We start from the raw sequence: 131,231 nt of genomic DNA on the forward strand, positions 1-131,231 counted from the left end.
GCATCACTAGCATGTATGGAAATGCATCGTAACAAAAAGTAATTAAAGTTCAATACAATGTTTTTTTTAAGGAAACCACTAAAATGTTTCGTTTCAATCGTTCTTAAAGTAAATATAACTTTAAAAGGTTTTGAAATTCATTCAAAACAACTAGAATATGATTCATAAGTCTATAAAATCATTACAACAGAAGATTTCATAAAACACTATTTTCTTAAATACGAGATAGTTTTGCCGGTAATAAAATCGATAATTGATTTACAAAGTAAATATTAATTCTCCAACAAGGCCCAAATTAATAAAGTCATTATAATACCTTATTTAAAATGAATTTAAGGTTGTCCCATCAGATTATAATTGGTTATGCGAATTTATAACAATCTTACAATTACTTTCGACAATTTGGGTATTTACCGTTATTTAAATGATGTCTTAAATCCGTAAAATTTATAAACCATCTAATTTAAACTTAATTTATACTATGAGGCAGTAGGTTATTAATATAATTATAAATTTTTTTATATAGGTCTATTTTTACCCAAATTTAATTAACAATATTACACTGTTTAATAAATAAACATTGTCTATTATTTTGATAAATTAGTAAATAATTAATAATTTGTTATATAAAATTATACCAAAGTTCTAGAAGTCATATAATATGTTTATTAGGCTATTTGAACTTATAAAACTCATGTATGATGTTTTATTATTTTGTATAGACATTTTATCGATAAATAGGATAAAATATGTTTAAAATTATTTGAGTCCAAATAAAATATTATAAAAAAAATTATATGATATTCCAGAAGCTATTTTAAGGGGTATAAAATTTTAAATAACCATTAAAAATCATGTGGGGTATTTTTAATAATTAATATCGTTATTTTACCGATAAACCGAATAAAATTTATTTAAGTCCATATATGGTCACGAAAATCCATATAAATTTTTGAGCATGTATCTACTGTTTATATAAGTGTCTCATAAAATTTTCATGTCCAAAAGACGTCATTTAGTATTTATTTTATATTTTACCGTTTTCAAACTTACCGATTATTAATAACCGAGTAAAAATTATTAAGGTCCTTAATGTCAACGAAACCTTCCCAAACTTTTACCAATTTTACCTACTTTCCATATGCGTATGTGATAAAAATTTCAAGTCCATATGTCTTTGTTTGGTAATTATTTTATATTTTACCATTTTACAATTTACCGTTAAACTATTTAACGATTATTCAAAAATAATAAAAAAAATTCCAAACTAAATATATTCTGGCCAAATCTTGTTGGAGACATTATAATATGTTTTTATTAATTATTTTTGATGATAAAGAGTACATCTAATACCATGTTTTATAATAAGAGTATTTAACACTTTAAAATCCATTAAAATATCAATTTAACGAATAAGCTCAACAAAAAAAAGTATCCAAGAAATTTTCTTAACATATAGATACTGAAAATTTCTTTTAAAATGAATTTCAAATATTTTCAAATTCATATAATCATTTCCATCACAATAACTTTCACAAAGTAGTGTTAAACATGCCTTTAAACATACAATAATTTATAAAATCAACATGCATGATGCCCACAATAATAATACATGTAATAAATTATTTCATACTCAAATTTATCATTTTGACATCATTTTTCAAGATTTAGAAACTTCTTTTTGGGAATTTTATTTTTTTTTTTAAAAAAAAAAGTTTATACACAAACTTTCCCAACTTGTTCTTAAATCCTTTAAAAATCACCCCATGTGACATACCTCGACTCCAAGCCTATATAATTATTCCGTAAGCTCCCACGTAAGCTCCTACGCGTTCTTAGATGTGGTTCTAACTTCGGGTCCTTGCCCTTCAAGTCTCAACTCCAACTCTTCAACTAAACTTATTGCATTCATCCAAAAATCAATAATAATTTTGGATTTCTAACATGCACTTAACTTCCCTAGTTAGAGTTGTCAAACTAATACTTGTGATGATTTTAACATATTTGGAGTATGCTTATTATGTTGAGCAACATACTTAATTAAGTCCCATAATTTTACTTGAATCCTTTAAGTAACAAAATTTATATGTTTGTGGAAAAACATCTTCTTACTTTCTATTGTGGCCGATTTTTATAGATTTATAAGTGATGATTTTTCTTAGTTTAGAGATAAAATACTCATTTTATAATGATCTTAGTTTATAGAAAGATTCATGTAAAAAAAATTTTTTACATGAACAAGTTTTAACAAAACTAGTGGAATAAAGAAATGAACATAACTTACTCTATATTTGGTGGATTTCTTCAAGTTTGGTGTCTATGGAAAGCTCTTAAGATGAAGATTATTTTTATGGGAGATTTGAGTTTATAAACATAAATTTTCAGAAGTTTTAGATGGGTTTTTTGAAGAAGATTTGATGAGAAAATAAGGTGTTTTTGCTAGGAATTGTAAGATTGAACTTCAACTTTGCTTATGAATGAAATAAGAAGTAAAATGAAGAGTGAAAGAAGGTTGATGGAGCTGAAAATATGGACAGCAAATATGTATTGCTTTATTATGTTTGCATGCTTGTTATGATGGTGTTTTTGGGTAAGAACAATAGGGGCTTTGGGTAGAGAGTTTGGTGGAGTGTGCAAGTGAGTTTTGGGGCTAAAAGAGGGCTAGTATGACAGCTACGGGCTGCTGTTTTGGGGCTGGTTTGAGGTGATTTATGTTCCCAATTTGGTCTAATATGGTGTAAGAAAGGTTTATCTAAGATAGTTTAAGGTTTGGGTAAAAATTGTTGTACATGTAACAAGTTATGTAACTTGTACTTCATGTTTAAAAATCACTTGTATATGTGTGAAATATTTAATTTACTCCCATCATGGTTACATAATATGCTTGGGTAATAAATTAAATTTTTTTTTCGAACTGTTATGGGTAGTTGCTCAACTTTAAGTTTAACCTCCAAAGTTCATGTTACTTGTCACGATTCATAATCATGTTACGAATTAACAAGTTTCTAATCATCGTAGAGATTTTTCAAATTACTACCATCACTAATTAAATTATAATTAGTAACGAACAAATATATAAGAAAAATTAGGTGCTAAAAACGACTAATGAAATCTCCTAATAATACGACTGTTTCATTTGTGCTCCTTATTTTTATGCCCCGCATATATATATATATATATATATATATATATATATATATATATATATATATATATATATATATATATATATATATATATATATATATATATATTAAATTTACTAATTTTTTATTGAGACCGTCTAACCATGAGACAGTCTCATTGGGTTTGTTTAAACTCTTTAAAAAAATTGTTGCCCTATGCAATTAAAATTCATTGTTTTTTAATGTGTTTTTATTACTAGGATGCTTGTATGGACTCATCTCACGGTGAAACGATCTCATACAAAACTTACTGTATTAAATTTACCATATTTTTTTATTTTGAAAATTTTCATTAATTACTTTTACCGGCCATATTTTTAAATTGACAATGAGACAACCATCTCTCTTCTCCTCTTGCACAAGCGCATACTCCCCAACACTACTTTTTCCAATTAATCAATTGTATTTTATTTTTCTCTTCATTTGCATACAATTAAAAATTGTTAAAGTATAACTGTTTCTAATGGAAACTTTTCATATTGAAGTAGGAAGGATAGAGATGATATATCTTAAAAGGGAATAATAAATATTAGATGAGAAGATACTTTTGGGTGCAATGTCCCTTAATTCTAGGCTGTTGAGGGAGATGGTTGTCATGCAATTACAATGGAAAGCCTATGTCTCTCCAATACATACTAAAGTCAGTCCGAATATAAAAAATAATGAAATAAAGAGATTTATTTGTCAAATATAGGCGGTGAATAATTGTGTAGCCTTTTAAGGATGATAGAATGAGTAGGAGGGCAGTTATACAAACTATGGGGACGTGGAAAACGATGACTAGTCAATAGTCTGAATGAAGACCCATTAACTGTCTCTAAAAATGTTTTTATAATTTAATTGAATTGTTTAATTATATGAAAGTTATTTATCCAATAACAATAACAAAATTTAAAAACAAAAGAGTGTTTTTAATAAAGTGTTTGTATCAATTATCAAAAAGAATGGTGCGTAAATTAACTCTTGTAATATTTTTGTAATTTTTTATTTTATACAGTTGTAAAATTAAAAAAATAAATAAATAATTTAATCTAAAGTAATTACTCACATTAAGTTAAATGTAAATATTTATACTAAAATATAATAATTAAAACTTTATAGCATTTACATTAGATACTTTTTTAGACATATTATTAGAAGTATTATTATTGTTACAAGTTTACAAGTATAGTTGTAGAGGAGAGGAAGTGGACCAAATAACATTGACACACTATAATAATCTTGTACTGCTTTGCACTGATGTAGAAAGTGGTCCCTTTGCTTTAATATACTTTCTATTCCAATAAATTTGCAATATATACCTTATAAAAAATTCTCATATTTGTGATTTATATGGTGCCTTATTTGCAGGAATAAAGAAATATGTATATTAAGAGTTAAGTCTAGTAATGTTATTTTTTTTCAAAAGGAAAATTTGTTTTTATTATCAAGAGATTATTAGTAAGAAGTAATGATATATATTAACGTTTTTTAGATTATAGTTTCACCTTATTTGTTATCTGTTACAAATTTATAAAAACTTTTAGTATTTATTAGGTTCACTCAATTTGGATTATGTTCTCCTTATGGCTATTCTTTTATTGATTATAAATTGAAACTTAGAGTTCTTCATTAAGAATTCATAACAAAAAAAAAAGATATATTTACGTTTATGTGAAAACAGTTAAGGTTTCTTGTAAAATTTCAACTTGGCTAATCTCTAAACTTACCCAACAAGATAAAATAGTATAGAATTAAAAAGAATATATCTAAAAGAAAAGATCAATTTAAGATAGTATATCATCCCACAAAGATCAAAATTTTTTGATTGGGCTTAGTGTTTGAATGAGCACCCCACGTGCTCGTTGAACATTAAAGGTCGAAGCTACTAGAACACGAAACAAAGCCCAAAACCTAGGTGCTCATATGAGCGAGCACTCCTCTACTTGTTCGAGCATTGAACCTCCTTGAGTTTTCTATCTGTTTTTGTCTTGATTGATAGTTGAACATCCTACTGCTTGTTTGAGCATACAACTTCTTCAACTTCTCTTGATGACCTCAAACTTCATACACAAACTAAATCATGTAGTTATTCACCTCGATTCAAAAGACAATCACAACACAATCTTATTTTCGATTTATATTTTTCATATCCCTCTTTTAAAACTGGTCTATTACTTCATATAGTCGACTTTAGTCTTTTAAATTTAAAACTGATATTTAATCACCTCAAAATTTAACTATACTTTGATTTCCAATTTAATACCAAAAAATCAAATCACTAGCCTTTCAATTAATCTCTTTCTTTCTAAGACATCCATAGGCAAAATAATTTAGACAGTTGCCTAACTAGTAAACAAAATAGGCATTGTCTTAAATACTTCATAAGATGATCCTCTGCCTCATTTTGCGTTGTGTCTTTCATTCACCTCTTTCTTCTCTCCTCCCTCTCAAAGTCCGACTCAACAAGCCCAATTATATCTTCCCACTACCTGTCTCCCTCTTCCCCCATAACTTCATCTCTGTTCTACTTTTACCCCACACCAACTCTAACAAATCAATTCTCACTGCCACAACTCCTAATTCTGGTCTTCATTCTTTATGACACTCTTCATCAATTGATGGGTATGTTCATATTTTCCACATGAAGTAATTTTTATGAAAAAAATATTATATTTTTCATCATTTTAATTACCAATCAATAAAAACCTTTGCTTTTTCCAAACCCACCAATCACCTTACATTATTTTTCCAAGCTAAGGCATTTTACTACACAAAAGCTGCCATTTTTTGCGTACAAATACGCCGAGGGAAAGGTAGGACTAAACTAAGGGAATGGGAAAGGTTTAAATCAAAAGACCGGTACATAGGTCAATCGAGATAAAACCCAATTTTCAAAAACGAACATTTTTAGTACTGAGGGAAGGGGTGGGCTGAAAAATTAAATCCGAGTTTAAACGAAAAGACCGGTATACAGCTCAATCAAGACAAAATCCAATTCTCAAAAGCTGTCATTTCTTTATTTGATTGATAGTTTGTTGTTTGGTGAAAAGTATGCAATTATGTAATGTACCAAACTATAATCCTTAGTTCCCTACATTTGCTTTCATCTTTTACTGTTTTTGTGGTTTGGAAATGCTCTTAAAAGCTAAAAGCTAATTGAGTGAGCTTTTTTCTCATCAATTTAGGCCTTGAACTTTTCTTTTTTATGAACAAAAGCAGGTAATTATGTGATTAAGAACTTGTTTTGACTGAAATTGAAGTTGCTTAAGGAAATCAAGGTGCAAAGAAAAGTGGGTTTTTTTGTTTGTGTGAAGGAGTGGAAAAAGGAAGAAGATTAAAGGATGCCAGTTCCTCTTGCCCCATATCCTACTCCTCCAGTACCTTTCACCCCACCAGCTAATGGTATTTTTCTTTTACTTTATATAATTCTGTGAAATTTGTGTTGGGATCTCCTTAGGCATTCATCTATATAGGGGTAGTTTTAAGGGGACTCTAATTTATAAAGGGGCTCAAATTGAATTAATCTTTATTATTAAAAATTAATTTGTAAATAAGTATCTTATTGTTATATGATCTTAAATTTATATATTTATTTAACATTAATGTGATGAAAAAAAAATTATATGGTGCATAGTTAGAGAAAAAAAATGAAACTTCACCTATACAAGAGTCTCTTTTCTATTTCGTCTAGGCCAAAAATTGTCAAAAACGGCACTATATATAGGAGGGCCGCATGTACGCTACTTTATAAAAGATGTAGTTTTCGAAATACCATTGATTAAAAATTATAAAGTCCTAGCTAGAAGTGCGTATTGTGAATGCAACACATTCATTCTAGTTCAGGCACTAAATTTTTCACTTGAAATAAAATTGTGAAAAGTAAATAGATTTAAACTAATGACCTTTACTGATGTTTGATCGTCTTACCATATCAAATAACCAACTTACTAGAAATTTACAAACTATCGGAAAATATCATGAGGAACTTTATATATTTATCGCTATTGTAAGGATAAAATTATATATATTCGAATTTTTTTTTTGCACAATGACAATGGGGTAATCCCAATGTTGTTGAAGAAATTGTTTGATCTGGTATCAAAATCATGTAATTCTAATTCTTGCAGTAATTACTTAAAAGCGACAGTTAACAAAGGGTAGAAAAATATAAAGGCTTCATTGACTAATTTTATAAATTAAGGGGTCTTTATTATCTCTATTAAATAATAAATACTGTTAATTCAAAAATTAATTATGTATCTCTAAAAATAAGAAATTAATTAATATGGAGTTAATATTGAGTATTGATGCAGGAACACAGAGTCAATTAGTATGTTCAGGGTGTAGAAATCTTCTACTTTATCCAGCTGGAGCAACTTCTGTATGTTGTGCTGTATGTAATGCTGTTACTGCTGTTCCACCCCCAGGTAATTTTTATATTTTCTAAATAATACTTGGCACTAACGTTTTATTTACTTTATGCACTTATTCAATCTTTAATATCTCTAATTATGCATTATTAAAAATTATGAAAAGTTAATATGAATAATCTTTACATTGAGACGAATCAAACAAGATCCCATATAACTATGTTTTAACTTGTAGATTAATAATAAAATACAAATTAGAGTAAGAGATGAATAATATCTAAAAAGCAAATGAGACGTTAGTGCTGAATTAGAGAGAGTATATTTTTATGTTGATGACTATTATTAAACACAAACACAAAAAATAATTGTGGTGATGATTTTCAATATTAGCATATTGAAATTAAAATCAAGTAAAATATGGAGTACTCATTAGATAAAGATGCAATATGCAATACTCATGTACTAGTGTCTAGTGTATAATACATACATTGGAGTAATTTTAAACTGCTTGTATTATTTTATTATTTTATTTATTTTGTATTATTTTAAAATACATGTAAAAAATTTCATTCAAATTATGATGCATAATTAGTGGGGTCAGATGGCTATAGAAGCAAAAATATGTCATAACTCATAACATGAATACAACCATATTATAAAGTACAAACCTTTCACAGAAATGTCAAAATAAATAAATGAAAATAAATAAAGCCTAGTGCTTGTGGACCAACTGCCAAGGGTGAAGCAAAGGACCAAGTGTGACCCTTCCCTTCCAAAAACTGAACGATTCATCCAAGTATATATATTTGGCAGTTATAAGTCGGTGTCCTTCAGTTTTCTCTTAACATAAAATTGTTATTTCGATCATAACAACTTAATCATAATAACATACTTCACAAATTATATGTTTGTTACATTGAGCCCCTTCTTTTCGATAATCGAATCTTTATTCACTATATTTTTCGATTTTTTAGAAATCAAACCTATTAATCGTCAAAAGTGAAGTCGAGATTTCAAGTCTTGGGTGATTATTATATATTAATATCATTAAAATAGTTTTAGGCGATTTTATTATGTTGACAGTAAATTAATAATTATGACTCAATTATATAGTTAAAGTAATTTATAAGTCATATACTTTTTTATTGATTTTTACGGGTTATGACCAATCTTTGCCAACCAGTAATGGGATAGCTATTTGGCTCAATAAGTTACTAATCCTTGTTTGGTCTCTGTTGGAGCTGCCCATTTCTCATTGACCACTATTTAGATGTTGCAAAAAGAAGAAAAGGAATTTCAAATATTTTCAAATTCATATAATCATTTCCATCACAATAACTTTCACAAAGTAGTGTTAAACATGCCTTTAAACATACAATAATTTATAAAATCAACATGCATGATGCCCACAATAATAATACATGTAATAAATTATTTCATACTCAAATTTATCATTTTGACATCATTTTTCAAGATTTAGAAACTTCTTTTTGGGAATTTTATTTTTTTTTTTTAAAAAAAAAGTTTATACACAAACTTTCCCAACTTGTTCTTAAATCCTTTAAAAATCACCCCATGTGACATACCTCGACTCCAAGCCTATATAATTATTCCGTAAGCTCCCACGTAAGCTCCTACGCGTTCTTAGATGTGGTTCTAACTTCGGGTCCTTGCCCTTCAAGTCTCAACTCCAACTCTTCAACTAAACTTATTGCATTCATCCAAAAATCAATAATAATTTTGGATTTCTAACATGCACTTAACTTCCCTAGTTAGAGTTGTCAAACTAATACTTGTGATGATTTTAACATATTTGGAGTATGCTTATTATGTTGAGCAACATACTTAATTAAGTCCCATAATTTTACTTGAATCCTTTAAGTAACAAAATTTATATGTTTGTGGAAAAACATCTTCTTACTTTCTATTGTGGCCGATTTTTATAGATTTATAAGTGATGATTTTTCTTAGTTTAGAGATAAAATACTCATTTTATAATGATCTTAGTTTATAGAAAGATTCATGTAAAAAAAATTTTTTACATGAACAAGTTTTAACAAAACTAGTGGAATAAAGAAATGAACATAACTTACTCTATATTTGGTGGATTTCTTCAAGTTTGGTGTCTATGGAAAGCTCTTAAGATGAAGATTATTTTTATGGGAGATTTGAGTTTATAAACATAAATTTTCAGAAGTTTTAGATGGGTTTTTTGAAGAAGATTTGATGAGAAAATAAGGTGTTTTTGCTAGGAATTGTAAGATTGAACTTCAACTTTGCTTATGAATGAAATAAGAAGTAAAATGAAGAGTGAAAGAAGGTTGATGGAGCTGAAAATATGGACAGCAAATATGTATTGCTTTATTATGTTTGCATGCTTGTTATGATGGTGTTTTTGGGTAAGAACAATAGGGGCTTTGGGTAGAGAGTTTGGTGGAGTGTGCAAGTGAGTTTTGGGGCTAAAAGAGGGCTAGTATGACAGCTACGGGCTGCTGTTTTGGGGCTGGTTTGAGGTGATTTATGTTCCCAATTTGGTCTAATATGGTGTAAGAAAGGTTTATCTAAGATAGTTTAAGGTTTGGGTAAAAATTGTTGTACATGTAACAAGTTATGTAACTTGTACTTCATGTTTAAAAATCACTTGTATATGTGTGAAATATTTAATTTACTCCCATCATGGTTACATAATATGCTTGGGTAATAAATTAAATTTTTTTTTCGAACTGTTATGGGTAGTTGCTCAACTTTAAGTTTAACCTCCAAAGTTCATGTTACTTGTCACGATTCATAATCATGTTACGAATTAACAAGTTTCTAATCATCGTAGAGATTTTTCAAATTACTACCATCACTAATTAAATTATAATTAGTAACGAACAAATATATAAGAAAAATTAGGTGCTAAAAACGACTAATGAAATCTCCTAATAATACGACTGTTTCATTTGTGCTCCTTATTTTTATGCCCCGCATATATATATATATATATATATATATATATATATATATATATATATATATATATATATATATATATATATATATATTAAATTTACTAATTTTTTATTGAGACCGTCTAACCATGAGACAGTCTCATTGGGTTTGTTTAAACTCTTTAAAAAAATTGTTGCCCTATGCAATTAAAATTCATTGTTTTTTAATGTGTTTTTATTACTAGGATGCTTGTATGGACTCATCTCACGGTGAAACGATCTCATACAAAACTTACTGTATTAAATTTACCATATTTTTTTATTTTGAAAATTTTCATTAATTACTTTTACCGGCCATATTTTTAAATTGACAATGAGACAACCATCTCTCTTCTCCTCTTGCACAAGCGCATACTCCCCAACACTACTTTTTCCAATTAATCAATTGTATTTTATTTTTCTCTTCATTTGCATACAATTAAAAATTGTTAAAGTATAACTGTTTCTAATGGAAACTTTTCATATTGAAGTAGGAAGGATAGAGATGATATATCTTAAAAGGGAATAATAAATATTAGATGAGAAGATACTTTTGGGTGCAATGTCCCTTAATTCTAGGCTGTTGAGGGAGATGGTTGTCATGCAATTACAATGGAAAGCCTATGTCTCTCCAATACATACTAAAGTCAGTCCGAATATAAAAAATAATGAAATAAAGAGATTTATTTGTCAAATATAGGCGGTGAATAATTGTGTAGCCTTTTAAGGATGATAGAATGAGTAGGAGGGCAGTTATACAAACTATGGGGACGTGGAAAACGATGACTAGTCAATAGTCTGAATGAAGACCCATTAACTGTCTCTAAAAATGTTTTTATAATTTAATTGAATTGTTTAATTATATGAAAGTTATTTATCCAATAACAATAACAAAATTTAAAAACAAAAGAGTGTTTTTAATAAAGTGTTTGTATCAATTATCAAAAAGAATGGTGCGTAAATTAACTCTTGTAATATTTTTGTAATTTTTTATTTTATACAGTTGTAAAATTAAAAAAATAAATAAATAATTTAATCTAAAGTAATTACTCACATTAAGTTAAATGTAAATATTTATACTAAAATATAATAATTAAAACTTTATAGCATTTACATTAGATACTTTTTTAGACATATTATTAGAAGTATTATTATTGTTACAAGTTTACAAGTATAGTTGTAGAGGAGAGGAAGTGGACCAAATAACATTGACACACTATAATAATCTTGTACTGCTTTGCACTGATGTAGAAAGTGGTCCCTTTGCTTTAATATACTTTCTATTCCAATAAATTTGCAATATATACCTTATAAAAAATTCTCATATTTGTGATTTATATGGTGCCTTATTTGCAGGAATAAAGAAATATGTATATTAAGAGTTAAGTCTAGTAATGTTATTTTTTTTCAAAAGGAAAATTTGTTTTTATTATCAAGAGATTATTAGTAAGAAGTAATGATATATATTAACGTTTTTTAGATTATAGTTTCACCTTATTTGTTATCTGTTACAAATTTATAAAAACTTTTAGTATTTATTAGGTTCACTCAATTTGGATTATGTTCTCCTTATGGCTATTCTTTTATTGATTATAAATTGAAACTTAGAGTTCTTCATTAAGAATTCATAACAAAAAAAAAAGATATATTTACGTTTATGTGAAAACAGTTAAGGTTTCTTGTAAAATTTCAACTTGGCTAATCTCTAAACTTACCCAACAAGATAAAATAGTATAGAATTAAAAAGAATATATCTAAAAGAAAAGATCAATTTAAGATAGTATATCATCCCACAAAGATCAAAATTTTTTGATTGGGCTTAGTGTTTGAATGAGCACCCCACGTGCTCGTTGAACATTAAAGGTCGAAGCTACTAGAACACGAAACAAAGCCCAAAACCTAGGTGCTCATATGAGCGAGCACTCCTCTACTTGTTCGAGCATTGAACCTCCTTGAGTTTTCTATCTGTTTTTGTCTTGATTGATAGTTGAACATCCTACTGCTTGTTTGAGCATACAACTTCTTCAACTTCTCTTGATGACCTCAAACTTCATACACAAACTAAATCATGTAGTTATTCACCTCGATTCAAAAGACAATCACAACACAATCTTATTTTCGATTTATATTTTTCATATCCCTCTTTTAAAACTGGTCTATTACTTCATATAGTCGACTTTAGTCTTTTAAATTTAAAACTGATATTTAATCACCTCAAAATTTAACTATACTTTGATTTCCAATTTAATACCAAAAAATCAAATCACTAGCCTTTCAATTAATCTCTTTCTTTCTAAGACATCCATAGGCAAAATAATTTAGACAGTTGCCTAACTAGTAAACAAAATAGGCATTGTCTTAAATACTTCATAAGATGATCCTCTGCCTCATTTTGCGTTGTGTCTTTCATTCACCTCTTTCTTCTCTCCTCCCTCTCAAAGTCCGACTCAACAAGCCCAATTATATCTTCCCACTACCTGTCTCCCTCTTCCCCCATAACTTCATCTCTGTTCTACTTTTACCCCACACCAACTCTAACAAATCAATTCTCACTGCCACAACTCCTAATTCTGGTCTTCATTCTTTATGACACTCTTCATCAATTGATGGGTATGTTCATATTTTCCACATGAAGTAATTTTTATGAAAAAAATATTATATTTTTCATCATTTTAATTACCAATCAATAAAAACCTTTGCTTTTTCCAAACCCACCAATCACCTTACATTATTTTTCCAAGCTAAGGCATTTTACTACACAAAAGCTGCCATTTTTTGCGTACAAATACGCCGAGGGAAAGGTAGGACTAAACTAAGGGAATGGGAAAGGTTTAAATCAAAAGACCGGTACATAGGTCAATCGAGATAAAACCCAATTTTCAAAAACGAACATTTTTAGTACTGAGGGAAGGGGTGGGCTGAAAAATTAAATCCGAGTTTAAACGAAAAGACCGGTATACAGCTCAATCAAGACAAAATCCAATTCTCAAAAGCTGTCATTTCTTTATTTGATTGATAGTTTGTTGTTTGGTGAAAAGTATGCAATTATGTAATGTACCAAACTATAATCCTTAGTTCCCTACATTTGCTTTCATCTTTTACTGTTTTTGTGGTTTGGAAATGCTCTTAAAAGCTAAAAGCTAATTGAGTGAGCTTTTTTCTCATCAATTTAGGCCTTGAACTTTTCTTTTTTATGAACAAAAGCAGGTAATTATGTGATTAAGAACTTGTTTTGACTGAAATTGAAGTTGCTTAAGGAAATCAAGGTGCAAAGAAAAGTGGGTTTTTTTGTTTGTGTGAAGGAGTGGAAAAAGGAAGAAGATTAAAGGATGCCAGTTCCTCTTGCCCCATATCCTACTCCTCCAGTACCTTTCACCCCACCAGCTAATGGTATTTTTCTTTTACTTTATATAATTCTGTGAAATTTGTGTTGGGATCTCCTTAGGCATTCATCTATATAGGGGTAGTTTTAAGGGGACTCTAATTTATAAAGGGGCTCAAATTGAATTAATCTTTATTATTAAAAATTAATTTGTAAATAAGTATCTTATTGTTATATGATCTTAAATTTATATATTTATTTAACATTAATGTGATGAAAAAAAAATTATATGGTGCATAGTTAGAGAAAAAAAATGAAACTTCACCTATACAAGAGTCTCTTTTCTATTTCGTCTAGGCCAAAAATTGTCAAAAACGGCACTATATATAGGAGGGCCGCATGTACGCTACTTTATAAAAGATGTAGTTTTCGAAATACCATTGATTAAAAATTATAAAGTCCTAGCTAGAAGTGCGTATTGTGAATGCAACACATTCATTCTAGTTCAGGCACTAAATTTTTCACTTGAAATAAAATTGTGAAAAGTAAATAGATTTAAACTAATGACCTTTACTGATGTTTGATCGTCTTACCATATCAAATAACCAACTTACTAGAAATTTACAAACTATCGGAAAATATCATGAGGAACTTTATATATTTATCGCTATTGTAAGGATAAAATTATATATATTCGAATTTTTTTTTTGCACAATGACAATGGGGTAATCCCAATGTTGTTGAAGAAATTGTTTGATCTGGTATCAAAATCATGTAATTCTAATTCTTGCAGTAATTACTTAAAAGCGACAGTTAACAAAGGGTAGAAAAATATAAAGGCTTCATTGACTAATTTTATAAATTAAGGGGTCTTTATTATCTCTATTAAATAATAAATACTGTTAATTCAAAAATTAATTATGTATCTCTAAAAATAAGAAATTAATTAATATGGAGTTAATATTGAGTATTGATGCAGGAACACAGAGTCAATTAGTATGTTCAGGGTGTAGAAATCTTCTACTTTATCCAGCTGGAGCAACTTCTGTATGTTGTGCTGTATGTAATGCTGTTACTGCTGTTCCACCCCCAGGTAATTTTTATATTTTCTAAATAATACTTGGCACTAACGTTTTATTTACTTTATGCACTTATTCAATCTTTAATATCTCTAATTATGCATTATTAAAAATTATGAAAAGTTAATATGAATAATCTTTACATTGAGACGAATCAAACAAGATCCCATATAACTATGTTTTAACTTGTAGATTAATAATAAAATACAAATTAGAGTAAGAGATGAATAATATCTAAAAAGCAAATGAGACGTTAGTGCTGAATTAGAGAGAGTATATTTTTATGTTGATGACTATTATTAAACACAAACACAAAAAATAATTGTGGTGATGATTTTCAATATTAGCATATTGAAATTAAAATCAAGTAAAATATGGAGTACTCATTAGATAAAGATGCAATATGCAATACTCATGTACTAGTGTCTAGTGTATAATACATACATTGGAGTAATTTTAAACTGCTTGTATTATTTTATTATTTTATTTATTTTGTATTATTTTAAAATACATGTAAAAAATTTCATTCAAATTATGATGCATAATTAGTGGGGTCAGATGGCTATAGAAGCAAAAATATGTCATAACTCATAACATGAATACAACCATATTATAAAGTACAAACCTTTCACAGAAATGTCAAAATAAATAAATGAAAATAAATAAAGCCTAGTGCTTGTGGACCAACTGCCAAGGGTGAAGCAAAGGACCAAGTGTGACCCTTCCCTTCCAAAAACTGAACGATTCATCCAAGTATATATATTTGGCAGTTATAAGTCGGTGTCCTTCAGTTTTCTCTTAACATAAAATTGTTATTTCGATCATAACAACTTAATCATAATAACATACTTCACAAATTATATGTTTGTTACATTGAGCCCCTTCTTTTCGATAATCGAATCTTTATTCACTATATTTTTCGATTTTTTAGAAATCAAACCTATTAATCGTCAAAAGTGAAGTCGAGATTTCAAGTCTTGGGTGATTATTATATATTAATATCATTAAAATAGTTTTAGGCGATTTTATTATGTTGACAGTAAATTAATAATTATGACTCAATTATATAGTTAAAGTAATTTATAAGTCATATACTTTTTTATTGATTTTTACGGGTTATGACCAATCTTTGCCAACCAGTAATGGGATAGCTATTTGGCTCAATAAGTTACTAATCCTTGTTTGGTCTCTGTTGGAGCTGCCCATTTCTCATTGACCACTATTTAGATGTTGCAAAAAGAAGAAAAGGAAGTTTGACGTTACTATTCCATATTCCCATGTTAATCCAGCATGGCTGTCTTTTTGTATTTTATATACAATAATAATGTTATTATTATTAGAGCTAATAAAAATTAGATTTCCTATAGAATTGATGATGTGAATATATATATATATATATATATATATATATATATATATATATATATATATATATATATATATATATATAATATTAGCTATATATAAGATACATAATATTGGAGTATTAATAATAAAGGGTGAATTAAATGTTAAAATAGGGACGGAGATGGCCCAACTAGTTTGTGCAGGTTGCCACACACTCTTAATGTACATCCGAGGAGCAACTAGTGTACAATGCTCTTGTTGTCATACTATTAATCTTGCTTTAGAAGGTAAATTTTAATTCCCTATACTACTATGTTCTTTTAATTTTGCATCAAAAAATTAAAAATATTATTTAAGAAAAAACAGATATTGGTAATAATTAAAGAATTATAGAAAATGAATTTGTATGGATGAAATTAACAGAGTTAAAATGTATAGATGAGATTAAAAGAAAGTAGTGGGCCATTGTCTACAGGGTTGTTCCTGACCATAGGCAAGATTTAGGTTGCACTAAAACGGACACGGACACAACACGGGTACGGGAAAACGCCAACTTAAAAATGGCGGACACGGGGACACGAATATGGTAATATAATAAATATATCAAATTAAAGATAATTTTATAATCTTTCATTTGATATTTGTAAATAAACACTTTAAAAACATAAAACTTATATAAAATGCAAATAAGTACCAAATAAACAACATGAGTATTTAAAAATAGTCATACAAACCAAATCAAAGAAAACCAAATAAATAGGTAAATTTAAGTTTGATGATCACACATTATACATATGACATCCATCATCATCCTTCACTACTACAAAAGTAGTTTTCAACTCGGGCTCATCAAGAGAAAGATCCGCCATGCCAAGACAAATAGAATCTTCTAGATTTCCAAAGTCAAAATTCAAATTACAAACACATTAACAATTTAACATTAACAAATAACAATTAACAAATATTCAAAGAGGATATACAAAAAAATCAAGAACAACATTTCAACTTTTCAAAATTCAAATTACAAACACATTAACAATTTAACATTAACAATAACAATTAACAAATATTCAAAGAGGATATACAAAAAAAATCAAGAACAGCATTTCAACTTTTCAAAATTCAAATTACAAACACATTAACAATTTAACATTAACAAATTTTCAATCACTCAAACAACATAAACAAAAAAAAATCAAGAAACAACATTCTAACAAAATTATTACTAAAATTTCAACATTTTCAAATGTTGGTTCAAATTCGCAATAGCTTAGAAACAATTTGAATTCACAAATAGAATTTTTAAACCCAATTTCAGGTTTTTTAAACCCAATTCCAGGTTTTTTAAACCCAATTTCAACATTAACAAATTTGAATTCACTAGAAATTAAGATTAAGAATTTAAAATTAATACTAAGATTAAAGATTAGAACAAGATTAATATTAGGATTTAGGATAAAGAGTGAAAATACCTTAAATAAAATCAAAAGAGAGTGCGGCAGTGTTCGTCTGTGATGGTCTGATGGAGGACAGGAGGAGCAGCCGGTGGCGACAGTGGAGGTGGAGGAAGAGTTCTGTAGAGTTTTTAGGATTAGAGTGAAAGAGAGTTGAGAGGAGTGAGAGGAGAGCAAGAGAGGGAATTGAGAGTGAAAGGGAATTCGTGTATTAGTGAATGACTATTCTGAAATTCAATTTTTTTATTTTTATTTATTTATTTTTTTTTAAAAACGTGTCTTTGACTTTTGCCGTGTCCCTTGCCGTGTCCCTTCCGTGTCCTTGCCGTGTCCGGAAAAATATTAAAATATTGGACACTTCATTTGGCGTGTCGGACACAGATTTTCGCGTGTCCGTGTCCGACACGCGACACGCCTGTTGAGTGCCGTGTCCGTGTATACGGATGCAAACGGGGCGGGGCGGGGATTGGAATTCCCATCCCCATCCCCATCTGTTAATGCAATACCCATCCCCGTCCCCATCCCCGCGGCGGGTATAATTTTTTCCCCGTCCCCTCCCCGATGGGTTTGTACCTAAAATCATACCCGCCCCACCACCCATCTGGGTATCCATCCCCGTCTAATACTTATTTTTTCCGCCCCACCACCCGTCAAATCCCCGCTTAATACCCATATGTGCATATGTGCCACATATTTATATTCAATCATTTGGGCCTTAAAACCCATAATACATATCCAAACTCCAAAGTCTCAAACAAACACACATCTAAAGTCTCAAATACACCGGGGTTTTCCAAAATTTGAAAAAAAAAATTTTGAAAATAAATTTAGGGTTTTCTAAAATTTGTACATATCTTGAGGCGGGGCGGGGATGGAGCGGGTATCACCTAAAACCCATCCCCATCCCCATCCCCGCGGTGGGTATGAATTTTATACTCGTACCCGCCCCATGACCCATCAAACCGGGACACATCTCCGCCCCATCTGGGCGAGGATGGGGCGGGTCTCCTATTAGACCCGCCCAGCCTGCATCCCTATCCGTGTATCACAGGGCAAGATATGCATTTGCCTACGGTCCAGAGGTAGAAAGGGCCTAAAATTAAAAAATGTTAGTTAATAGAAGTATACACTTAAAAATTTGCAGTTTATGAGTAGTTTTTTATCATTTAAGAATTATATGATACGTCTACATTTCTAATGCTAATTATAATATACAGGATCCATCTTTGTTATTTTTTAAAACACCCGTTTTAAATTCAGAATCAACCCTCCATAGAGAGGGACCCACTTCTTTCAGTTTGGCTAGGGCCCATACAATCCCAGAATCGACACTGATTGTCTACAAATAGAAATGATGCAAAATAAGTGGACGGACCAAAATGACAATTGATACACAATAAGTGGAACAGAGGGAGTATTTACTACAATTAGAATTCAATTTTTAAAATAGTTAGAAAAGAATCTAGGTTTGGACCTGCCTAGGTTATTACTCAGGTCATTTAATAAAAAACACTATTATTATTAATATTAAATTGTGCAACATACATCACTGAAAAATGATAACCAAATTAAAATTGTACATGTGCAGAATGAGTATTTGGCCCACTCCATATTCGCTCTTAAGAAAAGTGTATTAAAATTATAAATATACTATAACTTCATCAAACTAAAAATTTAAACCAAAATTTCATCTATGAAATAGCTTAATTGTGTTGTTTAATTATTATACTCCATGAAATAAGGGTATAATTAAATATGATGTACGATAATTTTATGATCGAAAAATTGGACATTGGGGGGCTAGAGTTTGCTTCATGATGGAAATAAAAGTAATTGTATATTTATTTATTATATTTATTTATAGTAACTAAATGTATATACATTCTAATATTAATATAATTGCTATTTTGTACCTTTTTTTTTTTAAATTTTTTGTCATGGTTAGCAAATCAAGTGGCACATGTGAGTTGCGGGAATTGCAGAATGTTGTTGATGTACCAATATGGAGCACGATCTGTTAAATGTGCGGTCTGCAATTTTGTCACTTCAATTGGGGTAAATTTATATAACTTTCAATCATTGGATTTTAAAGGAAAAGAAATTAAAGGAAATTAATGAGGTAAAAACATTTTTTATTTTTGAAATTTAACTTATGCATCATTGTAATTTGTATATAATAAACTAAAATGTATTTAATAAATTTGGATTTTTCCTTTGGTGTATGTTAAAGGTTGTCCTAGATTAAATTTGTTTTCAAACATTTTACTTAAGAAGAATAGTAGTTTTTTAATGAAAAATTCTAAAAATTTTAAGAGACAAATTTTGTTAAAAGGATAAAGAAATATTCAAAATTAAAATTAAGATATTTTTTTAATAATTCAAAGTATTCTATATATTTATTACTCTCATGTTTCATTTTGTTGATTACATACTTACATTTGATATGTTCTAAAAAAGAAATTTAACACGATTTTTTATGGATTTATATAAGTTAAAATATATCGAACCATAAAAATATAATTTTGTTAAATTCATTTAGTGTGTATATAGAACAAAGTGACCCAAAGAGATTAATAATTAATTAATAAATACATCTATATATATATCCAACTTATTTATCAACATTTCTTATTTTGTCTTTATTGTTTTTATTTTTTTTTATTTTTTGCATTTTTAAATATTTTGGATTATTGAAGTAATTGAATTAAGGTAACACAAATACATCAAATACATTGTCATCATCTAAAGCAATAGTCAAATCAACTTTTTAGATTTATACTTAAAACATAAGACATGTGAACTCAAGTCATCAATTTGATGTTTGTTTCAATCTTATCTAAATAATATGAAAATAAAAGTGAATTTCTGTGAATTTTAGGTGAAAAAAGTGTATTTTTAATTTGTGTCAAGATTATGTCATGATGTCATCATATTATGATAAGTATTATACACTTTGTTAATTTCTTTGTTTAAATCTCAATTAGTTCAATCAACAATGTCAACATGATAAATCTATGAATTTCTCCAACTATTTGCTCTATTTGTACTTTTTCTCACCATGCTCCCCATAACGTCAAAAGCATTTTACACAAATGGTACTACACATTTACATATTTAACCCTTAAAAGTTGTTTGATTTTCTTTCATATTATTGGTATTTCTCCCGTCATTATATCCGTCATTATAACCTCTCTCTTATTATTAAAACTCATTTACTCTTTTTTATCTACGAAATATCATCTCTTATCGTTATGTTCTCCTTAATTGCTCTTGATATTCTAAATGGAAATAACATTAGAAAACGAATGGAGTATTAATAAATAATAACCATGATTTTTTCTTTAAATTCTTTTATGTAATGTCTGTAAATAAATATTTCATTTCAAATTATGGATTTCAATTATGATATCATAAATGAAGAATTTGAGAATGACAAGGTTTTGGTAGTCATTTTTAAATTCTCAACTTTTTAAAAACAATGGTGGAATTTAATTCAAATTCAAATTCAAATTTGAAAATTTTTAATTTGTCAAACAATAAATTTAAGTCAATTTCAAATTTTCAGATGAAATCATCATTTCCAAATAAAATCATTATTCCCAAATATGACATTTTATAGAATTTTGTCTACTTAGAATTGTATAATATCATTTGTATATCCCTAGAATTAATTAAGGATTTAAAAGGTGTTTAATTGGTTAGTTTGAATTTCAAAAATATTTGTAAAGGGATGATCAATACTTTTCCGCACAAATTTTACATTTTAATTCTCTTGTCAAACTCAAACGACCAAATAACAAAAAAAAAAAAGAAAATTATTTTTTGTTACAATTCTATGAATTACAACTTAGAAATTGTCGATAAGATATAGAAGTATGGATTTATTTTAAGTTTTAACAATGGCAAAAATATTTTTGCAGGCCTCAGCAAGTATGCCAGACCAGAAATTCAATAATGCTTGAAGCAATCAATGGGAAAATAAATTAAAAAAATTACTGAATTATCCGGAAAATTACAATCTTTAACCAAAGGAGATTGGCATTAAACTTTTTTCGTATATAGAGCTTTTTTTTTCATTCACTCAAGCTTTTTCCAATAAAATAAGCGATCTTCTGAAATAGGTATTGAATTCCGCCAAATGGTTATGGTGATAAATATTTTGTATAATAGCAGAGTAAAATAGGTAGAAACGTCGTAGTTTGTATGAAAAAGCTTCACTCTTGAATCTTGATGAGTTTGTTGTGTGAATTTTTTTTTTGTTGTTGATACATCTTCTCCATCAACCATCTTATAAAAACTTAACATAGTTTTTTTTCGTAATTTAAAACTTTTTTCAGATATATAAATTTTAGGAAAAATTGTCAAAATTAATTTAACCTACTGTCTTTGTCCATCTGCTGTAAAAAAATCTCCACTATTAATTATTTGTAAATAATTCAACTTTTATATATTTTTTAACCGGATACTGTAATTTAGAATTTAACCGGCTACTGAGAATAATCCAAGTTTTAAAAATTTTATCACAATTCAATTTAAAATAACACTCCAGCTTAATGAAAATAAATGTAATTAGAAAAAATGAAGTTCAAATTTGATTGAACAAAATTAAGATAAAGTGAATTCAATCGGTTCAAACAAGTTAGAAAAACAAAAAAAAATCACTTCACAGCCAAAAAAAATTAAGGAAAGATTAATATCTACTGATAGCTTTACCCTTCAACTCATATAGAGGGGCAAAAGAAAGACATTAGAGACAAAAATAATTAAGGTAAGGAGTAGATGAAAGAAACTTGTAGATTACAGCCAAGGTATGTCATTTTTACCAACAAGAACAGAGTCATCTGGGAAGAATCAGGACAAATTCTTGTAAGGTCCTTCTCTAGCCTCTAGGCTCTATCAACCTACACAAGAAAAGATAGCATAAAAAGTCCTTTCTAGATACCATCATCTCAATAAGGACAATGGTAAAAAAAATTTGTTTCATTTGACAAGAATATATTCTTCATATCTTACAGTAGATTTGAGAATAGCCTACACCTGTTGTTTGGTCAATTATCAAACAATGCTGCTTCAATAATTCAATAGGAATATGTCCATTTCAGGACAGACATTTGCACAAAAATTTACATAATCTTCTTTGAGATTGATAGATGTTACACTGGCTTTAAGTTTCAACTTTCAACTGTGAACATGTTGATTACAAAACACGCGAATACCTCATGGCTGTTCTCATGTTTGAGAAGGTATAACGGGTGTTAGAAAAAGTCCTAATGCACCAATAATTGAAGACAATGCTAGAGTATATAACATATTTTGGGGCCTCAACCATAGCTTAAACTTTTATTGAGTTGGTTCCTTGATATAGTATCAGAGTTAGTGTGATAAGAAATCACGAGTTCGAATCTCAACTATCCCTCATCTAAAATGGAATATTTAGAGCCAGGTATGAGGAAGGTATGTATTGTATCCAAACATCTAGAGTATATAACATATCCTGGGTCTCAACCATCACCTTAAACGTTTGGTTGAGTTGGTTCTTAGACAGACAAGAAAAGAACATAGGCAAGGGTTTTCTTATGATCAACTATATAAGTTGTTATTGCACAGGTAGCACGAAATGCAATTTGACGGCTACTTGGATTACATCAGGATAATCAGCGGAAAAAGAACGCCTAAATATTAATTCTCTTTCAAAAACTGCAGTTATATCTATTTGTGAGATCATTACATATTTCTACAAGTACAATGGCAATAGGCATTCATTTGAGTACGTTGAACTGCTGGGTCTGAAAGTATCACACACCTGAAAACTGGTCAGTGAGGCCGTACTTCATGGATTGTTGGCAACCAATTTTGTTCATTCGTCAGCCATGGCTAGCTCTAATGCGTAATCATCCCTTTCCTGCACATCATGAAAAGCAATATTTAGACTAACTAAAGGAGATTTAAAAATTTTCTAACCTTTTGACTACCTCTACTACTTTCTTTTAACCCCACTACACCCCAAGTTATGTTACTCGGACTCTTCATTTTGCTTCACGTACCCGTGTCCGATCCTTGATGCTCGGACATTGGTATGACACTTAGACACTTCATTTTAGGTGTAAAATTGAATATTTAGACGTATCCCACACTTGGACACGTACTAGTATCCAACATCGGTACCTGAGTCCAAGTAACATAGACTCCAAGTATATGGCAATGTGAATCATAAGAGTTTATAAGACAGCTTACAATTGGACCACGAGCGAAATATCTTCCAAACTGAAGCCAGTAAACCTGTGAGCATCAAGTGTCTTTTCGGTCAGGGAAATTATTTACCATTGTTTCAAAAGTAGATATGCAAGGGGACAGACAAGTAAAGCTAACAGTGACGTTAAGAGGGCCTTAGAAATATTTGAAGAAACGAAGTTATACAAGCTCACTAACAAGAAAAATTTAAAGCAGCATCAGTAACCTCTAAATTACAAGTGTTGTTCCACAAAGTTTTCTCGGTTATTGAAGGCTATCAACAGTTATCTTGAGAATAATTAATGGACCTTTGAGCCATTTGAGGTTTATCAGGTTTCTTGATTTCTTATAAAATTTTATCGGAGACAGGCCAGCAATTCCTTGTTTCTTCACACCAGAATACTCTATTTTTAAGAAAAGCTCCCTGTCTCCCCAACCGTGAACCTAGTCAAGTTGATCAAATCACATATTCTTGTCTTTTCTCTTTTTCATCTCATTACCAATTAAAATTATAATTATCTCGGCATCATCAAATGGATTGTACAATGAGTTTAGCCAAAGTTGAGACAAGTACACAGATAACATATACCATTAACACTTGTTATAGATAAGATTTCAAGGTAAAAAAGGCAGCGGAAATAAAGCCTTCAGGAATAAATGTTGCTTACCTCATCCTCATCCTGTGTTTCTACTTCAAGATCAGTTGATGGGAAGCCCACACAAAGAAGTGCATATCCCTGAAACAAAAGAAGGCAAAGCAACACATCATTCTGTAAGTTCAAAGACTAACACTATGTTTGGATAGGAATTTGGGAGAAAAAAGAAAAGAAAAGAAGTAAAAGGAAGAGGGGGCGGATAGTAAGAAAACTTCCCTTGTTTGTTTAATAGGGAAAAGAAGGGAGAGGGAAAGAAAAACCATTTTCCTTCCAAACTACTCCACTTTTGGTCATCAACAAAATCAAGGGAACTACTCCCTTCAAATATCTTTCTTCCAAGTCCCTTCCCTACAAATTTATTATCCAAACAAAGGAAATTGTATCCCTCCCTTTCCTTTCCTTCCAATTCCTTCAATCTAAAAAGAGTGTACAACTTATACAAGTTACAATAGGAGCACAAATATAAATTCAACGTAACTCTAAAAAAAAGGAGTTGGGATCGCACACAAGGCTGTTCTCATATTTTGATTTTTCTGAAGCAGTTCAGCAATAGGCTATTTAGCAGATTTCATAGTGCCCAAACTACACAATTTACTATATGAAGCGTTGATCCTGCTTTCTCAATGCATCAGAAAAACTGAAAGCAGTAAATATGAATATTAAAGGAGAATCTTCTCGGGAATTCATGGCTTATTATCAGTCAAAATTTTATATCTTTACATAAAGCCACACCCTGTCAAGGGTTTCTACCAAAAATATAATACCTCATTAATATAATACCTCATTTGCATGAGTTCATCAGCCACAAAACTTCCACCCATTTAGATCCCCTACCACATGTCATAACTTCAAAGATATTTGGGTTTCAAGTTTTTACTACCTTCCATAATGCTTATTGCCTATTGGAAAAAACTTCCTTCTGTAGTTTTTTAGATTTAACTGTCCAACTTGATGAAATTGTATTGGTTTACTACCAATTAATGTTTTGGGTCAACTACTTTTTATGTATCCCACTTGATTGTTTTCCTTTAACTGCAGAGTTCTTCTCTTTGATATTTCGTTGTTCTTACATATACTACTCTGTTAATTCAATAGAGCAAAGCGTGCTTTCGATCGTGATTGAGGTTCAGACACAAATTGTGCACTTCAATGAACTATCTGGTTAAAGGTGTTTGAAAGGCTGATAATAATAAATTCAATACCAAATGCCATGAATTGAGCTCAGAACTAAAGAAGATTAATCATGAAGTCTGAAAGAGAGATAAAAATGTGATGTGACTTATCATAGTCTGTTTTGGTTAGTTGTGTAATTCATCGTGATGTTTGAGAAAGAAAGAAGTAACTCATAAAGGGGTTCAACCAAGGATTTTGGGTTGAAGTGTATGGTAATTGCTAATATGGGCAAAACGGTCATCAAAGACACTAAAAGTTAATGAGACAAATACCAGTTCAATTCTTTATAAAAACAAGAGGTAGCTAAAAACCAATATTCAAAGTTCAATTTCAACATTCTAGCAGCATTAAAAGTAGAGGTGGGCATTTGGTTAATTCGCAAGCTCAAGCTGGTAGTAATTTAGTTTCAAGGCTCAGATGGGTAAAACTTCATGTCTAAGTTAGAGTTGATTCAAGTCAAAGTCCAATATTGTTACAGCATTGCAACTTGTGGTCTTTTAACAAACTTGTGAGATACATGTCAGGTTTGGTTTGATCAAAGATCATGTCAAGTAGGATTTGGCTCCATGTTTCAATTGTTGGTTAACTCGATTAAATCTCAGGCTAAAGCTAGGTTTGGTTGAGCTTAAGATCAGTTTGTAGTCGGGTTCGGCTTGTACTCGCACAAGGCCAAAAATAGGTTCGATTTAACAAAAATGGGTGTTTAGTCGTATAATCGTATTTTTTATACAAAAATATGATTCAGAACCAATTTGATTCGATTTTGCCCATACATTTACTTTCGTACTTGATTCAGCATAGTTTAAACTTTCATGTTTGAACACATCTGATCTAACTTTCAAATTGGATCACAAGCTAAAGATTGTTGTTGTCGTAGCAACTTCAATGGCACGACAACTCACAATGTTATGACTCGTTTTAAGCACATCACAACGTGAATTATTAACTTAAAAAAATGTTTTATCATAGTAATTCATGTTTTATGGAGCATATATTTAAATTGAAGTTTATAATAGAGCTTTAATTTATACATATTAGAAAGGGATTATATTGTCTAATATGTTACAATAACAGCATATGTCTTATAATGGTCATTACTCCATGATAAGGGCTTTTGCTAAACGATAAGCTCAAAATTGATTAGAAAGTCATCCTTACTAATGGCACGGTCTTATTTTTATTCCATGATCAAAAGTCATATCCAATATGGTTGCACATTATTTTGAAATAATATGTTATTAGCTTTTTTGAAGTGAAAAAAACAAATAACACACTATTTCAAAAGGATAAGTTATTTGTCTAATAACATGTTATTAAGTAAACATTTAAAAGTAGTAGTAATACACATCTTCATACATGATAACATTGATTAAAATTATATTTCGATTTAGGTCAAAACATTGGTTGATCAACACTCGACGACAGGTCTAAATATAAGTCTCAAAGTGTTCTATTAAGGTCAAATATGGGTATGTTAACACTTAGCCGGTTATTCTTAGGTCTTAAGTTCAATCATTGAATTTGCAATTGGTTTAGGTCAAATTTAAGCAAGTTAAAGAGCGGGTCGTGTTTCAATTTTCAGTTTTCCCATGACAATCTACCATCCGGTTGGTTGGAATTCAGGTCACTTATTCAATAGTTCAATCTTACTTTGGGTCGGTCAAATTCGATTATGATGATGGATTGGGTTACTATTTTGGCGTTAGTTGTCCAATAATTTGTTCCTTCAATTCGGTTACCCATCCTTTGGGCCACCATTCAGTTCGATTGAACTTCAGGTCGAGTACCTTGAATTACTTTTCGGTTAATTTGAGTTACATGTCAAAGATTTGGTCGCAGCCATTTTGCACACCTCTAGTTAAAGGTAATAGTGTCTAGCAGTTTTAAAGTAAGCATTCATGTTAAAGCTTCAAGCTATTTTTAGCATGATACATGGATTCAAATCATTGTATTCACCTGAGATTTTAATTCAGCAGATATTCCGAGCGCCTCAGGTTGACGAAGTTGTCCAGATTTGATTCGAACAGCGCAACTAGTACAACAACCTGTAACAGAATAATTTCTTATGAGTGTTCTTATCAATAGCACGGGTGATTTGCCAGGATTGCGAGCAAAGAAGAATTCTAGAAGTACATGATAGCTCCACAAGCAGCCCAAATATAGACAAGAGAAAGTAACAGTATGAAAAGTTCAGCACTTACCAGACATATATGCGCCTATCAAAAGGTTAAGCAATGTAAAATTACATTCCATGAACTGGAAATTGAATTTACCGAACAGGAAATTGAATTTACACAATAGGAACTCATAATCATGGATACTAATCACATTATCATTAATTTTAGGTTTCTTAATTGAAATAGCTAGAACATAAATTGGATGAACAGTACAAAAACATAATTATACTAAGAAAATATCACCAAATTCAGTGAGATTAAGAACAAAAGGAAAATAGAAAGATGACTACCGTGCCTGCAAGCGAAAGGAAGCTTAATGTTCTGATCCTCAGCAGAATACAATATATATTCATCCTGTCAAACAAAAATTCTCCAGTTATATAACAGAATTAAATTCGAACAAAAAAAAATCACCAAAATTCGAACAAAAAAGTTTCAACTTTCAGATGAAAATCTGATTCAGTGAACCAAGTTACCTCGGGAACGAAGAACTCGTGAGTCAACCCGCGCTGGCGGTCATGGACAATAACCTTGTGACTCGGAACTGACGCAGTGGTTGAACTGCTACCGTTAAATTGCCGCGGAGTTTGAAGCTCCGACGTCGTTTTAATCCTTCTACAACCAGAGATTTTCCGGTAGAAAAGCGGTTTCCGGTGTAGGAGGGGCCGGAAAGTGGGAAGCAGAGCTTGAACTTCCATTATTCTATCTAGAGTATAGTAGATTAGTAGAACTGTTCTTGACAAGTTTGTGTGTATTATGTGAGATAGCGCTAAGATTACAATCACACATCCTCTGTCCTACTTGGCTTTTCTTCTCCTTTACCAGTACTTATTTTATTTTTCATCCTTCGTTTTGCAAGTTTAGATATGAAATTCACGGTTGACGGTTGACAGTTGTCATTAGAAATGAGCATGGCTTTTTGACTCTCAGCGGTATGGACTCCATGTGGTTTTAATTTAAGTTTCTGAATTCATCTATTTTTAAATAGTTAGTCTCTTAAGAGATTGTCTTTTTAAGAAACGTATCTCAATTCTAATTCATTAAAAGATTAATACTTATTTAACGTATTCTTAATGTCTACTTATATTATCTTTAACTGCTTATTTGGTGTATCTTCATGCCTAATTAAATATCTTAAATGTCTACTTACATCATTCTAAATGCTTACTTATAATATTATAAAAAATATATAATGGGCCGGCCAAATTATAGATGGTCTCTCAAATAGACCGTCTCTTACAAGAATTTGTGATTTTTAAACTCTAAGAGTCAAGGTTAATACTTTTGAAACTGTGTCTATGTAGCGTTTCTATGTATAGTGAGTGAGGTTGTTTATTTAACTAAAAGGATTGTTTTGTAATTATTTATTAACTTGTTCGAACTTCAATTGTATAATTTATTGTATTTACAGTATTGACATTTTTTAGTTTTAAAGTCGATTATATAAAGTTGTTGTTAACAAGGATGTTTGTAAAATTATTTATTGATTTTTGGTTGTTTATTTGAGAAAAATATGTCAAAAAGATAATGACCAATAAGTTGACTATATATGAATTATCGAAAAGTTAACTCAAAAAAAAATTATTGGAAAGTTTTAGGTTTTTTTGCAAAATAAAATGGGTAAGCTTAGCTCAGTACAAACTTAGTCCACGCTAAAAAGTGTGAACCAATCATAATATTTTCTCATGTTAAAGACTTTTATAAGAATAGTGACAATTAGTAATTGCGACACGTTCTTAAACATCGTCAAATGACTAGAAGACAATGATCGCAGTTACATACTAGAATCAATTTCTTTTAGGGTTGTATCATGAAGGAAAACTAAGTGCCAAATCAATGGGCCGTAGTTAGTGAATGCGATACATTCATTAATTATCATCACACCTAGTATGTCATGCTTATATCGGTTATGATCAAAGTCCGAAAGAGATTAAGGAAGGTAAATTATACCCTTTATCAAAGAAGGTTGCTACTAGTGAGACCTATAACTCAGTAAAGACTTATAGATAAAAGCAAATACAAGAAACACACAATAAGATCAGGCAAGACATGCATAAAAATTTATAATAAACAAAAACAATTAAATAACAAACTTACAAACATAATCCGCACAAAACACACATGGCAAAGAAAACTACAATGGTATTGGACATGAATTCAACGTCTCCAGTAAATGCAATCCTTTGCTCATAGGCCTTAGCCAAATGAAGATTGAATGTGTTTAAAAATGGATCATAACAACATCAATTTGTTTTTTCAGGTTTTGTTCCCTTCAAATTTTACATAGTGCTAGATTTGGAAATTATATTAATCAAGCTTGTTTTTATTTAATTATTTTCAAAAAAACTTAAATTTTTTGAAAATTCACAAATAAAGTCGTTCAAATCAATTATTACCATATTTTAAAGTTAATTCTACTACTCCCTTCTATTCATCTTAAGTGTCCCGTTTACTTTTTGCACTCTATCCAATGCACTTATTTAATCTTTAATATATCGAGTTATGTACAATTAAAAATTATAAAAAGTTGATATTAATAATCTTTACATCAAAACGAATCAAATAAGATCCCACATGACTATGTTTTAACTTATAACTTAATAATAAAATGTAATTTAAGAGTGATAGATAAATAGTATCTCAAAAATAAATGAGACACCTAAGGTGAATAGGAGGGAGTAATATTTTATAGATGTCAATTGTCAAGTATAATAAAAAGCATAATAAATCAAAATGAGCAAAAAATAATCTTTATTATAGACATAGTGCGTACTACGAACACACAAGAGTGTGAGTTACCGAAGAGAAGAGCGGAAAATGTGTAAGCTATGGAAAGACGAGTGACACTGTCAAGACTAGTCAAGCCCTAATTTTAGGGTGAATTCAAATTTCCGGCTTATTTTAAGCTAAACCCGATCACTTTATAAACAAAACCATATTTTCTAGAAAACCCGTCCACATCTTTCTACCTCTCTCTGCTCCAACGAATTCAATCCAGATTTCCGCCTGACGGAAACGACAGTGGTCTATACTGTCAGCCGTATCACCGTCTTGCTTCTACTAACCGAAATATCTTTCGAACGAGTATTCTCCGGAAAGCTTCAGAAAAAGTAGGGGATGAAGATTGAAGAAGTGCAGTCCACTACTAAGAAACAACGAATTGCTACTCATACTCACATTAAAGGCCTTGGTCTTGATGTAATTATTCTCTCCTTATAATTCTATTTTCAATTTATGTTTTTTATGATTTTTTATTAGGGTTTTAAAGTTTAGGGTTTAGGGTTTTAGCTGCTTGCAAATTGTTCTTCATTTTTATTGCGTTGAATTGCATTTTTCATCATATTTTCGTACATTATATATGCGGAGATAGTATGGGACGTGTGAAGGAAACAGGGGTAAACTCTCAAGGAAATTGTGTGGGACTAACACTCATCTTGCATGTATGTTTGACTGTGTTATATGTTTCTCGATTCAATATCTATATAGTTTTTAATCAGATGACTTGGGCACGGCCTAGGGTCTTGGGTGGCCCGAGCCTAGATCCTCCTCTGCTTGGGAGTTACGCAGTTGGCTATCTGTTAGTGAAAGCCTGAAGTTTTATAATATAACTAGTACTATTATTTTACGAGCTCATATAAGTATTGCTGAGGTAAGAAGGATTGGGTTTTCTTTTCGTTGTAGTAATGAATTTTTTGTTATGATTACGTTGTTGGGAAGCTGTTGTTTTATTTCATGTTTTGGGTAATGGGATGTTAAAATTTTTGTGTAGGTAAATGGCAATGCGGTACCACTGGCTGCGGGTTTTGTGGGTCAAGCAATGGCAAGAGAAGCAGCTGGGCTTGTTGTTGATATGATACGCCAAAAGAAAATGGCTGGCAAGGCTTTGCTTCTCGCTGGACCTCCTGGTACAGGGAAGACGGCATTGGCTCTAGGTATATCACAGGAGCTCGGCAGTAAGGTATATTCAATATTGACGTTTGATGTTTCTGTGAATGTTTCAATTTGATGTTTCTGTGAATGTTTCAATTTGATTTGATTTTGAGATAACAATTCAAGGTGGCATACAATTTAATGCTGAATCGTTGCCGTGTGGTTTTGTATTGATTGTATTCCACTTGTAGGTCCCATTCTGCCCTATGGTTGGGTCAGAAGTATACTCATCAGAAGTGAAGAAAACTGAGGTTCTTATGGAAAACTTTAGGCGAGCAATTGGCTTACGTATCAAAGAAAACAAGGAGGTTTATGAAGGAGAGGCAAGTTTATTTTGCAGTCTAGTTATTCCTTATATCATGTTTGTCTTGTTACAAGATTGCTTGTGAAGTGTTACATTTGGGTTGCATGTCTTCAAACATAAACATGAAGTTGTATGAAAATTTGTGAATTTTGATTTGGCTTGACATCAGATCACTCGATTCACCTGAAACTGTTTATATGCTGTTGTGATGTTTTATCATTTTCATGAACAGTCAATTACAGATAGCTGGAAGCTCCTTTCCCATTTAATTTCATGCTTTTAGTATGTTGATCTGATGATCTTATCACAATTTTTTCTTGGTTCTGTTCATGAACTTTTATCACTAGACTTGTCTACTTTATTAATTTAACACCTATACGTTACCTACATATATTTCAGGTTACTGAGCTCTCCCCAGAAGAAACTGAGAGTGTGACTGGCGGCTATGGTAAGACCATTAGTCATGTAATCATTGGATTGAAAACTGTAAAAGGCACCAAGCAATTGAAGCTAGATCCAACCATTTATGATGCTTTGATAAAGGAGAAGGTATGTCCATTGCCTTGTTCATTATTCTTTTGGGAGTGAAATGAGTTGAGTTTTGAAAGATGTATTTCTTACATATTCTTGATGCGGTCTAATCTTAAATATAATGCTTTCTTGTCTTCACTCTTCAGTTTATATGTGCTGAGTTTTTTAAGCTGTATTTATGTACAGGTGGTTGTTGGAGATGTCATTTATATTGAAGCAAACAGTGGGGCAGTGAAGAGAGTGGGGAGAAGTGATGCCTTTGCCACAGAATTTGACCTTGAGGCAGAGGAGTATGTTCCACTTCCCAAAGGAGAAGTTCACAAAAAGAAGGAGATTGTTCAGGTTTGTGGTGTAATTGTTTGTTTGGTTCTGTTGTGTATCATAAAAATTGTGACTTGAATGACAATACAAAAATGGAGCTGTGAGTTGAACAGTGAGGGTATCACTGCATTTATAGTTTCCACTTTCCAGGTTCACAAAGTATAATGAAATTAAGCGAGTTAGGATTTGGGTAGATTATGCAGCTTTATTGCTTTAGTTAAAAATTGTTTTGTAAAAGATTCTTGAGAACTGCCTCTGGAAGAATTAGGAAGAGGGGGAGAAACATGAAGAGATGTGGTGATGAGATATGGTTATAAGCATGTTTGAGATTGGAGGTGGATAATGTAATTGGAGTCAATTGTATGGATCCTAAAGAGAATTGAAAAAATGGATGCTCATTAGTCATGAAGAGAGTCTCCGATTTCTAAATTCCAGATATGAGAACTGTGCTACCTTCATTTTCAAAATCCTGGAGAGGATTCCTTTTTCAAGATTTTACTCTTTTCACAACTTTGCAAAATTCTCATATCCAGTGGAGTTATTGTGCAAAATGTCATCCAAGTAAACAGGTGTTAAGAAAGCTACATGGAACTGCAAGGATATAGTTGTCTTACATAATAAAATAGAATATAACAAAAATTACTACTTGAACTGTTTATTGTTACTTAGACATGGCCATTTGCTATTGTTATTAGTTATCAACATGGTCTATGATGGTGCTAGCGCTGATAGAAATAGTAGTAATGATATCAATAATAGGAGCATCAACTAATTTTTGTAATATTTTTCCATCTTGTAATGACAACTCATATTAATAATATCTTTTTCGTTTTGCAATGACAACTAATTTATTACTTTGTCATTTATTAGATAAAATTCAGGAAATTTGGACTCGTTCATATTTAATTAGGTTTGCTTAAGTAGTTAAGCTTAATTAAATAAGTAATAGTAGATGGATTTAGTTTAGGCGGAGATTAAAGGGCCTTAATTCTGCAATGAGCAAGTTTCTTCTTTATGGTCTATAACCAGTGTCTAGGGAGACTTAATTTTTTACTTTGTAGAATACCTGTCAACGTAATAATTTGTTTGTTTGTGTTTTACACATCAGGATGTTACCCTACATGATCTAGATGCTGCAAATGCTAGGCCGCAAGGTGGACAAGACATCTTATCTCTAATGGGTCAAATGATGAAGCCTAGGAAAACAGAAATCACGGATAAGTTGCGACAAGAAATAAATAAGGTATGAGTTTCTAAATCCTTACATCTATTGTGGTCTTCTATACCCACAGTACAAAACAAGGCCAAGATGCAAGGGTTTTTAAATTTACCAAACTGCTATTACCCGCATCGTAAAGGTGTAAAATACTACGTTTTAAGCCGGGCTGGCAGTAAACTTCATCACTGCTACCGCATCACCGTGTCCATTATTGCAACTGTGACTGTTACCACATTTTTCACTATGTCTAAACCATATTTTTTGACATTCAACTATGCTTATTTGTTTACATTTTGTAGTCATTTGCTTTTTCAGTACTCTGAACTGTTTCTTGTACAAGCAGAGCACTGGGGCCTTTAAATGTCTTCTTGATGCTACTGCACCAACTGCTCCATATTTATCTGAGAATTTATATTTTTATATCTGCATTTGTTTGCTCGGTGTATTTTCATGATTCTTCTTGGACAGGTAGTTAATCGATATATTGATGAAGGCATTGCAGAGCTTGTTCCTGGGGTATTATTTGTTGATGAGGTGCATTTCTGCAAACCTATAGCCTATATTGTGCATGATTTAAACCGCATTGTTGATATTAAAACTTGCATTGACAGGTGCACATGCTGGATATAGAGTGCTTTTCGTATTTGAATCGTGCACTGGAAAGTTCTCTATCCCCAATAGTGATCTTTGCAACAAATAGAGGAGTATGTGATGTGAGGTATAGCTTTTATGGTTATAAATATAAATAGATGTGAATCCTTGGAAATTTTGTAGGTTTGTCCAAATTGTTGAATTAAGTTTGGTGAAACATTTGTGTCGCAGATTATTGAAGAAATATTGCTTCGTTCTTCCTGGGTGTATCTGAGTGTGTTGAAACTTACCCTAAATTGTGTTTGTAGTGACAGTCATTTTAAGTGGTTCCTTCATTCATTGTCCTCTCAACTCAAATTGCTTGTGTGTCTGATGACATAATGTGCTTTTGTGAGCAATGGAATTGGGTGATATACTTGTGCTTACATCTAAGAGGGAAAATATTGAAATTTATAATTTACTCCTGCCCTCCAATTTACCTCATTATTTATTTTTGGAATTTGACCCTACCACTCTCTTATTTTCATCCACACATTTCAACTCACTTTTAAAAATATCATTTACACAATTAAATCTTTCTTTTATTACCAAATTTCACCTTTCCTTAAAAACCACCCATTTGTAAATGATGCAAATTTGGGGGACAAAGGAGTAAATTTAAAGGGTTCAATGATGGTTACACATTGTCAATAGCATTACCCATTCCATCCCAACAAGAATAGAAAATCAAGTGATCCCTAGTAGTCTAGTATTTTGTTGAACACATAAGACTATCTCTGGCAAGTAATTTTATGGTAATAGTAATTCCAAATTCTTTGCTGCTAGCAGTTAACGCTAACAACATTGTGGACCACTCAAAGACAAGTTTTCGGAAATATTTGTTTTGTTAGATGTATGCCGTCTTGGAATGCCTAATTCTGTGTATCAGAAGAATGCAATGAAGAGAGTTGTAATGTACATTAATTAATTAGATCTTATGCTGTCTATTGCAGAGGAACAACGATGAGGAGTCCTCATGGAATACCTGTAGATCTGTTGGACCGATTATTGATTATAAGATTAGAGATTTATGGCCCTGCTGAGATGATACAGGTTTGGAACTTTGGATATCTTTCATTGGAGTTTAATGCTAGTTACAAAAATCACAAATTGTTCGTTTTTTTTATCCCATCAAATTTATCTTACAATCTGAGATTTTGTGTTCATGGTTTTCTATATTCCAGATTTTAGCAATTCGTGCTCAAGTGGAGGAATTGGTTATAGAAGAAGAAGGTCTTGCTTACTTGGGTGAGATTGGCCAGCAAGCATCTTTAAGGTGTGCCTTACTAGTAACACATTTAATCACTTTGTTAACCCCCCTGAATCTGACTCTTCTTTTTGGTTCCAGACATGCAGTTCAGCTGTTAACACCTGCGAGTGTCCTTGCCCGAATGCATGGTCGAGATAACATCTGCAAGGTATAGATTTTTTCCTAATAGCCCTGTGTTTAGGAGAAACGAGTCGAGTTTTAAGTTTTTTGTGTAGTTGCACAATTTACACTTCATTTTTGCAACTTGCAGGCGGATGTTGAGGAAGCCAATTCGTTGTATCTTGATGCCAAGTCTTCAGCTAGGCTTCTGCAGGAGCAGCAAGACAGATACATTTCATGAAGTTGGTCACAATGCATCAAAGCCAAGCTCAGCAAGTGTTTTAGTGTAGTTCTGCCTCATAGAAGCCTTAGACATTATGCTTGTCGCCTAAATGTCATATCAACGATCTCATGCAGTGGTGATTATTTACATAGCTGTGTATTCTAAGGTTTTGATCAGTTGTAAGTGAAAAATCCCAGACATTCTTCTTTGTTAGTGTTAACAGATCGATTGTTTGGCAACTTGTGAAACATGTTGCAGAAGAAGCTTTGGAGCGCCTTATTGCAACCTTTTTAGTTTTCTTTTCGGCAAAAAGACTAGTTCGCCTGTCAAGGGTGGTGGAGCTGCGGTTGATTGGTGATGATATTGGTGGATGGTTATGACAGTGGTGGTAGATTAGTTGGCTAACTACTAATTTAATATATTTTGTTTGATGATTTGGGGATGAGAATTAGGGAAATGTTTGTTCCAAGTTGAATTGGGGATATTACGTGTTTTCATCAATTGAGAGGTAAGGGTATAATTGACATTTTATAATTAATGGATGATAAATGTGTTTTGTCAAAAAATGCCTCAAAGGTTTTAACTATTAATCGGTAAACTTTCAGGTTACCATGTGAAAATATTTTGTCTTGACGTGAAAATCTAAAATTTAGGTTTATCATGTGGTATTTGCCTTATTCTTTTTTGCAACAAACATGAGTTAATGTGATTTATTTTGAAATGAAACTTGTAAATCAATCCAAAGAGCTTTTAAGATTTAATGGTTAAAATATTGACTAAAATCTTAAATTTGATGAAGAAATACTATATTTAAAATATTAAGGTAGAGCTATAAATTAAGCATACTAAGTTTCTATAAATTTTAATTAGTTTAAATTAATCAAGTTTTTGTTTGTGATCAAATCTAATGTCTAATAATTATATGCGTAGGATGATTGAGTCAAAAATCCAATTTAAATTCGAAGAAAAAAATGTGCGTTGCTCTTCAATTTCCAACTACATTTAGTTGTACTCAAATTATTTTTAGGTCCAATTAACTTTCAATCGGATTATTTTAATTTTAATTGGTTTATTCCTTACTAAATTTTTCCAAAAAAATACAAAAAACCAATTTATTTGTTTTATAAAATAGTTTTCTTATAAAAAGTGACTATTTAACAAAAAAATATATACTTAAAATATAAAAATTGATTAGAATTAGTGAATTTTGCTAGGTCGGGTTAGTATTCCAGGGAGGGATTAGAAACAAAATTATAACCCACTAGTATTCTATTGAAACTCGGTTCAATTTCAGCCTTTCAGGTTGGATAAAAAATTTGACAGCCAATCCATCACAAATTGATTAGTTGATCACTTTGAGCTCCTTAAAATGTAAACACAAACCAAAACAGAGAATCGGCACACAAGAAAACAGTCATCTAAAAGAATCCGTATCGAATAAACAATCAAATAACGAAAAGCTACAATCGACAGCCTTTCATTCAGTAAACTTAGAAAACATACAAGTCTTTTGATTTCATCGCTCATCCATGTTCAGATATCTCGGGAACCACCATGATTGGATTGCGAAAATGAAAGGCTCGGCCAGTTGATGATGTGTCTACTGCAATGAGGTACATGCCAATGCCAGATATATAAATGATACAAATACATCTTAATAGCAGGGGAAAAGCCTTCAAACTACTGTATAAGTTAATATATGAGCTCCCAGTGGCAATTTCCCTATCTGCTGTTAGGTGCTGTTTTTACTCCCGATAGGCGTTCTCAGTGACAAAGGAGAGAACGCTATCCTATTAGGATCTACACCCACTGTAATTGACCATGACATTCGACCAAATGCTGAAACTTCCCATCAGAAGTCGGTTTCTGTCTTCTTACTTTCACGTGTTTTACGTTGGACGTCACTTGGAATCTTGGCATAGGTTTTGGTTGATCTTGCTTGACATGTGACATTTCTGGAGAAACTTCATAAATGAATTCATCTGCTACATCCCCATCCTCATCTATTTTAAGACGTTCTGCGTACCACTTGAGTCCCTGTGTATGAAGATAGTTGTGCATCAGAAACTTAAACCGGCGGTGTTCTCAATTCAATTTAATACAAGGATAATTGACAACATCAAGGTACAATAAACAAAAAGAAAGTGCAAAATTCTGCTGTATAGAAGGCCACCGAGCTACCTAGTACTAACTGTAATTCACAAACAGTGATCAATTGTCCCATTTACTATGTAACTAACAGGATGTTTATTTATCACTTATCGATATAAAATGGTGTCATGGTGGTAATGTGAATGCGTAGTTATAATTTTCACAAAATGAGTTATGTCATTCTCATGGTAGTGGAGCTCTAACCCAAACATGTGCTTTTCTTCAAAATTTTTATTTACTATCTAACACCACCCTTTTTTCAAGTGGTAATCGCTCGTCCTTGTTCAGATATCTACAGTCCTTTGCTATATCGCAACCTTTACTGTGTTCTATCAGATATCTCAATTCTACTCTTGAATCAGTTGCAAAGTACTCAGGGTGTAAAGCTTGGAAAAAAATAATGACACTTGTAAACTTCGGACCAGAACAAACACAGAAGAAACTCCTTTCAGAAGGCACATCCAAGCTCCAGCATTTAATCCATGCCTCATATAGTGATTCCTATTCTTTGTTCAAGTAAGATGAATTCATTTAACCTGTACCATACGTACTTCACAAGTTCTCCTCAATCTAACACTATGCGAACCATTTGATTGTATGACATTTCCAATTCAGAAATGCTCAACTTGACATTAAAATGACATTGGATTAAGAAAACAATTGAAAATGACTACCGGCTAGAGCTCTATTTAGAAGTCCCTCTGATCCTTAATATGGATGGCCCGATATTTTATATTACGTTTTAGGAATACCTTTATAGGCACAAATCTCAATCCATGCCAATGCCATTCTCTAACTATAAGATTGCCAATTGCCCACACTTTTTTTTTCATGTACTTCAACTATTCATATACAAAGGTAAGTACATGTTTGTGCCAAATCTCAATCTCAATCATGTATATACTCGCTTTGTCGTTTATGCTAAATCCTATTGTGAAAAACTATAATTGTTACCAGTACTAAGGTATTCCTAGGGTCCTAATCACAAAAGGACGATCATTTCAAGAGTAATATGTGAAACCTTACTGACCACATCCTTCGTATTTCAAGATGACTTCAAGGAGCCCCACTTTTGTGATCAGCTACGGAGCAAGATCAAACAACAATTAATTTTATCCCTAGTAGTACTTTCAAAGAGAGGATACATTGCAGGGTTTAACAAATAATACACCATTTAAAACGTCCTAGAATCAGCCAATTATTTATAACTAGACACTAGAGAGCTCTGTCGTATAGTGGTCAAGAACTGAGGATAAGATTGTTAATTTGGTATATCTAGCTTTCAACCTGAACACACAGAAGAAAAGTCATAATCACTAAGACAATCTAATGATTCCAGACTTTTAACATCAATAGCACAAAATTAAATAACAAGTACAGGAAAATTAAGAAGTCAGCAGCCAAGCGAAGCATCTTCTAGCTCACTCCGCACAAGTATAACCTAAAAACTTCAAAGTACTACAAAACACGAGTTATTTTTATCAGGAATAAAGTGATATGGGCAAATGTTATAACTAACATGCTCTATGCTATAGGTACAACATTTTTTATCCTACGCATGAAATCTCAGCAAATGCAGATTCACTATCCAACACATGCAAATGAGTTCCAGCTTTCCCCTAAAGGTCAAAACTCATTTCATGCTTCTTCCTGAAAATTTGAAATATTGCTTCTACTTCGCCTAGTTGAAACGCCTCAACCCGAATATCACCTTCAAGTATCAAGTACAAAGCAGACTCAACTGCCCAAATAAACTATGTTATTGTCACAACTTGCTCATAAAATATGAAATCAAGAGGACTAAGTTGCAGAACATAACATTAGAAGAAAAGGGAAGCTTTCCAAACAAAAATTGAGAAACGGTCAGATCCATATTTCAAAACTGTCCCTTGATACACTAGAATCACACTCCTTGCAACTTTTAGCATCCTTATATTATAGATATCAAATAATAAAACATCATGGCCAGAATTCAGTCAGTGTATTAGTAGGAAGAATCTAATGCTTCAAAAGCGCTAAACAACATAAGTATAGTCTGCATCACCACAAGATGATCGCACTGTAAAAATTTGAGCTTACCGCTAATACGATCTAGGCTGAGACAACCGTGAAGCCATTGTATTGATCACAAATATAGTTTCACGATCGTCACCACAATCTATGTGAGCCAATAAAAACTAAACATTGCAAATACTACCATACATCAGGTGGAAAATATAGGAGACCTCCAAATACTTGGCTCCAGCTTTCAACAAAGAGGTATCTCAAAAATTCTCAACATAATTGGATGATCAAAATCAAAAAGACCTCAATACACAACCAAAAAACACTGACAGTAGAGCCTCCTGCAATACTAGATTGTAGAGAACACCCAAATGATGCAATCAAAGCTATATCCAACATAGATAAGTGTACAATTGTCTAACTTTGCGAATTTATAAAGATTTCCCATGCCTAGTCCCAAATAGAAATTTTCAAGTGTAAAGGATCCCACATGGGTACTTACTACTTATGATCAAACAAGAGGCAGAATATTATAGCATGAATCAAAGCACCAAACTTGAACCACTTATTAATTATCCTCTTAACTAGCTAAAAAAAGTCCCAAAGAATTTGAGTCTTCGAAAAACTCCATCATAATTAGTTCTATTCAACTTCAAAAATTTCACCAAATGATCATCGATACACTCAATCAACCAAACATAACAAATACAAATCACAAAAGATTAAAGCAAAATAAGAAAAATAAAAAAGAGAAATTAGAATGTAACCTGAACTCCCCCATCACCATTACAAGGGACCAAAATGGGACCCACAACAGGACGTTCAACAGGAACTTGAACTGGAACACTGAACCCTTTACGTGGGCCCGTTGGAATTGGGTCAACATTCATCCGATTACGTCGATTTTCATCTGAATTACCATTATTATCATTCGGATCACCGTTCTCTTCTTCTTCTTCTTTATTCTCATGCGCAAACCCTAGAAATCCGGCGATCTTCTTGAAAAACCTCATTTTATATAGAGAAAAAAGTCGCCGAGAAGACGGCGACAGTGAAACTGGTAAAGGTAGATATTATGCGTTGACGGAATTACGGAAATTTGATTAAATCGTAGGAAGAAATTGATTTAGAAACTGGATGGATGATTGATTTGAATTGGGTATTCTAATTATTGATTGCTTTGAAAAGGGGATTTTGCGAGTTTGTGGGTTTGTCTCTTTTGTTAATAAACTTTGTTGCTTTTCTTCACTGCCTTTTGAGTTTGGGTTTTCTGATTGATGATATACAACTAAACTTATTACAAGTACAAAGCACTCCAATTCTATTTATTAGGAGTATATTATATATAGTAGAAATTGTTTGTTTGGCTACATACAAGTATTAAAGTTTTAGAGGGCATTTGAGTAATTCATGATGTTTACTCGAGCCGTGCTAGGCTATTGTGTGTCCTGCCAAGGCGAGTTTTTTGCCTGGGCGGGTAATGCCTAGGCCAACTTAAGACAAATGAAGGTGATACGACACGAGCATGTAAGGCATAGGTCGTGTTGTAGGCCAAAAGTCAAATTTTTTAAATTCTAAAAGTAGTTATAAAATGGTTGGCTTGACGTGTTATGTTATTAAGTTGTGCATTCGGAGCCACATATCATATCGTGTTAATCATATAAAAATGTGTTCGTGGCAAACATATGGTCGTGGCCTATTGCGGTGGTTAGTGGGTTATGTTGTGTTTGCCTACATGTTAAGTCGCGCTAATCGACCCAAACCATGCTCATGTCTAAGTACAAATGAAATCTCTGAGGCATCATATGAATTTGTAAGTATTATGTATTCACAAGAATTACAACATTGTTCCAATGTTTTTGTGTTATGAAGCATTTACATTATTGAAAAAATTTGAGAAAAAAAGAAAGGAAGAAATCATTTTCTTTGTTTGGATACCAACTTTAAAGAATGAATTTAAAGAGATTTTAGAAGCATTTGAAAGGATATCAACATGTATTTTCATCTCATATCCTTTCCCTTCCAAACAAATTAGAGACGCTTCTCGTACTCCTTCCCCTTCCCTTCCATGAATTCCCTCCTAAATTCTTATCTTACATAGTGTAGAGAAGTAGATATCTAAAAAATATTAAGACATTAATCTCCTGTATAAGCTATAAAAAATTTAAAGGGCACCATAAATCAAAGCAACAAAAAAACAATGTCAAAGTCTTAATTCTAACTAAAATTGTCTTTAATCGAAACATCTTAGTAATTTTGAACAATTCATTCATCATTATTATGGGAGAACTATGAAAAATCGAGCTCCCTCGCATGGCTTCCTTATATTTTTGTCAATCATGTCCAATAAACTTGCAAAGATGACTTATTCAATATTGTCACACAAAATGAACAATACAGCACAAACACAAAAGTATTTGCTACCAAAATTCTGAATATTACAAGGATCAAATTCAACAAATCAAGATCCCCATTGAGAGGACTTCACAATAAAAGGTGTAAATTTCAAAACTCTGCACTTCTGTTAGCATAATTCTGAATGCAATTTTTTTCCACAAGACATTTCTTCTCACTGTAAATGTAAATATCATATCAACATATGCTATACTATCAAATATTGAATAAACAAAAATACAAGGGGGTCGAAACATTTGGAGATGAGGCGAAGGAAAGAAATTAGCATTTCCGAGAGCAACAAGCAGAAAATTAGCTGGAAGAGGGTTAATTTGGACTTGATAGCAACTGCAACCAATGCCACAATAAATGTGAGACATCAGCAGCTCCAGAAAATCTCTACAATGTCCTCGAAGAAAAAAGCTGCCTCCTTAATTGTCTGTTTAACACCTGACTTCGTAGGAACCAGCCTTTGTAATGTAACGAACCCATTCAACGGTGTTATAGCCACTTTTCTCCCAGACCTGGAGTGTATAGAAAGATAAGTTAGGATATCATTGGCAATAGAGCTGAATAACACAAACAAAGAAATATACCTTGAGGAAACGAACACGTAACCCTGATGCTGTGAACATTGGAACCTGACAATGCAAAATCACGATCAAATTGTGTGGCAACAGGGGCAGAACTTAGGTCAAAAGTTGAAGGGGGGCAAAGATTTAGATTTTGGACTTCAAATTTGGGTTTAAAAATAAGAGGGAGCAAAGATTTGAACTTGTGACCTCTTGGTTATTAAAATAATAATTTTATCACTAATCCAACCATTATTTTACCACTAACTCAGAATTATTGTAAGGTGGTAACATTGTGAACGATGAGTTGATGACATATTAAATAATGAAATGATGGAACTTTCAAGGATTGCTCCACATGTTTTTGTTACCTGAGTCCCCTCAGAGACAGGATGTTCAAAAAGAATAAATAGCAAAATGAATTAACCCTAATGGTTGGCAACCCTCACTAGACATAAACACAATGTAATTATGGCATTTTCTCTAAACTATTCCCTCAAATTTCCTTTACGAACTAAACACCATCATCATAGAGATGTCTGAACAGGACCTGAATAGGACATCATAGAAGAATAGATACCTGGAATTCCATTTGAATTGGGGGCCTTGTCGAGGATTTCTTCTCTCCCATGGTAGAAATCAACTCCACCTCAGCACTTAACGTCGATTCGGTCTGTCCTGGAAATTTTCTTATCCTGTATACATATTGCATATCAATAAGTTACACTGCAGTCCGCAGCTAAAACAAATAACATAAGTTTATTTAAGTACAAGTGAAGGTAAAACATAACAGGTTCAACTAGACAGGTTTACAATGTTGAAAAGCTTACTAATAATGATAGTCTCACAAGTTACACAAAAAAAAATCGATATGGTTCTTTGCACCCAAACTAGGTCATCCAATTAAAAAATTCAGTAGCAACAATATGATTCCTTACAGTTTACATCATAAAGAGAACTCAGTTTACAGTGAAGAGAACATTTATAATGTGCATAGTATACTGACTGAAATACCATTTTCAGCAATTGATCAGATCTCAGGATCCAAGGTCACTTCCATGACAGATAGGATCCTCAAAAGGGCTTACCAAAAAACACAATGGTATTCAACACAACAGCACATTCACAAATAATGTGAACAAGTACACAAGCCAGGATGCTGAGCAATAATCGACAGGGAACATAAATTGAAAGGACGAACGGGGAAAAACAAAGAAGGAAAAAAAAACTCACTTCCAGACCAAGCTATCTATAGATGGATTATACTTTGCTTTACCGGACGTCACTTGGAAGTTTGTTTTTGCTGTTTGTTTGGGAACTGGGATTTTAATCACCACTCCAAGAGCAAACATTTTTGCACCAAAGACACTCTTGATCTGAAGATTAGAATAGATGATTAATTGTCACAACTCACAAGAGAACATAAAACAGTGAACTGAAGTTTGGCTAAACTAGAGAAGCGGTACGAACCTTAACATTCACTTCCATACGTGTCCTACCCAATTCCTTGATAGTAGGCAATACCCGGAAGGGGAGATTAACACCCTCAGTAATACGATATCTGAAGCATCAAAAGCAGAGGAAATAAAAATTTAGTTCAATACAACATCTGAACTGAAGTACAAGGAGCAAAAGAAATTAGACAAGAGAATATAATTAACCAAACACAATACTAACAACTTCAACCTGGCAGACACTAGATTCTACAATACAAACACAACCTGTTTTGAAATGGAAGTAGATTGCAAACATATACTTCACATGACATTTCATACAACAAAAATTCACTTATACAATGAGTTGTCAACTTACTTCATTAATTCAAATTCACCATCTGGAGGGACAAAACTGACAGTCTTCTCTGAGTTGAATCTTGTCAAATTCACACATTGGTGGAATGTTACATCATCCAACTCAATCGTCTTTCCACTGAGAAAGGGGAGCACAACAAACTATATGAGCCCAACCATATAAATCAATAAAAGCCTTGTCATTTAACAGCTAACAAGCAAAATTTGTATTATAAATACAGCCTCTTAAGTCTGAAGATACACAAAGACTTTCATGCAAAGAGAGCTATACGGGTCCTCAACGTACCACATACATGAATACCAGTCATTCTGCTATATCTACAAAGAAATTAGGCCTTCAGGGTACTTGGCTGATACACAATTGTTAATATTCTCTCTTGGCAATATATGTGGTTTTACACCTCAAAAAGGACCTAATTAATAAACCAAAAGGGCAAGATGTGTTATACGATCATCAACCAGGATATCGAAAGGCAACAAGTACTTCCAGGATCCAGAGCTAACACAAAAGCCAAGTATAACGTGCAAAGGAACACTTCATATATAGCTTGAAGGAACAGTATTAAAAGAGATATGCTGTTACACATGGAATTCTGAGAGCACATGGCCTAAAGGAACACAATTCCTTAGGAGTCAAGTGGCAGCATATTATTTTTTACATTAGCTAGCAGCTTATGAGAAAGTATGAATGTAGTTAGATCTTCTTGAGATGCAACCTTTCCAGTCTGCATTAATTGAGTTACATCATTGCACCATAAAAAAAAAAATTAAAAAAAAGAAGGGGGGGGGGGGGGGGGGGGGGGGGGGGGGGGTTTGATTACATGAAAATTGCTTAGATTTGAATTTTATAGAACTGCAATTCTAGGACCTTAAGCTTTAATTTATAAAATTTCTCATCAAGTCTTTCTAAAAGAGGGTGGCTTTGCGGGTGATACATTAAGTATTTGGTAGTATGATGGCTGTGCTTTGCTATGCTGAACTAAGTGGTGGAACATTGTATAGATCTTTAACAAGTCATACTCCTCAAGACCTATTGCAATCTAACATCATTAATAAACCTTGGTGCTTTACAAATTCTAAGCAAACATCAATGGTATTCCAAAAAGCAGAAAGAAACTAAATTATCAAGAGAAATTTAGACATTGTAGTGACACTGAATTACATGAAAAATACAGATATAATCTACATCACTTTAGGCTTCAAGTAGCAACTGGACTATAATAATAATAAAACAAAGATACTTCCTCTCAAGGGAAGAGCAATCCGACTGCACATAGAATGATTACAACAAAGCTTCACGTAATTGAACATTCATCAATGTTCAACATTCCCATACTGCATGAGAAAACAAACAATAGCCCAGATACTTTGATCATTAACATGATAACAGAATTGCAATACAATAGACAAAACAGTGCAAGCAAAGACAGCAGAGTTTGAAGCAAACTTTTATAAAGAATAAACTAAAGTCTAAGAATCAGGCAAATGAATGCTGGGAAAGAAGATTTTATAAAGATACCTTTTTGCTGGACGTGCTTTCAACTGTGACTCTTTCTCCAAACCAATTTTATCATTCAATCCGAGCTTCAAATCAGGCATTCCAGACAGAAAGCACTTCATAAGAATCTTTCCAGTAACATCACAACGCAGGACACTACCTGCAAAGCTCAATAAGGAATACGAAATCTGAGTTAGCAAAGAGTAACATCCAATACCCCTCCCCAAAACAGCAATAAATTGATCACTTAAAAAAGGAATTTGACATCCTCAACCACCTTTCGAAGACATAAGAAGATTGACACTTTCCACAATATCTAAGAAGACCTGCATAAACAGGTTATAGTTAACAAAAGGGACAATACATATTGCATCTGACACAATGAAGACACAATGATACGCCACCTCATTCTTCTTATAAACTAGACCTTCTCTACGCCAGCCAACGGCACCAGTCACTTGCAGCGTTGCATTCGGCACTGGTTTATCGGTAGGCTGAAACCATGACCCAAGCACAAAACAAAAAACAAGTAAGAATATTGCCAATTAGCTACACTCTAACAGCATACGTATACTAATCCATACATCTCAAATGCAAAATATAAAAATAGTTGTTCGATAATATTATGAAGATGATAAAATCCATACCTTCGATGAAAATGGTGAACGTACACCCTCTTGAGTAATGTAAAGTTTCAAAATTTCAGGTGAGAGATTTTGTGGGTATCCAAAATCCATAATTTCTGCAATTTAGAAATAATCAGTGTATAATAAGATGGCTAGTAAGAATACAAGCATTGCGGATAGAAACACCATAGTACATAGGTAGACCATGTGCCTTTATTCTGCAACTTACATGTGTTTTTTGTCTAACATTTAAGTCTAATCACTTATCCTATTATTATTTTTGAAAGTAAAAGTAATACTGCAAGATATTGTTACATGATTTAGATGCGATTGGGCGTGAAGAATGAATCAAAACAAAGCATAAAAAAGATTCTACGAGATGCATTACATACCATCTAACAATTCATATATCAGGACAAAATTATTTCGAATAGCATCTTCATCAAACTGCCCACCAAAGTAAGATTTGAAAAGATTCACAGCCTGCAGCGAGTTGTAATATCATATTTAGGTAATTTTCACTGAATAATGTATTAAGCCAAAAATTGTTCATCTTGTATTCCTCATCCACAAACTGAAATATATATATATATATATATATATATATATATACATATACATATATATATATACATATATATACATATATATATATATACATATATATATATATATATATATATATATATATATATATATGTATATATATATATATATATATATGTATATATATATATATATATATATATGTATATATATATATATATATATATATATGTATGTATATGTATATATATGTATGTATATGTATATATATATATATATATATATGTATATGTATATAAATATATATATATATATATATATATATATATATATATATATATATATATATATATATATATATATATATATATATATATTAAGATAGCATCTTGTGGAAGATGAAACATATGGATTGGTACGCTCTAAATAAAAAAGAACGAATTACCTCAACAACAAATTTGAAAGCACAAGCCACATTAGCATTGCTGCTCACAACAATTACAATGTACACATTACTAATTCTCATATAAAGAAAAGAGCAGCCTCCTATCTGCCTCACTGGACAAGTACCAAGTTCCTTTGTTTGCATAATATGCATTCGAAACGCATCAACCATGTTGCCCCTATTGACAATCATATAAAAAATCATTTCTTTTGCAGTATCTATTGGGAGATAGTCATTCGGCATACAAAGATATAAATGAAGGCAAAGATCAATAAATAACGTTTCTTTATTTCCAATCCCTCTAGTCTGATCATAACATACCCGGAGATCATAGAAGGGGTGCTAGTGAGACTAAGATCAACTCACAGAGAAGTAATGGCCACCATGTACTCCCTCCATCCCCATGAGTGTGACACTAAGCTAGGGGTGTTAAATTATAGTTAGATAATAAGTCTCCCTCAATCAATATTACAGTCTTTCAATTCCTCCAATCCAGGGCATACCCTAAGCTACTACTCATTTATTTCTACTCTTGACATAACAAACACAAAACACTTGCACAATATCATTCGAAAAACCCGCATTGAGGAGAGAAGTAAACAACGTGATGCAAACTCTAGCCTGTAGTTCTAATTCAATATAAGACCGCTAATTCGAAAAATTAGAATTTCTCAAAATCACGTTAATTTCAATCGTTCAAATCTCAACCAGCACACTGCAACAACAGCTCTTATTGCAAAGATCACGAAGGAACTTTTACCACTTGAAATTTTTAGACCCATTGGCTAGCTATTGAGCAACAAATACCTCACTGAACCGCTGTTGTGTAATAGATTGTATGAGTTCACATTTAGCCAAAAGATAACCCAAAAAGCCTAAAAGTTGTTAGTTACGGCTCACAAAATAAATTAGGTATTAGTGCACTTAAAAAAAATCCCAACTTAATGATCAACTCTAATTCAATATTGCAAACAGTATCACATTACAATATGCAATTCACCCTTCATTAACAAACAAGTCAAGGAAAATATTTACATCCACTACCTTTCACTCTCGCATTCTTTATAGTAATCATTCACAGAAAACTGTAGCAAAATTCAACTTCGACCAATAAATCACATAATTTCCGCTCAATACCAACTAGATCAGCACCATAACCAGCAACAACTAATCACAAAACAATAACTTTTCCAGAGCTTCAGTTAACAATCAAGCTAATCAACCAACTAACTTTAAAAGATTCACATTTAAGTCGAATCAACTTCAATTATCGCCAATAAACTCAAATTTCGAAGAAAAGATAGAAAAAGGTACCCGACATCATCGCGATAGAGGCGATTGATAAGAACATCTCCACGAAGATTCAGGAAATAAATCGCAGAAGCTGCCACCGGCATGTTTGAGCCAGTGGATCTAAATTCCTCTAAAGAAATTCAAACCTAAAAAATAAACTGAAATTTGCAACTGATTAAAAAAGTTTTGCTGAGATCTAGGGTTTTGAATCGTCTTAGCTATTATACGATGCAATTATGGAATCAAAATTGTGAAATTAATTTGCATTTCGCATAAACTTAATGGCATTAAACAATTAATTGAGCTTACGGATTGAAGACCAGAATTTTGGAAGGTACTAACATGGTCAGAAATTCAAAGATGAAGAAGAATGGTCGTCTAACGAGCCTAAAAGGGTAAGATAGGAAATTCATGGAAAATGTTTAGCATAGTCCACGAAGTCACAAGAAGACGGGGGTAGGTAATACACTAATACTAGTACTACAAATTTAAGACTTCTAGTAGTTGATTTAAGTGTCAAAAATTGTTTTCATGATACAATGGAATTCAAAGCTATGTGGGCTAACTCTGATCATTACCATAAAGAACATGCTTATATACCTTAGTTACTACTTTTTCATATACTTTAAGAACATGCTTGTATGTCTTAGTTACTACTTTTTTATATCAGGTTAGACGTGAATGAGCAGTGAACAATTGTTTTAATTGTTTTAAGTTCGAAGTAAATTGTTACATATTGATAAATTTGATGATATTATGATTTATGAGAGTTATGTAGGTTAAAGCGTCAAATAGACATAGAATAGATGATCACAGAAGGGGTCCTTATGTGGTTCACTTTTGAAAGTTTAAAATAGGGATAATTTTCAAAGTTTTTCTAAATATGGTCTATTACTTAAGAAAAGATTTTCAATTAATAAGAAACGTTCTAATACTTTATACAAAATGAAAAATAATATAATAAGTTTTTAATATTTAAGTTCTTAAAAAATAAATGCAATAAAATTTATAAGTTAAATCTGAGTCTTAAAAGTATGAATAAAAATTCAAACTTCAAAATTAAAAATTCAAATTTAATTTAATTAAGGTTAATAAATCCTAACCTCATACCATACCCACCGTAATTTATGACCAATTCCATTGGAAGATGAGTATTCACCGATCACTATTCACTCCAACCATAGTAAAAATCAATTAAGTGGGACACCAATCAAAAAAAGAGCAAAAAAGACAATGGGAAAGTGAGAAAGAAAAAAGCAAAAGACAAGCTCAAATAAAATATCAAAAAAATAAAAAAATGAAAAAGAGAAAGCAAAATATAAAACCCTAAATATCCAAAACCCCTTTTTCACTATATACTCTCACTATACTTTGCATTTCCCATTTCCATATATCTAGCTCCTCCATTTCCCATTCTTTCTTGGTTTTTCCTCCATTTTTCTTCACTTCACTAGACTATCTTGAAAAATCCAGCCTTTTTTCCTTTGATTCTTTCAAGAGTCTGTTGTTTGAAAGCTTCCATTGATGGAGTCTAGACCACCACCATCCCACCACCACCACCACCAACCACCACCACCACATCATCAGCACCATCATCAACAACCACCACATGGGATGATGATGCAACATCATCAACACCATCAACAACACCATCATCAGCATCAGCATCAGCATCAGCATCAACATCAGCATCAACATCATCAAATGATGCATAACTCTCCTCCGTCATCAAACCCTACTCCACCTCCTTTACAAATGATTGCAACTCCCAATTCATCTTCACTTCAGAACAATCGTTTCCCATTTGCTTCACAAGTTGTTACACCTACCCATCCAAATCAATCTTCAAAGAGTCCTATAACTTCCGGGGTTGAAAACACTCCTTATTCTGGTGATGGGTTAAGAGGGCCTACATCTGGGTTTGTTATTGACCCTAATTCTTCTTCGTCTTCACACAAAAAGAAAAGGGGTAGACCAAGGAAGTATTCTCCTGATGCGGGTGGGAATAACATTGCTTTAGGGTTAGCTCCTACTCCTATTTCTCCTGGAATTGGTGGGGGACAGGCGGACTCTGGTGGGACGGCTCCGTCTTCGGAGAATGTCTCCAAAAAGCATCGCGGGCGGCCAGCCGGTTCAAGTAAGAAGCAATTGGATGCATTAGGTGAGTTGGTTTTGAATGAAGTTTGGTTGGTTGTGGTTGTTGGTTTGTGTTTGTAATTTGTATAATATGTTTGATTTGTTTTATGGGCAGGTAACTGTGGGGTTGGTTTTACGCCGCACGTTATCTTGGCGAACGCTGGGGAGGTATGTGTGACACTTCATAAATGAATGGTAATTTTTGGGTGATGTACTTATTCAATTGATTTATCATGATCTGAATTTTTTGATGATCTTTTAGATGCGTTACTAATAATGTTATTCATGTTCATGATATGATGAAATTGAGCCCTACACTATCTATGATCAATGATTAGTGCTAAAAGATTTGCTTGAACTGTTGAACACTTGTGATCCATAAACAGAAACAATACTAATCAAGTTTCAACAATTCAAAGCAGTAAAGATCAATCAAAAAAGTACACAACGATTTAATGTGCTTCACCCTTAATTGGGCTATGTCCATGGCTAGTCTAGAAACTCCAAAGGAGCTTGAAGGTGCTACAATGAAGGAAGGACACAAATGGGAAAAAATATTTTAGAGAGAGAGAGAATATCCTAAGCAATCTAGAGAGAGAATGAGGGTATGAAAACTGATGTCATCCTAATCTATGTAATTAAACCTATTTATAATACAAAGGCCTTAAATAATTACAAGCATAACAACCTAAAACAGAACAATAAAGAAAAGATGAATTAAAACACTTGAGCACCTTAAGCTGTGTCGGCTTTTTCTTGGCCAAAGGAGTCGACTTTATCTTCTGCCTCAAAACTCAGTTTTTGTTTTTAAATCCAACATTGCCAATTCCAAATTTACCCCTTATTAATACTCTTCTTTGCTTAGCTTATCAGGGGATGTAATTAAGGACCAAGACACCTTAATTATAACATGGTATCTGATTTTATATTGGTTTCAATTGCTTATGTATAATGGAAATCCCTCATTTGTGTTTAGGGAATGGAATTTTAACGAAGTGTGTGCAATTTACCTAGCAATTTCTTCTTTTAGGCATAGGAATGGTTTTTTAATCTTCATTGTATGAGGACTGCAGAGATGATGTACATTTTCTAGCAATCACTCGACTTATTGGGAGGGGAAAAGGTTTCAGGTGGCAATTCATGGGAGCATTTGGGCTAAACAATATGCGGGAAGCATATTTGGAATTACTCGATTTATTGGGAGGGGAAAGGGTTGCAGGTGGTAATTTCCGAGAACATTTGGCCTAAGTATATTTGGAAGATCTATGTTTGGAGTGTTTATTTTTGAATTCCAGTCCTTTAATAGTGTATCTTAATGAACAAGACGACATGTGAATATACTACACAAACTTGCCAATGCTGCATAGCGTAGCCACATTATGTGTGTTGGTTTATTATTTTTCTTGATGGATTATGTTCAATAGTTAATTAAAGTGATGAACTTAGACTTGTATTGATTGGGCCTTATGTTGTTAAAGGGGGACCTTTCTTGAGGTGTCGAGATAAGTTTAAATTTATGTTATTATGTACTCAATAGTTTTCGTTTTGTTATAGAAGTTGTGACCATGTCTGTAACTCCATGTACCAAGTCCCTTGTTAATGATGAATGTAAAACAAGTGCCGCTGTTGGATTGGGCATGTCATTAATTTGATAAAAATAAAAAGAGAAGAAAATTTCAATAGGAAACTCAAGAGTCCAGACGAGACAGATTTTTCTCCGGGTAAAAATGACAACCTTTAAGAACATGTTAAAGGCATATTTTTTAGTATATGTTATTAGGCTGAAATCAGAAGTTGTTTATTAACTTGCAAAAATGATGTATTATATATGAAAATGACTACTGTACCGTTTTTAGAAGGTTGAATGCTTGAAGTGTTGGCTTAGAGACGAGCTCAATTATGCCGAATGGGTTATTCACCTTTGTTGTAGTATGTCATCCTTCTGATGTGGTCATGAAACTAAAGGACATAAATACCATTGTCTGAACTAATGTTGTTGTTTGTTGCCATTAAATTTTTAATAACGTGCCTTTTCCTTTTATGATTTTGTTGTTAATTGAATTCTCTATTATTATCCCTATATGGAATGTGTTGTTCCCCTAAGGATCTTTATATGGTATAGGTTTTCTAGTTGTTTCATGTAATAAAAGGTTAGAAGCTGTAAACCTGTAAATCATAAATCATAATGCAATATTATCAATGTGAGAAGTCCTTAAATCTGTCCCTAAGCTGATATGAAAATTGGTTAGTCTTTTTGATGTCGAGTTTAAAAAATTAATGGATATTAATAATTAATAATAGTAAAAGGCTCTTGACACTTTGTCTATTGTGATTTGGTTACATATATGCCAAAGATGCTCAGAGTTTTTATTCCATAGGAGTTCCTTTTTGTTGATGCAACTCTACTTGTAGAATTTGGTGATGATGGGCTAAAATGAAGCACATAGGCTTATGCCTGAGTCCTACATCCAATTATTGATTAATTCAAAACAATCCACACTGTTGGAGACTTGGAGTAACTTTCTCATAATAATCCAAAGTATGCTTTTTACTAAAAAATTTGGAGTATTTTGAGAAGAAGAATAAAACTTCGGATCATTAAGAAAAAGTTATTCCAATAGTAATGAAATATGTCGAGTTAATCTATATTAGGGATTATTTTGAGAGAACGAGTCATACTGGAGATCAATTTATACAAATTTCCTAAAAAATTTCGGGGGGATAACTCAACGTCTTAATAAATCACGTCTTATAGAAAACTATATTCTTAACCACTAAACCATGTCATTTTATTGTGCACATTGGACAATATTTTGGTGTTATAAACAACCGAAAATTTTCAAAGGGTCAGGTCCTTTTGGACCTCATAGAAGATCCGTCTCTGCCATTGAGAATTGACAACTTTCCATAGAGAACAACTTAAGTTAGTAAACTGAAATCATGATATTAAATCATGTATCATTAAGATTCAGGATGTATTGAACAGCAGTAAATGACTAAATTGTCAATATGTTCGATTTGAGATGAACATTTTGTATGAACTAGAAATTCTCCTTTAAACTTGTATTTCTTTTTCTTATTATATTGGTATTTTGTGCTCTGCTTGCAGGACCTTGCATCAAAGATTGTTGCATTTTCTAAGCAGGGACCACGTACAGTCTGCGTTCTTTCTGCAAATGGTTCCATCTGCAATGTGAGTCTTCGGCAACCTGCAGGAGGTGTTGTGAACTATGAGGTGCGTTCTTACTTTATCAGATATTATTAGCTTATCAGTAATATAAAGACTTCACTACAAATTCCTTCTTTTTCTCCTGGTATTTGACTGCAAGATGGAGTCATCATATGCCCAAGCATTAGTTTGAGTTGACCTTAGTTTTTCTCTCCACCTTTCTTTCCCACATATCACAGGAGTTTATCCAAATTTAGCTTGTAATTTCTATTTCACACAATTATAAGGTTAGTGCCATACAACTTTGAGGTTGAAGAGATAAATTTTTTGGTCTAGGTTTTCGTAGAATTGTGTTGAATTTGAAAGTTTGAACTGTCATCAAATTTGATTTTGTTGGAAATGATAAGTGAAAATTTGGTCAATAAGATATGCCGACTTTGTTTTAGTTCGAATTGTGTCACTATCATAGTGGGGCGTTCGTTAGTTTTTTTTTTGTCTTTCTTTGGATGATGAGTGTGGGCTAACAAGGTACACAACCTCTATGTTTCCGTTTTTCTGTCTTTTGAGATATGCACGGTTATCAGGATGTTCTTTGAATGGATTGTAAACCATTTTGAAGGGTATCATATTAAATATCAATATGTTGTCCTTTTTACATGGACTTGTTTCTTCTAATGTTTGCAGTTACATGATGGAACATAAATGCCAACCCCATTTTTTTTAGGATTAAGCCTTTTAAATTGTTGTGACTAATTTTAATATCCAATTTGAGTAGTAATCTTTTCGTTTTTGAACTAAACTAGCTTATTGATCGAAGCACTTCTTCATGCATATTAGGAATTTGGTATCTTTGAAGCTTGTACATATGTGGAGAATATTTTTGATTGAAGATATTAGAAATTTATAACAGTTGCAATGTACAGATCATTTGGCAGTGTTTTTCTTGCATGTAAACTAGTTGGAAGTCCAACTCCAACCTATATTTGTATCGTTGAGATCAAACAACCAGTTAACTTGTGTGAATGGAGTTTGGACTCTTGGTAGTTGAACTACTGGTTATTGCTGATTTATTATGATTTAAAATAATTTTACGATAATTTAAGGTATTTTGGTCTCCTGTTATGTTTGGAAGAGATCGTGAGCATTGAGACGGATACTCAGCCAATAATAGACATCCGTAACCTGCTTTATGATCTTCATGCTTATTTTCTGTCTGGGACCTGGGTTATTTTTCCTTTTCTTTTTTTTTGAAATTCTGGGACTTGCGTTTTGGATTCTCAGTATCTTTGTTGATTGTTTTTGACATAACTGCAAGTTTATACTTGTTTTACAGCATTCAATCTTCTTACTTTTTATCCAGCCCTGTTCTATTTTTTTAATATTCCTAAATCCTCATCCCTTGAGACCGTTTACTGTGTATATGAGCATGCAAGGGTCAAGTTCATTCTACATGCTGCTAGTTGGTCTATTTTTTTCTTATTGGTGGAGTTTGTGATACCTTTGTTGCAGGGACGATATCAGATTATTTCTCTATCAGGCTCGTTCCTGTATTTAGAAAATACTGGTGGCCAAGTCCACACAGGTGACTTGAGTGTTTCCCTGGCTGGAGCAGATGGCCGTGTATTGGGTGGTGGTGTAGCTGGGACCCTGGTGGCTGCAAGCCCTGTTCAGGTATATACCCTTGTTTTTTAGTCCTCAGTTGTACTTTTTGCCCTTTGGCTGATGGTTTCCTTCCTATTTTCCTGAATATGTCATTCTATTTTGGCTTCTTACCTCGTAGAGGAATATACTACACATCAGATTTATCTCAATTTTCTTCTTCTGAGGGGAGAGGTGTTTCCTTATGTAGAAGCAACATTTTTTCTAGTTTAACTTGGGAAATTATCACCGTGATGCTATGCCAGGGGTAAATTATGGAAATATAGTTATTCTTGAGAACTTGACATTGTGTACATCCAGCCCCTAACTACGTCTAGGTTGTAAACTGAGAATTGTTATTCTTGAGAATTGAAATGAGCAAGTAGGTTGTCAATTGAGAGTGCTAACCCATAAAGAAGTTATACTGAAATCATGAGTTTGAGAAAGTTCGAGAAGTCCTTGGGAAAAAACCAAAGATAATGTTTTTTGTGTGCTTCACTCGGTACTTTTGTGCATTTTCGTAGAAGTCTTTCTCAGGCAATTTTCCTATATTGGGTTCGTTTTGTTTCTTGCATCCTAACACTGAAGTTGCTGTCAGATTATTGTGGGTAGCTTTATTGCAAATGGGAAGAAGACAAAGTACATGCCCTCAGTACCCCAGTCTCACGTCTTGAACTTTGGTTCTCCCGCACTACCACCTGCTGAAAGTCCTCCCTCCGAAGAGGTTTCAAGTGAAGAGTCCGAAGAGAATGGTGATAACCACCTTGATAGGAACATGGGATCTTACGGAAATTCTAACCACCCCGTTCATAATATGCAAATGTACAATCCCATGGGCTGGCCTAACTCCTCTTCAAAGATGCTTTAAAACTAGACAGCTGATCGTCTTCTTGGTATTCACTATTCAGAGGCTGATTCTAGATTCTAACAGGCAGAGTCTAAAAACGTATATTATAGAGTAGTATCTGGGTTATCTTTTCTCCGTTAATTGTAATTCTCTAAAGATCCTTCATGTTCCCCTCCTCCCGTGTATGAGTGTAGGTAAATGAGATTATTACCCGTGTTTGTAAGCTGAGTTTACCGCCCCTCATTGGCATCGTTTGCACATAGTCATCAGTATCCGGTCTTATTAATGATTTTTCAATCGGATGTCGTTTGGGGTTCCTAACCTGTATTTTTAGGAATGATTGTGTAACCTGGGTTTCGAGATCGAATTGAATTTGAATTGGAGTGTTGGTTGATTAGTGTTGTGGAAGTATTGGCATATGAATCATGTTTAACTTGTTCTTCCCAAGTGGGGATTCCTGAAAGTTTTTGATTGTACTTCTTTGCTTCTATGCTTTTCTTAAAATTTTGTAGACCCCACCAACCTGTTTTCATAGATTTGTCAATTCTTGTCATAGTTTACAGATTAGAACTTGACACTAGACATCTTTTTCATTGTTGTTGGTTAGTTGCCATTCATTCAAGCAGCAAAATGCCATTGAATTATGTTGTCTACTCCCAGAGTATAATGTGCCAAGCCTTCTTAGCCACCCCCCTAATGTTCATTGTCCCCATTTTGATATCAACTCTTTCTTTTAGGCACTTCATTTCTTATGAGACGGAAGTTGTAAAATGTCGTTGGGGCGTTTGTTAATGAAGATGAAAAGTAAATTATGACACAAATTAAATAAGTATAATTTTTGTCGTCTCATGGTTTCTTTCCTTGTACATGTGTTGTTTTGAATTAGTTAAGTATCTGAGTTAAATATTAATATAATGTCGAATTTAGAATAGCTAAGGTTGATAATTGAATTTTATTATAGTTATAATATGTTTTGTGATAGAATTTAGAAAATAGGCTTAGACAATCCAAACAAGAAGATAAGTAATCCACTTATAATGCGAAATAGAGGAGGGATGTGGATCTGTGGTGGGCATTTGTTGCTAAAATTACCTGTTTTTTATAGGTTATCCGATCCAGTTTAGACAAATGCTCCCTAAAATGTGATTTATTTGATTTTAATAAAAAATAGAATTAGTAAAGGAAAGTGGATTTTAAAATGAGATTATTTTGGAAATTTATGTTTGTCAATTCCTATGTAGTTCTTAATAATTTCTTCATTTAAAAAAAATAATATCCCTATAGTTGAACAAGAAAATCTGATTTGGGTTTGGTGTTGACACCGTCTAATCACTCCTAATTATTAGCTTAGAATCCAAGTATAATTACAATGTACACACCAAATAATGAATAATTAAGTATTAGAAAGGAACATGTCAACTTCCTATTTGTATAGATAAGAAGCATAATTTAGATGATAAGTTTCGTATTAGGTAAACACTTTCATAAACAACATAAGAAACATGTATATATTATTCATTTAATTAATTTTGTGGATTTTTTTTATTTCCATTTATTTTACTACTTTTTTTACTTAAAAATTATTCTATTTAGAATAATATAACAACCGATTAAACAAAGAAATTTAATATTAATGATTTGTATACATCAGAATATTATATTCAATTTAAGGAGAAAAAAATTTTAAATAGTTATACATGAATTTTTAACATATTCATATAAAATTCTATTAGAATTATCTAGACGTATAGAATTTTAATATATAGTATTTATATTTTTTTATTAAATATTTTTAAAGATTTTAGGGTTTAAAATAAACTTTTAATATTATTAAAAAATGGACTAACTTTGAAGAATTAGATAGTACTTCTATTAATTAGTGAAGGAGAAGTACGGATAATGATAATTCTCTTGTGCTGGTGAGGTCGGCTTCGGCTAGGCTGTTGTATAACGCGTTAAAGATATTGTCCGAGTGACATGCATGATTACCCTCTAAAGACGAAAATGGTTGGAGCTTGCTTTGATAATGACATGAATGCTAAGCTTGTGGCTCATTCCAAACCTCCATCTTTTGCACTATTTTTGGTTCAACTAGTGCGCTATGACTAACTCAACATAGCATTATCTTTCTTTTTATTATAAGATAGGTAGAGAAAAAGGAAAGGAAAAGTCAGATGAAATTTGATATTCTGATCTTGTTTGAAAAAAATAATACTTACTTCAATAAAAACAAAAACCCAATTCACATAACATTATCTTTTCATTTATGCTATGTTTGTAAATTGTAAGTCTTTTTTGAGAATAAAGATGAACGTTTCACTAAATTGAAAATTAATTTGCGGGTTTTATAAAATGAACTACTTAAGTCTAAGATATTGATGTGTGTTGGGGTGGTATTAGAGGTGTTTAAAACAAATTTAACGACTTAATATTTATCGGACTTTGTAACAAAATTAGACTTTGACTCGAGCTCAAAAATGGATATACAATTATATAAAAACTAATGTGGACACATGACTCGATTTTGAACCTACTTAAAATACCTTAGCCCCAATCAATCTGATTATTCGAATAAACACCTCTAGTTAGTATGTGAATGCACACGCACGTCGTACAGTCTACTCATAGGCTCATAGCACTATATCACCAATTTGTGAGCTTGAAACGACACGATATGCGACCCGCAGGTACGACATAGCCAGTTACAAAAATATATATTAAAGATAAAAAATTTAAATTTTGACACAGTTGAAGAAAATTTCTTTAATATGTGACAAGATTTTGAGAGAACTGAAAATATAACTTGTTAATAAGATCAACAAACTGATGAAATTTGATTAGTCCACCAATTAACATAGGAAATATTTTTTTTTTTGAATGTCAACTTTATCTAAGTTAAAAATCAGTAAACCATGTATTGATTTTGTTCCATGTAAATTACGTCCTTTACTAAGAAACTTCATAACGTTTTTTTTTTCTTGGACATCTCTCTAATTTATTTCCAACGAAATAAAAAAAAAAGTCAACAAACAATACTACTACTAATCATAGACACGTCACACGGTATTAATAGAAACTTTTCCCAAATAATACTATTTCAATATGCTTCAAAGGGCAAAATATTTTCCTTGAATATTGTCCACGTAGAACAGGTGGAAAAATTTTCCTTTTTCTTTTAATAAAATCGCTTCATCAAACAGTGATTTAGTTAGAAATTCAAACAAAACCGTTAGATGAAATAGCATTTGGCAATATATGGAAAAAAAAAATATATCAGGCCACTTGAGATGGCTGTTTTGGTCATGTACAAAACGTCCTTGCTACTGCTGCTTTGTTATTTTACTTCCTCCCTCATTCGATTGTTTTTTTTTAAATACCTTTTCTACACTCCTCAATTACTTCATATTCACAATTCTTCTCACTCAACTAAATCAATCAACTACATTGTCATCTTCTTCTTCATTACTTGTTCATTGTCATCCTCATTTAAGGTATGAATATAATCCTAAATTTTTTCAATTTGCAATATAATTTTTTTGTTCATAATTGTTGTCATTTGAACTTATAATAGATTGATTGTTTGTAACATTGTCTTGATTTCATGATTTAAGCTTACATTTTACACATTTGTAGTTGAATTTTATGATTTCTTTTGTATGCATATAAAGTGTTCGATGAAATGCTACAATGAAAGTTTACTACTTTGTAGGGTTAGTTTAATAGATTTAGTATATATTCATGATGTTGTTAGTTTTATATTTGAATTGACCCTTCTAATAAGTGTTGTAATACTTTAATATTACACATTCTTGTATACACATTTATACTTCCCTTACTCACAATCAACAATAAAGTGTATGTGATATCACATGAAAAACATGTTTGTGTGTGCAGAATATAAATCATTATCCCGTTATAGTGTATTGGGGTGGGGAAGTAAGTTATACGGGATCCGATGTTGTGTATAATGGAGGATTGAATGCAGTGATGTTTATCCATCGTCAAAATACTTCTTTTGAGGTGTTTCATAGCAAAGTCTATGATGTAATTGGTTGTGATCGCAACTCTTTTATATTAAAAATTGAGATGAAATATCCGGTGACTGGGAAAAATGTGTTAGTTCTGGTTAGGAATGATGAAAGCATAAGTGCTCTTTATTATGCGACGTCCCAAGCCCTTGGAACGAAAATGGAGGTGTATGTTGAATTGGTTCCAAAACTGGGTAATGCGAGGGAAGCCATGTGTAGCATGGAACTTCCAGAATCAGGTCCTAGTGTACGCCATGATACATTCACAGAAATGTTAACAAATCCATATTACGTTAATGAGCATTTAGATGAGTTTACTTCTCCAACTCATTCATGTGCCATTGGTTGTGGTGTAATGAACACTTTCTCCACTACTTACTTGGGTAGGCGTAATAACAACGAAGTTGACTCTTTAGATAAGGAGGATAAGCATATTGATTCTGATCCAGAGGATATGATGAAAAAAGAGAAGCTTTTGATGCAGTGATTAGAGATGGTGCTCCATCTCAAGACTTTCTTAGAATTGATGAGGTTGATCAAAGATTGATTGATGAATGGATGACCTGGAATAATGACAACTCCATGACTGAAAATGGTGACTTTAAGATAGGCCAAGAGTTTAACTCGTTAGACCACTTAAAGAAGAATGTTAAAGCATGGACAATATCTAACAATAGGAACTTTCGTGTAATTGAGTCGGAGGCTTTAAAATATGTTATACAATGTACTAATGCGGAGGAGAAAGGTTGTGAATGTAGGATGCGAGCTATCATGACCGCCACTAGATCATTTAAGATTGTGCAATTTAAGGGTCATAAACAAGATTGCTCAGGACATTACAGTTGATGACCATCCCCTCCTTACTTCTGATTTTGTTGCTGATCTCATCGTGGATATGATAAGAATTGATCCAGCTTTCAAGGTGAAGTCAATTGTTAATTTTTTTAACACTAAATACGGATTCATTATAACATACAAGAGAGCTTGGTTGGCCAAAAATAAGGCTATAACCAAAGTCTTTGGGGATTGGGATAAGTCTTTTGAGGAGCTTCCAAGGTACATGCAGGTGTTAATGCAATCTAATGGAGGAACATTGGTGCATTGGAAAGTCCAACCAATAATGGATCCTACTAGAGTTATTTTTTAGAGAATTTTTTGGGTTTTCAGACTATCAATTAAGGATTTTCCCTACTGTCGACCCCTTATCTCCATAGATGGGACACATTTGTACGGAAAGTACAAATGCATACTTATGATTGCTATGGCGATAGATGCAAGCTCTCAGTTTTTCCCACTTGCCTTTGCCATTGTTGAGGGAGAAAGCGACGACACATGGAGTTGGTTTTTAAATTGTATAAGGCAATATGTCACCAAAAGGGATGGCTTATGTGTCATATCTGATCATCACAAAGGAATCTTGCATGCAATGAACAAAGTTGGAAAAGGGTGGGAAGAGTCATATGCATTCCATCGGTTTTGTAAACGACATCTTGCTTCAAATGTGCATAAGAAGTTCAAGAACATAGCAGTAAAAAGGTGGAAAATGTTACATGTTTGACCTCACAGCTACATCATGCTCTTGTTAGAAACCAACCATGTTCGAGTTACCATGCTCACATGTTCTTGCAGTATGTCGAGCTCGTAACATTTCATATGATGCTTTCTGGACCCTTCGTTTTGTACTACAGAATACGTATCCACATACAAGAACACCTTTATGCCTGTTCTAGACATGTTCAATTGTGCTCCTTGGAATGGTCCGATAGTTGTTCCAGATCCATCAACTAAGCGTGGAAGGGACGTCTGCGAACAATTCGCATAAGGAACAAAATGGATGCACCGGTGACGCATCCTCGGAATACATATGGCATTTGTGGATTTAGAGGTCATAATAAGAAAACATGTCCTCGTAGGGATAGTCAAAGCTCAACTAGGTATGTTTTTTTACTTGTATGCTAGTTTGTCATTATGTTGAGTCTGATAATAATGTATATATGTAACAGTAATAATGACGATTTCGGGCCCATTTGATCCATTAGTACTTAAGCTTTAGGCGACCCATCGAAGCTTAGGTGCGTGGGAGGGCTCCGCTTCCCAGTTGGTAACTCGTCAGCACTAGCAGGCGAGTATGTTACATTGGCAGGTGGATGACAGAGTTTTAGAGGTAGTGGAATTAGCTGGTTTTAGTTAAATTCACAAGTTGTTAGGTGGGGGTTTGATGCTCGATCGAGCTCTTATCACTGCATTAGTGGAGAGGTGGAGACCGGAGACTCATACATTCCACCTTACGATTGGCGAGGCAACAACTACGTTACAAGATGTTGCAGTTATACTAGGACTGCCGATTGAAGGAGAAGCAGTGATTAGTCATGGAGAGGGACATTAGCCGGCCTTATTTCTTGAGCTGTTGGGGGTTTTGCCAGAAAATTCTCAAGATCCCACGAAGACGAAGATCATCACTGGATCCTCGTTGAAGTTGACTTGGCTCAGAGATCATTTCAGCGTGCTAGAACACGATGCGAATGATATTACAGTCGAGAGGCATGCCCGCGCGTACATTTTGTACATGTTTGGATGCATCTTGTTTCCAAATAAGAGCAATGACTCAGTCCAGTTGATCTATCTCCCTCTCCTAGGAGACTTAGAGCGGGTAGCCGAGTATAGTTGGGGAAGTGCTACCCTTGCGTATCTGTATCATAATTTATGTCGAGCATCACGTAAGGGTGCCAAGGACATTGGAGGTTGCTTGTTGTTGTTATAGATATGGTCGTGGGAGCATATTCGTATAGGGAAGCTTATCATTTGGATGATTCGATCCCCTGGGCAACATGCTCAGGACGATATCGTAGAGGATTCTAAACTGGTCTTGGGTTCACAACATCGACGTGGGAGAGATCCTTTAGCAGTGAGGTAGCAATAATCAATTCCCTATTCAAATTCAAATTTCACTACTTTATGATACATGGAAATATAACACAATGTTCATTTGTACGTAGCTGGCTTCGCGTATATCTTTCGAGGTTCCATTCCCTACATACTCTAGCCTACTACCGAGACGCACTTGATCGACAAAGGAACGACCAGGTTATTATGATTTATTATTTTTATTAGTTGTTAATAAATTGTTCATATTACTGAGTATATTGATTTCTATTACAGATGACATGGCAGTCTTATACAACGGCTAAGATGGAGGCTTTGCCAGACATATGTAGATCGGGCCATGGGATTTGGAGATCGCGTTGTCCACTAATTTGCTTTGACATCGTCGAATTACATCTTCCGGATCGTGTAATGCGTCAATTCGTTTTGGAGCAGGTTATTCCGGATGCCTGTGACACCCAAACTGCACTACATGCGATTGATAGGAGGATTGGGGACAAGAACTACAACTTACGACATAGATCGAAAGTAGATGCGTGGAATGACCGAGCATCTCGATTGGTTCAGGGAGCGAACTACACCGGTCAGAGCTCTGGTGCGTACATGTATTGGTACAAGCATATTTCCATACTACGCCTCACGAACACCACATTTGCATAGCCAAGATCACATTACCATACTACATCTACATACCATCCTACATTTACGTTATTGGTGCGTCTTCTTTCAACAATCACAAAATATAGTAATACTTTTATGTGATTCTTTTAACATTTTAATGTTTATATATAGGCTGAGTGCATTAGACCGGTTTTTATACAATGTAATGACACGATGCACGAGGCCACTACATTGCCCGTTGATGTGGGGTATCGGCTATGTTCTCAGACTCTTGGCTCCATTAACACGTCATTGACCGATGTATTGTGTCAGGCGGAGTATGATTACCTCATTCCGAGTCCACCCATCATTGATGAGGTTGATCAGACGTTCCACACTTCTTCTCCTCGGGGTTCGGGCCACCGAGGTAGCTCTTTTGGAGGATCAAGTAGTCGGTCCACAAGAGGTCTCGAGCGTTCATCTACTCGAGGTCGGTCTTCCAGATCTCTATCAACATTCGGTTGCTATGTCGCCATTTGTTCCTCTAGCTTTCATGACCACTCCTCCACATCCATCGCCTCCGCTCCGCATAAGAACGTTACATATCAGCGTGCTAGTCAAAGACGAGCTTCTGCTCTTAATGTCTTTGAAGATGTTGACGAATCTACACCATCCTCATCCACCGATGCGCACAGCAAAAGGGGCCGGGGATTGTAGTTTAAGACACTTTATATCACTTTATATGGCTTGAACTTCTTGTATCACTTTCGATAATTGTAATATATGTCCGCATTATTTTCATAATTAATGTTTACAAATCAAGCTGGTTCTTAGTTGATTATCATGGAATAGATGATATTGAATTAGTTTAATGCAGGTTGTGCTAATTATTTATTGGAATTGAAAGAACAAAATAAAACGTTGCAAGGGCACATAGCAAACCGCCACATCAAATAGTGGTTTACCCAGACAAAACCGCTACTTCATGTGGCGATTTGTCTTTGGTAAAATGCTAAATGAAATGGCGTTTTTCCCTGTAATGTAAACTTCCACCTCATGTGGCGGTTTAGTTTTGCAGATTTAAAAAAAAAGGCCCATGCCAAGTGGATGGTATATTGGGAAATAATTTTCTCTTTCATGCAAACTGGAAAATACTTTTATAATTAAGAATATTTAGGGAAAAGAGTCGTATTAATACATTGCTTTTTCAAGTTGCAACGTACTCCCTCTGTTTTGTTTTACTTGTACCCCAAAGACAGTTTCACACGCCCTAATGCATTAATTCAATCGTTAATCTCTCTAATTATACACATCGAAAAATTATAGAAATTAAAAATCAATAAAATTCACATTGAGACGATTCTTACAAGATCATACATGACTATGTTTTAACCTATAAATTAATGACAATATGAAAATTAAGTAATATTGATGAATAGTTTGAAATTGTCATTTGGTGCAATTAAATAAAAACGAGGTAGTACTTGAAGTGTGGCGTCTATTAGCCGTGGGGCGTCTATTAGCCGTTGGTAAATCAATTCAAAGCACCTTCAATTGTCATTTTCATTCTCCGTGTTCTCATATAGTCACACATTATAATGCAAGTCAAAAGGTTTATTAAAGGTAAATGATATATATAGCACCAAATAATTATTAAATTTATTTTAAAAAATTTATTTTATGATTTTAATATAAATAACATAAATAAATTGATATTTAATTTTCATCACATTTCATGAATAATTTTAGTTTTACCTTTTTTATATATCGGTTACTCATAATTAGTATTAATTGAAGTATATAATTTATGTATTAAATATGTCTCACAGTAAAATATTTCATAGCCCTACAAGTTGTATTTTTTATTAAATTACTTACACTTTTATTTACATAAAGTTACAAATTTAATGTATGTATAGAGATTAAAAACATCTGGTCATCTCTAACGAGTGAACCTAAAAACACAAAAATACCATATCACCGTCAAAATTAAAAAAATATACTAAACTCCACAAAAAAAATTTACTATTAATATTTTTACATAATATTACAAAAATAAAAAATACTCAACAATCAATCTCAACATATAATATAAATAATATAATCCCATTATAATTAGAATTCTAAGTCCGCCTCATTAAGACTCATGCATCATAAGGTGGATCAAGTCGTTAAATAAACATTGAATCCAACGAGCAAACTCCTTTTCTTTACACATAAATACCCCACTTTTTAGCCATTTCCTTCTCCCTTCACACCCTCATATATCATCCAACCATCACACACCCAATTCCCCACCAAAATCAAGCTCAAATTCCTAGCCATATAAATCATGGATTGTTTGGTAATGCCCGTTTCCGTCCTTATGAGGCGGTGCTCCGGCAAGTACTCGGGCTCGAGACTAGGCTATCGGGCCTTGGCCGATGATGGTATGGTCGGAGATGGTGAATTGGTGACCGTAGTGGCCGGAAGGGAAAAAAAGCAATTCATGGTAGACCAATTTGTATTACAAGAAATTCCTTTTAGAGTTTTAATTGATTTGGCTATGAAGGGTCATCATAACTATGATGGCAAGAACAAAAGGGTGATTTTTGTTGATGTGGATTCAATGTTATTTGAGCATATGCTTTGGTTGATGTATAATGATTGTTCCTCTTTTTTTAAGCTTAATGTTCAAGAGATAATTGAATTTTATGCTCAAGATTATTAGAGTAATACTATGTCAAAAAAGATTAAAAAAAAAAGGTATTATTAGAGTAATTAGTTTTGATTAATAATTGTGATTAGTATATGTATATATATGATATAATTCTAGTATTATTGATGTTATTATTGAATGGAAATAGTTTGGTGCTCTATTTTTCATTGTTCGGTTTAATAATACATATCAAATTGGAATATTTGTGTGGGAAAACATTGTCATACACTCTTCTATGCCTAACATTTCCATTTTGATAATAATTTGCATCATTTTTTATCATGAATTTGATTTGTCATTTTCTATCTTTTTGTAGACATTGATTATAATTTCTATAAGCGAAATTCAATGAGTATACTGATGTTGGTGATAATTTTTGGCTCTTGATATACATTATTCCATTTTCTAAGTTCTTTTTATTTGATTTCTTTAGTCTTCTTATATCAACACTTATTGATTATTTACATAAAATACCTATATTGTTAAAATTTGTTTAATCCCAATACAAACTCAAATTTGATATGAAATGACATATTTGAGAATTTGCGTCTGAAGTGCACATGGTTTTATACACTATAGTTCAACCTGCAACATAAACATACATCATTGAACAACATTTCTTCAATGAATACGAGAAGATCATTTTTTAGGTCAATACATCACCCTACGTGGTAGGATGTAATAAGGTGAGAGTTTTATTATTTTAATTTATTTTTTTTAATTTTATTTATTTTATTTTTATTTTTTTTGTCTTTTTATGGTGATCATGATTATTGATTAGAATTTTTAGAATGAATACCTGTTTGACAATCAAATTAATGATTGGCAATTTAAAAAGAAAAAGAGAATGCATTAGATGTGAGTATGCCTACCTATTAAATTTAGTTTTTTTTAGTATAAGCTAGGTAGACAGGAAAAAGGAGAAGACTAGAGGAAAAGTGTTGGAGCAACCCTGATCATTTTTGGGCTATGAGAAAGATTGTAAGTTGGGGCTATTTTATAAAAAACATTTTATTTCTTTCGATAAGCCAAATTTAATTACCGTACTGAAAACATAATATTTTCTATCCCATTACAGTATTTTGCATTCCCACAACTTCTTTTTCATAAATCTTTCACATGAAATTACATTAATTTTCATAGGTCTTTCCTGCAATTCTCAAAGAACCCTTTTTCTTAACGTAATTGCACTTTTAATTTTTAGGCACTGATCGACGGCCCAACTTAACCAGGGGCTGTTTTAAAAAAGTGAAAATCAATTTTAAATTCTTATCCGAAGAAAATGATACATACTCCAACAGAAAGAAATACGATTCTCAACAAATTTGGATATTTGAACTCTATGAATTGAGATATTTGGTTATTTTCATATTAGTTGGGTTAGAAGCCCAAAAGCCCAATTTTTAAAAAAGAATAGTCTTTTACTTGGAACCTCCTTCCAAACCGGCCCCCTCATTTAGTGGCTCATAAGTCATAATCATCTACATCAACAAACATGGACTCTATCTCACCATCACCATCACCATCACCATCGTCATGATGTAGTAAGTTCTAATGTCCATGTTGATACTTCATGTAGTATTGATTCAATAATATCAAAGTCTAATCTCTACATTATAGATTCCACCACATTAGGGTTATAGATCTCAAACAATGCTTAAAGCCTTAAGTGCAAGTGTATGTCTTGTGATGGTTTTCATTAGGTCTATAGTAACTTTTAGCAAAGTAATATCCATATTCAATTATCAATAAACTACTAACAACATTGTTCTATTACCCCAATGATATTAAGTGGCTCACACCTAAGATAAGATTTAAGAAGGGCGAATGTGACGTAAACTTACCTTTGGTGATGATACGAGTATTAGTAGAAAAAAGTTATTTCTGATTAACCCTTAGTAACAAACATTAAATACAATTTTACTTTATATAAGAAGTGCACATACTTAAACCAACCATTTTACTTGATCAACAATCATTGTAGTTGGAAAATATAAAAGAATAAACTTTAATAAGTCAAACCAACTTTTGATTGGCAATTACAAATAACACGAATTTTTGTGAGAGACGGTTTCTTTGAGAGACCATCTCTAATTGGGCTGCCCCATTATATATTTTGTAAAATATTGTAAGTAGACATTAAGAATGACGTAAGTAGACATTTAAGATATTAAAAGTAGGCATTACGAATATGGTAAGTAAGCATTAAGGATAATGTAAGCAGACATTAAGAATACAATAAGTAAACATTAATCTTTAATCGATTAGGTATAAAGTACGTCTCTTAAATAGACGGTCTGTCAAGAGACTAGCTATACGAATAATGGGCTAACTTTAGTATGAGTTTGTAGTGTATATACGACTTATTTAGGGGCAAAACTCGACAGAAAATAAACTCTTCTATTGGGCCGACTGCGATAAAAGTCCAACTCTATCTCACCCTCTGTTGTAGCCTATTATTGTGGTGGACCATATAAATTAATTAAAAGTTAAAAGCATATTCATGTTAGATATTACAAATTTGTTTTACACAAGTTTTTGTATAAGATAGTTTTAAAGTGAGACATGCTTTATATTTGGGTTAAATAGATTAATACAATAGACATTTTTAGTTTATGGGCTTCTTCTTTTGAGGTCATCTCACCGTGAGACTGTCTCATACAAGACTGGCTGGTTGTTTTAATACATAGAATTATAACATATAATTTTTAAAATATTTTATAAAACATTTTTATAAATGTTAAGACTTAAATTATGCTCAAAAATATGTAAAAGCAAAATAAAAATGGCGGGTATATAAGAAAAGCAACCGATCAAACATTACAATTAATTTGAAATAAACACATTGATTCGACATTTCTTTTGTGGCTCTTTATTATGCACAAATAAGAACAAAAAAATCAATTTGAGAAATAGGTCTTGTTTTAGTTAGAGTAAATACCGTATTTTCTATATGATCTTGAAATCGAATCTCATTTATTTCTCTTTTCCTCAGCGCTATAATCCAAAAAATGAAGAAAAAACAATTTAACGTGGATTATATATATAATACTCTTATGTAAAAGCTATATCACCCAAAAAATAAAGAGTAAAAATGATTTCTAAAAGTTAAATTCATTAAAACGAATTAAAATGTAAAATGAAACAAGTTAAAGAGGCACAATGGACCATATGCCAACATATATAGAATTATATATCCCTGGAATCTTATGAACATGAATGACTTATGGATGCTTGATGCCGTTTTGTCCTCCAAGAAAACTTCTACCAATTGGAAGCTTCTTCAGTAATACTTATTCTTTTTCTAAACTGATGATCATCATGAATGTCGTAAATGTATTAATCATTCTCATCATACCATCATGCCTCAAATTTGATTGACATAGGCTTGCATTTACTCTTCAACATAGCCTTTTGTGAGACATAATATCTTTAAAGTCTTCCTCCCTTTGTCCCAATAAATTAGAAATCGTGGGTTTAGAACAAATTGGTAATAAATGAAGAGAAAAACTAAATTATGTGAATAAAATTAAAAAAGAATTAAAATGTATGAATGAGATTATAACAAAGTAATAAATCATTATCTAAAAGTAGAAATGATACAAAATTAGTGGATTAGACCAAAATGACAATTAATGAGAAATAAATAGAACAAAAGAGTATTCCACATTACAATCAGTGGCAGATTTTGACCGGTTTTTTTAAATGAGCAACATAGCATTTAATAATCAATCCATAATAAAAAAAAATTATAGCAGGCCAAATTACAATTTTAGATATTAATTATTATTTTTTTGGATGGTGGGGGGCGATCGACCAATGAGAAGGTCTTCCATTGTAAGGTATAGGCGGATCTACACTTAAACATTAGGTAATACGAGCTACCCATGATTTTTTTAAAAACAAATTAGTTTTTAAATTTTTCAGTTTTATTGTTTTAGGAATTAGAATTTTTTTCTTCTATTCTCACGCCTTAGGATTACTATTGTATTCTTTTGCTTGTATAGGTCAATTTGGAGTTTATTTATTGTTCATTTTACAAATAAAATTCTGCTAAATTTTATTATAGCTTTACTTAATTATTTACCCATAATTTTAGATCCTAAATCCGTCATTGATTTGTAGGGTATATATATTAATGTTAAACATGTTTTGTTATAAGATATTGATATTATATTCTCAGTCATAAACATATTTATATGGTCAACTATGCATATAGGTGAATATTATTCGGATAAATCATAAACTAAATTAATCTAAATCAGATAAGAAATATTTTGTAGCACATATATATATCACATCTTGCAGTTGAAGCTTTTGGTTAATTAGTTGATTTTTTGAAACTTTTTTTAATTATGACGGTCTGAAATTTAGTCAAAAAACTATATACTCCTATTAACTTTATTGTCTTTTACATTGTCAATTCAAAAACTTTTATTATAATTTTTTTTATCTATTAATAGTCAATTACGTAAGAAAATTGTTTATAAAATTAGGATAGGAGGGAAACATTTCAAAAATAATTTTAGATATTCCAATAAATAATAATTAAGTAAACATAGTTTAATTTTTAATAATGAATATTGTTAGTTTGTTACCAAATTGCAATAGTAATTATAAGTCCCTATAACCCAAGATTTTGTTTAAAAGATAATTAATTACCTAATAAACAATTGTGAGACTTTATTTGTCATTAGGAAAGCACTTAACGAAGCAAATTATATAATTAAAGGCCACTTAATGACAAGTTGGCATCATTATTGTTGCCAACATCATCATGTACTGTACACAATGATATAAATAAGTATATAATAAACAGATTTGTTTAAAGTTGTTCACATTTCATTACCTATGTAGCTCATGATGAACATGACTCCTTAATCTTATATTAGTATATTATTTAAAAACTATTTCTCTATTTTTTTTATTTAGAATATATTACTTTAAGGGTATGCTTGGTGTAAATATTTAAAAGGGTAAAAAAGTCAAAATAAGAAAACGAAGTTGATAAATGAGAAATTAGTGAAATTTGATTGTTAAAAAGGTGGAAGAATGGTTGTAAAGTAATGATAAATGAAGGAAGCTCTCAATTTTATGGGGTAAATAGGGGAAATCATCTTCTTTTTCCTTCATTATTTTTATTTCATGTTCTTTTTACCTTCTTGACAACTATCTCAACTACTTCAAATGCATCTTTATTTGCTTTCAATTTATTAATTTGACTTTATTTTCCCCCATAAATATTTACACCCAATCCAAGCATGCCCTAAGAAGAAAAAAATTTAATTAAAGTTTTTGAGAAATATATAAAAGATAACATATATCTTTGTGAGATCTCGTAGAAAACTTTTATATTATACATATTTATAATTATTTATAATGCATAACTAAAGAATTTGAAGCTTCAAAATTACCTTAAAAAGAATGAAGGGAGTAATTTATAGTGTTTGGCAATTCGCTGTTAGCTGTTGGTTGTTGGCTTTTTAGTTGGCTTGTTTGACTATCTAAAAATATTGGTTGTTTTTGTTGGCTTTTTTAGTTGGCCATTGGTTGTTTATTAGAGAAAAAGTGGATTAGCTGATATGTAAATTTTAATAACCGCAAGCGCACGGTGTACGTGTAGCAATACGGGTTGAACTCAGGGAAGCGAGTTAACTAATTTGTGTCGATTTATGACTAGAAGACACAGATCAACAAGTAGTTGGGTTGAGAAATTAATGCTACAATGCAATTAAAACTAATAATTAAGGCTAAAACAATGATTAATGCAAAGATAATAACAATATGACAAATTCTAGGGCGTCGGGCATCACCTAATTCTAATATGGGAGTCAATTACTCGTATAATTGTATGAATTTGAGTCATTGGCATAATTAAACATGATCTAATTAATCTCAAGCTTTCGCTCTATTGATCAATATCAGTTTAAGACCTCACTAGTGTTAATCCTCAAACTTACGTTTTATTGCTAAACTAATAGGAATTTAACTTAAATATATCTCAATTCTAAATTAATTCTAATCTCAAACTTCCGTTTTATTGAAAAGGTTAATAAAGATATTTAAACTAAAATTCATTAAGCATAGGTTTAATCATAGACCCAAATTTCACACAATTACTCGTAAAATATCATTTCATGCTTCGAATTAGGGTTTATTCCCTAACCCTAGAGAAGAAACTACTTACTAGACATGGTGATGAAGTAATTGAAATACTAAATATCAAAATGATGGGTAATTTTAATGCTTAAAGATAAATAATAAAGCAATAAATTAAGAAAGCTTACTAATTGAGAACATAAAATAAATTGCAATGAAAGTAAATGTAATAATAGTGTTCAACGATGAAAGTTCTCAATGAAGAAGAACAAAAGGAAATTCTGAAAATTAAAAATTAAAAACTAAAAACTGACTTTTGACAAAAATAACCACCACTATTTATAGTGGTTCCAAAAAGTAACCGTCGAATGCACGAACAAAACACCAGACGAAAAGGCGACGACTCGTGACATCAGGAGCGATGAGTCGTCGATTTGCTATTGCCTGGGGTATGCGACTTCAATGAATTGGCGACTTGTCGTGGCATGTTTGGGGACGAATCGTCGCTCAGCCTCTAGAAAGCATTGTAGACTGAAGTGGGTATGCGACGAGTCGTGGCATTCTGGGGACGACTCGTCGCTTTGCCTCTGGACTCCATTTGCTCTGCGATGGGTCGTGGCTTTTTGATGTACCTTAACTACCATTTGTTTCTGTCCCTTGGGGCTTGTTTGGCTCGATCTCTTCACTTCTTTTAGGGGTCTTAGACCATTTCTCCAAACCTTCACCCTCTTATCATCCCCAAGACCTAATAAAACTCCTATTTTTGCCTCAAAATTACATAAAATACAATATTAAACATATGCGACAAAAATCTCAAATAATACTATCAACACTACCTAAAACCCACCAAAACATCACATAAGGAGCATAAAAATGACATGGATAAGTGCAAATAATCGCACTTATCATTAACAAGCCAAAAGCTAATTAGAGTAGATTTTTTATTTTAGCTTTAAAGCCGGTTTAAAAGTTGTTTACCTAACACTTTTTAGTTGTCTAATCAACCAATAAGCTAAAAACCAAAAATCAACCGAAAAGCCAATATAAAAAGCCAACCACCAAACATCCTATTTGTTTTCAAAGCCATTACTTTAGGTGACAACTTGGAGAAACATATAACATTGTCTAAATGTACAAACGCATTTTATATTTAATCCAATATTGATGAAGGACTTAGTCAACATATTTGTCTTTTATTATCTTAGTTTCTCTAATTCATTTTGCTCTATTTTTATTTTGAAATATAATTTTATTATTTTAACATATTTTTAATTTTTATATTATATTATCTCTTATTTTTAAGTGAACTCACTACTTTAATCATATATATTTAACTTACTTTTTAATTTTTGTGACGTTTTCAATTGGGGCAAAATAAAAAGAACATATGAGTAATTAGTCTTGGTTTCTTTTCTTTTATCATATTTGAAGTTGGTAAGCTAATATCTTATTGTCGTAACTACCTTTCATATGTAACTTAAACCAATCTCTTTTCCTTTCCACCTTAACACCTCTCTCTTTCTCTTTCTCATCATTTTACATTAATTATTTAACTAAAATAAATAATGTAATTGCCCATATAATCCAAAAAGAGTTTATTATTTTAATTTTTGATAAGAGGAATTATATAACTATATGAATTACTAATGGAAATCAAATCTATAACATTACCTAATTTGCGGCATGAAAGTCCAAAGTAAAATACCACCTGCTATTATGTGAATAGGAAATTAGAAATGAGAAAGAAGGTGCACAAATCCTCCGTAGCAAATCTAAGAAAAATTTCGGAAAATGATTTTCATGGGTTGTGTATAATAACATAAAAGGAAAATAATATTGAGATTATCAGTATTATGGAGTACTTTTTAATTTAATATTATTTTTAATATTTATTCAATTGATACAATATAAATATCCTTTTGGGTACACATATAGTGTGAGTGTAACCTATGAGCTTGAGGATCTTTTTTCGAGTTGGGAGACTTTTTGATCGCATTTTTGTTTATGGGTATGAAATGCTGCTTCTTTCCTTCCCAGATTCTGATCATAGTTGATTTCCTATAGACGAGATACAGTATAATCCTAACATTTTAACTGTGTGATTTGGTAAAAATAGTAGCTATGAGAGTTGTTCCAATATAATTTGTTAAAAAAATTTAGAGAAAAACTCTTAAGTATAACTTTGATTTTTGCACATTGCAACTCGTTCTAAAAATAATTACATGCAATGTTAAAAATTACTTAAAATATTACTTTACCGAATAATGATATTTTTCTAAATTAATATTTTGACTTCATAAAATCATTAATAGTAGTTATTTAAACTATTACGCTGAACGTGCCTATACTGTGCTTTGTTTATACACCCGTTTTTGAAAGTAGTGGTCTTATTTTCTCTACTAAACAGATTAGCATTAAAATACATTGGAAAGATTTGATTACGTGCTGTTAATAAAGTGGCATCACAATATAATTCTTAATTAACTTTTAAATTGATTCTTATCCTTGTGATGAAGTAAAGTCTTCCACTTTATTTCATATGATTTTGCTTAAAACACATTTATCTAAAGGCGCATTTATTTATAGATTTAATATTTAGTCTCGTTTAATTTTGTATGTATTTAATTGTTCATATTTAGAGCAAGAAACATACAATATCTCTTACAAGGTCTCGGTATCTTTTTAATTTTGAAGACCTTTATTTAAAACCAATGATCACATTATATTAATAAATTTGAGTAATTTCTTACTTTGTTCATATTTTGTCAAAGCCAAATCTAATCTCATTCGATCGTATTCGAATGTAGACGTATTTGGTAAATAATTTTTATATTAGTTTTTTGGTTGATTAAACAGTCAAAATAAATATTTTACAGATGACATTTAAATTAAACAAAAGCCAAACCAAGTAACTTTCTTCATTGGCTTAGTTTGCTTCTTGTCCACTTGTTTTCGGATAAACAATTGACAATTAACAAATATTTTTTCAAATATCTCTATAATAACTAGCTTAAACAACACACTTTTTAACTAACAAATCAGCAATATCTCTAACTGGTCAGCAAAGCCAACAACTATAATTAACAACTCTAGCCAACAATCAATAACCAAACAGACTCTAGGATTATATCTCTTCCTATTACATTAGGTTCGTTTTCTATTAGGATATTGATGATCCTAAACGATCCTTGAATATTTTTTACTCACCAATCATTGGATAATTATTTTTTGTTGTAGTATGTGGTTCAAAACTTCAACATAAAAATTATTTTCGACTTATCTTTCGTTGCAAGTGTTTTCAATAATTTTACATAAATAAGAAATGAACATGATTTATTGAGTCTTTTACAATAATAAAAGTGCTAACAATTTAATATTAACAAATTATAAATCTTTAGCCCTATCAACATAAGCTACAATATACCATGAGAATGTTTTTATTTATTAGTTTTTTTTTAAAGTTATGTTTAGTTGGGTTTGTGTTATTAGTCTATGCACCATTTTATGCTAAAAACAAATATTGACATTTAAATTGTCTTTATTGTCACTTTAATTTTGTTTTGTTTAGTAGTTCAATTCAGTTGCATGAATAATAAAAATATAAATTGTTGTAGGCCAGAGACAATCTCTATAGTTTATAAGACATGCCCATATATAGGTTAGGTAGCTTAACTAATACAAATTAATATAGACTCCTTATTTTAAGATTGTCTTACTGAAAGACGATACCTCACAAGAGTTACTGTGATAAAAAAATATATTATAAACATAAAATCGTATTCACATGCCAAGATCTTTAAGTATTTTAATTATAAAATGATGAGAAAAAGAAAAATAATTATTAATTAATTAAATATAAACAACGTATTAGGCATTAAAGTTTGAACATAAAGAACAATATCCAAACCTGAGTACTCACTTGAAGCTCCAGAGATCATCAATCAACAAATTTTGATATAATATATATGTACAAGATACAAACACACTATCTTAATGACATGTAATCTAAGCTAAGCATATATCTATTGATCAAATTAAATGTGAATGCCATGATATTATTCCAACAATGTTTTACTCATGCTCTTAGATTTAATAAGAAATAAAAATATACCAAATCAAGCATATATAGAACTTTCTTTTGCTACATTAACATGGAAATCACATTATTTGACTACTACTAATTCAATGCATTCAAAATGTTATATTGAGACCACCTTGGGTTTGATCCGGTATTATTTAGTTTCGACATGCGTATGTAAATATATTCTGAGACCTTAACTATATGCTAGAGTATATTATCAGCTTAAGCTTTTGGTTAAGTTGGATCCTTGACAATGTTTACTGTCAATTAAGTCACTAACTCAACCAAAAGTTAACAAGCAAATGATTGAAGTCTCAATACACGTTATATACTCAATCAATAATTTCAAAACTATGTCAAAAGTCTAATTAATTAATCAAAAATTTAAACTGATAGAAGCTAAAGTAGACAATGTAAATATGATGGTATCGAAATATCATATGCCATCGATGATCGAATATGAAATGTTTGCTTACCATAATTAAACAACTTAATTCACTCAACAATAACATAGAAATTAATATATATATATATATATATATATATATATATATATATATATATATATATATATATATATATATATATATATATATATATATATATATATATATATATATATATTATAGATTTCAATTTATCAATACTCAATTATTATTTGTCCCTTCAAGCTTTCTAGAATTGCTTTCTTATAGCTATTGTAACCCTAGTTATCATATTATTGTGGATCAGTGGATGTTGATATCATATATAAAAGCATATTCTTCATCAAACAAATCTAAAAGAATCTTAATGTGAAAGATTATATGTATGTAAGACAAAGAACATATTAAGGATAACCATTTACATAGTATTTCCTCCATTACATCACAATTTCCTTTTCCAATTAAATGCATACTAACTAATTTTTCCCATAAAATTATGTTTCAAGCATTATAATTATAATAAAGCTTAAACAATATCAATATTGAAAATAAAATAATTGTCAAGGAGCTAAATAAAAATTTAATGTATGGTCATGAAGAGATAATTTGTTCAATACTATATTGCTTTTAGATAAAGCCCAAGCCCTAATTAAGTTTTATTGGATTAGGGCCAATATTTAATGATTTGATTATTTGATTAAGATTATATTTATATCTCAATCAGGATGAATTTGTATTTAATCACAATAGAATATAATCAATGAAAGGAGATTGATAGGCTAATGAAAAATGTTTAATATTGTTTGTTGGCCTTGTTGTAGCTTTTATTGTTTAGGAAAGACACTTAACCAATTGTTAATCACATATAAATTTGTTATTATGATCATACTTGTAAACAACAAGATTTATGTATGATGAGAGTTGATTGCACATAAATCATCTTAAAATTAATTGATAATAGAAAGAGTACCTGGCCAAGCTTATGTATTAACCAATTGAATCAAATTTTTAGATGTGAGATCACATGTGAGTTTTAATTATTTTCTAACAATTACAAAGTATTGTATACATAAGATGCACAATGATGAGTAAATCATGTAACCGAACTTGATTTGACCTTGTATGCAAAGATGAACAATGATGATTCGTTAAACACAGAGGTGTTCAAAACAGATCCGACAATCCGATATTTACTCGAACTTGTAACCGAACCTGATTTAACCTTACTTTAAATACAAATTTACAATTATGTAAAACTCAATATGCAGACCCGATTTTAACCTTATCAAACATTAACCTTATTTTTTATATTTGAGTGACTCATTTTCTCATTAAAATTTTCCATTTTGGTATGTGATACTTTTCTGGAGTATTATTTTCTCAAGTAATCTCCTTTGTGCATATATAAATCATTTATCTCATTAACTCTTAAAAATGATGCATGACAACATTAATATATGATTTATATAGTTTTTATCATAGTTGAATCAATTATTTAATTAGCTATGTAGGATAATAGTAAGCATGAATTAATTATCATTGGACAATGCTTTCTTCATGTATAAATTTTATGAAATAAATTAAATGTAGGCTGCCAATTAAAAAAATAAGAAATAATTAAATAGAGTAGGAATATAAGAACATATAATGGAAATGCCCTAAAATATAGTATCTAGCAAGTAAGTTGCAGGAAGATTATCATGATTATAATCTACTTAAGATAATTTACTTAATGCAATAAACTATATATAACCATACCTGCCAAAAGTTTGATATATTATTAATACCTAGCCTTTTTAAAGAAAGATCATAATTTTATATTTACATCCAGATCAAGTAAAACAATTATTTTCAAGAAAAAAAAAAAAAGAATGAGGGTTGATTATAAATCTTAAACTTAATTAGCTCTCAAAATATATTATATAGGAGTATAATTATAAATAATAACTATTTGTACTAAAAAATTATGATAAATTAAAATTCAGATAATTAAATAGTACTTCTACAACATAATATATATAGATCCAATGCAGTCAACGCTTAACGGTAATGTAGTTTTATATTATAATTAGTGGAAATATAATAAATTGATGCCTTAGCTATGTTAATTAGAAATTAATATAAAATTAAGTATCCTACTTCTTATAAGTCTAAAAAAGAAAGAAAAAATTTTCTTAGTTTTATTTATTTATTTTTAACTTTCAAGATTATTATGAAAGTTTATAGCACTATATATATATATATATATATATATATATATATATATATATATATATATATATATATATATATATATATATATATATATATGTATATATATATATAAACTCCTTATAAATCAAATTTCCAAAAAAAAAATTAATTTGAGTTGCTAAATTAATTCTTCCTAGAATGTGAGAATATAATTAAGAATTCTTAATTCTATATTGTAGATTTTTAAAATTTTCATCCTCAACTATAAATAAAGCCCAAAGAGAAAACTAGCATATTATGAGAGAAAAGTGAAAACATTAATTTTCAATCCAATTATTCTTAAAAAGAGGATTAAGGAAAGAACAAGGGTAGATAATTAATAAAAAATCGGGTTTAATAATTAAAGATTTTTTGTTTCACTCTTACGACAAAGGTTCCGACTTTAGCCAATTTTTCCTTGCTATTATATCAGGCTGTAGGAGATTATTCTTACCCTGAAATCTAAAGGGGATAGAAGAAATGCATATAGAAGTTCTAGAAGAAGTGAGAGTTCCCAAAGAGTGGAAAAAATAGGAGAAAATAAGTAAAAGAGCAGCCAACTTATACTTGACACTTTTAACATATTTAGTGAAACTTATGAATATGTTCATGTTTTGGTAAGACAAGAAGAATCCTTCCAACTGAGAACAACTCAATTTGCTGCCAATTGTTTCTACTAGTATTTATTACTACTTCCTGAAAACAATGCACAAAATTTAAATAAAAAAAACACTTAATTTAATTTATGTGTGTATAATTATTCATTAATTCCATTTCCCAAATATTCATCAATCAAGATATATATTATAATTAATAATTAATAATTAATCATAGAACATGTTCCTAAAGTAGTAATACTTATAAAAGATTAGTATTTCTTAAAAAAAAAAAAAGTAGATAATGAAGATGGGTTATCGAGCATAGATTTTGCTGGTTTAATAGTACTACTCTACCACTAGATTAATTAATTAGTTAAAAGAAAATTAAACTAATCTATAGTTAAATTTAATTAAGATATAATGAAAGATTCATCAAGAACTGTGTCAACAGACAATAATTAAACTAATTAAAAGTTTGTAATTAATCCTCACACACCATTTTTCTCACTGAAACAAGAAAACATAAGTTCTTCAGATTAAGACACCAACAGAAATCAAATTAAATTAAAAACAGTAATTAAGAACAAGAGAAATAGAAAAAAGGAAAGAGAAGGAAAAAGAGAAAGGGACTATTTCCAGAGTTGGCAAGATAATACAAATTAAAAGAAGAACAAAGTTACATCAACAATATTGGATGATATAGAGTTCCATGATATATTATTGGCTGACCTGATTCTTCCAAATGCAATCAATCATCATCATCATCATCAATATCAATCAATTAATGGCTGAGATTGAGTCAGGAGTCCAATTTGAGTTGATGAGAAGTTGTAATACTCTAACTAAAAATAAACTCTCTAAACTAAACAAGAAAAATAACTTCTTTTGTCCATCCTAAATGGTTCGTCTTCCTCCTTTTTTTTCGGGTATTATCCAAATGGAGGTCTACCACCAGAATTATTAGCAGCCCACCCATCAACAGGTAACTGACAGTTCTGCATATTCAAAGGCAAGTTTAAAAACGGTAACCCAGAAGACGGATCTGGAAACGGGGCTCCGTTTCCATTGGTTCCGGTCTGCATCTGAAGACCCGAACCACCACCCTGGTTAGCCCCAGATTCTTCTTCCTCTAAAGGTAATCTTTCATAAGCAACATTAGTAAATGATGAAGCAATTACAATAACAGGCCCAGCTGCAACAAGTTCACCCACAACGTTCCCACCTACTACTTGACCTTGACCACCAGCTAAAAATATAGTTAAGCTGGTGGCCCCGGGCGGAGCAGGCGGAGGCAGAAACGAGCCGGATAGAGATAAGATCTCGAATCGGCCGTGGAGTGTAACCACGGCCGATCCGCCGGTCGTGCCTCCGCAAGGCTGGCGTAGGCTAACGTTGGTTACTGTCCCGGTCCCACTAAGGACACAGATCCCACGTTGCCTACGCCTAGCGTAAGTAGCAACACAGTCAAAAATATCACATCCGCTAGCCACTTCTAAGATATGCGCGCGGAGTGTGTTAGCGCTTTCCCGTGTAATAATCACAGGCGGTTTTGGCTTATTTTTCGACCCAGGGGGTCGTCCCCTGGGTCGACGCGCTACCAAATCACCGGACCCCGACCCAGACCCAGCTCCAGATATGTTGACTAGGTCTAACCCATGACCATGGTCATCATGATTATTATCAATGTTATTGTTGTTGTTATTGTCGTCGTCTTCAGATGGGTCCGACCTTTGCTGTAAGTGAAGGTCGGGCCTATGGTGATGTTGTTGATGGTGAAGTTGATGAACATAACGATTTGCTGTACCTAAATCTAAGCCAGCCATTATCTCAACAACATTCAATACACAAAATAGTACTAGGATTAATGGTTTTTTTAATGAAAGTAAACAAAAATAGATTAAAATAGATGAGAGAAGGGGAAGAACAGTTCTTTTTAATCTTTGTTTTTGTGGGTTTGGGGATTATTTATTTTGGAAGAGATTATTTTATGAAAGAAAGGAAAAGGAGATCAGCTACAAAACTCGAAGTATAATTAAGATTAGAATACAAGGGAGAAAGAAATAAGAGTAGAAGTAGAGAGAAAGAAATGGAAGAAAGAAATTGAGAAGGTGGGGATAATCAAAGGGAGACAAATACTCAATGTAAGATGGTGAGACGCAGTCATTTCTCACATACAACATCTATATAATAATATTTCATATTCGGAAACTTTTCTAGCATCTACAATATATTCCACTGTATACCATCTAAAAAATTAGAGCTCACTATTAAATTATGTTTTAAGTTTTTAAAGATACAAATTTATTAGAAAAATATTTAGTTTTTAAAATTATATAGAATTTTTAAAAATTCTATTAATTTTTATACCACGATTTTACATATTGCCCTAATCTTATTGAGTGACTTTTATCTCGTTTTTTGTATCGATAGAATTCAAATAGATAGAATATGTGTAATCTTGTTGTAAAATTATATGATAACATCTTTAAAATTTTATGTGAATAAAACGTATTTAAATTTAATAAGTTATTTTATGAAAGCAAAAAATAAAATGTAATTAAAATTAGAAGCATACTCTTTGAAAAAAGTTGATTGGTTTATTATTTTAATTTTTAAAAATTTGGTACTTTAATTTATAATTAAAATAATGGAGCTTCATACCAAAATCTTGACGCATAATAGAAGCGCGTGTAGCAACCTCATGTAATTAATCCTATAATTTTTATATTGTCAAACTTGAATTTTTTTCAATAAAATAGTTTGTCTCCTCAATAAGATTCATGGCTTGATGGATTATTATTTTTTAAGAAATACTTTTGATGAAAACCTGTTGATTTTGAGAATTGTTTACATAATTATACTATTTGTTCGTACATTGTGAATTAATATGAATTACATTTTAGATGAGACATATTTAGATAAGACCTAAGCTTATTTTAATTTTGAGAGATTATAAATTAATCCATTTCATGGTATAATCCAGATGAGCAAATAATTTATGTTTACCCGACCAATTTAATTTAGTTTGTTGATTAGTCAATGCCATCATTTTTCTCTCATATCTCAAACTAGATGATAACATCATGAAGCTCTAAAAGATGATACAATCATTTCAATAAGTATTCACATTTACTCCTATTTGATTTTGACTAATAATAATTATTATTCTTATTATTATATTTTTTATTATTATTTTTATTATTATTATTATTATAGTAATATAATATGATTATAATATAATACTTCTTATTCAGAACAATTGTCTCATTTGATTTTTGCACTTTATATAATGCATTTTCAAATCAAAAAATATCTAATTGTGCATAATAAATAATTTATATTAATAAAATTTATATTAATATGAATTAAACAAAATCTCACTTAGCAGTTCTAAAAATAAAATGAAACAATTGCTCTGAATTCATGAATAGTACTCCCTCCGTTCTTTTTTGATCTTCCATTTTGGGTTTTTCACACATATTAAGGAAGATAGAATCTTTGGGTTGTAGTGGGTATTATTTTAATTAAATAGTAGTGTGAAGTAATTATTGTATTGAAAGTATGAAGTTGTAGTGGGTATTATTATAATTAAATAGTAGTGTGAAGTAATGATAGTATTGAAAGTATGAGAGAGAAAATAATTATAAATAAAAGAAAAGGGATACATTAAAAGAAAAGGGGGTTTTAAGGGGTAAAAGTGGGATAAAAACTTTCTAAAAATAAAAAGTATTCTAAAGTGGAAGAACTATTAAAACTACCTGTTATAGTAATGTGGAAGATCAAAAAAGAACGGAGGGGGTAATTTCTAATTACCCAATTTGAGATTTAGGACTATATGATGCAAGTTAGCTATTTGGGTAGTTGTTAAAAGTCTATGGAGCTATAGTCGTGAGTAGCTTTAATTGTATAATTGTAGCTATTAAATATTCTATTTGTCTAATTATTGTGTAAATTAATAGTCAGTAGAAGTAGTAATTATAATAGCTTTGGAATAAAATTTGTTATGAAAAGTATACAAAAAATTTTGAATTGATTTTAGTATGCAATAAGTTGTAACATTTTAAAAATAAGTAATTGTATGACTAAAGTTACTTAAAAGTAATACTTTTCTGAGATTTGTTTAACATAGCATTTTAGACTTAAAGTTTCATTATTAACAATTCAAGTATTACGCCAAATACATTCATAAACGTTTTTGAAAACTATGTATAAGCATTAATTACATTGTCTAAAATGTTATTAAGTCAAAAAATTATAATCAAATCATGAGCGGATTAATTTTATTAATATGTGATATTTTTACTTTAAGCTTTTATATGCATGCATAATCCTTGGAATTGAGCATATTATTTTAATTTTGTATTTTATTCAGCTGAACAAGTAATTTAAATAAAACCATAGTTGACAAATCCCAATTAGGTTTAGATGATTAACTTGTGGATGATTGAAACAAAGACTTTGTTCATACACCTTGCTAACGATTCAATATACCAAAGTTATAATTTAACTATGATTAAGCATAAGGTTGACCAAGTGTGGTTAAGGTTAAGCCAAAAACGTGAGGGGAGCACAACGCTAATTATTTATTATTTCTAATCTCTTTATTCAAACATATTAATTAAATACTTAATTCGTTCTTATTTGATGTTTTCATTTTTCATTTTAAGTTTTTTTATTTATAGTATATATTTCACCTTTATTTTTAAATATAATTAACATTATTCATCTTAATTTTAATATTTTATTAATGATGCTATAATTCCGTATATATTCCACTAACATCACTGTAATATTTGTTGAACATTTAGAGTATATAGACCAAGATTTGTATATACTACATACCTAGTATAGTAGTGGGACTAAATAAATATATTATAAGTCCAAATTAAATGCCTCAAAGAATTTGATGAAACATTACTTTGTTTCATAAGCTTTGCTTAGTGAAACATTACATTGTTTCATAAGCTTTGCTTGGTGAAACATTACATTGTTTCATAAGCTTTGCTTGGTGAAAAAGCTTTGTTTGGTGAAACACTTCTGTTTCAAAAGGAGGTATTGTTTGATGCATAGCTCTATAAATAGAGGTTGCATGACAAGGGACATTCCATCCCAATTTCATATGATTTATGATTTCTCTCTTAAGAATACTCTTATTCTTGTTCTTCCTTTCATGAGATAATATTGAGAGAGTAATTAACTCTTAATATCATCAAAGTTCATAATTCATTACAACACTTGTATTTACTATTGCAATTTCCTTGTGCTAGGATTTTGTTGTGTAGATTGTATCTCATTGTGAATTTCAATTATCATCCCAAGCACCTTTGTGGGAGAAATATCACAATAGGAAAGTGCATGAACGCCTTCTACTCATATCAAGTTTCCGAGCGACTTCTCTGATTGTCGCAACCTTATCTTCGTGGTGTCCATTTGGTGATTTACAAAGCAAGGAGTTTCATTGCCATCCACACAAGGGAAATACAAATCGGTTTGTTTTATTTGTATTTGCATTATATTTCCAATAATATTTATATCCCAGAAATTTTATTTAAATATTTTTTTAAAATCTACTATTTTTATTTTAATATTTTTTTTAGACGGAGGAATTACCATTTAAAAACAAAAGAAAACTAAAAGTGAGTACTCCGTGAGCAAGTGGGAGATGGGGTGACATTGGTTCAGCGGCGGATGGGGTCCACTAAATTTGTCGTTTAATGATAATGTTCTCTCTCCACCCTTGACGGCTCTCTTCCAGCCTTCCCCCACCTTCAGCTGCAGCACCTTGCATGCTTCTCCTTTCACCATAAATCATGTTCAATAATCTTTAATGTAACATTTATGAGGTGGCGGATCTAGAGTTTGGAGTTTCAGAGAAATCAATTAATAAATGAAATTTTGATAGAATTTTATTTGTAAAATTAACAATTATTTTACCTTTACTTGCTAAAAATTTAACCACATACCATAAAATGATAAAAGGAAATGGAACAAAATAAATCAATTGACCTACTTAAAAAAAGAGATAAAATAAGTAAATAAGACAACATTACTAAAATGAGGGAGTATTTTATCATTAAAAGACGTCAATATTAATTTTATACTTTTACTCTTGCCAATAGAAAAGTATACTTTGAATTTTTTTTTTTAAAAAAAAGTCTAGGGAGATGTTACCCCGTAGGCTCCAACATAGCTCCGCCATTGCATTTAAGCTTGGTATGTTCTCTAAATTTGCACCATATAACTTAAAAACTCACATATATTTTAAAGTTATGTAATACTTTCTCACAAGAACAGAGGAGGTATCTATTATTTAAATAATCTTTTAGAGTAACAACTAACATGTTATGTTATGTTGCAAAATATACATTTTATTAAGCTATATGTGAACAAGTCCCAAACACTAGACAATATTGAACCCTTATATCATGATATGTATAGTTTTGCTTAGGCATGGAGGGAGTTAGGTTTCGGTTTTGATCTTTATAGGTTCACGGTTCGATTCTTATTTAATGTACTTTGTAAGATTTGAGTCTTTATCTTCTTATTGGTGTCAAAGTAAGCTTACTAATTAATCTATAAATTAAGAAAAGAAAAACAACAGTGAGTTAGCTAAATGATGTTCGGCATAAGCACATAGTTATTTAATTATTCAATGCTTTACACCATGTAAAGTTACTAAACTCCAATTTCATATTCATGCATTTGTTATCAACTTGGTTAAATTAAGTTTTTTTTGTTAGTAAATGGTGTATTAACTTTTTTTTGTCCAACGATTTTTTATTAACATAAAACAAAAAAATTTACAAATAGGAAATAAACCTAGATATTCAGGGTTCTCCCTATCAATCGCATCAGTGTGAAAGTGGGGTCCACCTTCTAGGAAGAGTTTCCTCACCTCACTCTTCATGTGCACGGAAGAAGCCAAGATATCTCAAAAAAGCCACACACAGCGTTACAAGAATTTGCTTAAATAGCTTTGGCAAAAGGAACAAACAAAACAACAAGTTAAGCCACCAAGCAAAAAGGCTCAACCACAGGTTCCTTAACCATAGTGCAGTGACTCTATTTGGAAATAGAGAGGTGAATCTGATTTTGGAATCAGTTTTGATAGTGTCTACTACCCTCCCCACTGTCATTACCTTCTTCTGCCATATCGCATCGTTTCTTACTTTCCAGATAGCATATACAAGGTTGCAGAAGATTGCAGTTATGAGTCGCGATTTTGCCTTAGGTAAGCGACGTTTTCGAAGTATATCTTTCATGTTTTCAATGTTCCAGTTTAAGCCCAATCCAATTTGTAAGTGCTTTCGTGCATTGAACGCTGAATTTGCACTTGAAGAAAAGATGTTCAATCGTTTCGGTTTGCGTTCCACAAATGAGGCCATGCTTTTGAGCCGATGTTTTTTTTTTTGAGTCTTTCATGGTAGGCGAGCCAAACCACAAAGCTGCTTCTTGGAATGACTGCTCGGTTCCACACTGCGGTATCCCAACATCCTTTATTTGTGGTCCCCGTTAGATCTCTGTACACGACATCGATGGAGTATTTCGGGCTTTTCATCCAGTCCCTTAAAGTCTCCTTCACCCCACATAGTTTTTTGAGCACCCAGCTCGTTGTGATGCGAGCATTGAAGAGGTCCCATCTGCCACCTTTTATATACACCTCATGTACCCATTTTACTCATATAGAGTCCCGCATTGTGCTGATGTGCCAGGCTATTTTGCCTATAGTTGCTAAGTTCCATATTTGCAAGTTTCGGATTCTGAGCCCTTTCTCCTTTTTAGGCCTACAAACCTTCTCCCAATTCACATTCCCTGGCTTTGTTGTTAGTTTCCTTGTGCCAAGGGTATGAGCGACACACAACATTGATCTGGTTTATGACTCTTTTGGGAAGAATAACAATCTGACTCTAGTAGTTAGAGATGCTCATGAGGATCGAGTTGACCAGCTGAAGTGTGGCTATATAAGAGAGGCTCTTGGCGAACCGTGCATGAATCTGACTAGTCATCTTATCCACGAAGTATTTCACAATCAGCAGCTGAATCTCGTTTGGATGTGAGGGGCATGTCTAGGTATTTTACAGGGAGGCTCTCAAAAGTAAAGTCTAGAGTGCTGGCTGCATGCATCCTGAAGTTAATTTTTAAATGTTATTATAAGGCAATTTTTGTTGGTGAAAAAAAAAATATTTGAAATATGTTGTCTTTTAACCAAACGGCCTAAAATTGTGTTTTAATTAAAACAAACAATTAATTTTTAAATTGTAAATTTTAATTAAGAAATTATAAATGAAAGAATGGAGGATAACAAAATGTTGTGAGTCACTATCAAATTTAATTTTTTTTTATGAGTTTTTATACAAAATTTGAGTCAATTTAAAATTTTTAAATAAAATCATCGTTATTAAACATAGGGTTTATGTTAATTTACATTAAAGATAGGTATTTATTGACTTGTTTACTGTAATTAAAATTCGAATTGTTTCAATGTATAGATCGCATTAAGATTGACTCGTCTCTCCATATCTAGTTATATAGTGCTACTAATAAAAATGACATTGATCGCTTAAAATTTTTCCTAACTTATGAAAATTTATCCCTTTAACTAGATTTGTCATATGGATCAGGTCGAGTTAGGATCAAATTCGGGTCATATATAATTAAATTATTACCTCCTTCACCAAACCTAATTTTATTAGTTAATTGGTTTAAAAAATCACAACTATAACCTGACTTGTTAACAATTAGGTTGACTTGACTTCGATTACTTAACCTATTTAGAGTTTTTTGTTTTAGTTTTAGGTTTTTAACAATGATTTCATATTATCTTAGGCTTTAATTTTGAACTTTTAATTTATGAGTTGTGTATTTTATATATACTATGAAAAATAGGTTTATAAAGTGTACAAACATAGATTTTTCCTTTATCTTCATTTTATTTAAAGATCATATATTAAATTAGAATAATATAATTCTTTCATCTTGTTATTTTTATACTCCTATTAATTATTTTCGTTGTTCAATACTTAGAACTAATAGCAAGTGCACGATTAGATGCAATGAAACAGACTTTATTTTGAAATACTAACAAAATACAATTAGCAGTAAGTGTAAAATGGAATACAAGATAAAAAGAATAATAAAATGAGTTCCATTAAAGAAAGGAAATGAGGTGCTGAACGTTGAGAGAGAAGAAGATGGTAATTGGTCAACATAAATAAAAAGAGTGGCAGAGCCATAAACTCAGAGTTCCAGAAAATCCCAACAGGATTTTAAATAAATGAATCATATATTTATTTGATGTCATGTCATAGTTTAATTTGTAGAAGAGTGGGTACTGCCTTGATTTTTCAAACCAAAGGTGAAAAGCTTGTCCTATGTGAGACTACTTCTGATCTCATCACTACCCAGTGTTTACTCACTGGATCACAATATTCAATTCCTTCAGATTAATCTACTTCTTTTTAATTATTAACCAAATTCAATAAAACTGAATGTTTTTGTTTTTGTTAGTTGTACGTCCTTTTTTTTTAGTTACTGTAAATTTGTCATCATGCAGTAATAATTGGTTTAGTAGACTGTAACAGATAAAAAGGTATCTTAAAGACTGAGGCGAACTTAAAATGCGAAATCAAAATATCGAGTAAGGAGGAGCTGAAAGTTCTCAAATTAACATTATAAAAATGTTCACTACAATAAATTTAACTTTTCGTAACATTAAATTTAATGACATTAAAAAACGCCATTGATTTTTATTTTTAGTGTAATAATTATTGATTTTTATTTTAACTTTCACTGTAAAGTGATTTAGTGACACTTTATTTGGCTTTTAGTGGCATATGTAATTGTTACTATAAATTATAGTGACATTTATGAAAAATGTCACTAGATCCTGTGTCGCAAAAAATTTAACAAGATCTCACATTAACATATTTTATCATTTATATATGTCTTAAAAATTTTAATCAAATTTTTCTCTCCAAAAGAGAATACTCTAAATGGAAAAACATTAGGAAACTGAGGGAGTATGATTTTTTATTATACTGCTAAAAAATCTAATAAATGTCACTAAATTTACTATATATATTATTAGAAATTTGAAGTAGTGACATTTCTATTAAATGTCCTTGAATATATCCACTAAAAGTAAATTATGTTGTAAAGTAAGAGTGATTAAAATTTGATAAGAAATGCAATCAAAAATTTTGAATTTGGAACACATAATTTAACGATTGTAAAAAAAACAAATAAAAATATCAAAGGAAATTGAGGAAATAATAATATATAGATACATTAACCCCATGTGAATTAAAAGGTAACAATTTAATTTAAATAATATCAAAAAAAAAAATTCTTTTGGCACATCAAACCACCAAAGCTTAAATTATGAAATGAATTATTGGCAAATGCCAATGAGTGAGAAGTGAAAACAACATATTATATGGAAAATAGAGTAGTTGTAAGTTTGTAAAGCTACCACTATATTTTATGATTATTTATTATACAACTGTTAGTGGAGTTTCTTAGTAGTCCATGCTTCTTTTAACACAATAAATTTAATTGACTATTGTTCAAAATTATAATACTCAATTATTGATACTTTATTTGTTTGGCTTAACCTATCACTCTTTATAAACAACGTTTCTATTACTCTTTAATCTTTATAAACAACATTTGATCTTCAATACTAATGTATAGGAAAACAATAGAAGTGTTCATTAAGTTTATTTGATTGATTTTTGATTAGGTATTTTCGGTCTATTTAAAATTGAATTATGTGCCTATATAGTTTTTTATATATTTATAAATTTATTTTAATATTTTATAAGTTATATATTCCTCCTGGTTAGTTTTCTTCGTTAGTGCTTACCTTAGCTATTTTGTTTATGTTGTTTGTGTAGGTTGTTATATCTTATGCACGGTTATTAGAATCCCGATTTTGATCTACGATCTTACGATTTAAAAACATGCGATCGATCTGAATCGTAGGTAGAATCTTAATGTGGTAGAATCGTGTGATTCTACTAAGCTCAAGAGTTTAGATGGTGGAATCATCACACGATTCTACGATCCTACGATCCAACAATCCGATCCTACATGGATAATTTCAATCATGATATATTTTTATATAATACAAATTTCATTTACGTATAAATATATATTTAAAATAACTATGTCAATACCTTTATAAAATTCAAGTCTTTTTTAATTTGCAGTTTAAAAATGATTATTAAAAGTATTTGTTTTCAAAACATAATAGATGAAGTCAAATAAGTTTTTACTTATTACACCTTAAAACTGAAAAAGAGAACAAATATAATTGATAATCAGTAATCCAAAGCACATTAATGCATATTTGTAGGATCACACGATCCTACAATCCGATTTTACCGATTTCAATCCTATCCCTTAACGATCCTAGTTAGAATTCCGATCCTAAAAACCTTGATTTTATCTAAGAGTTAGTTATTATAACTAACTTACTAACAACCTTTCCCTCCCTAGCTCGATATATATATGAGCATTGTATATTGTCATTCATTCAGTAATAATATTTTCCAGTTCTTTCTTTCTTGTTCCTGTGTATATTGGCGTCTTAGCCGTTTGTAACAATATTAGATAATCGGATCTGTTTTAATCACCTCTAGAAAAAATATTATAAAATAAATTTTATTAGGTTTGACTTCATACTTATTTTCATTATATCGATTTTTAACTATTTGACAAATAAAGATATTTACAGTAAAAATTAAGAGTGGAAAAATATAGAAATCAAAAATAGTGCATATAATTTTATACAAAAATGATATTTATGTATAATTTTAAATTTTTAATCCTATGTAAATGATATTTAAGTATAATTTTGTGGCAATAAAGTGGAATTTTAATCTTTTAATTTTGGAAAGAAAAAACATATCCAACCTTACATACAGTAGTCTTTTTAAAAATATTTTTACCAGGGTTGTATGGACAAAGATTTAATACACACTGCAGCACACCACGTAGCTAGCTAAATTCTTTTACCGCCTACACGAACCTAATTACAATTATTTTACAGTCTATCCCTACTTTGGACTTAGCTCTGGAGTATATATTTCTTAAAGCAATAACCTTGGTACTCTTTGGGTCTTTATGAATAATATTTTTAGGGAAATTTCAGGTCCTGATTTTGGATTTTTGGTGTTTTTACAAATATTTTTTTTATAAATTTAAATGGTATATTTGAGCTTTTAATTATTTTATGTGGTGGACAAAAGATTAATTACATTGGGTAAAAATTGCGTAAAGTTAACAAAAAAAACTTTCCTTTTAATTTTCAGGTAGAAAATTTGAAAGGTCAAGGTCACTACGTGAAGTAAAAAAAAATATTTATCTATCACTTATAAAAGCCAAAAATTTAAGGTTATTACATGAAAATTTTATATTTTTTATCTAGTTTGATTTTTTTAATTTGCATTATATATTTTATTTAGATAATAATTAGAAGAGAAGGAAGTGGGTATAGAAGAGTGTTTCTTTTTAGTTATGAAGGAAAAGGTTAATGAAAATATGAGAATTTTTTATCATTAGTTTTATTTCCGATTTGAATCATTTGTAAATCTAGATTAAAAAATTTGGACAAAAAATTTTCAGAAAAATAATTTCCTCAAAACTAAACTTATCTTAAACTAGTCAAATATTTAGCAAGTTTTGTATGAGACCGTCTCACCGTGAGACGAGTCCGGCCATACAAGCAGCTCATTAGTAAAAAATATTTAAAAAAAAATCTGAATTCACACTTGTATAGGAAGCAATTTTTATTAAAAGAGTTTAGACTGACCAATTGATATCGTCTCACGGTGAGACGGCCTCTACAAAGTGTCAAATATTTATCTTCTATATATTGTCCTTTTTGTCTCATAAATCTTTTCCACCAAAAATATTTAATTTGGATTTTGCCCTATATCAAATATACTAATTCCTATTACAATATATTCAAATATGTATAATTAAGAAAATAAATATTATTAATATATATTTATATCAAAACGAATTAAATAAAATTTTATTCAAATATAATATTAACTTATTCTTTTATATTAAAAATAAATAAAATTAATTAAAATTAATCGATAAATAAGCCAATTTTGTTGAAAAGTAAAGATCACCATCTGTTGAATTAAAAAGAATAGGGAACAATGGGTTGTACTACAAGACGTGATATGTATAGCAGGATCTATATTGAATTTGAGTTCGTGAGAAATGTTACGTGTGACCTAGGATTTTGATCGGATATGAATGTTTTTTTTAAAATCTACTTTTATGTTTATTCAATTAATTAATATTTTTTTGAAAAAAAATCTCTTTTTGAGTATTGTTACATGTTTCTCTTATGATTGCTTATTTCGAGTATTATCTACCATAGTCCACATGACTTGACGTTTCTGATTGTATCTTTTAAATGTTTATTATGTTTTGACCTATTAACATTATGTGTACATGTTTTAATTGGAATTATCTATAGAAATTGTATCATGCTAAATTGTTTATGTGTTAAGTGTCTTGGCTATCGTACTTATTTTTCAATTGTATTGTACCAATTTATACCATAAAAGATATTGTGTCGTCTCGTTCCATGCTAGGTTGAGAAAATGAAGTTCATAAGTTGCCCATCCCTACTTCTCATTGTGCCGTGCTCGTGTCAATCCATGTCTCGACTCTATGATTGTATACCGTATACACATATTATTTTTATTTAAATTTTAGTATATTTGATTATTTCATCAATGGATTAATCTTTATCTTTATCTGACTTGTAAAATTTTTCCTTCACAAATTTATAGTCTTATAATTATTCCTCAATAAAATTATATAATAAATTAAAATTACTCCTTTAAGATTTGCTTTCAAAATCTCTTTTTCAATTTGTTTTTTATAAGCATTACTTGTCTCCCCATTGGAACTTAGAATTATAAACACTCCAATTTTATTCATTAATCTTATTTATTTTTTCTCACTATTCATTTATCACTCTTAATTTGTGTTTTATTCTTAATCTATAAGTTAAAATATAGCCATATAAAATTTTAATTGATTTGTCTCAATATAAAAATTATTTATATCAGCTTTTAAAAATATTAAATATTAAAATATTATCTCGACAAGTGTGGAAACTAAATATATTAATTAATGGATTGAATAAGAGGTGGTCTCAAATATTTATATCCAAACGGTTGATGTAAATGGTATGGAAAATAGTCCATGGTAAATGGTAAACAAGATTAGTTAAAGCAGCAGAGAATAGCAGAAAGTGAGAATAGGGAAAATCAGAAGTAATCACGTACCCATCAGGCCATCACGTGTGTGTGATTATTTATTTCTAGTCAAAAATCCACAGTCAGTGAGTGACTGAAAGAGTAAGAATACCAAAACCAATGCCACACGGGCCCGGGTCCGGGCCCGGGTCAGGGCGGTGAGTGGTGACCTTATAGCTGTCGGCCACGAGGTAATTGTTTGTATCTTTGTAATGGGTCCCTTTTACTCCCCTAATTTACGGGGCCACCTGCCCTTTCTACAACCCAACCCCCTTCCTTCCTAGTTCCCATCCCATTATTTTTATTTCATTTATTTGTCTTTAGTAATTAGTCTAGGGCTCACAACTCATTATCATTTAAACGTACCATTACATTGCAAAATAAAAACTTTATTTATATAGAAATGTTTTATTTAATGACATAGGCTTTGGAATCAATTTGAGTGGAGAGTAACTCAATCGTTATTATTATCGACTAATAAAAATTACTTTGGTCAATTTAATAACACAATTATAAAATTAGATTAAAATATATTTTTTCTGTCCTTAAAGAAGTTCTGATTTGTCATTTTGGGTGTTTTAATTGTTGTTCTCATAAAATATCTTTCTATCTGCAATATCACAATTTTAGATAAAATAACATTTTATTCCCATTTTAATATTTTAATACTTAATTCTTATGGTCACCACATATCTTTAACTAATTTCATTTTAACATTGTATATTTCTTATGGTCTTCACATGTTTCCCATTAACTTCATTAAAATATTTTTTTATTGATTGTGGCCTCATATTTTTCCACTAATTTTATTTTAATATTTATAGTTCCCAATTTTCCTTTATCAAATATTTTATTTAATAAAATAATATATTTACTATCTAAATTTTTTTTTCTTAATTCCTATAAACATTCATTGTGGGAAGCAATACAAATAGTTAATGTCATTAGTTGCTTAAATGACAGCTAAAGTAAAACGCGAGTGATCGAAAAATAATATATTTAAAATGCAAATGAGACTATAATAGTGAATATGAGGGAGTACCTCAGTCTTTTTAAATTTCAACATTTTATTAAAAAACACTAGTTATACTTCCTCTTTCTAAATTACTTAACAAAACACATTATTGTGATCGCTTATATCTAGAGTTAAACATGATTAAAAATTATAAAAATTTGATATTATGAAAATATACGACGAAACAAATAAAACAAGATCTCACATGATTATGTTTTTTTCTCGTATAATGCGAAAATATGTAAATTACTATAGCATGATGAATAGTGCAAACGTTAGTTTGGTGCAAGTAATATGGAACAAATGTAGTATCAAATTTTAAAGAAAAGTGAGATAAAGTGATTAATTAGATTGTTAAGTAGCTAGGATTGAGAAAGGGTAGATGGAAATGGGTTTATTTGATAAGGGATGTGCATTGTCCACAAATTAAGTTTGCTTAGGGCAGAGAGAAAGCAGTTTGGTAAGTAAGTGAAAATGCATGGGGACCTCTTTCTGTTTCTATTGAGTGCGACCCAATTATCATAGGAATGCTCCCCCGAGTTTTTAGGGCAACCCTTCTGTCTTCTGATCTGATGCTTCCTTCTTTACACTCTTCCTTCTGTCCCTTTCCTCACTTTTTTTTTTTATCTCTTACTTATTTCAAATCTCACTCACTTACTCACTGCTGCTACTACTCTGAATTGTGATGATGTAGTTTTGCATAGTTGACAATATCTACTACTACTACTATCAGTTTCTGGACATACCAGCCCAATTAAAACACAAAACATGTACGCCTATATTGATATCAATTAAATTCCTCCATTATTACAAGAAACTTTCACATTCTTCTTGATGTAGTACAACGTAACTATTCTTCTCATGATCTCTTCTTCTGTGTACTTATGGGTGTATGATCAACTTTTTAGTTCCACAATTGTTGTGGGACACCATCTCTCTTCAGAGATGCCTAAATTTATGGGTTAAATAGCCCAATTAATACTTACTCTGTTTCTTTTTGTTTGTTCACTTACTTTTTTCACTTTAGGAGAGAGAAATTTAAATTTGATTTTTAAAGTATGTATTGAAGATAAAATATATTCATTTGGAATCTTCTTAAATTCGTCTTGATGCAAATTTTTTTAATATATAATTTTTATAATTTTTTTTAATGCAGAGATATAAATATTTAAAGCTTGCTTTGAAAAACGTGTAAAAAGTAAACAGGATAAATAAAAAACAAAAAAAATATAAATTAAAAAGAAAATAAAAATATGGACAATTTTTTTAAGGTTGTCTCGATCTCTTACAGAAATAGTTAAAATAAAAAATATTCCCATATGAACAATGGTGGGATAGAACGAATTATAGCTTTGACTTGCCAAAACGCTTATTGCTTAGCTTCTTTATAAGATCAGAAGATTATGAAGTATGATCTATCCTTGAAATACCCACCCACCCACCCCATCCACCAAAAGGTTATAGATCTCATTTTTGAAAACTTTTACTTTTTGAAATTTAATTTGTTTTTATCATGTAAATATGTTATATATTAATATATGTCAAAATTTTTAATTTGATTTTTCGAATATAATATTTAAAATTTATGTAGTTTTAATTATGTAAACATGTCAAAAAATATTTATATTTTCACTTTTTGTGTTTAGTTTTCCACACACTCGTTTATGTTTTTAGGGACAATTAGCTCGTATCTTATTAAATCCTCTTGCTTTTTTTTTCTTACAATTAATACATTTCTTGTCCTCATTCTTGGTTATTATAACTATTATTATTAATCAAAAGGGAGGAAATTGTAATTAATCATACAAAGCTTTAGAAAATCAACTCTAAATCGTACAAAAGAAGAGAAGAGAAAGAAAAGCTCATGGCACTTTGGATTGCTTTTTTTTTTTTATATATAATATTGAAAAATAAAGTCTAAATATATAGGAGCAATCAATAATTATCTTTGACATTAACTCTTAATTTGTAGAATTGAAGTGTGAAAGATAATTCTATAATATTTATTTATATTTGTTACAAATTAAGAAATACTATAAAATTTAACATAAATATAAAATTATATTACAATAATCAAAGCAATTTAGAAAAATGATTGATCAAAATTCCTTCACACAGAACATAATTTGTTGAAAAACTAATTAAATAAGTCAACATCAAAGTGAAATTATGTGATCACGTATTACTACTTTTATTAAAATCTTTAACAAAATTATGCGTCAATCAATAAATAGTCTAATAGATAACTAATATGTTTACTTTACTTTAGATATCAGCCAAAAAAACTACACATAACTATTTCCATAGAAAAACAATTGTGCATAAATTTTACACATAATTCAAACAAATTGTGATCATATTATTATTGGATCAAGAAACATTAACTACAATATACAAGCTAAAATATGAAAAATAATAGGAAAAATTATATATAATATTTCAACCTTCTCATGATTTTCTTACAATAATCCTAGCAATTGATCAACCATGAATAATTCAAACTTTAACAGGTACTTGCCTGGAGTAAAAATCCGGTGACCAGATGACTTGCTATAGCAAGTTTTATATTTTTTAAAAAAATATAAATTAAAATAAAATGTTGAAAAAATGTAAAAAAAATATTAAAATTTTTTTCAACTACTTTTATTATTTAGAATTTTTTTATGTAAATTTTTAAAATCTTTCTCTAATTTTACTTTAATTTTCAGTTTAATTCTTTGGTAAATTATCTATTATAGCAGATCATCCGGTTATCTGAGTTTACTCTAGACAAATATCTCCTACAGTTGATTTATTTGTGGTTAATTAATAGGTGGAACTATTATAAGAAAATAATCAAGAGGTCGGATTATTCTAGGTAATATTTCCAAATGATACTTCCTTTTTAGTTTATTATTATTTTAAAAATTTGACTAAAACTTCTTATAAAATATAAACATTAAATCAAAAATATATATAAAAAAAATGGAATCATCAGTCAATATAATTGAAACTTATAAATTGAGCAATTGAAATGTTTACAAATTGGTTTTATTTTAGTTATAACAAGTATCAATTTTGAACCAATGTTCTAAGATGGAATGGAACTATTTTGCTCTCTCATTCCGTGGAGTACCCTATAACCTATAATAAAAAAGAATGGAGCATTAAAATGCGTTGTGATCCTTGATAGATTTGAATGTTTGTCGTTTTGTGTAGTAATTAATTAACAATATCTTTTGGGTGTTGCTATTTTTCGCCACCCTTTTCATTTTTTCGCCACCCCTTTTTATTTTTTCGCCACCCTCTAAAATTACTTAATTGCCCCTGGATTTTAAAAAATTACAAAAATGCCATTGGAGTTAAAACATAATTAATAAATGTAAATCACGCTTAATAACACTATTAAGAATTTAATGCGGATGATTTGTCTATATATATCGAATTCTGAGATGCGTTTGAAGTACGAATTCAAACACGGTACTATCTCTCTAAAAAACTGGTACTATCTCTCTAAAAAGTGTTAAAGAAGTTGTAAGGCGTAATTGGTTGAATATGGCTAACGAAAGCGACTATGAGCCGGATGCGGTACGTAAAATTGTCGTTCGAAAAAAAAAAAAATAAACAAGTCGCACAAATCTAGGCGACTGAACCATGGTTCAGTCGCACAAATCTGGGCGACTAACCCATGGTCCAGTCGCACAAATCTGGGCGACTGATCCATGGTCCAGTCGCCCAATTTTGTGCGACTGGACCATGGGTTAGTCGCCCAGATTTGTGCGACTGGTTTATTAATTTTTTTTTTTTATTTTTTTATTTTTTTTTATTTTTTTTTATTTACGTATTAATGTTTTTTTAAATTATTATTATAATTATTGTTAGTACTATTATTATTATTATTGTTGTTGTTGTCATTATTATAATTTTTATTGTTGATATTTTTATTTTTTAAATTTTTTAATATTTTAATTTACGTAATTTATTTATTTATTTAATTATTTATTTATTTATTATTGTTATAATTATTATTATTATTGTTGTATTTGTTGTCATTATTATTACTATTATTATTATTGTTATTATTTGTCTTGTCATTATTTATTTATTTTAAATGTTTTTAAATTTTTTTATTAACGTAATGTTTTTATTATTATTAAAATTGTTATTGTTATTGTCATTATTAGTTTGATTTATCGTTATCTATTTATTTATTTATTATTATTATTATTATTATTATTATTGTTGTTGTTGTTGTTATTATTAATCCAATTATTATTATTGTAGTCATTAATGTACTTAATTTATATCATTTCAAATGTGCAGGAGTTTGAAAACTTTGGAGACAACGTAGACTACTCCGGTCACTTTGTTACGGATAGGGAATTTATCTCCATAGATGAGTTACATAGTTGGGCCGATGTGATAGCAATAACAATTGGTTTTCAATTTACACGTGCTTCTTATAAAAAGAAAGAAGGACGTTCCTGAGTTAGTTGTTATTTAAGATGTCACCGCTATGGTAAACTTAGGGGTGATGTAGATAATGTAGATAATGCTGCCCGACCTGGTTCTAAAAGTAGGAGTTGTGAGTGTAAATTTATGATTGTAGGAAGTAGTCGTAAACCAGGAGAAAGACCTTGGACGGTAAGGGTGTGTCCTGGTGAAAAGGGAAAACATAACCGCCCGTTCTTGGTGTACAGAGATGGTCATGTAAGGGCGAGGATTAATGTAGATATTCGGGAGCACATACGACAGCTTAGTGCAACCGGAATGCAACCGGCCTTTATTATGAATTCTATTAGAGATAATTTTCCTGGTTTTTATGCTAGTATGAATCAGATATATAATATTAGACAATCAATAAGGAGAGATGAAATGGAGGGCAGGACTCCCCTTCAACACTGTCTTCATATGGCCACAGAACATAATTATGTGGTCTGGACAGAGTTGGATAATGACGGGCACTTGAGCAGACTTTTAATTGCAAATCCTACTTCAATCCAAATGATACGTACGTGGCCGTATGTTGTGCTGATAGATACAACGTACAAAACGAACAAACCAAAGTGGCCACTATGTGAAGTGATCGGAATGACGCCAACAAATCACAACTTCTTGGTTGCGTTTTGTTTGATGCGAGATGAGGCGGCTGTGTCGTACTCGTGGGTGCTGCAGGGATTGAGAGATATTTTCGGCACTGCTCAGACTCCTAGCGTCATTGTAACCGATCGTGACGAAGGTTTATCTGCAGCTATTCGTGACGTCTTCCCAGGTAAAAACGCTTTGTGAGTTCATTATTGTGGTTATATCTATTGATAATGTCTTATTTACGTTCACTGTTTTGTTTAATGTAGATGTACGTCATTTGTTATGCACCTGGCATATTGGCAACGATGTTGAGAACATGGTGGACAAGTTGTGCGGCGGTAAGAAAAATCAACAAGGGCAGTTATTCAGGAAAAGTAGATGGAACCCCTTGGTTGAAAGTGCTACAATCCGGGAATATGAAAAGAGATGGGAAGGGATCGTCAGTACGTGGTCGGTTAGGAACCGAAGGGTCGTTCGGTATTTGACTGGAACATGGATTCCACTTAGAGAGAAATTTGTGCGTGCGTGGACGAATGATTGTTTACACTTGGGTAACCATACTACCAGCAGAGTGGAAAGCCAACACTCGTCTTTTAAGTATTACCTTGGTAGCGGTAATAGCTCATTCGATACCCTTTTCAAAAGGGCGCACGCACAGATTACAAATCAACAAGCTAAAATCCGACAATCGCTACAGGAATCCATGACTTCTGTACCAAGAACGCTACGACAGTATTTCTTTAGACCTCTATATCGCCACGTGTCTCTCTATGCCTTGGAGCAGATCCAGAATGAGTTTAACCGCATGTTAGAACTAGGTGATTTTGCATTGAACAAATGCGGTTGTGTACTTCAAAAAACCCATGGATTGCCGTGTGCATGTTATTTACAAATGACCATTGGATCACATGGTGCTTTGTATTTGGATGACATTCATGAATTCTGGAGTACTTTGAGGTACACAGAGGTAGGAGACGAACCCAATGAAGAAGTACGAAACGCGAACGCCAATGACAAAGAGTACTTTGAATCTCTGGTCGATGAAGTCCTTAAATCTGATCCCGCTTTTGTTCGCCGAATGGCTGAGGTACTTGATTATGAATTACACCTAGATGGTGCGGATATACCTGAGCCTTACGTTAGTCCTACAAATAAAATACAACATGCATGACAAAATGTAATGTAAAATACTTCAGTCTCTGTCATTGAGTCCAGAACCTTGCGGAACTCCATCAACCTGTCCAGCTCACGACCTACTTTCTTCGGCGTTCACATCTCCGCCCTAGTCATGTTTGGCACATCATCTCGGCGAGGATGAGGGCGGAAAGCGGGGAAGTACTCATAGATCCATGTCTGGAGCAATGTGAGGCATCCAGCAATGGTCTTGCAACCAGCCCTAGATGCCATTCCGAGCTGCCTGTACAAGAACGCCAAGGTCACCGCACCCCAGGCCACGTCCTGTTCATCGTCGTTGACGACAACTATCGGGTGAGGTCGCATGCCAGTCCTGGTCTTATCCGCCAACAAGGTAGAGCCGATGACAGCCATGTAGTACGTTGTGGTCTGGGTATCCAAGGCCTGCGACCTATGACACAGTCGCATCAGTTCAGCAACGCTTATGCATCCGCTGGTGAATGAACCTTTACGTCGAAGCTCAGACAGAGGCTCGCCGACCAGATTGGTGATACCAACCTCCCACTCCGCCTCCGAAGGCTCAGCCGGCAGAGAACCATCAATAGAAATGCCCAATATGCGTTGCACGTCGTGCAACATAATCGTCATCTCTCCCCAGGGCATGTGAAAGGTGTTCGTATCCGGCTGCCACCTCTCGACGAACGCCGATATCAAAGCAGAGTCGATGTGCTGGTGCATAATGACCGGTAGTCGATCGAGGGAAGTGGAAGGTAGAAAATCGACTAGCTCATCGGACATATCCCTCAGTCCGATGATGGACTCCACCGGTCTCTTCCTAATACGGCACTCCAGAATCGGAGGCGTACGCTCGGAGCCATCATAAATAAGTTTAGCTATGTGCCCGCCATAGCTAGGGATCAGTCGCGTATCTGTCGGCCCCCCGGGCTGGGGTGATGTCACTAACCAGTCCGTGTTAGTGGACTGTGAGGGCCTGCCCCGTGGCGGCTCATTATCGACAAAACTTCCTCCTGCACGCTCAGATGCGGCGGAAGAACTCGGGCCGCCACGGGCAAATCTGCCGTCGGGGCCACGAACTATAGTCCAGTCCAATGGGGCAGGCTCAGGAGCTTGGAACTGAACATCATCAGCATCATTATCATCATCACTATAAACCCCCCAACTACTCTGGAGGCTATCAGCCTGGTCATCAAAATGAGTACGCACTTGGTTCAGCGTACTCGACCTTTGGGCCTCACTGTGTCTGGCCGCCTCTTCCTGCCTAGCCCTCCTAGCAGAACCCGTGACCCCCCTCTCATGCGGGTCCCCTCTGAGTAAGGTAGGCCTAGAACTATTACCTCTCAACAATTGCCTAAAAAAACCCTTTCCTTTTCCTTGATTACCAGCCATTTTCTACAATTTTTTACGGTTTCATTCAATATTATAAATAATAATATTTCTAAAAACATAATAATCATAAATAAAATATGGAAAAAAATAACATAAAAAACAAAATAATTAATTAATAATACAAACATAAACAATTATATAACAACAAAAAATTAAATTATTATTAACTATCACAATAACAGTAATAACATTAAAAAAAATTATATTTATAATAATAATCACCTTTTTTTAAAAAAAAAACAAAAAAATTATTAATAATAATCACCTTTTTTTTTTTCCAAAATTAAGTACAATATTAACATTTTATTAAAAAAAATATATAAAATTATTAATAATAATCATGTTTTTTTTTTATATTTCAAAATTTTAAATTATTATTCCTAAATAAACGGAAAAAAAAACAAATTTAAAATAAATAAATAAATAAATTATTTACAACATTAACATTTTATTAAAAAAAAATATATAAATTTATTAATAAAAATCAGGTTTTTTTTTAAATTTCAAACATTAAATATATTTTTCCTAAATATAAGGAAAAAATAATATATATATATATATATATATATATATATATATATATATATATATATATATATATATATATATATATATATATAATAATCAGTTTTTTTTTTTAAATTTCAATTTTTAAATTTATTACTCCAAAATATACAAAAAATTAAAATAAAAAAAAACAAAAAAAAAAAAGAAAATGAGTCGCCCAGATCCGGGCGGCTGGACCCCGGTTCACTCGCCTAAAATTAGGCGACTGAACCGGGGTTCAGCCGCCCAGATCTGGGCGACTCATTTTCGTTTTTTTTTTTTTTTTTCTCCGTAAAATATAAATAACATATATATACACTTACTAAAAAAAAAATAAATAAACATTACAACATACAAATTTAAACTAATAATTTATAAAACAAAACATAAACATATATTTAATAATAAATAAAAATAACAATAACAATAATAATAATAAAATTAATGATAACAACATTAACATATATTTAATAATACAAAATTAACAATCACAATAATAATAATAAAAATAATAATAATAACATTAACATATATTTAATATTAACAAAAATAACAATACAATAATAATAATAATTAAATTAATAATAATAAAATTAACAAAATACATATGGAAAAAATAAAAAAATAAAAAAATAAAAAAATTCGAGTCGCCCAGATCTGGGCGACTCCTATTATTTTTTTTTTGATGATTAAATTTAATTAAAAATAACTTACCTCGATTGATAAATTCCGGATTGAACTTAATTTTTGCTCCCAAATTTTGCTTTTGTATGTTGGTTTTTAGTTGTAGTGAGAGAATTTTTAGTGTAAGTGTGGTTTATATAGAAAATTTTAGCTTTAATGGCATAATTGTAATTTTTTCAAAAACCAAGGGCAATATGGTAATTTACTAGGGGGTGGCGAAAAAATGAAAAGGGTGGCGAATTATAAGAATTGGGTATCTTTTCGGTAGTCTCGTTGATAACACCGCAATTAACGAATAATAACGAGCCTACGGACCTCAATCTATCTATACAATATACTAATAAAGAAACGATTAAAACACATTTAGACTTTAAAATAAAAAAATTTCACGCTCTTTTCATATTCTTATTAGGCAAATATTTTTTAGCATATCATATAATATCTTTTTGATTAGATTTGTTTAATGGATTACTAACAAAAGATTTTAATACTATATCTTATTTACTAATTTTTACCATATACAATCAATTAAGGTATGTAGTATCTTTTGATTAATGGATAATTATCGGATAACATATTAATTAGTTATGTAAAAAATTTTATTTTCATTAAAATATTTAAGAAAAGAAAATAATTTTGAAATAGTTTTTTTAATAGATAATCATATACTCTACTTACAGGCTATATTAAAAAAACTAAACATAAATTAAATAGATTATACATTAATTATTTAAGTAAATAATAAGAAAAAAATGTTGGTGAAATAAATTTCAAATGATAATTCTATCATTTATGTTTGACAAAGTTATAACACATAAATAAATAAATTAGGTTATAAGTTGATTATTATTGTAAAATAATACTCTCTCCGTTTCTTAATGAAGTTCTTACAACGAATGTTCACGTAAATTAAAAAAATAAAATCTTTTAAGTAATAGACATATTATTTTATTGAATAATAAATTAATGGAGGAAAAGTGGAGAACATAAACATTAAAAAATACATTAAATAAAAGTTAGTGGAAAAAATGTGGGGACCAATAAAAAAAATTTTATAAAGTTAGTGGAAAATATATAGGAACCATAAAGAATATAAAAGTGTTATAATGAAGTTAATGGGAGATATGTGAGGATTATAGGTATTATTAAAATATTAAAGCAGAATGAATAAGGTTATTTTTGTTCAAAATTTGTGACACAAACAAAAAGATTCTTTATGAGAACAACAAGTGGACTACCCAAAATGGCAAATGGTGGGAACTTCGTTAAGGACGGGAGGGAATATATTCTTTAGGCTGAAAACTTATTTTAAGGTTTTACAAAGACATTAAACATTTAAATTATTATATATATTATTTTTTTATGTGTTGAAATTTTTTATTATTTTTATGTAATTACTTATAATCTATATTGTTTAGTGCATGATTTTATGATTATGTTTTATATATATTAGTGATATATATCTCAATCTAATAGTAATACTTTTACAGCTTTTAAAACAAATTAATTTATAATTTCAATATGATTTAGGAGTCAAATAATAACTTAATTACTTATATAAAATTAGTAATTTTTTATTTAAATAATTTATAAATCGAGCTTGATACGGGAATCTATCTAGTATATATATAATTAACACCCTTACTTTTGTGTTCAAGTCCATGCATTAAACTAATACCACTATTATAAAAGACTTTTACCAAAAAAAATTAAAATAAGAAGTTTCCACTTTTAATTTTATGGTAAGTTGTTGTTTCTATAAAAAAATCTTTTCATTTATATTACAAATTTTAGACAAAAATTACCTTATTCATCCTCATTTTAATATTTTAATAATGTTTATAGTAGCCACATATTTTTTACTAACTTCATTTTAACATTTTTGTATCACTTATGGTCCTCACATATTCACACTAACTTTAAAAATATTTTTTTATTAATTTTGGTCTCCATATTTTTTCCACTAAATTTCTTTAAATATATTTTTAATATTTATAATTTCCACTTTTCTTCACTAAATTAATTATTCAATAGAATAATATCTTCACTATCTAAAAGAATATATTTTTTTAATTCCCGTAAATATTTCTTATGGGGACTTCATTAAAAAACGAAGGGAGTAGTAATTTATTAATAAGGGTTGGCGTATTATAAAGTAGTTTGAACTTTGAAAATACACCACATATTTTTAGATTTTTCTAAATTTTGGGTAAGGTTAAAGAATCTTTTACATGTGAAAAAAATAAATTGATTGTACTGTAGGTGGTGAAAATTAAACACTTATTAGATGAATAAAAAGGAAAATCCTCAACCATTAAAATTACTTATAATTCTTACTTTTTAGATAAGGGTTTGTTTAATGCATAATTAATTATTTGAATAGTATTCAATTTATCTTAATACATTATCTTATTTTTACTTTTCAATCTTTTCTTATACCTTTGTTTCAAATACTATACCTCAGGGTATGCTCTACTCTTCTATTGAAATTTATATTTTGCTACTCCTATCTTGCTACTATGATCATTTTTAAATTTTAACATTTTAATCCATATAATAGCGTTGGTCTAATGGTGATCAAATAAAACTTGTCGACCTTTAGCTTTAGGGGCACATTTTGATCACATAATATCTAAATGTCTTTTTTATTTTGTCACCCACATTTAACTTATGACTTTATGAGTCACGTCTTGTTGGATGTTCCTACTACTGTCGTTATATTATTTGTGTTAGAATTATAGCTTTTGTATTAGTGTTACTCCACTTCATTCCAACTCTTAACTTCAACTCCATCTCATGAATTACACCACTACAATGGTATATTTATACACAATCACTATAATCAACAATAATAAAAGCAACATTAAAAAAATGGTTATTATATACATATGTAATCAAATAAGCTCTAGCCACTAATCAAACATAAAAGAAGTGACATCAACACTATCAAGTTAGAACTAACTTTTTTCATGTTCATTTTGAATTTTTACCTTTGTAAACAACAATAAATTGAAGTTATTTTTAGGTAAAAAAAATACATACCATTTTAGATATAAAGATACAATTTCAAATATGGCATTAAAAAGTTAAAACATGACAAGTCACAACCAAAACTTCTTTTCACATTAATATATTTTGAATTTTCACCTCTTAGCTAATTTAAATATTGGACTTTTGTTCCTCAAATCTGGACAATAATAACTTGGATCACACACCACAAATAACTTAAGATAATAAATATAAAATTAAATACTAAAATATCTAGCCACCTTCAAGAGACAAAAATATTCTAGTAATAATAATACATATATTCCTAGTTAAATAATTGACAAATAGTACTTACTTCATTATAAGTGTCTAGTCATTTGCTTTCACTTCATAGGAAATAACTAAAAAAAATTATAACAAGTCACCAACAAAGATAAGTGGTCATAATTTTCTTAATAATATAAAAGATCTCATGTCTTTTCTACCTTAAAGTTTAAGATATTGCAAATGTCTAAACCTAGGATATTAAATAGTTTATTTTTCTACAATCCAATCATTTAATGATGAGTACTTCATTTGACATAACAATATTTACTATTATCAAATCCTTAATTAACAAATTAATTAAATTGGATCTAGGTAGCTATACTATACTAAGTATCATAATCAATTTATGTTTTTCTCTTTATAGTAAGTAAAAAAGAAATAATTAACCATCCTAAAAAGTGGTAACATATTTTATGTTGTATCATTAAACAAGAATATAAGTACTATTAACAAAAATTTTAAAAAATTAACAAGTGGGTTTATAATTAAACAAAGGTGTTATCCATTGACATTGGAAGGTAATATATATAGAATTTAATTCACAAACTATAATGTTTTAGGGTAAAATAATATTAGTAAGATATAATACCATAGATTTAGTAAAAGGTAGCTTCAAACACATGATTAGGATGGAAGTGATTATTTATTTAAACAAAATTGAGAAACTTAAGATACTTATGGTTTGATTAGAGTAATCTTTTAGATGGATATTATTTAATATATTGTCTTGATTAAGGAATGATAACAAGTTTGAAGAAGTGGCTTTATGATAGTTTATATGTAAATTTCATCTCAACATAGATAGAAAAGAAAACAGTAAAACTATTCTACTAAGAAGATTCATAATGTTTTGACTACGTTTAATTACCATAATTATTACACTTCTAATTCATGATTGTGCCTTATTTTTATGATTCGGTTGGCCAGACAGTTTCTACAGAAAGACAATAAAGGAAAATAATCTTTCTATTGTTATTAGTAAAAATTGAACCCTTATTATAAAAGTGAAAGAGAAAGTTCTCAACCACTGAAAGCTAAACTAATTTCAAAATTAGTTAAAAAATAATCTCATTTTTAATTTATAATTTTTCATTTTGCTATACTTTTATTTTAAGTTGTCTATTTTATATTCCACTACATTTCTTGTATTTTTTTCTTTTAAATTCATTTTAAAAATCTTTTCTCTTTATTTTATCTATATATTTTTTTTATTAATTTTTTATTTTATTTATGCACCAATTATCAATAAAACAAATTTTGATTGTTGTAGTAAAATCAAATTAATAACATTCATATGTGTAAAAGTAAAAGATGACATCATATGTTGAAAGGCAAAAACAAAATTCATGGAAGTATACATTTGTTCAGTGGTGTATGACAGTCCAAAATAAAAGCCAACATAGAATTCAGAATATTGGCATGTATTTCTGATTGTCCATAGACTCTGATGATTCTGTTCTGATAATAATGGTTGTGTAGTCAAATTGCACTAAAGCTTATTTCTTTTCTTTCACTTCCCTTTTTTTTTGTTTCATATTCAAACACTAAAGCTCTCAATATATTCAAGGCTCACATCACATGTGAAACTAAAATATTCAAGGATTTCAAAGACTTAATAATCAACTCACCAAAATACAAACATGGGTTTTTGCTAAATAATAAAATCATGAATGAACAACAAATTCATTTTCAAAAAACATTGAAATAAAATTTATAATTTTACATTATGAACCAACTCAATTAAAATCTTATTTATTAGTGTAGACTTTATAGCTCTTGATAAATATTATATACTTTATCATAGAAGAGATTCAAACTCGTCACGTTGACTTTAAATATTGCTTTAAGTGATCGATTCAACCACAATGGATAATATCAACATTAATAATGAGAATTATCTCAAAGGATAACTTAGATTACAAAATATACAATAATATTGATATCATTGTTTCCAATATTTTATATATTTAAATTTTAAGGCGCACCAACACCTTCATCTTTGAATTAAAATTCCCTATGAGTTAGATGTGATCATATATGTCAAGGAACCAACTTAACTGAAAGTTTAAGTTGATGGTTAAAGTTCTAATATATATTATATATTTATATACTATATCATACCCTTAATGGCATATTTGGTTATTTGTATTAAATGGCCGTAATGGAAATAATTTATAGGGTAAAATTTCACCAAAAGTTTCATGTCATTCTCATGGTAATAAAACTTTGATCACAAAAAAGTTTTTTATTTATAATTTTCATTACCATCTAATATCACATCTCCCAATGGTAATGTATTGAAATAATTTTATGAAAAAAATAAGATGATTGAAGTTTGACAAACATAGCCATCAAGGTAGTCAATAGATTTTTCAACCAAAATTACTCTAGCTTTCATTCTCATTACCAATGTTTATTACTAACTACTAAACGAGCCATAAAAGTATGGATGCAACACAAATATTCTTTATATTTTCGCTAATAATTCTAGTTAAAAAGAGAGGTGAACGTAATTTAAACTCGTAACATTTTAATACTATGTTAGAAAATCAATTTAATCAAAAGTTTAAGCTAATGATTCAAACTCCAATACATATTATATAATGAATCTGATCACAAATGAGGGAGTTATGCTTTGGCTTACATTTAAGTTTAATTTATTTTAATTCAGCATAAATGAGTTCAATTTAGCCTTGATAATATATACATAATAAGTTTCAGTTTACTTTTTTCAAAAAATAGCGCATTTCTTATGAATTCATTCCTTGACCAAGGAATATAATGTTAAGAAATCAATTTAATTAAAAATTTAAATTGATGGTTGAAAATCTAGGATTTATAATATGTACTCTATTATGCCCCTTACAATTTACATGAAAGCCAATTAGGCTAGATTTGTAAATACAAGTATGCAACATATATTCTCCTTATACATGACCCTAAATATTCTATATAAAATAATAAGGGATAGATTAGATTTAAATCCATAATATTACTTCACATTCGCTGACTAATTTTAATATTATGTTAAAATAAAGAACCAATTCAACTAAAATCTAATTTCATCAGCTTAATAAGGAATAATAATATAAATTACGGGGTAGAATTGTATTGTGTGGTTGAAATGTTTATTTAATGTTTCAAGAGCTTGGAAGGGCATCAACCATCCATCCATCATCATCAAATTGACAAGCACATATACACATTCCGACCAACAACTTTCTTTTTAATTTCCGCCCTTTCAGATTAACTTACTCCTAAATTGATTAATCCCAACTTGTTAATATTATAATCAATTTTAATGTACGATCAAAGGAAGTAATCTATTCGTTTAAGACTAGGGCCCCACCACTAATTTAGCTTAACTTTATTAATTCAGTCATAATCCTTACAGCATAGATTCCATATTTCCATGAAGCTGATTTAGACCATTATTATCATTTTTTTAATCAAGAGATGAAGAAAAGAATCGGATTATCTCTCAGTTGGAGAGCAACTATCAATTTTCAAGAAAGATTTTAAGTTTGATTCTTACTTAACGCTTATATTTCGTCAGCCATCTCTAATCTAAAATAATTAAGGTTGCGTTTAGGATAATCATTTTATTTCAAATTGTGGATTTCAATTATAAAATCATTAATGAAGATTTTTAAGAATAACAAGGTTTGAGAGGTTATTCTTAAATCCTCATCTTTAATCACTTTTATAACAGAATTGAGTCAAATCCAAATTTGATTATTAATTTGCCAGACACTAAATTTAAATTAAATCTATATTTTCAAATGAAATCATTATTTCCAATCATAGCTTAAGGGATAAAGAAAAGAGGAATTTAATTGATTAGAGTTTACTAATGATATGAACACATAACCACTAGTAATCCACGCGAATGACTATTGATTATTGACTATGACCACTTATTACTGAACTACTTTAAATGTTAAATCTCTTATTAATAATTACTATTTACTAATTAGATAATTTACGTTCGAATCGGCCTGTGTCATAATCTTATTAATTTTAATTTATATTACATATAATATAAAAAAATAATAATCAAATTAATTTAACACATGCTGCAAAAACAATACTTTTGATGATAATGGGTAAACAATATTCTTAATAAAGCTATAGAAAACTTGTCAATCAAGTTGGTTTTGGAGTTTTAGTTCATAGGTTGGTTTAGGTTTCAACTATGTGTCACGGGTAGAAATTTGTTAAAATAATGTCCAAAATCTCAAATTTCTTATTTTTCTTTTATTTACACGTTCTTTTAATTAATTTAGTTGCATTTACTTCAATTTAACTAATAGTATTAATAGTGGAAAATGGTTGAAGACTTTCCCTTTCTATCGATACTTCTCAGTATTGATAAACTAGCCTATTTTCGAATCAAAAAAAAAAAAAATACTAATATTCGAAGGTATTTCCTTTCATAATCGTAATAAGGAGTTCAATTATTAATACCTACAAGAAGATTAATTCCCCTCATATATGTAAAGCATTCTCTCCACCCAGAAACATGACATAGAATCATCATAACGTGTGATTAATAATCCCTTCTTTTAAATAAAGTAAGTAAAATAAAAAAAATAAATAAAAAATACAGGTTTCATTGTCCTGTGCCAATGGATAAAATGATAAAAAATATGGACTAGTTGTGCGCCAAACATTTGCAGAGAAATATAATGATCAGGAATTAAAATAAGTTAATAACATACTTAATTAACATGTCTCACAATCATATGAAAGTGGCCAATACTTTCAATATACTTTATAGATTTAATTTGCCATGTTGTTTAAGGTTTCTAAGAATAGCAAGTTAATTAATATTTACAAATTAATATCAAACATTAAAAATCTAGTATTATAATTATAATATAACATATCTTCATACCAAAATCACTAAAAAGGAAGTAGTAAATTATGCATTTCTGGATCTTTGTTGTTCAAACAGAAACTGTCTTTCCTGGAACTAATAAATAGCATAAAAATAAGATCAAACAATCTTTGACCTTTAATTTTTTGTTTTTGGTCTTACAAATTAAATTACACAATGACAATGTGTAGTACAATCTATTATATATAATTATATCGTTAGATTATGAAATCATGTCTATAATAAAATGTAAATAATATTTATAATACAGAGTCGAATAAAAAACCAAAAACTAGCTTAAAAAATTACTTATTAATAGATGCTAAGTTGTTTTTGTTTCAACCAATTAACAAATTAAAAATTAGTTAAAATATATATCGACAAACACTTTCAAAATTATTCCAAATTAAAATTAATGGGAACAAATTCTAATCAACATCTGGAAAATATAAACTATGAGAGGATGTATAATACTCTAATTAATAATTCAATTCATACTAAATTATATACTTCAAATTGAAGTTGTCAAAATCATGACGTCTAGGAAGTTCTACAATGTCAACCTTCAAATCAAGCAATATCCATAATGATCAGACAGGTGTGTATTATAAAATGCAAGCTCTCTTTTGGTAAATAATGTTTATTGTTTGTTAGCTTTTTAGTTTATTTATTTAATTAGTTGAAAATATTATAATTTTTGTTGACTTTTAAGTAATTGTATTATTTATTAAGTATTTATTGTTGATTGTTTATTAGAGTAAAAAAATAAACTAACACGTCAAAAGTCATTGTAAAAAGACAATAAAGTTAGTTTATTTCATATAAAACTGATCTTAAAAAGCTATTTATCAAATATATATTTTTTTTACCTTAAATAGCTAAAAAGTCAAACATCAAAAATTCAACTAAAACACTGCATTATTTAAAAAATGAATGTAACGCATAATTAGTAATATAAAAAAAGCTTGGTCAAATAAGAAAAATAAGTACTGTTTGGTGTATAATAGAACTTTAGAAGGCTACAGACAGGTCAATAAGTCTTTATGAGACAAGAGTTCATGAAGCAATGATGTTGGAAGAACCAAAAATAAGGTTAATAATGGTAGCAAACTAGCAATTATGCCTTCAATCTTTAGTTTCACGACTCCCATCATCCAGATAAGATAGAACTTTCTAGTAACTCGATGTATTCATTGAATCTATTCCTTCCGTCTTCCATTCATTTCTGTAAAAATGAAATAACAAAACAATACTCCATATAAATATATTATTGGAATAATATCTTTTGTGGGTATAATATATAAATATATTTATGGTATTAGAGTCTTGTTAATTTTTTTTTACATCATGATCAGCGGTGAAAGATCACCTCCACCACCGCTATAAATAGGTAACGCTACAATTTTCGATAATCGTTTGAATGATAAGTTTGATGATACCGCTTGGATTATTGACACGGGATCTACTCATCACGTAACCAGAGAAAAATCTTGGCTTTTTGACACCAAAAACTTTAAGTGTCCGATTGGGTTGTCTAATGGTGAAACAATGTCGGATTCTCTTGTTGGCTCTATTTGTTTCTCAGATAAAATCACCCTCACTGAGGTGCTCTATGTTCCTGATAAGTCGTTTATGTATTACCAAACAAATCCTAATATGCAACTAGTATAGCAGCAGTTAGGGTCGAATCCAAAGGGAACAATGTAGTAAATGATTATTTTCCGGCTACCAATTGATCCTAAGTAACACACAATTTTAGAGAATATATGTCTAAACTAACCAAATGACTAGAGTACAAACAATTAAATTAGAAAGGTAAATCAATGATACTAAAACATCTAGGGATAAATTTCCCCGCTAGCATGATATGATGACAATGTGATCCTACTACCCCTACAACAATCATAACCAAGTTCAATAGGACGAATACACCATTAAAGATACTAATAACTCCTTTCAAAGACTATTAGTTTCACTATTATATTATCAAACCTATTTTCATGGAATCAAGTATAGCAATGACATTGAACATAGAATTCTATAAGATCCAACAATCAAATCAATCTATTTTCATGAAGATTATCAAGCCCTTGATCTAAAAGGCAATTCATTCAACTCAAACTTTCGTTAACAATTGAATGAATTGTTAACCAAAATTTTCAAAATTTCTATTGAAAAAAACACGAGTTAACTAGCATAAGAAACCAAGCATGAACAAGAATTATGCATAACAAAAAGGGGTTGGGATTCAATAATTCATCATCAACATCATGACTAGGGTTCCATCTAACCCTAGATTAAGAAACTACTCACACATATCAAATGCAACAAAACAAGAATTAATTAAAGAAAACATGATTAAAAATAATAACAAGGAAGGGATAAAGAAATAATACTTGAAGTTCAATAACAAAGGATGAACAAAAGTATTTGAAAGTTACAAAGTCTTTGCTCCGAAAGTGAGGAATCAAAAGATATCCCCTCTGAAAAACGTTACCTTGTATTACATTCCCTAATAATAAAATATAAACTGCGCGGAAGACGGTTATTAAAGCAGGACCGGACCGGGTTTCGGCAAGACCGGACCGGGTCCGTATGCTAAGAATTTCCAGAGAGCAAAAATCGCAGGACCCAACCGGGTTTAAGCAAGACCGGACCGGGTCTGTATGCTGAATACTTATGCAAATGATTATCGACAGACCCGATCGGGTTTAGAGTATACCCGACTGGGTCCTGGGCTTGGAGGCTTACATTCCTATTTCTTACTTGAAATCGCTCGGGTATGAAAATACCCGCCGGGGCCCATCATCTTGTGCTTACTTTTCTTCATTAGAACGCGGCAAAAGTACAAATGAGACCCAACGGGACTAAAGGCATATCCGAATGGACCCGTGAGCTCACAAAAGTGTCGTAGTGCGGTCTCGAACTCTGCCAAATCTCGAAGCACGTATTCTAATGCGCAGAAGTGATCCGTTTCCAATACAAGAGTGGAGTAAAAATGACCTGAAATAATCAAAGACACACAAAAACTCCAACCAAGCGTAAAACCACATGGAAAATGTGAAATCACACATTAAAATGCCATAAAATGCAAGAGAAAGGGGCATAAAAATATAGTACAAAGTGCATACATCAATTCCTAATTTGCATCGTAATTTACTTTCAGTTTCGCAACTTATTGATGACCTTCATTGTATTGTCCAATTTAAAGCTTATATGTGTGCTATACAATACAAAACGAAGGAGTTAATTGGAACGGGAGCTAGGAGGGACGGATTGTATTATTTCAGCAAATCGGATTCGGTGCATCATGTGAGTGCTATTGGTACAAAGTCTGATTTGGAGTTGTGGCATCGTCATATGGGTCATCCTTCCGAGATTCTAGTTAAGTTGCTTCCCACCGTAAGTAGCAAAGATTATTTAGATAAAGGATGTGAAGTGTCCATGCGTGCTAAGCATCCAAGAGATAGATTTCCTTTGAGTGACAATAAAGCATTTAGAATTTTCGAAAAAAATCATTGTGATTTGTGTGGCCCGTATAGACACGTTTCATCGTGCGACGCTCGTTATTTTTTGACGATAGTTGATGACTATTCTGGAGCTGCTTGGGTTTATTTGTTGAATGATAAAACGGAGGTCTTATGTTTTGATGTTTGTTGCTATGGTAGAAAGAATTCTCTCAAACCATAAAAATTGTGCAAAGTGATAATGGTACGGTGCAAAGTGATAATGGTACGGAGTTTAATTGTTTACGTGATTTTTTTCATACTATTGGTATTGTTTTCCAAACCTCATGCTTGGGTACTCCGCAACAAAACGGGAGGGTTGAGAGAAAGCATAAACATATTTTGTCAGTTGGACGACCTTTGAGATTCCAAGCCAACTTACCAATTTATTTTTGGGGTGAGTGTGTTCTACTGCAACTCACCTAATTAATCGAACTCCTACTCCATTGCTACAAAATAAAACTCCATTTGAAATCCTCTTTAATAAACCTCCTATGTTTGGTACATTTCATACTTTTGGGTGTTTATGTTTTGCACATAATCAAATTACTCATGGAAATAAGTTTGCGAGTCGGAGTCGAAAATGTGTCTTTGGGGGCTATCCATTTAGGAAGAAAGGGTGGAGATTGTATGCTTGAATCCAAAGTTTTTTTTGTGTCTTGGGATGTCAAATTTATTGAGGATGTGTTCCCTTTTACTACACCGGAAGATGTTCATATTGAATCTCATGGTTTTGAGTTGCCTTATGATATACATGATGATGTTGTGGACTATGAGGAGTACACTGACAATGTGGTGCATGATGTGCACAATAGTGAAAGTGAGGATACGAGTAGTGTTGGTGACCCTGCTACTGCCTCCCCGCCGAATGAGGTCGCCTCTGCCCAACAGTATCAGCTCGAAGCTGCCACACTGCACTGACACCGGCAGAGAAGCCGCTGGTCAGCCTTTGGGGCGTGGGTTTCGGGAAAAAGTTCTCTCGGTTCTTCTTCGTGATTATGTGACTCACTCAGTGTTTGCTAAAGATCCGTCCCCCTCCACTTCATCTTCCAATACTTCTTCAGGTACGCCTTATCCTTTAGCACATTATATAAATTGTAACAAGTTTTTGGTGAATTATTATAAGTTTCTGGCAGCTGTTGTTAGTGGTCATGATCCGAAATCCTTTAAAGAAGCAATGAAACATGAAGTTTGGTGACAATCTATGCAGTAAGAAATTAAAGCCTTGGAGGATAATGGGATTTGGACCTTAGAGCACCTTCCTTCCGATAAACGTGCTCTAGGGAGTAAATGGGTGTACAAGACAAAATATTTGTCTAATGGTGATACTGAACGTCTCAAGTCTCGTTTGGTCGTTTTTGGTAATCATCAGCAGGAAGGCATAGATTATGGTGAAACGTTTGCTCCAGTCGCAAAGATAACTACTATTAGGGCATTTCTTGCTATTGCAGTTTTAAAAAACTGGGAACTTCATCAAATGGATGTTGATAACGCCTTTTTGCATGGTGATCTTGATGAGGAGGTGCACATGAAATTACCTCCCGGGTTTGAGAGTTCAGATCCGTCATTAGTGTGTCGTCTGAGAAAGTCTTTGTATGGATTGAAACAAGCCCCGAGGTGTTGGTTTTCCAAGCTCGTAGTAGCCTTGAAAGGGTACGGCTTCTTACAATCTTACTCTGATTATTCTCTCTTTACTTATACTAAAGGCATTGTTCAGATTAATGTCTTAGTATGTGTTGATGATCTTATTATTTCTGGGAATCATTTCGCTGCACTTGTTGGTTTCAAGGCTTATCTCGAAGATTGTTTCAAAATGAAGGATCTAGGTCCTTTAAAGTATTTCTTAGGTATAGAAGTTGCTCGTAGTGCTTCAGGCCTTTTTTTGTGCCAACGAAAGTGTACTTTGGATATCATTTCTGAAGCAGGTTTATTAGGGACAAAGCCGAGTGATTTTCTAATGGAGCAAAATCACAAGCTTTGTCGTGCCACAGGCAAACATCTTGCGGATCCGGAGGTGTATCGTCGGCTTGTTGGAAGTTTGATTTACCTTAGGGTCACTAGACCCGATTTAGCATACTCCGTTCATATCTTGTCCCAGTTAATGCAAGAACCTCACAGTAAACATTAAGAAGCAGCTCTGTAATTCGTTATTTGAAAGTGTAACACCCCGAGAATTTAATGATGTAATTATTTAATATTTTAATAGTTTTTAAAGATTTTACAATTATATTTAATTATTTTTGATTTAGTTTTAATAAATTTCTTGTATAAATTAATTAAAATGTAAGCCATGCTAGTGAATAGTCATAATAGTGATATAGGTAAGTAGAATAAAAGCCTTAGGAGACTATGAGAACAAATTTTTAAATAGTAGAGAACGCACCATGGTTGTGCGAGGTATCAAAGTGATTTCCTACTTATTGAGCCTTAATTTATAATTAGTTAGCGTGACTCAACTGGATTATGTCCGGTTGATTTAGTAGTCCCCTAGGTGAGGTCCGACGGGACCACCGTAAGGGGGATATGAGCATGCTTGGGTCACTCGGCGCCGGATGGCCGATACCGCCCCTTAACCAAGGTGTTACCATGCGGGCCTTGCAAACTCCAATATGGTGGCCTCTTCACTGGTTTAGTACCCCAGTGTCTTAGTTTTTCCCGAAGGTAGGACCCGAGAGGGTCAGTTGGAGGGGGCATGAGCTCATACTTTGCCATGGGCGCTGGATGGCAGATAACGCCCTTCGCCGTGTCACTATGCCATGAATAGAGAAAGGATCCACTACCTTTGAATATACTCGAGAGATTAGTAGTTTGAAAGAGAAATTATGAGTAAATAGAGGTGTTTAGACAAATAAATAGACTCGTTATTGCCATACTATATCGTTGTCTATAGTTTTGTTCAATGACTTTAATTGTTATAAGTTCATTAATTACTGACGTGTATGCGTTTGTTGTTGTTTGCTCATGACTCTCTATGATGTTCCTGCTATGACACATCTGACTATGGTCATTATGTTGAGCAGCAGGAGGATCATAGGCATAGCTTGACATGACATGTATTGGAGTTTCTTTTGCTTTGCATTGGGGGAAAGAGCGAAGTACGGTCGTAACAATTGTGTACAAATTGTCTAATGCTTGTAGCTTCTATATTACTTGTAAAGTTTTCTTTTGGGATTGTATAATTTCTTTTGTATGGAGCCAATTGACTCCTTGTATGATCCATAGTTCCGCTGCGTAGTTTTTGGATGTACAGTAGTGAGAATACTCCTTTAGTATCCGTCAGATCGATGCGTTAATACTGGAACCACGATCCTCGTTAGAGTTGATGATTTGAGAAGCCGACGATGATTCTTTCCGTCGTGACGTATTCTTGAAGGCATTAAAGGCCTTAGATTATTTTAATTATGTTATCCATTTATATATCCTTGTTACATCCTCAGTTTTCAGCAAAGATGTTGCCGAAATTTCCAATTACTCACCTTTTAAATTAATCTTTAGTGTTATTCTAATTATTCTCCCTTTTCTTTTATGTAACACCCGAATTTCCTCCCTTCCTTCACGATTTCTGGTTTCGTTTAAGGGGTTGGAAATTCAGGGGTGTTACAGAAAGGTACACCGAGTCAGGGTATCTTATTGAGTGCTGATAGTGATCTCACCTAGCAAGGTTGGTGTGATTCGGATTGAGCGGCTTGTCCTCTTACTCGTCGCTCTATCACAGGTTGGTTGGTGTTTCTCGGGCATTCTCTTATCTCTTGGAAAACTAAAAAGCAACCCACTGTGTCGACGTCTTCTGCAGAGGCTGAATACCGCTCCATGGCGGCAGTTACTTGTGAGCTTAAATGACTTAAGGACTTATTGTTGAGTGTGGGCGTGCACCACCCAACGGTGATCAAATTGTTTTGTGATAGTCAATTTGCTTTACACATTGCAAAGAATCCGATTTTTCATGAACGAGCCAAACACATTGAAGTTGAATGTCATTTTGTTTGAGATGCGATTTTTGAAGGCTTGATTTCTCCATCATATGTCCCAACTGTTTCTCAATTGGCTGACATATTTACAAAAGCTCTTGGGAAGTCACAGTTTGACTATCTTCTCTCTAAGTTAGGCATTTTCGACACTCATGCTCCAACTTGAGGGGGGTATTGAAATAATATATTTTGTGGGTATAATATATTTGGGAATAATATATTGTGTGGGAATATTTTTGGTTGTTATCTTTTATATTTTGTTTCCTAAAATTCTAGTTGCCTAAGTTAAAGTAATTTTAGGGTTAACTTTGTATATATATATATTGGAGTTGATTGATTAATAAAGGAAAAAAGCCATAAGTTTAAACTAATTCTACATATATATACATATTATTATTAATATTAATATGCACTTATATTTCTCTGAGTTTGCTACCTAAGATTGCACACAAAATAAGAAAAGGGAGAAAGTGTGTTTTTCTGTGACATATTGTACATGAAATATGTTCTTCAATGAAATTGTTGTGGGTGTTAGTCTAGAAAAAAAATAAATTATAGGTTTTAATGAAGTGTAGTAAATATAAACAGATTTAAAATAGGTAAAATCATATAGAACGGACAAAAATAATAAATATAACAAAATCGATGGGCAGATTAAGTATCTGACCAAGATCGTAAAGATTTACTAGGAGAATATCAAGTTGGCCTAATTGGGTTCTTAATTGTCTATTGACTGCAAACAATAAATCGTGTGTTATTTTTATAAAAATAAGAAATACACATAATTTGATATGTTATTTAGTATGGGTTGAAGTATATTACAATAGTTTTTTATCGAGTTAAGGGACTCTTTGACTGCGCTCTCCTTTATGGGTATGAATTGTCGTATATTACTATGAGCGGGATACACTGGGTATAATGATAATGATCGATGTTAAAGTATATTACAATCTATTATGATTAATTATACATCTTATATTGATATAAAATGAAACATCAAATATCCATATTTTATGTCATTGGATTGAAAATCTTTAGATGTGAAATAAAGACAAAGTATCATAGTCTCTACAAAAAATATTCTCTTATTGTGTTTTATTTTTCTTTTCCTAATGAATTTTATGACAAGTCAATGAAGATAAATAATATACAATAAGAGTATTAATTATAGGAGACAATGGTAGAATAGAAACAAGTGACAATAACAACATCATGTTCTTGTAAACCAGCATGAAAAACATTGAAATAAACAAAAAAAAGTATTATATTGAATTTAGTATTCAACTCCAAAAGACTTCAAGCAGCCAAAGTCAAGGTTGCATCCTAGAAGCAAGTTCCAATATATAGCAATTGTAAATATGAGACAAAGTTGGCAAGCAAAGCACAAGGAGGGAGATTAGTATCCATGATGAGTAAATGAGAGCCTAGCTTATTTAGAAAATGACAATATAAGCTCAAGAGTCAAGGCATGTTCCCTCATGACCTATGCCCCAAAAGAGAGACCAAAGAATGAGGAGAAACTTTCCCCAATATTTTTATTAGTAGTAATTTATAACTCGAAAATTTATACTAGATAGGATTACTTGTTTAATATTTGATAAACAATTAAACATACAATATTTTTGGTCTAAAATAAAGTGTTTTCTTATAGTATTAAAAAAGCAACGCAAATATTTACAACAAAATGAAAAATTGGAGTAAAAAGTATTAATCATAATTCATGAAAATTTTTTAAAATGAATAAATTGTTAAATTATTTTAGACCAAGTTTGCTCTACCTTCATAAGCTTTAGCTAATCTTAACTTAAAGGATTATTATTATCTTAACATGAAATTCTAAATGACATTCTGTTCATTTTTTAATGTTTTTTTTATTTAATATATTTTAAAGATATATAGATAAATTCAAATAAGATTTTTGAAAAATATATAGATTAATAGATAAATAAATATATCTATGATAAATCTTATTAGATTAGTTTTTAATTCGTTTTTTATTATACATTTTTTAGAATTCTTTTTGATGTATAGAGAGATATTAAAACTCTAAAATTACTTTTAAAACTATATATAAAATAAATGAGAAGAAAAAAAAAGGGAGTAATACCTATGGGATAATCAATCATATAACACAAATTCTTGTGGGAGACCGTTTCTGGTTGAACCGATCTATTATATAATTTTTAAAATATTATAAGTAGGCATTAAAAATGATGTAAGTAAACATTTAAAATATTGAAAGTAAATATTAAGGATACGATAAGTAAGCATTAAGGATAATATAAGTAGACATTAAAAATTCAATAAGTAGACATTAATCTTAATAAACTGGACTTAAAATATATCTATAAAAAAAACAGTCTCTCAAAAAACTAGCTGATCAGATAAAGCCAAAACATTAAATCTCAAAGCAAACTTCTAAAAAATGACCAGAAATCAATAGAACTTGGATTAACTTTTTAAAAATTTATCCTTTTAAAAACTTTATAGGGTGTGGCATGTGAGCACGTGCGGCTCAAGGTACGTGAGAATCTGTGAGGGTACTTGCATGTGCGCTGTTTAATGATTTGTTTGGTTTCGATAAGTAAAAATTTTCTTTCCTTCCTCTCCCACGCTCCCACGTGACAGCAATTCAATAACTGTAGAAATTCTGTGGGCCCAAAGTCCACTTGTCAAGTTCTCATTCCCGATGCTTAACATTTTGGTATCAGCCCATCAAATAGGCCCGATTAATAAATTGGTCTTCTTGGTTCCCATCTCAACCCTCAAAATACATATATATAGTTCCATCTCGATCCTTAATCGTATCAGATCCTTAACATTCGAACATAGCTCTTAAAGTCATACACTTTAAATCTTAAAGTTAAATTACAAAACAGTTAGTCTTCTAAGAGACCGTCTCTCATCTGTCAAGCCTAACATATTAAAACTTAATATTTACTTACGTATTTTTAATGCTCATTTACATTATCCTTAATGCTACTTATCATATACTTAATGTTTACTTACAATATCTTAAATGTCTACTTATATTATTTTTAATGTCTACTTATAATATTTCAAAAAATATATAATGGGCTGACCCATTTAGAGATGATCTTTCAAAGAGACCGTTTCTCACAGGAATTTGTGATTATAAAATTGTCTAATCAAACAATTGAAATTAAATAAAAATACCGGAAGACGAAAAAGCTATTGGAAGACAGACTTTATATCCAGGCCACCCGATCAAAAGGGATAGGAGTAGACTATACAATGTTTCCATCTTTACACCGAGTAACAGGGAAATTACTATTTCTAACTCTGATTTAACCCTAAGATCAATAAGTACATAATCTACGGACATGGTCATCGAGCAAGGTCCTTGTCAACTTGGTGCTTCTTAACCTAATCACACTCACTGAATGACGCCTATATGTTCTCAACTGAACTGACATCTATCATCATGTACTGAAAGATAAACTCTAAGTCATGAGGTAGAAAACTTATATAATAAGGAACTTTGGGGGTCACAACTAAGCTTGAAAGCAACTTGCGCAAATGGTTGTTAGCTGAAGATATTGGTTTATTTGACAAAATAAATATTTTGACTAATTTATCTGCTAAGTCAGCTAACTAATTCAAATGTTATAATCATATTTGGTAAAAAAAATTATTTGTTGGTTGTTGGATACTCAAAAGGCGTTTTTAGGTTTTGGTTTAATAACTAGTTTTTCAGCTTTTGGTTGAATTAAAAGTCATTTACCAAACACTTTTTGTGATTGTTTCATCGATAAAAAAATTATTTGCCAAACACACCTAAATATCATGACAAATGGACAATAGAACTCAGAGGGCTTATATAGTCTAGTATAATACTCAACAATCTACTTTAGTACTTTCATATAAAACACAAAGAAGTATCTTTATATAAAATAAAAATAAAAATATTACGGGGTAAGACTAAAAGACTAACATATAGTATTAAGGTTTAATCTAAGTGACATATTAGCCACAAAGTGTTGATTAAAAAAAACATAATTGTAGAGAAGAGACTGGTGCAAGCATAATAGTAAGCTATAAGTAGGTAAACTAAAACATCATAGAATATACCTACATTGTACGATCACATATGAAGCCAAGAGTCTCATCAAAAGCCCACCATAAACTCAAGCTTTCTTTAAACTTAAAATAAACAACCATTCGTGTGCATTGTTATGAAAGGAGATGAGAGACGTATCCTTGATGGAAAAGGAACCAAACCTCATTACTTTAAAACAAATATCAAAAGTAGCATAACCTAATCTTGGTTCTTAGTCAAGGATATTAACGTTAAATTATACTCCCTTTGTTTTTTTTTTCTTTTCATTTATTTTTAGCACAGTTTTTAATATAAATTGTAAATCTTAATATCTTTAATTACATATTATAAAAAATTCAAAGAAATACATAATAAAAAAGTATATATAAAGTCGAATCTAACAAGATCTCACATGGGTATAATTTATCTTCTAAATATATGTCAAAAACATTAAATAAATTTCTCTCTTCTTAAGGTGAAATATTCCAAATGGGAAGAACATTAGAGCACGGAGGGAGTAACATATCCTAAAGTCTCAAACGCTCTGATACCATGTCAAGAAACTAATTCAACCAAAAGTTTAAGCTTATGATTAAGGTCCGAGACATGTTATATAGTCTAGCAATTAAAGCATAGTGAAAAACAAGACTACATCTAAATGTATGCCCCGTGTACAGCAAAGATCTTCAAAAAAAACAAAAAATAAACCCGTATTTTGGATCAATTAAGAGATATTACATGGTTTTGGTTAATATTTGGCGTTGTGATAACTGTATTACACCTGTTACCTTGTTTGCGATCGTTACATTATTTTTGCACGGCAAATTAAGCATATTAAAGTCAGCTTGTTCGTCCAATAGGATTGAAGGTTTTGAGGGGCCATTACTTTTTCTTTATGATGATAAAGCACAAGGGCACAACTGCGATGTTCCTTTTAGTTTGTGGTGTGGGGAGTGGATTGAGAATGACGAGTAAAAATGGTATTTTTGTGTAAGTCATGGATTCTTTTGTCCTAATTATGATTGTTATTTGTAGTGGATAACTAGTGGCGAGTAACATGTTATTCTTAGCTATGCGTAAATGAGAATAAACTACTTTTTATGGTGTTTATTCTGAGAGATAAATATTCACCCCAAACATATTATGCACTCAAGTGTACGGATATAACCCCCCAGTTAGGTGAGCATACAGCTAATGTAATATAAAGCATGGTTGGATAAGAGCTCATACCCAGAATGAAACAATAAGAAATTCAAATTCAAGTCCAACAATCATAGTGCAAAAACGAGGCCTCATCAAATCATATTGCATTGGTCATGCATCACATCCGCAGTGTTGTAAGGGTTTAAAAAAAATAAACAGATAATTCTTGCATTGTAAACGGATAAAAGCTGACATGTCGTCTTGTTTCAAGGAATAGACATGTTTTCGGCCGAAATTTGTCGCTAGGAAAACTGTATCACTTCTAAAGTCTTGTTGCCATGATTGCAACTCTTATCGCGTTTTTGCACTATGCCAACAAATACTACACAAACGATGTTATTTTCAGGATAGCAAAGTGAACGAGTGAAAACTTACTCAATTTTGAATAAACATGCTAGACTCATTAATATAACAGTAAGTTTGAAGCAAATTCTGTGTGACATTAGTATCCAAACAAAGAATGTTATAACTGTGTTTTTAGGGCAGAGACAGACAAAATTTTATGTGGTTTTCTTGCTGCTATCCTTTCAGATTATTTCATTGATAACGAGCATCTAAGCCCTAATGCACATAACGCTTGCACTCTAGTTGAAAGGAAAACGTTTCCTGTACATTTTCGGATTTGGATTTAAACCTTTGCTTAATAGAATAGATAGATATGCAGATTTGGGCCATCGCAGTGTATAAACGAGCCTAATTCCTCAACTGGGAAAACACCTTAGGAGGCAGCTCTACAGCAAATCAACAATGTCAAAACCTTAACCCCGACAATCTCAAGTTAGTAATTTGGGTGGTAGTTGGTGTATCACACTATGATGTATAATGAGCAGACCAGAAAATACCTCAAAATTATACTGCTTTTAGAGAATTCAGAAATATTGTGGCTAAAAAGAAAGATCAGAAAATTTTCCTGGAACAAGGCCACTTATCACACTTTTGTGGGATCAAATTGTCTGTTTTGAGTGAATTTTCTTAGGCAAAACAAGAATTTCCAACAGATGAATATAACACTGGCTATGTGGTAATGAGATTTACCAAATGGAGTCGAACATTTATAATTCCGTAAATGGAAATATGGGATAGCTAGACTTAACGAAGGAATAAGAAAATCTTAAGATTACATTGTAGGAGAAATACAAGCTCGTTTGAAGGGACATGGCAGGATAAAAGGAACTGAATATTAAGTAGGTTGGTCGAACCGAACACAACACAACTAATAAACTCAAGTATATACTTCTAAATGTATGCCCCGATTGACTTCCTTTTGATTGCTATGTTTAACATTTTCCTTTGAGAAGTTCCAACCGTTAATGGATCCACAGACAACTAGTTGGCTGCAAACAACACTTATAAGGCTATGACCTACGGATTTTTATAAGTTTACATCATTTCAATCGTTAATACCTTTGATTGTGCATATTAAAAAATTATATAAAGTTAATATAATAAAATTTACATCAAGATGAATCAAACAAGACCCACTTCACTATGTTTTAACTCATAGATTAAGAATAAATTATAATTTAGGGTTGATTGATGAATAGTGTGAAAAAAACAAATAGGAAGTTGTTAGTGAAACAAATATCTGAATATATCTCCAATTTCTTTATGCTATGAACATCTTATTAGTCATCAAAAAGCAAAGCTTACTAAAATGTCCTTAATATCTGAATATTAGTTGCACACACCTAAAGAAATACTCATCTCAAGGAAGAGAAAAAACTAAAACAGTCCTAAAATCAAGCCAAACCGCCCTCAGATTGGCAAGGGTTTCTCCAAATTTGATTAAGTCAGCTTTCAATAATGACTCAAATGTATAACATAAATGGAGCATCTTAACTACACGTCTCTACCTTAAAACCATCGTACAAAGTTATGTTCAAAATTTGCAGGTTACAACTAAGAAGTTTAGGAGAATTGGGTTTTGTCTCAGTTGGAGAGCAAGTATCACTTTTTCAGGTAAGATCTTGGGTACGATTCCTACTTAGCCCTTCACTCCCCTAAGCCTACCCTATAAGTCACACACACACACACAAAAAAAAAAAAAAAAAAAAAAAAAAAAAGAAAAAAAAAACTTTAGCTCCAAACAGGTTATAGTCAGCCTGTCACCTTTGACTTTAAATTCAACCTTTAACTTTCATGTTTTCACCTTACTTCACAGATTCTAACTTTTCAATGCATCCTATTCTTCCTTAAAATGCCAAACATTGTGTGTAGGAACAAACCTTTTGGATGTCCACTACATAAAATATTTCTGTCGAAGCTGTACACGAGCAGTTTAAAAGAAACCTAGAAAATGTCTTCAGCCCATATTCTTGCTTGATGGAAAATTAACCTGAAAGCCCAATCAGAAAAGAAACTAAATTTCTGTGAATGCTACCAATGCAGGCAACTACAAGGTAGTTGTAATAGAAATTAAGAGTCAAGGCTTAGGTAAGAATAATGAATAAAAACCCAATAAATTCAACCACTTTCTGTTGCACGAAACTTAATTTTTGATGTGTCAAACTATGTTTTTAATTTTATAAAGTATGTATTAGGGTCTAAAAAGACATTCATAGTTCAAGAAGGGCAAATATCACTGAACACCAAAAACCCATAAAGTATAGATTATGCAGCATGCTACAAGTACAAGATACAAGAATATTCTTTAGCACTAAAATTTTGTTGATATTAAAGTTATAGTACTTTGACTACAAGATGAAGGTAAATGATGAAATGCAACTAATCTAAATATGCCCCAAAACAATGAAAGTGACATCAAACGAAAGGGGAAAGTAGGGATCAAGGAAAGAAAAACAGTACAGAGAACACTACAGCTGTCCTCCCCTATTAAATGGTTGGATCCTTAGCACATATCTGTTGCGAATTGCGAATCAAAAAAAGAGAGTTACGGTCAATTTTGTGCTATTTTAGGTTCACTTTGAGCGAATCGGGAATCCAAAAAACAAATTAACTGGCGAATCATGTTACATTTTTGACCCCTCAACCTCCCCTTCTAACAGAGGTAGAATAAAGATAAAATTCTCGTAATGAAAAGAAAACTGTTGTATCAACCTATATAGCATAGTGCCACGGAAACAACTCCAAAAATATCTATTTTACTTCGCTGAACATATTACCCTCTTTGTGGTCGGATTATATCTGTTAAGAAAACATTAAACAGCATGTATTTCTACCGTTCAGATCCTAATTGTCTAAGTGCAACATAATCCAGATACAAATTCCACTTTAAAGTTCATAATCATAAAACATGAACAACCTCCCAGCATACAAGCTGCACATAGAGCTACAGAATTATTTGACACTGGTTGTGATGTATAAACGCCCATTCTCCATGTACCGTTATTGTTGTTAACCTCTATGAACAATTTTTGGCGGATTAAAAATGTAACCATCGTATTCCCGAAAGTTTCTCAAGACTGCACATATTTCTAATAATTTAAAAGCTAGAGTATTAAGTTATTAGCAAACATTGACATCCCCGTTGATGAAATAATGAACATGGAGGTTAACTCTATAGGCTTGATTAGACAAGGTCACAAGGAAATCATAAAGAAACAGCGGGGAAAATTGAATAAACCCAATAAAATACATGAAGTAATGTACGCAAACAAGTTTTATCATGCCCTAAAAATTCCCATCACCATCTAGCGTAAACAAAAGATTTTGAATTAATCAAAGCCCTTGTCTACACTCTGATTCTCCTCATCATATGTACCATCCCCCTATAATTGAACTTAAAACACGTTAATAGTCCCTCAAAAGAGATCGCTCTAGTGTAGGGAGAGAAAGTAGGAACAACGTTATGTACTTGGAATTGTTTCCAATGGCAGCATAAGCTACAGATGTAGAAGGTGGTATATAGCATCTCAGGCCAACAGTATCAAGTGTGTACATTTTTACCTTGAATCTCAAGGTACAATTAAAAGCAACATCAAGCATTGAGAAAAGTAGCAACTAGTAACCCAAGTTGAACATACGAAGAATTTATTACAAGTAGAGCATATATGACTAATGAACAAGAAAAGAACTTGGGGAAAGATACGACTTTTGAGATCTTTCATAGTGCAACAACCAAGGAGAAAAAAATGTCATAGCGTAAAAACAAGGTTGCATCGCATCGCATTGGCCGTATAGTAAAGGTTTTCAAAACAAACGAACTGTTATCTCCCGCGTTGTAAGATGTTAAAAAAATCTCATTTTGGCCTGTAGCAAAGGATATCTTATGATTTGATCGATCTTTAGGCGTAATGATAACCACATCACTCCCATCATGAATCATCACATTGTTACCACGATTGTAACTATTACTGCATTTTTACACTATGCGAAACAAACAATTTTCTACCATATAAATGTAACAAACTAGCTAACTTAGTAAAGATTCTCAGATTATACACACATAAGGTCCATTTTTAATTTGTCTATACTAGACATATAAAAAGAATAAACGTCAAGTAATAAACGCAAACCTTTAGTTGCCAAGTGCATGAAATGCTTACACTAGAGGCTATTTCATTTTCTTCCTTACTAGTAACTGACCTAGAAACAGAATTAGAAGGAAAACAAAAAAAGCAAATTTAACGCCCACACAAAACAATCAAAGCCCACTATAGCAAGTTTTGTTAATGAATAAAGAGCATAAGCAGATAAGGGTTGAGGCTCAACAGAATAACTACAAGAAGTCTGCATATACTTCAACCATTTTACACCAGACATTAGGACTTATAGACATAGATTGAACCAAATTTCATGAAGACAACAGAAAGGAAGAAGTTATTTGTACGAGAGTTAAAACAAGTAGGAAATAGTGTGTCCTGATAAGACTTCACGAAAACAAACCAGGCTGACAACCAAATAATTCAACCAGATCGCATAGATCACACCACAATTAGAGGATACAACT

The 131,231-nt window shown here is 31.1% G+C and overlaps 10 protein-coding genes across 29 annotated transcripts; 6 read left to right on the forward strand and 4 right to left on the reverse strand.

The window, feature by feature from the left end:
* The first annotated feature begins 5,392 nt into the window (after positions 1-5,392).
* Positions 5,393-22,210, forward strand: LOC130800768 (protein LOL1). 14 transcript variants are annotated; one of them, XM_057664406.1, is made up of 8 exons: positions 5,393-5,789; positions 6,387-6,569; positions 7,481-7,594; positions 13,714-13,899; positions 14,811-14,924; positions 16,431-16,544; positions 19,657-19,830; positions 21,632-22,210. In XM_057664406.1, the coding sequence occupies exons 4-7, from the start codon at positions 13,839-13,841 to the stop codon at positions 19,824-19,826; spliced, it is 459 nt and encodes a 152-aa protein (XP_057520389.1). In that variant the 5' UTR covers positions 5,393-5,789; positions 6,387-6,569; positions 7,481-7,594; positions 13,714-13,838; the 3' UTR covers positions 19,827-19,830; positions 21,632-22,210. The 14 variants fall into 14 exon arrangements, with proteins under 14 accessions (XP_057520389.1, XP_057520387.1, XP_057520401.1 ...); XM_057664404.1 differs by having other exon boundaries at positions 13,717-13,899; positions 21,632-22,209; XM_057664418.1 differs by having other exon boundaries at positions 13,717-13,899; positions 19,657-19,766; positions 21,632-22,199.
* Positions 22,211-22,285: 75 nt separating this feature from the next.
* LOC130800766 (ferredoxin C 2, chloroplastic) lies at positions 22,286-28,870 on the reverse strand. Of its 2 annotated transcripts, XR_009039490.1 has the most exons (7): positions 28,425-28,870; positions 28,239-28,302; positions 27,728-27,816; positions 24,611-24,679; positions 23,946-23,990; positions 23,515-23,613; positions 22,286-22,612 (listed from the first exon to the last, which is right to left on the reverse strand). XR_009039490.1 is itself a non-coding variant. In XM_057664402.1 (6 exons), the coding sequence occupies exons 1-6, from the start codon at positions 28,644-28,646 to the stop codon at positions 23,569-23,571; spliced, it is 534 nt and encodes a 177-aa protein (XP_057520385.1). In that variant the 5' UTR covers positions 28,647-28,870; the 3' UTR covers positions 23,265-23,568. The 2 variants fall into 2 exon arrangements, 1 of the variants encoding a protein (XP_057520385.1); XM_057664402.1 differs by lacking the exon at positions 22,286-22,612 and having other exon boundaries at positions 23,265-23,613.
* A 1,858-nt stretch (positions 28,871-30,728) lies between these two features.
* On the forward strand, positions 30,729-36,738 carry LOC130800765 (ruvB-like protein 1). Its single transcript, XM_057664401.1, has 12 exons — positions 30,729-31,146; positions 31,718-31,906; positions 32,070-32,201; positions 32,582-32,731; positions 32,900-33,055; positions 34,143-34,277; positions 34,722-34,787; positions 34,865-34,971; positions 35,837-35,936; positions 36,068-36,159; positions 36,232-36,301; positions 36,404-36,738. The coding sequence occupies exons 1-12, from the start codon at positions 31,066-31,068 to the stop codon at positions 36,491-36,493; spliced, it is 1,368 nt and encodes a 455-aa protein (XP_057520384.1). The 5' UTR covers positions 30,729-31,065; the 3' UTR covers positions 36,494-36,738.
* Positions 36,739-37,673: 935 nt separating this feature from the next.
* LOC130800767 (uncharacterized) lies at positions 37,674-41,954 on the reverse strand. The gene is made up of 2 exons (XM_057664403.1): positions 41,398-41,954; positions 37,674-38,512 (listed from the first exon to the last, which is right to left on the reverse strand). Exons 1-2 carry the CDS (start codon positions 41,641-41,643, stop codon positions 38,276-38,278), a joined length of 483 nt encoding a protein of 160 aa, XP_057520386.1. The 5' UTR covers positions 41,644-41,954; the 3' UTR covers positions 37,674-38,275.
* A 1,071-nt stretch (positions 41,955-43,025) lies between these two features.
* On the reverse strand, positions 43,026-50,381 carry LOC130801787 (AP-2 complex subunit mu). Its single transcript, XM_057665671.1, has 13 exons — positions 49,837-50,381; positions 48,523-48,700; positions 47,924-48,014; positions 47,553-47,647; positions 47,310-47,399; positions 47,183-47,231; positions 46,927-47,065; positions 45,409-45,525; positions 45,067-45,157; positions 44,830-44,972; positions 44,177-44,291; positions 43,621-43,665; positions 43,026-43,548 (listed from the first exon to the last, which is right to left on the reverse strand). Exons 1-13 carry the CDS (start codon positions 49,917-49,919, stop codon positions 43,468-43,470), a joined length of 1,317 nt encoding a protein of 438 aa, XP_057521654.1. The 5' UTR covers positions 49,920-50,381; the 3' UTR covers positions 43,026-43,467.
* Positions 50,382-51,138: 757 nt separating this feature from the next.
* Positions 51,139-58,068, forward strand: LOC130801788 (AT-hook motif nuclear-localized protein 8-like). Its single transcript, XM_057665672.1, has 5 exons — positions 51,139-51,976; positions 52,067-52,119; positions 55,061-55,186; positions 56,630-56,791; positions 57,357-58,068. Exons 1-5 carry the CDS (start codon positions 51,340-51,342, stop codon positions 57,624-57,626), a joined length of 1,248 nt encoding a protein of 415 aa, XP_057521655.1. The 5' UTR covers positions 51,139-51,339; the 3' UTR covers positions 57,627-58,068.
* Positions 58,069-60,711: 2,643 nt separating this feature from the next.
* LOC130801789 (serine/threonine-protein phosphatase 7 long form homolog) lies at positions 60,712-65,970 on the forward strand. Of its 6 annotated transcripts, XR_009039667.1 has the most exons (5): positions 60,712-63,567; positions 63,637-64,543; positions 64,630-64,717; positions 64,793-65,230; positions 65,309-65,968. XR_009039667.1 is itself a non-coding variant. In XM_057665674.1 (4 exons), the coding sequence occupies exons 1-4, from the start codon at positions 64,440-64,442 to the stop codon at positions 65,458-65,460; spliced, it is 522 nt and encodes a 173-aa protein (XP_057521657.1). In that variant the 5' UTR covers positions 60,712-64,439; the 3' UTR covers positions 65,461-65,968. The 6 variants fall into 6 exon arrangements, 2 of the variants coding, with proteins under 2 accessions (XP_057521657.1, XP_057521656.1); XR_009039664.1 differs by having other exon boundaries at positions 60,712-61,096; positions 61,500-64,543; positions 64,793-65,970; XR_009039666.1 differs by having other exon boundaries at positions 60,712-64,543; positions 65,450-65,968.
* A 1,334-nt stretch (positions 65,971-67,304) lies between these two features.
* LOC130801351 (uncharacterized) lies at positions 67,305-68,052 on the forward strand. Its single transcript, XM_057665192.1, has one exon. The coding sequence runs from the start codon at positions 67,449-67,451 to the stop codon at positions 67,824-67,826; it is 378 nt and encodes a 125-aa protein (XP_057521175.1). The 5' UTR covers positions 67,305-67,448; the 3' UTR covers positions 67,827-68,052.
* Positions 68,053-81,743: 13,691 nt separating this feature from the next.
* Positions 81,744-83,402, reverse strand: LOC130801376 (AT-hook motif nuclear-localized protein 23-like). Its single transcript, XM_057665219.1, has one exon. It carries the CDS (start codon positions 83,071-83,073, stop codon positions 82,180-82,182), a length of 894 nt encoding a protein of 297 aa, XP_057521202.1. The 5' UTR covers positions 83,074-83,402; the 3' UTR covers positions 81,744-82,179.
* An 18,021-nt stretch (positions 83,403-101,423) lies between these two features.
* On the forward strand, positions 101,424-102,906 carry LOC130800946 (protein FAR-RED IMPAIRED RESPONSE 1-like). The gene is made up of 4 exons (XM_057664691.1): positions 101,424-101,804; positions 101,887-102,438; positions 102,667-102,758; positions 102,817-102,906. Exons 1-4 carry the CDS (start codon positions 101,444-101,446, stop codon positions 102,904-102,906), a joined length of 1,095 nt encoding a protein of 364 aa, XP_057520674.1. The 5' UTR covers positions 101,424-101,443.
* The last annotated feature ends 28,325 nt before the right edge of the window (positions 102,907-131,231 follow it).

The sequence above is a fragment of the Amaranthus tricolor genome, chromosome 15, assembly GCF_026212465.1.
Source record: "Amaranthus tricolor cultivar Red isolate AtriRed21 chromosome 15, ASM2621246v1, whole genome shotgun sequence".
In the NCBI taxonomy this organism is placed as follows: domain Eukaryota; kingdom Viridiplantae; phylum Streptophyta; class Magnoliopsida; order Caryophyllales; family Amaranthaceae; genus Amaranthus; species Amaranthus tricolor.

Bases quoted from the DNA above. Each gene is read 5' to 3' on its own strand.
- LOC130801787 (XM_057665671.1), bottom strand. From the start codon at position 49,919: ATGCCGGTGGCAGCTTCTGCGATTTATTTCCTGAATCTTCGTGGAGAT. The intron at 48,701-49,836 runs GTACCTTTTTCT...GATTGTCAATAG, and splicing joins CTCTATCGCGATGATGTCGG to GGGCAACATGGTTGATGCGT. The intron at 47,400-47,552 runs GTATGGATTTTA...TCATGGTTTCAG, and splicing joins GTTCACCATTTTCATCGAAG to CCTACCGATAAACCAGTGCC.
- LOC130800768 (XM_057664406.1), top strand. From the start codon at position 13,839: ATGCCAGTTCCTCTTGCCCCATATCCTACTCCTCCAGTACCTTTCACC. The intron at 14,925-16,430 runs GTAATTTTTATA...ATGTTAAAATAG, and splicing joins TACTGCTGTTCCACCCCCAG to GGACGGAGATGGCCCAACTA. The intron at 16,545-19,656 runs GTAAATTTTAAT...TGTCATGGTTAG, and splicing joins TATTAATCTTGCTTTAGAAG to CAAATCAAGTGGCACATGTG.
- LOC130801376 (XM_057665219.1), bottom strand. From the start codon at position 83,073: ATGGCTGGCTTAGATTTAGGTACAGCAAATCGTTATGTTCATCAACTT.
- LOC130801788 (XM_057665672.1), top strand. From the start codon at position 51,340: ATGGAGTCTAGACCACCACCATCCCACCACCACCACCACCAACCACCA. The intron at 52,120-55,060 runs GTATGTGTGACA...CTCTGCTTGCAG, and splicing joins TCTTGGCGAACGCTGGGGAG to GACCTTGCATCAAAGATTGT. The intron at 55,187-56,629 runs GTGCGTTCTTAC...CCTTTGTTGCAG, and splicing joins GAGGTGTTGTGAACTATGAG to GGACGATATCAGATTATTTC.
- LOC130801351 (XM_057665192.1), top strand. From the start codon at position 67,449: ATGGATTGTTTGGTAATGCCCGTTTCCGTCCTTATGAGGCGGTGCTCC.
- LOC130800765 (XM_057664401.1), top strand. From the start codon at position 31,066: ATGAAGATTGAAGAAGTGCAGTCCACTACTAAGAAACAACGAATTGCT. The intron at 31,907-32,069 runs GTATATTCAATA...TTCCACTTGTAG, and splicing joins CACAGGAGCTCGGCAGTAAG to GTCCCATTCTGCCCTATGGT. The intron at 36,302-36,403 runs GTATAGATTTTT...TGCAACTTGCAG, and splicing joins GTCGAGATAACATCTGCAAG to GCGGATGTTGAGGAAGCCAA.
- LOC130800766 (XM_057664402.1), bottom strand. From the start codon at position 28,646: ATGGAAGTTCAAGCTCTGCTTCCCACTTTCCGGCCCCTCCTACACCGG. The intron at 24,680-27,727 runs GTGAATACAATG...CTTTTGTTTCAG, and splicing joins CTGCTGAATTAAAATCTCAG to GGATATGCACTTCTTTGTGT. The intron at 23,614-23,945 runs GTAAGCTGTCTT...CATGATGTGCAG, and splicing joins ATTTCGCTCGTGGTCCAATT to GAAAGGGATGATTACGCATT.
- LOC130801789 (XM_057665673.1), top strand. From the start codon at position 64,440: ATGATTCGATCCCCTGGGCAACATGCTCAGGACGATATCGTAGAGGAT. The intron at 64,544-64,629 runs GTAGCAATAATC...ATTTGTACGTAG, and splicing joins AGAGATCCTTTAGCAGTGAG to CTGGCTTCGCGTATATCTTT. The intron at 64,718-64,792 runs GTTATTATGATT...TTTCTATTACAG, and splicing joins ATCGACAAAGGAACGACCAG to ATGACATGGCAGTCTTATAC.
- LOC130800946 (XM_057664691.1), top strand. From the start codon at position 101,444: ATGGCCACAGAACATAATTATGTGGTCTGGACAGAGTTGGATAATGAC. The intron at 102,439-102,666 runs GTGATTTTGCAT...TGGTCGATGAAG, and splicing joins TAACCGCATGTTAGAACTAG to TCCTTAAATCTGATCCCGCT. The intron at 102,759-102,816 runs GTTAGTCCTACA...AAAATACTTCAG, and splicing joins CGGATATACCTGAGCCTTAC to TCTCTGTCATTGAGTCCAGA.
- LOC130800767 (XM_057664403.1), bottom strand. From the start codon at position 41,643: ATGAGGTTTTTCAAGAAGATCGCCGGATTTCTAGGGTTTGCGCATGAG. The intron at 38,513-41,397 runs GTTACATTCTAA...CTTCATACACAG, and splicing joins ATGGTGATGGGGGAGTTCAG to GGACTCAAGTGGTACGCAGA.